We start from the raw sequence: 115,011 nt of genomic DNA, 5'->3' as shown, positions 1-115,011 counted from the left end.
TACATAATTAGTAGAAATCTAACTCTATTCTGACTTAAGTTGATAGGAGAAATTATTGGAAGGATACTGAGATAGCTGCTCTCAAATGTTTTCCTTGTTCAGTACTTCATCATGGAGTTTACATTCAGGCCTGGCATTTTCAAATCTATCCCCTACTCAGGAAAGAAAATAATCTCTGACACCTGCAGTTGACCTGTCTACATATTATTGATTTCAGTCAATTGAAACTTACCACCTTATAATGTCCACCTATGACATCTGCTTCTTCCCTCAAGAGATGCCTTGGTATAAAAAGCTACATCTGGATCAAACATAAAACTTCAGGCAAGAACCAAAAAAACCACTACCATTCCTCATGAAAATATTCTCCTAATCAAACATTACACAGATCAAAAAAAAATCTCCTTTAATGAGTTCTTAATCCTTAATAATCTTCATTAAAGTTTTTTTGAAATGTATTTATCAGCATTAGAAAAACACGGACACAGTATTTGTATATAAAAACATTTTAAATTCTACTTCTTCCCACTCATTTTACCGCCCACATCTGCTTTTTCTGTTTTGATTTTTTAAAATGAATAAGAAATAAGTAGAAGACCAATGCTTCAAATTGCATACCTTTGGAAAAAATCTAGGAGTGTATCCACATTAGGGGAGACTAGTCTCAATTATGCATCAGTCAGTAGCTCAGACATGACCTGATACTTCCTTCAAAAACAGGGTGGAGATTGATTGCAGGTCTTGTTTTTCACACATACTAAAAAAAAAAAAAAAGCCCCCAGGAAAAGACTGAATCATATTTGTTCTCAGACAAGAAAGCAGAAGGGGCCCTGTGACCACAGCATGATGAATTCCGTGCTGACATTTAAATGGTTCAATCTCCTGACAAGAATAGGAATCCCCACATGTGGCGGGGACTCAACAGGGTGAAGCGTGACATTACAACTCAAGATGGAAATAATTGTATCTGTCTTTTTTCATTCGAGGTCCTTTTTGTATTTGATTTCATTGAGGAAAGCCAACCTCTCTAATCAGGAAATTGTGTTCTGTTTTCCTAATCAATTCATAAAATGTGTTCTGGCCCATTGGCTGGGTCAGTCATACTTAATAGAATCACAGGGGATGGATGGAACATGCAAGTGTCTCTAGTCTAACCCTCTAATTTTACAGACAAAAATAGTCCAGAGAATTTTCCCCAAAACACACAACTAGCTCCTATAATGGCTCATTAATATTCTTCATCCTGTCCTTTTAAAAAGAAATAGGGGTGGGGGAGAGTATCTGGATTCAGATTTGGGACACAAAGGGTTTGTTTACACAGGTGGCTGAGGGTTGCTGTGGAAAATGTACACTGGAGAGGAAGGAGAAAGAAAGAATGTGTCTCCATGCTGGAAAAGTTGTCAAAGTGCCCAGGTGTGCAGATGTTCTCATTAAGCCCCAATGGCCTGCTGGATTCCACGCAAGCTGACTGATGTCCCCAGAGCCTACTGAGTTTCGGCAGCACAGGGCTTCATGCTGGTGACAGAGATGCTCTGCCCTCTGCATCTCAGGACGCCCGCCTCACACTCAGACATTGTCAGCTCCTTGCCGCTCACTTCCACACAGACACTAAACCCTTCTTCCTGGCACTCCGATGCTTCTCGGCAGACACATTTGCCACTACTGCCTGGAAAGATAAATGAGAGAGATTTAATGGCAGGCACACTGTGGAGGTGGGAGAATCAAAGCACGTTCCTCCAAAGTAATAGTGACTAGAGAGCTCCTGCCTTGAGGGGTACAATAAACTATCTCCTGGAAGAACAGTAGGATCAGGAAATTGAGGCATTTTGCTCCCCTCAGAATAAATGGGTTTTGAAGTTGATGCCAGGCTTTCTATTGGTTGGACCCACATGAGGCAGCTCTATCCAAGTCAAGAGCTCTCTAGCTCTCTCTTCACGCACTTCGCCATCCATGTGAGCCAGCAGACAAATACAATCCTTCGTTCACTGCCCCCCCCCCAACCAAATGGAAAGACCTCAGCAAAGAGCAGAGTCAGGGCTCAGGTAGGAGAGGAGAGAATTAAATGGCATGGCACACAAAAGGTTATATATCCTATAAAATACACATAGAGAGCAATGAATTAGGAGGAAAGGAGTCTATATGGGAAAGGGGTGTGAGGGAATGTCCCAGTCAGGCGTCTCCAGAAGGAAAGTAGAAAGGTCAGCCAGTGGATGGTGGTGACAGCCAAACCCAAAATGACCCAGTCATGGCTACAGTTACATAAGTCATCATCTATGCTGAAAAACTAGGAGGGAGTGAGGGGAGAGGTGTCCAATGTGTATGGTCTGGGACTAGGAGAGAACAAAGAGCTGATAGAAATCTTATGCAGTCCAGCTCCCAAATTTATAGAAACAGAAAGCTGGGGCAGAGACTTAGTTCCATTCACCCAGGCCTTCCTTTTTCACAATACTCCCCAAACCGAGGTGGGGGGGTGCCATGCCCTTGGTAGTATCCAAGATCATTGAAAGTGCTACATGGACATAACCTCAGCAAATATTGAATCACAATTCAAGAAAGTAATTTCTTTTTCTATTCTCTTAAAATCCTTCTGATTATTTCTAGAAGAAAGTGTTAACTTGGTGCCAGTATTTTTTTAACATCCTTCTAATACTTGCTAGACTCCCTTATCACAAAGAGAGAACATTATCAATACCAGAGCAGAATGTAGCCAAAATCTACAATTTTATTTTGGTCAACCATTTGTATTTTTATAGTTACCAAATATTTATGGTAAATGATACTTCCTCTTAAGGATGTAATTTATAAAATTTCTATTTTTAAAAATAAATTTTTATGTAAGCGCTTTTAAAAATAAGACACAATATGGATAATACAAGGATAGAGAAAAAGTCATGAGAGTGGAATGGGAATCACCAAGATTTGGAAGAATTTTAGATTATCAAGAATAGATTCTTGTCCTCTTAGCTACCTGATCCAGACCCTTCTTCAGGGAGGGAAGTCAGGTGGGAAGTTCAAGGTCAACCCAGTCTGAATCCTTGACATCCTCAGGTATCTACTTTGATCCACTTCTAAACTAGAAACCATGTTGTTTAAAAGCTCAGTATTATTACTTTACACACACACACTTTTTTTGTATTTGTAGATGGACAGCATGCTTTCATTTTGTTTGTTTATTTTTTTATGTAGTGCTAAGTATCAAACCCAATGCTTCACACATGGTAGGCAAGTGCTCTGCCATGGAGGTACATCCCTATCCTTACTTTAGCCTTCCTATGTTACAAATACAAAATGCTCCTTACCATCACATTTTTCCCACAATGGACATGCACCACAAGCTTTCTTGGCTGAGGCAGGCAGAGTACAGCGGTCCCTACCAGTAAGAGTATAATTTCTACCCTGACAGTGAAGAACATGCAACTTGCAAACTGTCAGAGGCAGTATCCGTTGGCTTCTCTCATCTCGAGCACATACATCCAAGGAAGATCTGAAAAGAATTTTTGACTACATTATTTACAAGATTTTTGTTTTTAAAAGCTGAGGAAAAGAAGTAAAAAAGTAGACCTTTGAGGTCATTACCCCACAGGTTATTCACCCACAGCAAAAGATGAAACATCAACTCAAATTCTTTTCATTGGGACCCAACCACCTCAGAGCTTCAAAATGAGCATATTTACTCTAAGCATTCACAATCCTTCCAAGCATAGATACTGTGGGTTGATTTATTTTCAGCTAGGACAGATCAGATATAGCAAATTAGATGAGAAGGTGAGTTATGCCAGCAACTGTCAATGAATCAATAATAAAGGAGACAGAAAATCAGCAAAGATCACTCAGAGAGATTATAGTCAAATGAAACCATTGACCACAGGAGACATTAACTCCTCCCAGCCCAGCAGCCCAGAGATTTCATGTTCATAATACAGCATGTCTAATAATTAATAACCCTGAATCATCAAGGGAAGATAAAACTGTATTTTACAATGCTATTTTCTAAAGTGTCTATGTTTACAAAGTGCTTTAGAAATATTTCAAAAAGTGTGCTACCTTTTTTCTTAAACATTGGAGCTAAAATGGTAAGAGACAGCTATTTAGAAATGTCACCAATGAAAACAACTACATTTCTAAATACTGACAGATAGATAAGAAAAGCATTATTTTGTGAAAACTCAGATAACAAAACATTTTTCATATACCATATGGGCTCAGAAAAACTTTACATTCACATATTTTATTTAGCTCTGATATTTTCTTCTTTTTTTTTTTTGACCTAAAGCTCAATTTATTTAAAGTTGCTTATATAACAAAAACTTTTTTTGTTTTGTATATAACTTTTTTCTCTGTTTATTTTAACTTTAAATAGAACTACTCAGAACAGCTAAAAGGGCAGAGACCTTATAATGCCACCTTATTATCAGTATCTGATACTGTGAAATGATACAAAAACTCATATCAAGTCTATAAATGGCTGGCTGCTGATTAACTAAAGGAACCAGTAGAGTTGGAAAGAGAAGGAAAGTGATTAACAGAGAGTAATTAATAACAACAGAGAGTAACAGCAAGAGTCAGAATGTATCTGGGCTGACCACCATTTCCACTTATACATTCAGTTATATTCTTCTGCACCAGAGGTTACTACACACAATCATTGTATGAATCACCCACAGTAGGTTCAGGAAGTTCTATATGGGTGCTGATGACCATAGTAATTGAAAACCAAGTAATTTGTTGGTAGGTTAGTGTTTCAATTTTTAACCTTAAAGATGCCCCATGAGCTGAGGGGCTAGATATTCCCTGATTCTTCCTAGACCCTCCACTCTTCCCCATCTGCCTGGGAGGCTGGCATGTAAAGGTTACACTTCTTTGTCCTCTAGCTTCAATTGGGTTTTATCAATGGAGAGCCCTGGTATAGGCAGGGAAGAAAGTGAATTCAGCTGGGGTATTTATTCCACTGGCTCACTCCTGTAAGACCTCCTAAGGTCTCTTAAAAGAGAGTCAGCTTCTCCTCTGCAGCCATCTCACCTAGTTCTCTCGGTCTCCAGGTTTCATAAGTGCTCCCCTCCTCTTGCCTTATCAGTCCTAGAGTGGACACGTGGCCAAGCCTTACCAGTCCAGGAGTACTGCCCTGTGGCTTCTAGTTTCCTTTACTCTGCCCACAATTTTGTAAATCAACCTGCTAATAAACCTCTTCTTATCCTAATCTAATTGTGCTGTCCGTATCTTACTAGGACCCTGACACAGGCATCTAACAACATCTAACTAACAACTGCAGATGCCCTGGGACAACAGCATGATTTCAAGCTGGCAGCATTCTTCTAATGCAAATCTAGAAAGCAAGCTTCAAGAATCAGAAAAGTAGCTGCTCTTTCTCCATCAGTATTGCTTTAAATTTTATATCCCTAGGGAATTTCAGCCTAATCATCTAAAGCTCTAAATCCTCAGGTGACAGTTTTGTCCTTTCGCTCAATTCTATGTATAGAGCAAGCCATGCTCAAATAGTCCTTCAGCCTTTCTCAGCTAGCTTAACACCATAGCTGTCAGTCTGGTGACCCTGGTGAGTACCAGGGAGGAAAAGACTGGATTAAAATGCAAACAAACACAAACATCCTTAACCCTTAGTAAACTGCACCTTCAATACACAGACACTAACACCTAAGAGATCACCTCATTTGTCTTGGATAAAATAAAACAGAAGGACAGAGCTTACCCACATTCATAGGGCATTTTACAAACACATCTTGAATTCTGCAGTTTCTCCCAGCGCTGACATTTAGGCACTGCCTGTGTTAAAGGGGTGTCTGAAAGAAAAAACAAAAGGGAGATGAAATTATCAGGGAAGAAGAGCATCTTCATAGTAAGCAAGACTTTTTATTATTGTTGTTGTTGAACTAGAGTCTGTACTATTCTCAGCTGCAAAGGGGTTCTATGGTAAGCATTAATAATAAAACTATAGAGCATTTTACAAGGGGAATGCTCTACAAATAATTACATTGGTGATAATCGCTACCATTTCTTGAGCATTTACACTTGGTCATGCACTTTTTAATACATTGTGATATTTAATCCTTCCTAACAACAGTGAGTAAATGTTTGGCGGTAATTACATTAAATAAGATTCTATCTTTTATCTTCTAGAAACTGATAGCAAACTATCATTCTGATTTTGACAGAACGATACCTTGGTCCAGTTTACAAGAGCCTACATTGACTGCCATCACCTTGGCTATAGCCAATTGCAATGTAAATCATCCAAAACAACCTGATTTTCCCACTTCCTATCAGCAATGGAAGTCAATGGAATGTACTTTTGCTCATAAAACTAGATATTCATTTTACAAATCTTAAAGATAGTTTATCAGAAAATCATGCCTTTTTGAATACAAAAACAATGGAATATTTCTTTTTGAAAATTTTAAAAGATTTAGACATGACAGTACAATCTTGTGAACAATTCATAAATTTGGAAAAACGGTAATAATATGAAGCATGCCCACCAGGATCAGAAATCTCAATTACAAGTACTCATTCTTTAAACACTTCAATTCTAAATGGTATTATCCTAAGTGCAATGTAGTGTCCTGAATTGGATCCTAGAACATAAAAAGACATTAGAGGAAAATTAGTTATATATGAATAATGTGTGTAATTTAATCAACAGTATTGTACTAATACTAATTTTTTACTTTTAATCAACTGTTATTTCAAGTGACGTAAAAAAAGAAAGATGAGAAAATGGTATGTAGAAACTGTATTTGCAACCTTTTTGAAATCTAAAATTATTCCCCCTCAAAAAATGTTTTTTAAAATGATGTTTTCTGGATCTGTGCCTTTCAACCAGGGAAGGTTTTGTTCCAGAGGCACATCTGACAATGTCTAGAGGCATTTTTTATTGTCACACTGAGGAGGAGATGCTATTGGCATCTGGTGGGTAGAGACCATGGATGCTGCTAAACAGCACAGAACACAGGACAGGCTTCCATAACAGAGAATCACCAGGCCCCAAAGCACAATGGCACTGAGGCTGAGAAATCTCACTAGAGATATACCAGAACTAAAGTTCATGACAAAGCCATGGGAATCAGCTCTGCATTTGACCAGAAATTTATTTTAGAATAAATTTTGAAATTTTAGATATCATGTGATTACCGAAAGTTTTTATAATTTCTTTGTTAAAAAAAAAAAAAATCTCTGATAGGATCACCTAGACCAAAGACTATTGCATTTAAGAAGAACATAACTTTATCATCATAGCTTGGCTAACCTATAAATACTCTTAGAGCACATCTAGAGTATGTGCCTTTGCTCACATCAAGATATCCTCAATGGGAATGGGGAAATGGGAGTTACTGTTCCATGGATACAGAGTTTCAGCTGAAGGAAGATGTAAAGATACTGGAGATGGAGAGTGGTGATGATTGTATTACAGTGGGAATGTATTTAATGCTACTGGTCTACACATTTTAAAAATGCTAAATGGTTAAGCCTTATGCATGTTTTGCCACAATAAACAAGACTACTGAAACAGCTGATTTTACTTATTTTTAGTTGATATTTTAAAATACCAACTTCAGAGGATGACAAACCTGGGATTTTTTGTTTTTTTGTTTGTTATAGGCTTATTTTAAGAATAGTTTCAGAAAAACATACAGGTCTGAAAAACATCCTTAATTAAAATCAAATTAAATAGAATTTTCTCTTGAGTGGGAGAAAATTCATACTAAATTGTGCTAAATTGTGCTATGAAATGACTGAAGCATACACTTCAGAATTGCAAATATATAACCTCCTTGAAACAAAACTGCAACATCATCAACTATATATTGTTCTCTTTCATTTTAGAATTATGGCTACAGGTGCATTGCTTTATATATCCCAAATGAACTCATATTTATGCCTCAGTGTGTGTAGAAAACAAAGCAATCATCCTCTAATGTGGGGCTCTGATAGCTAAAGAGCACATCAGATTGGCATGGAGGGCACTCCATTGGACCTGTTCTGCTCCCATCCTCCTGTCCATAGCCTGTCGATCATTACAGCCCATTCCCACCATTCAGAGCAGAGCACTCCCTGCGGCTTGTGCTCTCTTTTTGGTTACAAGCATCTAATTCATCCTACACTATCACTTATGGAATCTAGTACTTCTTCCTCACTAAAAAACAAAAATTGAAAAAATAATGGAAAAAGAAAGAAAAAGAGTGGGTATGAATCCATGCAAATAGAAGAGAGGTCAGTAGAGTAGAAAGGGAATTAAGGGAAGGAAGAAGGGTCAGGAAAAGAGAGGAACGGTAGAATGAATGTGACCAAGCTTTCCTATGTACACATATAAATATACCACGGTGAATTTCACTATTACGTGTATCCACAATGTACTAATTTTAAAACACTATAAATAAATAGAAGAAAGAGTAGTAGAGGAAAGTCAATGGGGAAGGGAGGAGGGAAAGTAACAGAAACTGAATTGGAGCAATATTCCATGCTTGTGGAATTATGCCAAAATGAACTCCAATATTATGTATAATGAAAATGAATTAATAGAAAATAAAACAATAAAATAAAATGGACCCCCCAAAAAAGAAAATTTCAGCATTAAATTAAAAGTCATACACTCAAGAATGATACATTATAAAACAGCATTCAAGTGAGTTGTCCCTCTTTCCTGTTTTGAATTGTTAAAAAATATATTTCTATTTATTACAATGCAAACAAAGAAGAGAGAGAAAATATTTTAAAATAAATCCATTTCATTCGGAATATCTCTTAAAAAATAGTTTGCTTCTAAATCCTTTTCTACCTTAGGTTCTCAAAAGAACGTTTTAATTTGCCCAGCATTCAAAATACTGATTTTTTAAATTTCCACTATTAAGGACAACTTCACAAACCACAATATTTTTACTTCAATCACGGTTGTGTTACCGAGTTAGATGTAAATATTTTTAAATTTTCAATTTCAATAATGCCAATAAACTCTCTGAGTGCCCAGAAATGAAATATACAGAATTTTATATAAATTAGTACTTAAAATCTGTACTTAATAAAAGTACAGGACAAAAATCAGAAGGAAACCAAATATTAGCTTTTCAAAAATCTTTCATTTTCTTGGCACCTTAATGGCTATAAAGTTAATCCTTCAGATGGAGGATGTAAGTTAAATGTTTTAGGATCTCCAGGGCTATCCTTGCTTGCCCTTGCATTTCCTAAGTCTGTGTGTGCCATCTGAATAACTATTACACAGTCTACAAACTGACTTCCCTCTCCTAGTGGGCAACAGGAAGGGAACAACTCACAGTGATGGAGGTACAGAACCAGGAAGGTCTCCACAAGGACCCCCACTCATCTTGAGTGCAGGGGTCCTTGAGTAGACACAGAAACTACACACCTTTTTGCACACACTGGACATTCTTCATCTCAGGACTCCACTTGAGGCTGGAGCCACAGAGAAATGCTGAAGGACCTTCTAAGGACATGCCACCTGAACAGGAGAGAGTCACCTTCTCGCCAACTGAGTAGAACGGTTTGTGGGGTTGACTCTGTATGCCATTCATCGGTTCCGGTAGGACACAGGCAATCTCTAAAGATAAAAGAGACCAGCATACTGGGGTGATTGCTTTCCTAAACCATCTTTTTAAAAACGGTCTTAAAAGGTGCTGATGCTCTGCTTTTTCACATAAGAGGACAAAGAGGAAGAAGTGAGCTCATTGTTACTGTGCTCTGAAAGTCTTGCCCCATGGTGCCTGCCATGTAACTGACCAGTGAATGACAGAAGACCAAAACATCTATCATCTTTTCACCCTGCCCTCACAGCAGTGGAACAACTTGAAACGAATTAGTCTACAAATAGTCTTCAAGCACAGTCTGCTGCAAAAACCAGACTTTTCACAGCTGACATTAACTCTCTAGTATGGTGATGTCCCTCCAGAATTTTCCTAAGAGTCATATACATCAGTTCTAATTAGACATATTACTACCTAAAAATTGTAAAGCATCACCTTAATCTGACAACCATAAAAGTATTCAGTGTTTTTTGGTTTCTCATTCCTGTTCTTCCTTACTCAATTATATCACTGGCTCAAATCTTCTACTTTAAATAAAAAGCAGAGAATAATGAGAAATATGCATAGTTACAGAAAGCAGGTCAGCAATCATGATTTTAAAAAATTTTAGCAATCTCCCTAAAGGATTTTAGACAATATTCTAAAAAATACTGCTCTGCTTCGGCACTATTTTCATCAGAAAACCCATTTATTTATTCAAAATGGCATTTATTGAGCACCTGCATTTTGCCAAATATGCTAAATATTTATGAAAAGGCAGCAAAATATAAGTCACATATCAGATTTTCAAGAAGCTAATAATCTGGCATTAGATTTATTTTTGGCATGATATATTTGCTGGCTTCACAATCCTTCTTCTAACAAGACAAATATGAAAGCTATATAAAATTAAAAATATAAACACTTCTGAGAGACTCGAACAGGTATCAAAGCAAAGCTAATGAAATATTTGAAACAACAAAAATCGACCAAAATACAACAAAAAGACAATAGAAACAAACCCATGGAGATATAGATAATAAAATTAGCAGATACAGTTCTTAAAATAATTAATATGTTGAAAAAAAACTAAATGGCAGGATGAAGAATTTCAGCAAAGAATTTAAAAGTTTAAAAACTAGAAAAATGTTACATCAGAATTGAAAAATGAAATTAATAATTAAACAGAGTTCATAAAAGTAAATTATACACAATTACACGGAGAATTAATAAACTGAAAGATAAATCAATGGAAAATATTTATGATGAAACAGAAAGAAAATGGAAAACAAAGAAAAGTACAGATATAATTCCTCAGACTCTGGTAGAAATGTATATCGGTACAAATGCTTGAAAGCCTAACAGCATCAACTAAATCTCATGTTTAATACATGTTTACCCAGTGTATTCTTATCCATTGATTCAGAAGTTCCACTAAAGGGTACATTTCCAAGTAGTAAATGTACATGTGTGCACTACGGCTTTCTTCACAGAGAATACCACAACCAATTCACAAAAAGGCGTCCCTACAACTCTGTCTATCCATCTGCTGAACAAACACCTCCTCTTTGGCTCTAGCTGAAATAAGAGCCCAAGAGTAGATATAGAAGGGTACAATATGCAGATGTTCTTATTCACATGCCTGTATCTGAACAGAATAGGGTCCAAAGCATGTAAAGAAGTAGATTGATAGTAACTGAACTCTAAAAAATGTACTGATGATCTTAGCCTGAAAGCTCCCATAATTCTAATTTATATCAGAAATTTCAAAATTGCAATAAAATTGACCCCACTGAACAGGATCATTTCCAGCTGGAGATGGCTAAGGCCTTAATCAAGTTACTTATGAAAATTGAACAGGATCATATAACCTTTCAAGAAAAGGATTTCAAGACATAGGGCATATGGTGAGTACTTATTTATCTTGATTCATTTTCTCCCACATTATTCTCTCATCTTGAGTTATATACTACAATCTGGGTCACTTACTCTGACAATACATTTCCCCGACAAGCCACTGTAAATCTTCTCCACATCTGGCAACAGGGTCTCCAACAAGAGAGTATCCTTCATTGCAAGTGTATAGTATCTTTTTCCCAACAGGAAACACAGTACCTTCCCCCTAAACAAAAATAAAAGATGGAGAGAGGTAGAGTTTGTCTATGTTGCATTAACAAAATGTTTCTGTTGTTTATTTGGTCTATAAATTATAGCCCCTTTTAATCATCAGAACCTACATTCAAATAACTGATTTAGAAAATTGTCTCTAAGGCATTTTCCCCAGAATCATCCTAATCAACTATACTAGTACCATCACTAATTGAAATAAAACCATAAACATCAATGTTCTATAAAGTATTGATTGCTCCCAAAATACCAAGTGCTGTTCTAAGCATTTCACTAAAATCACTTGAGAGGACACTGTTCAAGAAACTTCTTTCCCTAACATGTTTAGTAAAAGATAGTTTGTTACTGGATTTTGGAAGTGTCTTTGTCCATAAGCTCTTCAAATGGTAAGGTATTACAGGCTATTCCTTGACAATGCTACCTAATAAATGACAGCATAAGTCCACAGAATCCTTTCTTCCTGAAGGATTCTGTTTCTCAAATGTTCAAATCCTAGCAGAATCTTCATGAAGGTTTAACTTTCTCACTGATGACTTTTAAGCAAAGCATAATGGTGATCTTCTCCCACCCCAACCTCTTACTTCACACTATAAGCACAGAAATACTGCTGTGGTTGGATCAGATTCAAGGATGTTTTGCAAGCCTAAATGCCAGGAGGTGAAACAAAGAATTTAATATGTGAACCTTGAGAAGATAATTAGGATCATTTGGGGTCCTTCTTTGTTTCTTCCCTTACCCTCTCAGGTTCTGCCATCCAGGAGAATGATGGAGAAACTGAGGTATACAGGAGGGCTTGGACTGGTACCTAGACCAGCTCTGCCTTAGGGATCAGAACAAAATGTCCTGGTACCTCCTTCTTTTATAGGGTCTACCCTATAAAATCAGAAAAGGTGGCAGACAGGGGCAAGCAGCAATCCCTATCTTTAAGTTCTCTGGAAGATTCTTTGTGGCCAGTCTGTAGAGCAATGTTTAGAAACCATGGCTCCTTGGGTACTACATGCACTGGAATTTGGGATGCCAACATCTTCATGGTTCTAAGGCATATGAGTTTGCTTGGCCTCCTTTGAAAGTGTTTCACTCAAGAACTCCAAGGATTGTGGTGGCCACAGGGAGACAAAAGGGGCATTAGAGATGCTATGGATGGTGATGGAAATCATTATACAAAGTACATGTATGAAGACTCGAATTGGGTGTCAACATACTTTATATATAAATAGAGATACAAAAATTGTGGTACATATGTGTATTAAGAATTGTAATTCAGGGCTGGGGTTGTGGCTCGGTGGTAGAGCGCTTGCCTAGCATGTATGAGGCACTGGGTTTGATCTTCAGCACCACATAAAAATAAAATAAAGGTATTATGTCCACCTACAACTAAAAAATAAATGTTAAAAAAAAGTTTAAAAAAAAAGAAATATAATGCAAAAAAAAAGAACATGTATAAAGGCATTAAAAAAGAGAGATGCTAAGTAAATATTCTCACTCTCTCTAAATTGGGGGAAACTTCAGGAAACTCTCCAGCTCAAGGGCCTAAAATTTGAAAAAAATGGAATCCTTCATGAAGAAAGCAAAGCTGGTTGTATTGACAGCATCCTGATGAACAGTATCTCCTGCGTGAGTCATGAAGAGACTCCACTGGGATTCGGAGCCAAGGTCTCATCATAAGAAAGACTGAGAACAGCATCAATTAATATGGTTCTAAATCCAAGTAAAATCCCTAGGATGACAAATGCAAGATGACTAGTGTTCCTTTCTGAACAAGAAAACTGCTCAAATTAAAATGATACATATCTCACCAGACACTAGCTAAATGTCGTGCTCCTGGAATAAACCTAACACTTTGTGGGCTGGAAATGTAGCTCAGAAGCAGAATGCATGCCTAGCATGCACAAAGTTCTGGGTTCGATCCTCACCACCACAAAATAATAATAATAATAATTCATCCAGGCCTCACATTTTTAATGCCTTTACATGAATTTACTCATTTCCTGTTTTTTTCTGTATTTTTATTTATATGGGGTGCTAAGAATCAAACCTAGGGCCTCACATATGCTAGGCAAGCACTCTACCACTAAATCACAACCCCAGCCCCAAGCCCAATATTTTAAAAAATTTTCTCAGTGTAAAGAAAAATAAAAGTTCTGTAAGTTGGCGAACAGGCTTGTAGATTCTTAATATCAGAGTGGCAATATGGAGTAGCCCTCTGGCATAATTGTGTTTCAAATTCAGGGGGTGGCAGTGTTGATTTCCCACACCACACTAAGTGTGTATACTGCCTTCTGCAGTCTGAATCACCTTGGTTCAAAGAAGGAAAGCCACAAACTAAAACCTTCACCACTAAAACTAAAACGCATATATCAGATATTTTGAGCACTATTTCACCATGGAAGAAGGAAATAAATTATGGCCCTGTAGAAAAGTAGAACTTGGAATATTATAAAGGAAAAAAGTAGCTTTCATAACCAACTTGAACAAATCCATCTTTTAAGGCAGGAGGTGATGGACAGAATTCTTTAGGAACTAAAGATACAGGAAAGCAATGTGGTTCAAGCAATCTGAAAGAAAAAAAAGAAACAAAAAGTGATTAATGTGATTGATTTCCAGAGCTTAATGAATATTTTGCACTATATTGAATTTTTCCTTTATATCTGAAGGTTTGTAAGTAGAAAGTACAAGTATGTTCATGTGATGTTTTTGTCATTCTCGGAACCAAACATCTGATCACATCGTACGGTGTAAATTCAAACATTAACTCAGTTTAACAAAAGACAGTAATTTAAATAACCTCATGATTTGCTGTATGAAAAAAAGAAGCAGAAAGAAATAAAAGTCTTTGGACCACACACCTACTTTACAGGATTTCTAGAGGTCACCTGTGAAATGACCTTATTTTTCTCCTACCCTTGGGTTCTAAAATTCCTTTAACATAGAATTAATACTGTATTGGAAAATAGTAATTAGAGTTTAGTAAACCCAAGGGAAAGGTAACACAGAATTATAATAACTTCTCTTATTGAGCATTTACTATGTGGCAGACACAACAGCAGCTTCTTTATACACCTTCATTATCTCAATTCATTCAGCAACACCTGGAGTATAACAAAGGCACAGAACACTTGAATATCTTGTCCAAGGTTGCAAACTAATAAATGCCAAGGTTGAGTTCATTCATGTCCAGTCAGTGGGGTTCCCGCAATCATTCTCCTTCTTCCTCTTAAATGAAAATAAAGGACAATGGGGTCACAGTGTCCACGTTGTTTTATGAACCATGTAACTCAGAACATTCTTTGGCAAAAGCAAGTTTTGTGAAGATTTGAGGCCAGAACTCTGAGCCTAAAAGGAAGATGGAGGAACAAAGACACTACTATGTTCTCACCAATGCCAGTCCTGATAATTTACCATAACCAGGATTATCTCTAGGGGCAGGGTGTAATAAGGATAATGATGGCATTCATCATTAAACAGAGGATTTCAACAGAGCCTCTGAGGGCAACAGACCACAGCAGAGACATGAAATCTGTGCAATACAAATAGCCTGTGGGTGCTGCCTCCTTCTCAGCTCAACTCCTGTCCTTTTGTAGCACGCTGAGGAAACACAGAAATGAGAAGTATTGATCAAAGATTTCCTTCGAGGCCTGAGAAGGAGGATACTTCTCTGAACATGAAGATGAGTGAAGTTTCCTTCAGTGCCTCACTTACGATGTTCCCTTCCCTTCAGCTTTATCTCTAAAGCCAGGGGAAATAAATCCATCAGGCAGAGACATCCTCTCAGACCTTCATCCTCCCTGAGGGACCTACTCTGAAGCCAACATTCTCTTCCCACCATAATCATATGCTTCCCAGCTTTCCCAGTCAAGAGATACTGGCTATAGTTGGATTACGAGGCATGAAGACCTAGGAATGAGGTATCCTTCCACAAAAACCTTGCCTCTTTAATTCAAATGACCTTCAAATTATCTTACTAGAACCGTCTTCTCACTCCCTGATCAGAAGAATTTACTAAAGATGGCAAAAAACAGTGGAATATGGCATAAGGATCTCTGACCCAGTACACAATGGCTTAGTTGACTAAGCACTTTTGAGATGGCATTTGCAATGATCTCGCAAATGTAGACTAAGTGTCGGGTGACCACCAGGCTAATCAGTCAAAATATCCACCTCAGACATCTGGCTTTATGTTTAACCCAAAGAATAGCTAAATAAGAAAGAGTAGCATCTTTGAAAAGTGATACAATATTTATTGAATGTTTACTATGTTCCAGGCATACTGATAGCTTTACATGCTTCATCTCCTTCAATTCTAACAGCATCCTATTATAGATTTATCTACTACTATTATTCTCATTTTAGAGATGTGTAAGTAACTTGCCCAAGGTCACATAGCAAGTGTAGTGTGTAGATGGCAAATCTGCATGATGCCAAAGCTACCACTTATATCTGCTCAGCTGGGCTGCTCCCAGCTCTGGGTTAACCCTAATGTCAGGAAAATCTGAAGCACACAAGCACAAGTGGGCCATTTCTCTCTCTTTCACCAAGTCCAGTGCCAGGAAGCTAAGTAATCACGAATAAGAATCACCACCTAATATCTAAATCTTTTGCTAGCAGCCATCACATTGTCCACACTTACTGCAGAGGACACTGTTCTACACAATTGCCCAGAGATCTGATCTCCATTACCGTAAATGCTCCAGCTCCTCATCTTGACATTGCCTGCTCTCAGTAGTTTCTCCAACACAGGACTTCCCACCCCTGCTGGGAGGTGGGTTATTGCATTCCCGGTTCCTTGCTTTCTTCCCTTGAACACAGGGGCCCCAAGAGGACCAGCAACTCCAACCGCCATCAACCCCGCCTGTATGATAAGGGAAAAGCTCTTCAGTAAGTTCTTGGAGAGGAGGACTTCAGAGCTTAATGCTATGCTTCTTGACAGTATATTTGCTAAGGGGAGGGACAATTGTGGCAATTGACTACTTCTGTTCTGTTCAGTGAGGGCTTTCTGCAATGGCCAGAATGGCTCTACACCGACTTGGAATGTCCATATTAAAGCTGCATTAGTGGACTTCTTGTAATTATATCTTAAATCTATTGATTATATTACAAAACTGTTCTAAAGCACTTCCATGGACAATGTATCATTTATATACTTCTCACAAAAACAAGTGGAGGTGGGCAGGAGGTTGTTATTATTCCCACTATTGAGACATGAACTCTAAGGCAAAGTGGCTAAATGCCATGCTCAATGCTGTAATGGCTGTCAGGAGCCACATCCAGACTGTACTCTGGTCTTCTAGCTGAGTGCAGGATTCTTCCTCACCCCACAGTCTCTCCATAAGGCAAGTAATGTCCTACAGTTAAAGCACTGGCTTGGCATGAAGAGAACACAGCCTTTTGGGTCCTCCCAGTCTGCCAACCCTAGGCTGGCACTGTACAAGATGCGGAAATGAATCAAACAGAAGAAATGCTTTTTTTTTTTTTAAGAAATGCTTTTAAATCTCCATTTTGCCTCCCATCAGTATTCTTCTCCAATCTGTAGGTACTTCTTCAACCACCCTACCCACAACCATCCTGCCTTAGAGCCCATTTAAGATTCAGAGTTCTTCTAGTGCTTTCCCCTGTCGTATCCCTGGGGGTGGAGGGGATGATATCCTATCTCATATTCTAAGAGCCTTGATTTCCTACATAGACATGACCTCAGAAACCATTCCCTTGAACGGTTGGATCCTGACAACGACTGGTTCCTGACAATGTGTGAGTGTGCAAGCGCGTGTGCTCACACTGCTCTTTAGCTACTTCTTTTTGTGACCACTTTCCTCTTCTCCCAACCACATCTACTCCTCAGTATCACACACACCAAAACTAATCCAATTTGTATGATATTTTCCAATGGTTTTCCTTACGTTGTCCTAATTAGAATTTATTTAATAAAGCAGCCTCCGGAGTATGTCAATATAGAGTAACAATCGCTCGAAACGTTGTGATCGCTACTCCAGTTCTTACCAGCAGGGGGTGCTCCAATTTCAACAGACACTGGAAATCAAAGCCACTGAGGAAAGCATCACATGGTGGAATTTCAATTTACCAGGACAGGCCACTTACAGAGCCATTTGAGGACAAGCATATCTTCCTGATGTTTGTCTATACATAACCATTTGTTTAGTCATGTATTTATTCACTTATCAGACATTTATTTAATGACTCCTAGGAATCAGTCTTATATCAGGAATAAGGAAAGGAATCAAACTTCCCTAGGAATGAGTTTTCTAGAGGTGAGAGACATACAAATACACAAAAGAATAAAAATAATTATGTTTAAATTGTAGTCATACTTTGACTACTCATTAAGTCAACTTCACATAGCCCTGTACTACGCACTTGAAACACCATCCTACTGAGCACACAGCAGATTTTCAACAAAATTTGTGAGCAATTGACTGATGATACATAATACAAAACAGAAGTAAAGATGTTTCAAAGAGCTTGGTGTCAGAAAGGTTAGGCAATGCAAACTCAGTCTCCATAGGCCAATGTTACAACAAAACCTTTTTGAGATAATTATAAGAAAATGGCAGGTATTTTATCCATAATTTTATTCTAATAGAGAATGGAGAGTAGAGGGCACAGTGGTATTGTTAATTCAGGTGGGCAAAAAGAGAGATAGCAGAAGGTCTTAACTGCAGACCCTTTTTTTAAACCGGGAATGAAAAATGGAGGGAGATTAACTCAAATGTGATTTCAAATGTGGTCACAAAAAGAAGTAGCAAAGAAGCACATCAGGAGCCAAAGAGAAAAAGTAATACTGTTTTCAATGTGTCCATCCTAAAACTAGGGAAAATTCAGCACACTGACCTGCTTGGTTCCCTACGAGGACTCCTTGCTCACAAGCCACACCAAATGTATATGGTTTGCAATGGCACTGACACTGGGTCTCCCCAACAGTGGCCAAACCACCATTTTGGCAAGGCCGGCAATGGCAGGGGTGGAATTCATCCAAATACTCTTCAAGAGCCCGCTTCAGGTACAGTCTTTTCACAGATGCACAAGGTACTTCCTTTACCAGCTCATATATAGGTGTCAGCTATACAAATGAAGACGTTCTAGTCAGTGCTCAGAACTTTAGGTGAGAATGTTTTCCTTTTTACCCATGGGCACAATCTCCACTGAAACACAATCAAAAGCCACCCTTATGTCTATTTCTGTAGTTCCCCTTATCCACAGGGGCTATGTTTCAGGGCCCTCCTGTGGATGCCAGAAATCACATATAGTATCAACCCTGTATATATAAGTTTTTTCTTAAACATTCATACCTAATTATTTTAATTTAATTTATAAATTTATTTTATCTTGATTTACCTAATTTAATTTATAAATTAGGTGCCATAATAGAGAAACAACAATAATTTATAATAAAATAGAGCAATTATAATACTATGCTACAATAAAAGTTACTTAAAAATTATGAATTGTTTATTTCTGAAATTTTCCATTTAATATTTTCAAACCAACATTGATTTGAAGCTGAAACCAAGGAGAGTGAAACTGCAGACAAAGGGGACCACAGTACAATATTTTTTTGTTCAAATAAAAAAAAGAAAGCAATTCACTGTCTTTGCAACACAATCAAGATAAACCTAGGGAAAATTAGAATCAGATAGAGAAGAAATATTTTTATATCTTGTGTGTATGCATAAAATTAAAAAAACAGAACATTCATTTTCTAGCTAATGGAAGATGATTTTGAAAATAATATATCACCACCCCCTTAGAGGACAGAAGAAAAGGAAATGCACTTAAATTACAGCAAAGAAGCAAGTACAATTAAGCTTAGAATTAAATTTCTTTTGACTCTGAGAGATTTAACAAGTCTCTTTAGTGGAGACCATGAATGCACTCCTTGAGAAATTTAAAACAGGTATACATTATTACTCTGTGCAGGATATTTCCAAAGAAAAGCAACTTCAAAATTGCAGATGTGCTGGCTAAACTTTAACAGTCTGTTCTCTCAGGAGCAAAAAGGTTCTGCTTTGTAGCTCTTGCCAATTCTACAGAGTACTCTCACCATATCCAATTTCAGACTAACACCATGATGTCACTAACCATGGAACTGGAAAGAGTTGTGCACCAAAAGCTTGTGGGGGCAGGCTTTTGTGAGCAGGTCGGCCTTGCATGGTCATACATTATCTTTTTTCATTACTCCATTGGTACCCTGTTAATAAGTTAGCACAACTATGATAGTTTACGGTCTTTTGTGGAGAAGTACATAGTTAAGTCTATGTGAAGGAATGCTTGTTTTTCCTCTAATCAACAATTTAGAATTTCTGAAGAATGTTTGGGACATCAATAATGAATATTGGCCATTTCCGTTTTGATTATTAACAAATGGCAGTTTAAGAGTTCCCAGGAAAAACTCACTCTCCCGCCCTCAGCTTATTCAGAGGCAACTGGGTGTAATATGGTGTTAGGAGAGTACTTGAAGAGCTATTATAACTTTTTTGAGTATATAAAATGTGCCCAAGTCTCTTAATCTCTCAGAATGAGGCTTTGCCTGGGACATTGACTCCCATGGTGGGAAATTGATTATAAAATGAGTTCTGCTGTTATGGTTGTTTTGAAAATGTTGATTTGTTCCATTAATATTGATATATTAAGGAACAACGTGTGCATACTGCAATTTTTTATTTTCCTCTGTTGAATTTTATCCATAAGAAACACAGGGTGAACACAGAAAAGCGCATGCTGCCCAACCAACTCTGATAGGCACACTTGAAATGCATGTGCACACGTACGCCTCAAACAGTTCACTGCCTGTATTAGAAGCTACACCTCTCCATCCAGTGTTACAACTGTCAGATTTCTCATAGTTCTCTTTCTATCACTACTCAGCTACCAACCTTCCTGCACCCATCAAGCTTTAGATCTTTTTATAGGAAATATGTCACATTTATTGCAGAACAAATGCATTTCTTAATAACATAGCACCTATAAAAATGTGCTACTATTTTTGTAAGTACCTTTTTTTTTTAAAATGAGAGTCACAGATGATGTGTGTGATATTGTTGTGTCCCTCATCCCATTTTCCCATAAGCCCTTTGGTAAACTTTTTGGTGCTATAGGAATACATATGTTGTACTATAATAGAACTGACCATCTTAACAAAATATTCTAAATTTTTTCAGCCAATTTGGTGCTATCCTAATTTACAGGACTTCAATAGCCCATAAGCCATGGTCACAGGAAGAAAGGTGATCTGACAGATGTAATAGCTGACAAGTCTACATGCCTTCCTCTTTTAAGAATCTGTAATTTTTCTGAATTATAAATCAAAAAAGATATAATCTGATTCAGGTCAAAAGTTAAAAATGCAACTTTCATCATTAATTTCTCTTGGGATGTACAAGACATTTAACATTTACAACTGAAATATGAACATATCAGATAACATAACTTCTGTTTCTTGCATTCACTTCACTATATAAAACATAATTGGAATACAGAAAATGCTAATTGCCACCAGCTGTTTAATCACCTTGATTTAATCTCATTTTCCCAGTGCAAATAAACATGATGCTTCTAGGCCTTAAAGAGAGCTTCACATACCTTCTGTTTTATGACTTGGGGAAGACGAGTCACAGACTCCGCCCAGTCGGAGTACCGCCTTTTGTTACCAGCAGGATTGTCCAGCTGTAGGAAACTAAGGCCAGCTATGAAGCCAGGACCTCCCCCTCTGACAAATGGGACTCCTCGCAACACATTGTTCTGGTTTCCTACACAGGAGAAATCAAGCAAAATAAATCTGTGTGCACAAACAAAATGAGAATGAGAATGTAAAAGTGAAAAGTCTGCCAAATATTTTTAAAAATTGATCCCACTGTATATCACTCTGGGTAAAGCAAAATCATGAAGATAGTCAAAAGACATGTGGTAGCCAGGAGCAAAGGAGTGAAGATCAGAAAAAGTACAGGTTTTTAGGGCAATGAAACTATCCTACACAGTACTACAAGGATAGATACATGCATTGTGCCTTTGTCCAAACCCATAAAATGTACAACACCAAGAGCAAATCCTCGTGTTAATTAGTGTTGAGTGGTAATGATGTGTCAGTGTAAATCCACCAGTATTAACAAATGCTCCACTCTAGGGGGGATACAAATGGTGGAAGAGACTGCATGTGTTGGTGGGCAGGCAAATCTCTGAACTTTTCTCTCAGTTGTGCTATGAACCTAAAAGTGTTCTAAGAAATTAGATATTTTAAAGGAAAAAAAAAAGACAAAAATTCCATTGTCGAGTAAATAAAATGAGAAAATTGTTAACTTTTTCAATGTTCTTAGCATAATAGAAGTATAACATCTTTGGCAGGAGAAGGTCTTTCTTAGAAGATACACGTGCATATTAAAGGATTTAAGTATAATGGTGTCTGAAACTTACCTTCATATGGTTCATCAAATATTAGAAACATTTTAAATACATGACATTTACATACTGTAAATAATCAGTCAAGATCATACATATTATATGTTTCTATATATACTTAAGATACACATATACATAGGAAATGTCAAAATAATAATTGTTAAATATAGGAGATATATACCGGTATTAATTACTATGTTCTTCAAACTTTCCTATATGTATGAAAATTGATATAATAAAACATAAGAAACAAAATAGTCTTGTGTCTCATATGTTAGCAATGAAAAAAACAAAAAAAAATGTTATTTAACAGGAATACATTACCTAACACATGAAAACTGTTCTGAAAGTTTGAATGCTAATTTCCATGTATGTGCCTTATACTTTCAAAAATATTTTATCTATTTCTAATTGAATTTTACACAAGCTATCACTAAAATTCTTAATCTTATAAATCAGATTTTGAGTGGTTTCCATTTCCTTTCCTGTAGCTGTCCAAATTTTGCAATTTCATAAGTATATTGTACCTTTAAAATGAGAAATTATTAAAACCTGATATTTTAAATAAATTACTGGAGTGCTTCCTCAGTTTAATTGTTAATTATATTTTTCATATGTAAATAGTCACACTTTTTATGCAACATATCACAAAGTCCAGAGTTACTGAGTCAAAACCACTGGGTGACTACAAATTTCCAAGTCCCAACCAAGAACTATGAGAGAATGTTTGAGAGAATAAGCCCTAGAATCAGCATTTCAGCAGGCTCCACCTAGTGCTCCTCATGCATACTAAAATTGGAGAATCATTGTCTTAATAGACACACCTATTTAAGAACTACACCCTAAGAATATAATTGGGGGGGGGGCTTTTTATGTTATTTTTAAGCCTGTCCCCTTCTTCACATCCCAGGGAGCCCTGAGCTCTGGCTAAATCCTTTCCCCTAGAAAAGGCAGTAGAGTGCAATTGATTTTTATTAGCTCTGATCTTGAGCAACTTTTCTATGTCACAGTGTCCCTGGCTATAAAATGGAAATATTAGTACTACTTACCTCTTAGATAGGATAATTATGTTGGTTACTATGTGGAGATCATTTAAAATCATGCTGAGCTTATAGAAGTGCTATGTGTTAAATACAAAATAAGTGCTATTTTGTTAAATACAAAATAATAAAATAAAATCAACAAGCAGCTTCCAATTTGTCACCCAGCTAATAACTACCGTCAACATCTTCCCAAAGCTTCAACTTTCACGTTTTCTATGTCCAAGACATTATTTTTCCACTTCATTCAAAAATTTCCCTTCTTGTGTCACATCACCTCCCTGAAGAGGAGCACTTTCTCTGGCATGTTCACTACTGTATCCCCAGTAACTAGAACAATTTCTGGCACATCCTAGAGACTCCATAAATAGCTGGGGAATAAAGCAAATGAGTGTGTACATAAACCTGGTTTTACTACTGTCTCCCTCCTTCTTGCAGTCATCTAAATTCATCCTGATAACCTTGCTTCCTTGATGACAATAATGGCACCTGGGTCAGTCTTCACTTTCACCCCAATTTCTGCCATCACTCAAGAAGTATTTAAGACCTAATGCTGCTGGATCCATGGTCTCACACAATGCACTGCTGTCTCACTTCTATTTCTTCAACATTACAGAATCACTTCCTTTTAGAGCAACAAAGTCTTCACCTCCAAATCCAATGGTCAGGCTTCAGTTCTTACCTTACTTCTCTTAGAGAGAAGCATTCTCCACCCCTCCTTCACTTTCCATCTCACCTGTTCCTTTTCTTAACAGATCATTTTTTTCTCTATCCCCCTTCTTTTTTCAACGACTTTTCCTACGTAATCCTTCACTAACTTACTCCCTGTATTAAATATTTTCATGGTACCCAATAGCCATTAAGATGGAATCCTTATACCTACACAGTCTTCATCAATTTGCCTCCCAGTTCCTTCTGCAATCACTCAAAGATTGGCACACCACTTTCTTCACCCTCCCCATCATGACAAGCATGCACCAAAAACCTTAACTGGATTTATAACATATCTTTATCATAAAGTAGAATTAAATCTTACCCTGATACTGTAACTTTTCTAGACTTGTTTGCCAACCATTGTAGGAGAAGAAATGATGTACACTGGAAACACATTTACAATACAGAGTAGATACCCACCTTGCATGACATCTCACTTTCATGACATATGAAAAGGAGAGCAAAAGCAAAAATATCCAAATAGATGAAAAACAAAAAGTAGAACACCTGCTAACACTTCAAAAGCCCATGCAGACCAAGAATTAACAAGAGAAAAGAGAGAGAGAGCAGGCTTGTAATGCAGATTGCTCCCTTCTCATTTACCTGAACCCAATTTTAGAGCGTCTTCCAGTTCCTTGCATTCTTGCTCTGATGATTCAAAGAGAAAATGAAAATCTGAAGAAGTACATGTCGTATGTTCTAATGAAACAGAATCTGGGCAGGGGAATGCAAAAAGAATGTGTTTAGTTTTTGCCCTCACTGAAGGACTCCTTTGGTGGTCAAGGTGTTGGGCTGGGGATAAGAGGTTGTTTCCTGCTATGGTACCCATTTAATCAAGAGTGACATGATGTGTACATTTTCAACTACTCTAACAGGTTAAAGTTCAGAAAGAGGATATTTAGGTTTTGGCACTTGCTTTCTTTTAGCTTTGGCCGGAGAGAGGAAGAAGTGAGAGTAATCTCCGCAAGAAACAGTAGAGGCAGCAGAAATGGAACACCTCAAATGAATGATATTTTTTCCCCTGTCACATTCAGCTTCTCAGGCATAAAACACATGGATAAACATAGGAGTATGTTGGGTTCTAACCCATGGACTGGAAACTTCAAAGGCTGGATTATGGTTCTGTACTAGTTAATTCTTAGCACTCTGTTTCTACTAACTCAGCTTCTCCATCTTTATCATTTGTGGTTCTTAACTTCTTTCCATAACTCATAACCTTAGAAAGTGACAATTTCTATTAATTATCAAATAGATCAAATGTGGTTTTGTCAATTAGTTTTTTAAAGTAGGATAGTAAAGGATAAAATTTGGAAAAATGTTTTCCTCATATAATCTTGATATAATTTTAATAGCTATATTAGACGAGCCTCAATATTTCTTTTCTTCCCTTTTTTCCTTTTTTTTTTCTGCTTGCAAGACAAATGCTCCACTAAGCTACATCCCAGCCAAGCCTCAATTTTTTGTTTTATTTTTTATTTTATTATTTTTCTATTTATTTGTGGTATTAGAGATTAAACTCTAGGGCACTCTACCACTTAGTCACATCTGCAGCCCTTTTCATTTTATTTTAAGACAGGGTCTTACTAAGTTTCCCAGGCTGATTTCAAATTTGCCATGCTCCTGCCTCAGTCTCCTGAATAGTTTTCATTATAGGCATAAGCATTTGTTAAAGAACAGTTGGGAACATGGATAACATCCACAAGTTTTTAGTATATTTAATTTAGAACTTTAAGAAAATAAATGGAAACATTTTACTTAAAATTTTACTAATGTGGGAGCTTTTTATTTAAAAATCTCCATTTCTTTTAAGCACTATAAAACTGAAATAGGGAAACTGAATTTAGGTCAATCCTTTGATGGACTGATTATCCAAAAAAAATAATACCTCTGTCTTTGCTATAAAAACCCATGCTTGTGCATTCGTTTTAAACCTGTGAAATTAGAAAAGTACAAATTCTAGTTAAATTTTATCTGACAGAGAACTACAAAAAAAATCCAGTATAAACAGGAAAATATTATACTTTTCATATGAAAAATGCTACAAAACTTCTTCTGAGTCTCATGCAAGAAGTCTTACTCTTCTCCAAGGTTATAACAGAATCTTTTTTTTTTTCTTTTTTGTAGTTGTAGATGGACAGCATGAATATTTTATTTGTTTATTTTTATTTGGTGTTGAGGATCGAACCCAGTGCCTCACACATGCAAGGCAAGCACTCTGCCACTGAGCCACAGTCCCAGTCCTAATAACAGAATATTTATTAAGGGAAAGAACCTGAAAAGGTATTTTTGGAATCAAAAAGGAAGTATGGGCATCAACTAAAGGACAAAGTCAGGAAAGGAGGTTTGACTTGGAACATTAGTAAGCCAAGATCACAAGGTCTCCAGAGAGGAGCCACAGATGTGAAGACACCAATCCCACATCTGAGCAGATGGTAGGGATTGTCCTATCAATGTGAGTCCACAAAGCATGAATTCAGTGGCAGGTCTTGCTTCTCACAAAAACCAGGCCATGTAGTAGCAACATAGTTAGGAAGCAAGCTAAGCTGACTGGGAAGCCAGTTACTGGGTTTAAATACCCTTCTTATTCATACCCTTGAATGAGTCACATCATAGCATGGAGTCTCCATGGGACAGGCATCAGAGTGCCTATCTCACTGGGTAGTAGTAGTAGTATTGGTAACCCAAAACTCACTTTTCCTGAGAAGGCATCCAATGAATTAAGCTACTATTTCAAGTATTATATAGCAAGCAAACCTGTGGTAGTGAAGATTTTTCAAAGGACTTGTGATAAAGAACAGAAGTAAATAAAATTCTTCTTTAAAACATTTAGATTCCTAGAATATCAGTAAATTCCTCATTCATTTTTTCCTCAAGAAATATGGTTTAATCTGAGAAACAGGAAAGATTATATTCTAAACCAACACTCCCTGGAGATAATCCATAATGATAATGATTGACTCAGAGTATTATTTAAAAGATATAAGCAGAAATTTTTTAAACCATGTGAAATTTTGAATAGAAAGTAATGTATTCTTGTAATTAAATTTTAAAGCTCAAAAGTTTAAGTTAACTACATGTTATTTCTCCATTAAAATCCCTGAAATGCTTTTAGATAACATTTTTTTAATACTGTACCACTCTGTTTGACTTTTCCGAAGTCCACATAAAATAGAACTCTGTATTCTCCTCCTAAGGATCCAGACTGCAGGTAATGTGTCCCATACTGATCAATTAATCTTCGGTAGGCACTGTAGTCATACACAGAGGGAAGGTGGGAAAGTTCCTTCCAGAATGGCTCAGCAAGTTGTAAAAATTCTGGATTGTTGTTAATGAACTGAGCCACTTCAACAGTGTTCTGAATAACCAATAATTGATAACTCTATAAGGAGAGGAAAGAGTAAAAGCAGTTTTAAGTGGAGTGTTAAAAAATCATTCCCTATCCAATATCTCCATCACCTGCAACCTCCAATTAACTAAGATAAATTTTTCTATATGTACATGAGGAGGTCTCTTCTGGGCCCTCCCTCATGAAGCAATCTGAGCAATTTTGAAGTCCCAAATAAGAATAATACCTGGGTGACACCATGATAACTCATTTTACGCATGACTTCCAAAACCCCAAGATCAAGTTACTATGCCCTCCTCAACTAAGAAAAAAGAATCAAGTTCACCAACTGCTCAACAATCTTATAAATAAGCATATAAAATAATGTGTTCCTAGGGTCCACACCTTGACCATGACTTACAGGTATGATGACTGTATATTTATCTCTCAGACAGAGTATTGACAAATAAAGTTACTTTACAACAGATCTTTCAAACACTTCCTAAGCATTTCTTTTTTAACAATACCCAAGATGTTGGATACCTTATATCAAATTCCCACTGTGTGAAAAATGTAATAATATGGAGATGGTAAATATTTTTAACAGTTCACATTCTCATACCTCCTTAGTTAATAAAATAAATAAAATCAGCATTCCTGTTAACTTTCTTGTATGATTTATTAACCAAACTACTGGCTCTAAGGGTGAGATAAAATGTGTGGATTGTGAAAGTGATCAACCTGATAAATTCTTCTACTAATCTATCAATTAGTACAATTCATTTCAACTGCTCAATATGAAAGTTTTCGTATCTCAAAACAACAAAGATTTTAAAAGTAAGTCTTATAATCCTCAAATAATAAGAATTTTGGTATTTCAAAAGTAATAAAATATTTTAAGAATCTTCATATACCTTCTAAAAATTCTCTGTCAATAGCAAAAGCATTTATGGATTTTTTTACACTGTATATAACACTTAAAATAGTAACATCAGTAATCATGAATGAGATATTTAGGATAGTTTAAAATAGAAGATTTTGAGATAAGTTTTTCTAAGATTTTCAAATAAGAACAAATATTTTAATGAGAAAACAAGAATACAAATTCATATATTGTCAAAGAGAATTAATAAGACAGCATTATACCTTTAAAGAAATTTGTTGTACTGTCTCCTAAAGAAATGCTATTGCCTTAATTAAATAGGAAAACTGATCATTTCATAAATGCACTTTGCAAATGTCAGCAATACCTAAAACTGGAAAAATATGGAAAAGTTAGCTGATATTTCATACTAACCTTTTTCTTATAGATTTCATTGAAATTTGACTTATAACTGTGTGAAGCAGATGATGAGGAATGAAAAAAGAAAGAGCTCTTACTGGAAGATGTATGTTCTTCAGATGTTTGTTTTACATAAGACCAACTACTGTTGTAAAATTCATAATTAAAATCATTATTTACTTTCACCTACAAAGAAAATAAAGAAAAAAAATGCTATGACCAAATTAAGGTCTTGGATATACCCAAGAAACTTTTGTCATGGGTCCTTTAACATGGATGCTTTCTTCATACAATCTTCTGAAAAGAACAAGCTTTACATTGATCCAAAACAAATGTGGTTCTCACTAAGATCAGGCCAGTGTGAGTAAAAAGGCAAGAGATCATTCCATAATTACACTTTATGAAAAAAGAGACATGGCATCAATGATGGCAAACCCAAGCGATTCACAAAACACATTTGTGTACACACATCTTTCATTTTCCATGAATGTCAGCATTCCTAAAAGTGAGCAAATTTCCACAACTACACTAGCAGAGAATCACAGGCATTTGGCTCTTGGTTTTCCACCTAATAGGAACAGATACAAAAAGGTGATATGAACAATTAGATCATAGGGACTTTGTTTTGGAATGTTCTATGTGAAATGATAGTGGAGTTAACTTTCTATTTGACTTAAAAGAATGCTAAAATTCGATAGTATTTCCTGGGCTAAATGACATGAGATAAGGACATCCCTAAAGAATTTTAAAGCCAATCATAGGTTAGTTACACTTGGCTGATAAGTAACAGTGCCAGCTTTCATAGAGGTGACAATTATACATTTATCCTAAATTTCACATTACATTAAGTGTGAAAATGAAATGCCCACAAGGGCCAGCAAGTATTATAATTATTGGACACTTCTAGAGGGAGTCTTAGTAGTAAAAAAGTGAGCACATATCCTGTCTAAAAGGGACACCCATCAATTGAACCCATCAGATGATCACACCATCTGACAACTAGCTTGAGTACTGACAGAGTGGCTGACTTTGTTTCAAGAGAATACTTATCTAAAAATCTCTTATTTTTTGAAATTATAAGCAACAGATTTGCTAAAAATGCCAAACTTCATGAGAATAAAACAAAACATGCAAGGAGACACCCTCTCACGATGTCTATTCTTTACAAATATTTAGACTAGGAACTCTCCTTCCACTCCCATTTGCATTTTTATTATATGTCTGCACACATCTGTGTTTGAGACCAAACCACAAGTAAGCATAGAGAAAATAGAAAAGATGGATATGATACAGTTTTTAAAAAACTAAAAGGAAAGAAAATTACAGAATAGAATACAATCATCCTAAATAATGCATGTGCAGACAAAATACTCATACTGTTGCATTAAATGAGACAGGAGATGTAAACGTGAAAACCCTATTAACTCTAACAATGCAAGTATATCCCTAGCCAAAAAAAAAGACTAGAAGAAAATAAGCCAAAATGCAACAAAATATTATATGACTTTTGCCACATATTGAAAATCATGCATATTTATCAAAATGATGAAACATAAGATGGATCTAATCAGAATTTTTATAGCATCATTTTTATTATAGTATGAAACTGGGTTGTTAAAAAAATCACAAAAATTCAACTCAGGCCAAAATGGATACTATATACTGTTCATTTATTTTGATTGATAAAAAGAAGGCATTATTCAAAGTTTTATTAGAAATTTTTACAGTCACTAGATAGTATCTCAGTACAATTTGGTTCTGGAGAGACATAAAATTTAACTTTTTATAGCTTTTGAGAGAGACGTATCATCTATCTCACTTCTGAAGGGGAAAAAAAAGCCTCTTTTCCCCTATCTTTAGATCCAAAATTCAAATATTTGATTCCTTTGGACTGGGGTACAACTCAGTGGTGTGCACTTGCCTGGCTAAAGCAAAGCAAAAAAAAAAAAAAAAATTTGATTCCTGATACATTTAAATGAGCCTCTTGGCTGCTTTAGTGCATCATCTCCTGACTCCCATCTACCCTGTGCACAGCTGCAGGAACCATCTTTTCAAGGTAGTGTGGTCTTCCTAAGTTTTCTTTAACTAATACTCTTCTTCTTCCATCTTAGGTCCTAAATTCTCCTAGCCTAATCTGTTCTCTGAAATCACCAATTCAAGCATCCAACACTCTAATATTCCTTAATCTTTCACTCTCATTTTGTTATTGCCACATCTGCTATTTAATTCTTAGAGATGTGTTCTTTGACTCATTCTCCCTTCTATCAGCATTTTCTACTTTTTACTTTCTTCTTGTTTCAGCTTAATCTTCACGGTTCTTTCCCAATCGTGGTCTTCTCCTTCTAAACCTTCTAAACACATTGAATTGTATGTTTCTTTAGCCATTGGTTCATGTGGAAAACGCACTCATGTCCCTGATTGCTGGCTCTCCATCATCCTCCATCATTCACCAGGCTTCCACAAGCCACTACTGCTTCCCTTAAGGGTTAGCACTACCGTTCAGGGACCAGGTTTCTTTCTTCAGGTCTGCCACCCTCCAATCCATTCTACACTCTCCAAAAGAGTGGTATAAAATTCCCTTCTTAAACTCTGCAATGGCTATTTGGTAACCCAAACTGCTTACCTCACCTGAAAAAAAAAAATCTTTTTTTTTTTTTTTTTTACTTTCCTGATCACTCAAAACCTCGTTTCCTGCAACTCCTCACACTTCACTCTGGAATATAGTCAGTTTGAACTTCTTTCAATTACTCTGAAGTGCCCTTCCTTCTCTCTTGCTCTTTCTTCACCTCATTACTCTCCTTCTCCTTCTTTTGCTCTCTTTTTAAATATAGACAATGTATAGACATGTAGATATATTATAGGTGTTTATATTATAAGTATGTACATATAGATACAGAGAATCGATACATAGAGATACATAGCCTATAAATGTAGTATCGGAGCCAGACTTCTATAATTCAACCCTGATGTTTGTCATCTGCTCGTAGGACCATGGATAAGCTATTTAACATTTATTTGCCTCAATTTCCTCATCTATGAAATAAGAAACAGCTTTCTGGTTTTTAGTTTCAGATTTTCTTCCTTAACTGTATCTACTCTTGCAGAGAGATCTTCAAGTATGTGTTAGAGTTCCAACACTTGATAAATAAATCATGTTTTTTTTTTTTTTTCAAAAAAAGAAACAGCAATACCACCTTCTTGGGTTGTTACAGATTGAGTACCCTTTATCCAAACTGTTTGGAATGAGAAGTGTTTTGGATTTCAAATTTTTTTGAATTTTGGAATGTTTTCATATATATAGTGAGATACTTGGGTATGGGACAAGCCTGAGCACAAAGTTTTTCTGTGTTTCACATGTACCTTGTACATATGGCCTGAAGGTAAATTTAAACAATATTTGTAATAATTTCATGCATAAAACAAAATTTCATGTTGTGGAATTTTCCTTTTGTTGCTTCATGTCATTGCTCAAAAGGTTTCATATTTTAGAGCATTTCAAATTTTGGATTTTCAGATGAGGGATGATCAACCTGTACAAGAAGAAAAGATGTGAAGCTCTCAGAACACAGCTTATTAGTGTACATTTCTTAAATGTAAGCTATTTTTATCATCACCCAAATTATTTCCAGTCAAAAGGTAGATTTAGAAATCTCAGGTATGTAGTCCTCAGAGAAGCAGCAGAGGCTCCGATAATTTAGCATTAGTGAAAACTGCATTTATAATATGTTTTTGTTATTCATTTGATATACAAATGGGATCTCCAAAAAATATCACAAAGTGAGGCTAGGGGTGTGGCTCAGTGGTAGAGAGCTTGCATAGCATGTATGAAGCCCTGGGTTTGGTTCTCAGCACCACATATAAATAAATGAGTAAAATAAAGGTCCATCAACATCTGGAAACATTTTTTTAAAAAGTCACAAAGTACATTCATGATCAAATGCAGGAGAACCCATGACGTGAGTCCAGCTTGGTTTTTAATGCACTTGCATCTGCAATGAACATCACAGTCTTTCACCTATCTCCCAGACTAGCTGCACAGAGAGGCACCTTCCCAAGTAGCCATCAGGTTTACGTTTCAAAGTTCTTCATTGTTGCATGGAAAGTATGAATAAGCAGAGAATGTGCATGACATCAAACTCTGTGGCTTACTCAAAAAGAAACAAGGTATGCCATAAAGAGGCTACAATGCTAATCACCCAGAGATTGTAAGAGAGACCAACTCATTCTGCTTTATGTTTATTTAGAGACCTGTGTGTTGCAATAAGTCAAAGTCCCTTCTACCTTGCAGAGAGCTGAACATCCAGTGAGCCCAGGTCATTGCATTTGAGCTATGGAGGATATGTACCACTTCCATGTCCACATTGGGGTTTAGCCCTCGGATGACTGGCTCACAGCCTGTTGCTTCCACCCCACTTCCCTCAGGCTGGATCCTCAAAACATCGCTATTCCTCACTCAATAACAGGCTATAATTTCTGTCTACTTCTGACAAACACCTTCACATTCAGTGAGTAGAAAGGCATTTCAGATGTCAATCCAAAAACCAAGCCCTGCTGAGGAAAATGAATGTCAAGACCAGGCTGTTATTAAATTATTCATCTTCTTCAGAAGCTGCAGACTCCTGACATGTCTACCTCCCAACTAAATCAGAAATACACATGCTCCTTATTGCCTCTGCTTTGGAACTTTCTAAATTCGACCCTTGAGAAAATTCACATGCAATTTGTCCCCCTTTGTAATTATGAAAGAATTAGCAGCACATCCCCCTAAGAATAGAGGAAGAAAAATTATCAACACGTACGTATCTCGTGTTCTCTCTTCTGGTCAAAGTTTAAATTACAATACTTATTATTCCCCAAATAGAATTTAGAATAGAAAAAGAAATTAAGTGCAGTACATGAAGAGGGTGAAAGGTAATAGAAAAATAAAAAGTTGTAAAATATGACAGACTAGATCCAAGGCCTACTAACTGTTAATTTGGTGATGTGGAGGAAATTGGCTGAAGTCCTTTGAGCCTCAATTTCTACATATATAAAATAGTAAAACATACTTCTCTTCAAAGATATTGTAAAGATTAAATCTATACCAACTTCCTAAGATAGAGCAGATGCCACAGCAGATATTCAAAAATTGGTAGATACAGTTATACTTTGATCAATTTTATTTCATTTTCATGATTCAACAACTCTTAAGTGTAACTAACTCATTCTACATAAGTTGGAGGATGGGGAGTTTTCCATTTATAATTAAAGCTGCTTTCCAGAGAAGATTAATCTGGGTAAACACAGGGCACTTCTGTCTGAACAAACTAGTAGTTTTGTTTTTAAATTTGGGGGTAATAGATAAGGAGAGCTGAACTGGAAATTTTGTGAATACTCCTAAGAAGGGAAAAAAGAAATGAGAGAGGAAAGGTTGGAAGAGGACATCAAGAGGCAAAAATAGAATATGACCAGAAACTTCTGAGGCTGTAGAAGGAGGTTTTGAGATGGAAGATGCCAACTAAGGCAGCCTGAAGCATTTACACCACTGCATCGGGATATCTTTCCTCCAAATCTTCAGGAAAATTCCCTAAAGCTATAACTGTTTTGGATGAGTAGATTTTGTGTTGATATAAAAGAACACAAAGAGTCTAAATGCACATGACAGAAAAAGCATTCAAAAAGCAGAAGTGAGGAACCAAAGGAGACCCCTAGGTATTAAGCAGAGCTAAAAAAAAAAATCAGGCAACACCAACATCGTCAAGGACAATGAGCTGACACTCTTCCACACTGGGAAACGGATACAGCCATTTTAGAAACTTTAGCCAGTAAAACTTAGTATATACATATCTAGTTATAAAGCAGCTATTTGAGTTCCAAGCATATGCCCTAAAGAAACTTGAGTTCATTTGTGCAGGACTCATGCACAAGAGTGTTCAAGGCATTTTCACAAGAGAAAATTGAAGACAGAAAAAAAAATGCCATCTGCATCAGCACGATTAAATCTCAAAACCATCATTTTGAACACATTATGGTGGAGGATGGGTATGTATGGGTATTTGCAATTTGTTCGTCAAATTGCACATTCTGCATATATAAAATATTTCAAAATTTAAAAATGAAAGCTTTTTTAAATGAGTTGTCACTATGGCAGTAGAAGGAGATTATCAAACTATTTGTGCCAAGACCCTAGGTTTAACACTCACACAGGGATAGGCAATCAGGACCTTAGCCCACATAGGCTGAGAAGTTGAAATTATGCATATGGACATGTCAGCTTCTTTCCTAGAACATGCAAGGCTCTGGGTTTGATTTCCAGCATCATAAAATCAACAACAAAAATAATGTCAGCTTGAATGATACAAATTAGAAGTATTACTGCCCTGTAACCAAGAGTTAAACAATAGGGATTCTTTTTAAACCCACATAAAACATTTATAAAAATTGACTACAATATGAATATAACCATAAATCCTACCATTATGTGTAACTATAATTCACCAATATAAATATGAAAAGGAAAAAAACCTAAATTGTTTTACAAAGGAAAAACATTGTCCATATAACGGACCATAACTAAATCTTCAGCAAATACTAAAAAGTTAGTTTCACATAAAAAAAAAATGATCTCTGACAGTTCACAGATTAGAAATCAATAAAAGTGACATAATTAAGTACCTGAAATGTATAGGAGAGGATATTTCCACTCAGCCTATAGAAATCTCTTTCATCCCCACCGAACACTTTTCTGCATTGACCACCAAAGCTTTTGGTGTTAATGACTCCATTCCTCAACTGACCAGTGAGTGCATTGTAACTGTCAAAAGAAAAACAGTCGAAAAGAAAGAGAGGAAAGAGGTAGAGGAGTTAGAGAACAAGGAGGCAAGAAAAGGCACTTAAAAAAACAGGAATAGTACTTGATGAAAAAAACATCATTAGAGAACTCTAGAAATTTGTATAATACTTTATGATTAAGCACTTCTTTGAGAGAGTGCAAATAAAGAGAACAGCATCCTAATGCACACCATGCATTATCCAACTTCTCCTGCTTACTATAATGGCCAACGCTAATAGCTGAGAAAACCCAACTTTTTTAAATCTAAGAACATAGTTGGGAAATACACAAGCCTATCTATGGCAACAGCTAGTTTTGAATTGGATCTATAGATAAAACCAATACTATTAAGTTTAGTCTGGAGGAGAAAGAGCTTTCTACAGTGAATTTTCAAGTGATTGTCTCTTACTATGCTGAATAGTATATGTCTTAAACTAACTTTATCCTATTCCTCTGTTAATGAATTTTAAAATATTGCAGGAAATCATATCTATATGCTAAAATAGAGAAAAACCTGAAAACCTTAACTCAAGTAAGATAGCTTCCAAAAGTTGTACAGAATTCTTTTTTAAAGGGTAAACATAGGATTGTCCTAAGTTCTCTTGGAAAGCTAGGTTCCCAGTCTCTTTTCAGTCTGGGTATTTACTGTAACATACCTCTCTTCTCTCCCTACTCTCATTCTGATGTCTCTTCATTCTCTTGAGTACAAACCCCCATGACTGAATTTATTCTCTCCTTCTTCCGGCTCTAACTCCTATAGGGTGACCAAATGTCCAGATTTCCATAAGACTGAGGCGTTCCCCTAGTTGCAGAAGTTATAGTTCTAAAACCAGGACAGTCTCAAAACAACAGGTCACTCTGTATCTTGCTACTTGTATCTATAGATATACAGACATGAATTTTAAAATTGTTTCAGAATGTGGCAAAGAACTTTGAGCCAATGAAAAGATTTGGTTATTTGATGATTTGTGAGTAGACCCACCAGACCATGAAATTAAAAGCTGCAACCCTTGATATACTCAGAAGGCTTCTCAGCACCTTACCCATTACCAGTAAGTTCTATGTTGGGAGGAGGTTTATCAGTGTCACACGAAGTTCTGCTTTCTGAGTTCTCACATCTGTCTTCATCAGCGCCATCCTCTTCACAATCAGAATCCCCATTGCAAACCAATGATTTGCTGATACATTGTCCTGAACAAAAAAAGAAGCTCCCATGCATATTCAAAAGAGGGAAAAGAGGCAAAACTATCTGAATCACCCCCAATACTGTATTAATATGAATTTCAGATAAATGCTCAGATTGGCTAGCAAAGGGCTAGTGGTAGTTTTGGTCTCCATGTTGCAGAACACTGAATTACTTCCTGTATAATTACTTTTCATTTTGCCATACAAAAAATTAAAAATAGGACCTGAACTCAAAATTCTTAGTTCTCACACGTAATCAGCAAGCAGTTTTGTCTAAATCCTCCAAAATTCATACAAATCTAATTACTTAGAAGGTAGATTGACACCCTGCCCTTCAACTTTTGATCTCTTTTCTGAACCTATTAACCAAGATGCCAAATTTGTGTATTTCTTGGTGATTTCAAATTATAATCTTTAGCATCTACAGTGTGTAAAACCCTTTTCCTGGCATTGGAGTATAAAAGTGAATAAAAATGGTGTTTGTCAGACTGTTAAAAAGCTTTAAATTCTAATAAGGAAGGCTATACAGACATAAATCACTACAGTTCAACTGCATAATTGTAATGATAGCTATAAGCCCAGGATACTAAGAAAGCACTGGAGGTACCAAATGATGGAGCCCCTGCATCATTTCTACCCATTCTCTAATACTTCTCTGTGTCCTAGTCATACTGGGCCATTTGCATGAATAAAAAGCCATGTTTCCTCTCATCGCCAATAATCTTACACTTACCTTTTTCTCTGCCTGGGAGGATTTTCTTATCCTTCAAGAATCAAGTTAAATACATTTCCCTTCTTAACACTATTCCTATCCCACAAATTACGATGTGTGGTTTTCCTGTGTCCTCATTGGATGCTTTGTGAACAAGTGTCCTCATAGAGTAGCATATATTCCACTCTCCTTTCACTCAATTCAATGCAGCAGACATTCATTGAGAGCATGCTGTAAGGGGAGGGGGGATAGTAGAGGATAGGAAAGGCAACAGAATACAACAGACACTAGTATGGCAATATGTAAAAACGTGGATGTGTAGCCGATGTGATTCTGCAATCTGTATACGGGGTAAAAATGGGAGTTCATAACCCACTTGAATCAAATGTATGAAATATGATATGTCAAGAACTATGTAATGTTTTGAACAACTAATAATAAAAAAAGTTTGCAATTCAAAGAGAGAGAGAGAGAGAGCGAGCAAGCATGCTATATACTAGGCACCCCGGGTGCCAAAACAAAAGAAATACCATCTGTATCTTCAAGGAGTTCAGAGTCTACCAAAGAAATATCCAGGCCAACAAATAATCCATATTACAGATAGTATGAGATTCATAGGGAACACAGAAGTGATTTGTTAATTATGTCCACCAGTTGAAGGTTTAGGGAATACTTCCCAAAGCAGCTATCATTTGGTTTGGATTTTGAAACCAAAAGAGAATTTTCTAACACAGGGATTCTTTATATACTATCCTGACCCTGAAAATTTAATACTTTTGAGAAGAAGCTATGTGTTTCATTTCTATATCCATACCCCCATCACCATATTTGGATTATTAAAAGAGTAGTACATTTTTATTAAAAGTTATAGAATTAATCTAATTGCATGAATGCAACAGAGACAATAAGTCAAATAATATTCAATGCCAAAACTATGTTTCTAACACACCATGCATGGTGTGAGCCATATCATTCCTTGGTTGGCTACTTAGAGATACTTTTCTTGTAAACATAATTACATGTGCAGGAACATCACTTTTGCTCAATCTCATGTATATACCATACCCCCTCTGCCTCTTTAACAAAAATGCAATGTTAAGAACTGTTTGGGGACTGGGGTTGTAGCTCAGTGGTAGAGCACTTGCATAGCATGTGTGAGGCACTGGGTTCGATTCTCAGCACTGCATATAAATAAATAAAATAAAGATCCATCAACAATAAAAATATTTTTAAAAAGAACGGTTTAGGCCCATTAATAGGCATAATCCTCTTCAAATAATATTCCCACATTTATTATCAGATGCCTCCCTTGCCTTTGGAGGAATGAGAGCTGAAAGTGTGATTAATATATCACAAAAATCTTTCTGATATTTGGGGGAAATGAATTTATCAGCCAACATAAATTCAGTAAAAATCAACAAACAAATATTGAGCAAGTAAAACAAATAGCATTTCAATTCGTGGTCTGACCCTATGAAAAACAAATTACCTGAAAAACACCTGAAACGTTCTCCACAGCCCTCTTCTGTAGGACACCCCAGTGTAGGTTCACATGACCGTGTTTCAAAAGCACTTCCGGCACAAGGTTGGCCCCCATACTGCCCATAAACAGCGATTGAGCGTGTGCGAGTCTAAACACAAAATAGGGAGTGTCTTTATTTTTTTATCTGTAATTTCCTTTTTCTGAGTACTAAAATGTGAGAGGGGAGCTGAGCAAGTGGCTCAGCCAGCCTTACAGTGCTTGCCTTGCATTCATGAAGCCTTGGGTTCAATCCCCAGCACTACAAAAATATGCACATAGATTTTTATATATCTGAGAAGAATTAACACAATTTGTAAAACAATATCCAGGAAATTGTCCTGGTGTTCTACATAAGTAAAACCTAAAAAACTAATGGATGAATGCATAGATCTTCTTGTCCTTCAGTTCAGTGACACTTGGATTACTATTTATAGAGAGCTCCCAGCTTTATATTTATTTTCAGGTTTAAGTGGGGAAAAAACAAAAACCTGTTTTAAATGATTCTTTGAAAAAGTAAACTTGAAAGAGTGAAGCTTAACTGGGTACACACATAAGTAAATAGATTACAATGTAAAATGTTTTGACCAAGGCTATCTAACAAGAGTTAATTAAGTTAGAAATGGTGAAGTAAATTTTACTGGAGTGAAAGTAAGGGTGACTGGGAAGGGGAATTAAGGTGAAGAGGAGTTAGGCTCACTTTCAGAAAAATGGTGGCAGGTGATTTGAGCTGAACTGTAGACCTTTTTTAAAAAGGCAAGGAAACTAACCCAGAGAGAAATATACTAACGTGGAGGCCAAGTTTACAAGACAACCTAAGTGGCCCAAAGGATTACAATGAAATTTTACTAGACAATCAAAAGCATTAACCTGTAAAATGGGAAATATGTGAAAAATGCACCTCTGAAGGTAAACTGAGGGAATTATCAAGATAAATGAAAAACTTAAAACTAATTTGTCCTAAAATTCATGACTCCTCAATCAGTATAAAGACATATCTCTACTATTAAACAAAAATAAAGATCTAGGCCAGGCGCTGTGGCATACGCCTCTAATCCCAGTGGCTAGGGAGGCTGAAGCAGGAGAATCCCAAGTTCAAAGCCAGCCTCAGCAAAAGCAACGGGCTAAGCAACTCAGTGAGACCCTATCTCTAAATAAAATACAAAATAGGACTGGGATGTGGCTTACTTGTTGTTAGGATGGCCTTAGGCCTGAGGCTAAGCAACTCCATTTTAAAAATTCCAGTTTGAAACCTGCAGTCTCACCAGGCACATCCACAGATCCCTCCACTATGGCCTCAGACAAGTTACTTCCCCTCACCCTGATAAAGAGAGTGAAGCCTCTGGCAAGTTGTCCTCACCTGATAAGAGGTGAGAAGATCAGGGTGGAGACCACCAGACCTGATGTTCATGACCTCAGGGTAAATGATGTCACTGAGAAATCTGGTGGTAGCTGATAAGGATTGAAAGGCGGGGTCAAAACCCCCCAAAATTTAGAATAAATGATAGAGCAAATGAACAGGGATTCAGCCAGCCGAAACAAGGATGCGTTCCAGCTGGAGAGCCTGATGAGGACCTGACATCCCATCAATTGTCATGGTTCCTGAACCTCTGAGTGATCGGTGAGAGCCACAACTCCTCCCTATGACCTCCTCTTCAACTGGTCTTCCGCTCCACACCAGGAAAAGCCTGCCTTGGTTCAGGACCTGGTCACCACCGTCTGAGTAAGTGTGCATCTGCTGGACATGAAGCTTAAGGCTTAAGACTTTTGAACTTAGCATACAGAGGGGATGTCTGTCATTAGCCTGTCATGATTAAGTGTGTTTTGCAGGGCTTAGAATTAATCTAGAATTGTTTGCTGTGAATTAATTAATCTAGAATTGTTTGCTGTGAATTGATTATGTCTATTGCAGTGCCTAGTATTAAGGATTGTCGTTTTCGTGATTAAGAACCTGTAGAGTGAAACTGTATTGAGTAATTTGAGTGAATAAAGCATTGAAAGGGGCAGAAGTGTATATGGACATTCATTATTTCTCCCCTCAGCTACATACGTTGCAATTTTGCCCCCTCACAGCACTGGTGGAATGCCCCTGAGTTCAATCCTGAGTACCACTGTCCCCTCACCCCAAAAAAGATCTACAAAATCATTTCCCTACCCACCAGAAACAGAGATGTATCTTTTAGCATTTCTCCCTTCTTCACCCTTCCTCCATTAATAAAAAACTAGCCAAACATCACTTTCAGAATACTTACACCTTGAGCGAAGACCAACAGGGAAGACTGGGTATATAAACCAATTTTGAATTTATCCATCCTCCCTGACTTAGGCTACAAGTGGGGATTCCTTGGTACAAGCATCATGAACTTTGAGTTCTGAATAAATTTGCATCAGTTGGAGTTGACTCTGGCTTTTTTCAGTGATCTAAGCAGAGGAACCATGAAAGAGGAGTGGAACTTAACAAAGCAGCTTGATACATTTTTAGTTTCTGTTTTTAATTGATTCTTCAAAGGCTCCTTTCCTGAGGTTCCAAAGCATGGATCCTGTTGTTTGTATAAGGAGGATTTGCTCTCTCCATCCACGAGGGTGCCCCAAACGCCACCCACTCTGAACAGGCTCATTCTCACCTGTCAGGTTCTGGTCTTATGACCCCTTTTTCATTTTTCACTTGTCTCTTTCTGAATAAAAAAATGTTGCTTTATAATCATTGCATGATGACCTTCACTCAAAGAAAAAAAAAATACTCTGTCTACTTAGAGTTCTTTCTTGTTTTTAAATTATAAAAATGTTTCATGTTCTCGGTGTTTCTTTGACTTTTGCCTCATTATTCTTGTACCTTGTTGACAGTATGTTAGGTTAAAGTGGTATAATACAAAAATACTCTGATGAGATAATCCTATTTTTTTTAAATTACAAATACATGGAAATTAAGCTAAAGTAAATACTCAAATACTGATATATGTTTCTCCTAAATAGTGAAATTATGAATACTGTTTTCTTTCCTTACACATCTCTGTATTTTCTTCAATGAATGTCTTATAAAAGAAAACAAAACATATCTTTAGAGTGACTATATAATATCCAGGTCAATTCTAGTATTTTATTTGTACTCTTTGGGAATTAAACTTTAAAATATTGCAAAAAAAAAGTGATTTTTTTTATGGTTGGTCATTATTTGTGAAGTAAAACAAAGCAACCATTTTGTTATTTGCTAGTTTGTGTTTAAAATAAGAAGAAAAGTTGAAATGACGGAAATGAAACAGATTTTAGATTATATACTAATTTCATTTCATGCTATTTCTATTTCTCTAACTAAGTTAGTGAGTTGCTTTTAATTTTTAGCCCATAAGCTTTCTTGCCACAGACAAGATCTAGAAAGATTTTTCTTCATGAAAAACAAATGTAGAAATTACTTTTTTATAATATCATTAAACTTAAGTCATACTTTTTCCCTTCAAAACTACTAAAATAATTATCAAAAAACACTAGCACTAATTTTATGAAGATTAAAATTTAATGTCATTTTGGCCATACTTAAGCTGTTTCTGCATATAAGTAACCAAATACAAAGTTTAGTGTTGTCCTACCTGAGTCTTGGTACAGCCACTGCATTCTGACCAAGGGCCATAGGAATCCCACTGGCAGTTGACTGGAGAAGAGGCACTTGTGGTAGTTTCAAAATATCCATGATAAAACACAAGAAGATAAGCCAGGGAACACAAAGAATAGGTAAGAATAATCAAAAACACTTCAAAAAATATTTTTTCCTAAGGAATATTAAGAGTATTCTAAAGCATAAAAAATGGGCTTATTAGAAAATGACATTTATTAAACATCTACTGTATGTGAGGTACTATTAAGACACCAAAGTTGTAAAAATAATAAAAGAGGTAGCTCATTGTTGACAAAGGGAAGGATACAGATACAAATGTTCAATCATAGGACAACAGATCTAATCTAGTAGATATGATAGCAGAGATGTTATAATAATATCTCTGTGTTATGGAAATACAGAGAGAAAAGAGTGCTCAGAACTGGGAGGGTAGATGAGAATATACAGGAGAAAGTTAATAGGTTTTTGAGAGGGTTCTGCATAATGAGTTGAAGAGTTATCCAAAAACTTAACTGAGAAATAATTAGCTCTAATAAGACCCTATGAGAAACAGTCTCTTAAAAGCTAGCAAAGGCTAAAGTGACAGTGATTTATATTTAAACATTACCATGCTGATTTAGGCTACTCTTCAAGCACATGCCCAAGTGCAGCAATTTGAGCTTAAACAATTCCACTCAAATAAAGTACATGCAGGAAACGGAGAGTTGGCTCTCATACACTGCTCAACTCTATGAAGGAGGATATTGGATTAGTCCTAAAAAATTGACTTGCCAAAAGATAAAGGGACCAGGATTTTTGGCTTCTGAATTCCTAGCACATCTAGGAATTGTTGGAAAAAACATTTGAATCAAGGTGATGTTTGCATACCTTAAGACTGTTGATTACCCTGAAAATAATCAATCCCTTTCTCTAATATATGCACCTCAAGTTCTTTTATGGAACCAACCTTGGTAACCAGTTTTCATATGGCATCAATAACTGAGTATATTTGACCCTTAAACAATCTGAACTTACTGTTGTCTATTTTGTGTCCCAGTGAAAAGCAGAGGTGTTCCCCAAATTCAGAGATTTAGGACTGAAAGCTAGTTTGGACTTCCCTACATCATCCTGTGCAGGGCCCTTAGTACACTCACATTGCAAAGAACCATCTCAGGATCTGAGTCATCCAGTAGACACTAAGGGTCTTCTAACTTCTCAGCATCCCCAGGTCCTAGCACAGCCCTGACACATATTCTAATTGTTCCATAAAATGACCTGACCTGTCCCCATCACCCTGAAAGTAAAAACAAAACAAAACAAAAAAAAAGTCAGAGGTGGATGATGTTTGCTTTTCCAGGTCCTAAGAGATGATAAAACCATTTTCTAAGAAAACTCTCAACCTTTAAAATCCATAAAATGTTTTGCAAGGATTACACTTAAAGATCAAATAGTACTCTAGGGTGTGTGAATCTGCTGGGATTCTCTGAGTCACAGGTAAAATCGTGGTACCAGGACAAAACCTTTGAGGTGTTTTAGTCTTTAAGTTTCTTACTTACAGGGAAAAAAAATAAAGTAAAAGAATAATAAAACACTCTTTTGATACCATCAATTTTTCTAAAAATAAGACAGACAAAAAAAACATGTTGTAGGAATAAATACTCTCAAGCTGCAACTGAAGAATTAGACCACACTAAAAAAATTTCCTTAATATTTTTTAATGATTTTCACACACAATCCAAATAATTCTTACCTTGAAAAAACTTGGAACTCTCCTATAAATCCCACAAAAATGAATAAGCTTATTGTCTGGAGAAGAAAAAGAATAAAGTATCACTTTAGATTTCATTTCATTAATGAGTTGAAAACCAAGACATTCATATAAAGCCAGATCTCTGGGTTTGGAGTACAAAGAGTGAAAGAACCATGTAAAAAGCTAAATAACTGCTTTTCCTTTAAGGTTCCATTTTAAATAGAAATTTGTAGTTTCTTCAAAAAAATTTAAAAAGCAGAACTGCCATATGATCCAGTAATCCCATTGTTGGGTATAAATCCGAAGAAAATAAAATCAGTATGCCAAAGAGATACCTGTATACCATGTTCACTGCAGTATTATTCTTAATAGGAAAGACATGAAATCACCCTAAGGTCCATCATTGGATGAATAGATAAAGAAAATGTGATATGAGGGGTGGGAGTACAGGTCAATGATGGAGTGCTTTCCTAGTATTGTGAGGCCCTGAGTTCCATGGGCACTAAGAAAGAAAGAAAGAAAGAGAGAGAGAGAGAGAGAGAGAGAGAGAGAGAGAGGGAGGGAGGAAGAGAGAGAGAAAGGGAGGGAGGGAGGAAGGAAGGAGGGAGGGAGAAAAAAATATGGTGTGTGTGTGTGTGTGTGTGTGTGTGTGTATTGCTCTCAAACTATGTGCAATGGAATAAAATCTTAAAAAAAAAAAAAAAAAGGAAAACCTGCCATTTGCAACAACAGATGATCCTAGAGGTCATTGCATTAAATGAAATAAGCCAAGCACAAAAAGGTAAATGTCACACTTAACAATCTAAAAATATTGAATTCATAGAAGTAGAAAGAATCATCAGGGCTGAGAAGGTGGGGAGGGTTGTTGGGGGAGACTGTGGTAAAAGGATATGAAATTTCAATTAGATAAGAAAAATAAGTTCAAGAAATCTGGTGTACAACATGGTGACTATAGTTAATAGCAATGTATTGCGTTCTTGATAATTATCAAGAGAGTAGATTTTAAGTGTTCTCACCAAAATGTAAGTATGTGAGATGATACATAGATATTCATTAGCTCAACTGAGCCATTCCACAACGTGGACCTATTTTAAAAGATGATGAGACAGATATATACAATATTTACTTAATTTGTAAAATAAATAATTTTAGGGTAAAGATTGATGTAATTCTCTGGGCCACACCTCCCACTGTTCATTTCTGTAAAGACAACTAGGGTCTGGGCTCTACCACAGACAGACAAATGGAAAATAGTAGAGTTAAAGGGCCTCCAGCATTTCCTTAGGGCCCACCATCTTTTAATTCCTTTCTCCACTTCCTCATCTCTAACTTTAGCATCCTAGAGGACACCCGAGGGGAGAAAATTTGGAAGAAGCATCAGTGATGATGGCTGTGAAGTTAATAGGGAAATGAGCTCTGGGAATGAGTAAGCAAAAGTTGAGGGACAGCCTCAGGCAGGGGGCGGTTCTCAGCTTTAGTTCTGTGGGCAGCTCCCTCTGTGTTTAAAACACTCCTGAGGCCTGTTATCATCATCTTTATGGGATAGCACAATCTAAATATTGAGGACCTGACAAGTTACAAAAATGTATGTAAAATGGGATTACATTTCATTTGAAAAATCAAGCACATTAATGAAAAACTAAATCTAGAAAAAAATAGAATAATAAAAGTTTATTTCTGGTTGTAAAATTATAGATCATTTCCATTATCTTATTTTCAGTTATATGTATTTTCCTTTTACTGAAAACTTAAAGGTTGAGGTGGTGAGTATAATTCATTTTTTTACAAGTGATTCTCTAAGTATATCAAATACATTCACCTCATAACTCAGTGTAAAAGTCCTTAAAATTGCTTATCCCACATTTCCAGAGGTCAAGATCCTTTGTTTTCTTCCTAAGAACCTCTTTTTCCTCACTGTATCGATGGAGTGTTTTCCCAACAATTTTTCCAGAATCTTCCACTAGCCTTCCCAAATCATCCATCCTCTAATTAGGTATCTTCCTTTCAGTTGTAAAAATCCTACTTGCCTATTTCTAGCTTTTATAGCTCTACAAATCTTTCTATTATCCTAACTAGCACCTTCAGGAAGGTAGAAATGTATCAAGGAGCTGTATCTAGGAAATGTATCTAGGAAAGAGTAAAGAAGTTATAAATACTTTTCTGATTTTTCAACAAACATGTGAGGCATATAATCATTAAATTTTTTTTTTAATTATGACCTACATGGTTTTTGTTTTTGTTTTTGTTTTCCTTTTTCAAAAATGTGCCTTTTCTCTGTGCTGTCAACTTATTTTTTCCTGCCCCTGGGAAAACACATTCGTATTTTATTTACCACTCTTAAGCATTAACAAATAGTCACATTTTCAGAAATTAAAAATTCTAACTTCAATTTATCATTAGTTTAAAATTCCTCACTCCTTCCTATCTCCTAGGTACACATAATGGGGGAGTGGTAAGGTGCACGTCAAAATTCCTACCTCTTACTTTACTTCCCCACTTACCCTTCCTCTCTCTGTCTTCTTCAAGGACAGAGCATCAGGAGTGAGAGGGAAAAGGGTCAGAAAGGATCTTGCTTGACTGATCCCATTGGAGTCCAGGATGGTAAATCAGGGTTGCCAGATGTTTAGATGCCAATTCTTCCTCTTCACTGTGGACTCCCTACCAGGCATCCACAACCACCTCCCTGGCACAAATGACTCATCTCTTTGTTCCTCATTCCTGACTGTCATCACTGCCTGCCCCCTACAGTCCTTTCCACACTATGCCATTGTTGGGGTTGCTTCATCCTGCAGGTGGTCAACATCTCAAGCAGAATCCCTAACAACCCATACTTGACTCCCTTCTCAGATCCACTTCTGATCCAGGGGATACCTGCTCATCTTTGTCCTACCAAACTCTGAATACTCAAGCTGTAGCCTCTACAGCCAAGGTGATTGACTCTGCTCAACGCTGACTTTCAATTTCCCAAGTGTGTATAGAATACCATTCCTACATCTTCCACCCTTTAAGGAACAAAATCCTGTGTACTATTGAGAATGGAGATGGCATGAAGGTCACCAGACACATTTGGGGTTACTTTTTTACAGTAGTGCACAGAATGTAAAGCAACCTACACCTTAAAATGTGAGAGCCCTAAATGTTTATTGTTCTTGGCTTTTGACACTCAGCAGCCAAAACAGGTATAATCAAAAAAATTAATATTCCATTAGATGGATTCACACTCCTCTGGCATGTGTGAGGCATTGGGTTTGATCCTCAGCACCACATAAAAATAAATAAATAAATAAATATTGGGTCCATCTACAATTAAAAAAATACTAAAAAGGTCAAACATGGAAACCATTTCTAATGTCTTAACAGTTTAGGCTTTCCCAAGTTTCCCTTCAGGTTTACTATAAAAATATGACTATCTGCTTTCAAATCCAGGTAGAAATTTTGCATGCAACTTGAAGTGAAACCATTGCATTAATTGTTGATATTCTATCAACCAATTAAAGAATTAAAATATATTTATTATCACAACATTAAAATTCTGTAATAATCAATGACTGTGAACTACATTGTTGAGCATAAAACAATCATTAAGATGTCTCATCATAGGAAAAATTAGGGAATTGATTGACACTTAATACAAATATTAGGAAAAAACATATTAGAAGACTTTAGCAAAAGCGTAATATTCTTTTTGAGCTAACAAATGCTCTAAATTTTTAAATAAAAATGCAAGACAGAGTAATAGAGATTAAATTATCTCACAGTTCTAAACTTGTTAGATTACTTGGTGTCGTAGCATCATAAAATTAAACAAATTAACTTTGTGATTTATGTTTAACTTTTAATTATTTAATTGTACATGAGGCAAAGGTTATACAAGACCTGTATATTTCTCCTCCTCCAATCCTATTTAAGTGAGCTTGGATTCAGTACACAGAGGACCGTAGTTAACAAAGAAGCAAATCCAGAAGTTGCCAGGTCTGCAAAACTATTGTTCCAGTGCGATGAGGCAACAACTTGAAAGTTTAAATGCCAAAATTTGCGATAAAATTGAACTAGCAATTTCAACTTATTTTGAATCCCAGAAATTCAGTCTATAATAGAGTCTTATGTCTTTGGTCCTGCCTTTGGTTGAATAGTAATTTTTTAAAAACATTTGTCCATTCTGCACTGGTCCAACGTGTGTATTTGGCAAACTTTTAGTTTCATTCCATCTTCCATTCATATCTTCTACTCTCACAATCCTAACCCTTTCATCCAGGACTCCAAATTCTAAGGTTCCAAATCTGCAAATCAGGTCCCCATTGCATGGCTCCAAATTAAAACAGACAGATAAACTGGAGAAAAACTTTCCCTAAGAGGTAACAGTAGTACTATTGTATTACATTATGGCTTTCCCAGGACTTTCATAAACAGTGTCTCCAACTCCCTCTTCCCAGCCCTCTAAACCTATAATTAACTGTAAAAAAAGAAAATTAATTCACTTTAGCTGAACTATTCAAAATATATTTAAATAAGGATTTTTTTAAAGTCACTCTCAGATCTTTGTCTTCTATATTTTTCCATGTCTTTCTCTTTCTTTGGTTTCTTTAAGTTAAGAATTACCTTTCTTTTGAGATAGCTTCATTTGTAAAAGTAATAAACTTATTATCTTACCTTCATGTTTGGGAAAACTTTCAAGGCAGAAGAGAGGGAAAAGTTTTCCTCTCTAAGGGTACTTTTCAACGGCAGGAAGAGTCCAGCAGACTGTCCTCGCTCTGCTTCTCCCTGTTCTGGATTATCTTGGCACTTATTTATAAACCAAGTGGTTCTCAGACATAGCTCATACTCCAGCTAGATTCTTCAGAGACATGAAGAGCCTCCTTCTGTACTTAATCTATGACTTGAAGCCAGATGTATTTTATCAGTTTCACAGACCTTAACTACAGCCAGCTGGGACTGTTTGGAAGTTAGAGATAAGTTTCAGAGAAACATATCTGTAAATCAGGAAAGATAGCAAATGTTCTCAATTCAATATTTAAATGACTTTCAATCCAAGGAGATTCTATGTAAGGCAAGGGATAAGCCTCCTTCCTGTTTCAATGTACTGAACTGAGCAGATGTTTTCATGATTCTCTCAAAGGTGTTATAAACTAAACTTTGAGATTAAACACTTTGTAATAGAAATGATCTTGTCTTCCTCCATTTTCTGTTGCTATAACACAATACCTGAGACTGGGTCATTTATAAAAAATAGAAGTTTATGGCTTACAGTCCTGAAGGCTGAAAATATCAAAAGTATGGCCCCAGTATCTGGTGAGGGCCTTCTTGCAGCATCATAACTTGACAGAGGGAATCACACAGTAAAACAAAACAATCATGCTAGCTTTAGTCTCTCTTTCTCACCCTCAAGACCCCCATCTAATCCTAATTACCTTCCCAATGTCCAAATATCATTGACATATGCCTGTGGAAATTAATTATCCAACATATGACCTCCTGGGAACACACACAAACTACAGTAAATCTAAATGTACTTCTGTCACTTAAAAATGTAAATGAAATGCTCTGTAATGATTTTTTTTCCAAAACACAATATAGCTTAACATTGCACAATATCCATGCTTTCATGTTTAACTTTTGTAAAATAATTGCAAAGAATATAAGTTTTTGCAAATATATCTGAGGGCATCACTTTTCAAGAACTACCCTCAGTGTTTTGACATGTAGATCCCTCTGTGTGAAGGTTCTTTTCAAGGTCATCATCCTTCTCCATTTTCTCTTAATCAGTTGTTGCCTGGTCTTCTTGCAGATCTTCATTTGTTCATGATGATCTTGTTATCTCATTGTTGCTTTGGTTCTAGCAGTTCTCCAACAGTGCTTTTGTAAAATTTATGAAAGATTTTATACAAGATTTCTTATTTCAGGTTCTTATTAAACTGTAGCTTCATGTGTGTGGTTTGGCCAAATACATATAGCAAAATACGCAAACCACTTGGGCATGATAGGTAAGATAGACTGAAATGTTAAGTAGAAAAGAAAATCTGAGTTGAGCATATCATAAGTATTATACTATTATAATATTCACTAAAATTATATATCACAATAACATTTTATTAGTGAATGTTTTCCAGTTTTAATGAGTTTTTCATCCTCTATGCAATAATCTCAAAATAATGGGGAAGGGGAGCTCCAGAGAAAAACTTCTGTATCTTTTGCTCCAATATCTAATGATTGGTATAAAGAAAATTTTGTCACAGATAGTCCCTGGCTCCTGAAGAAATATATTTTATTCAAATGCAATTTTTATCCCATTATGCCAAATGTCATAGACTCCTCAGTGTCCAATTCCACATTCAGTAACTGTCTCAGTTTCGTAGATTCAGAGACAAGAAATCAATCACCAGTGGGTTTTTTTGTTTGTTTGTTTTTGTTTTAAGAGATAATCCTAGAAGCTCTGCTGGGGTTGGGGAAGTGAGATTGGGAAGGAAAGAAAGTCAATAAAGAGTACTTCCTCAAGTAAGTGACCACTGTGGTCAACTGGAGCTCAGTCCCAGTGAGGAGCTCTAGGAGATATTACAGAGCAAGTCACAGAGTTAGCCTAATTAAAGGATGAGGAAACTGGGATATTTGTCCACCGACACCCTCTCTATTATTGGTGAAGGCGGCTTCTCCACTTCTCAACTCACAGACTCTTTAGCACTTCCGGCTCCTAGCACACAACTCCAGCCAGAAAGGAGAAAAAAAGACCCTGAAGTAGAGATTGGCAAGTGATTGCAGTGTTTGTCTTCGTCATGTAGAAGTGAGTGTGGAGGGGTACTAGCAGAACACTAACAGCCTCTGCTACCATAGTTTTTCATTCATTCATGTGCTCATCCATTAATTCAACAGATATTTACTGAAGATATGTGATAGGCTATGAGCTGTAATCAATGGAAGCCTTGGGCTATATCCTTCTTTACTTTTATTCTTTATATGCTATAAAGGACCATATCCTCACATTTCTAGATAATGCTTAATCTGGAAAATGATTCCAATGCATCTATGATAATTTAGGACTTTAAATGTTCCCTGCTGGTTGATTAGAGATTATTTCATTCTAAATGTTTTATAAACACTTGCTTTCTCCGTGTACCTTGCACATTCCATTCTCCAAAGCTTTGACCTTACTTGAGCATTTCTCCTGACTGGAACCTCAACAGAGGAGCCATTAGAACAGAGGTTTAAATGTTCTGGAATGATTTTCAGCATAAGAGATACAGACTTTAGTCAACAGTCAATGGGAACTCACCCACTATACATTTTTAAGAAAGAATCAAAGCTTGTATTAGAAGGATTGCCACAGTGGTAATGGGAACAGAACACATGACTTGGAATTCATTTCTATAATTCAGAGAAGGGGCAATCAAAGTCTCATTTAAGAAGAGATAGACAAAAAGACCAGAAGGAGCCAGGTATGGTAGTGCACCTCTGTAATCGCAGCAGCTCAGAAAGTGAGGCAGGAGGATCACAAGTTCAAAGCCAGCCTCAGCAATTTAGAAAGGCCCTATGCAACTCTGTGGGACCCTGTCTCAAAAAAAGAGGGGGTGGGGCAGTGGGAATGTAGCTCAGTAGTTAAGTGCCCCCAGGTTCAACCCCTGACACCAAAAAAAAAAAAAAAAAAAAAAGGTGGGGGAGGGAGAATTCACAAATTCACAAGCTTAGTGATTAAACATGGTTTCAAGTCTGATTTTCAAGTCTCTGTAACTAATAAAATTGGAAGAATTTAAGAATGAGTCAAAGGATAAAGAGTTTTAGAGAAGAAACACTTTTTACTTGGAGATATCATCCAACATATAATTGAAAATGTAGATCTCTTTGGGAAGACATGGGTTCCACCTACATGGCTATCCACAGAATATAAGTGGAGTCACTGATACCGATTCACAAAACAGAAATCAAGCTGGGCACCACGACGCACGACTATAATTCCAGTGGCTCAAGAGGCTGAGATAGAAGGATCACGAGTTCAAAGCCAGTTGCACTAAGCAACTCAGTGACACTGTTTAAGTAAAATACAAAATAGGGGCTTGGGATGTGGCTTAGTAGTCGAGTGCCCCTGAGTTCAATCCCTGGTAGCCCCCCCAAAAAATATATATATATATATATATATATATATATATATATATATATATATATATATATATATATATATAACAGAAATTATGTATTAAATGAGTCTTCCAAAGATGGATCACAATAAAGTATGCAACTACAAGAAACACACCATTCAGCGAACAAGAAGAGAAGTCAAAAAAGAGAAAACAAGATTACAGGAGAAACCATGCAACATCAAACCAATTCAGGAGAATTTCAAAGAGATGACAGGCAACAATGACAAATGGAAGTCAAAGGAAATTAGTATTAAGAGACGGCCACACCACTCTGCAATTAGACCATTGTGAGTAATCTTAGGGCAGAGTTTTCCTGTCTATATTCCACAGGATTCTAGTGCTGCAAGACACCAAAAAAAAAAAAAAAAGTGTGGTTAATTAAGGGAGTGTGTGTAAAATAGAGTAGGGTTTGTCAACTTCTAAACTGTTGATCCTTTGAGCCTGATGATTCTTTTTTGAGTAGAGGGGCTATCCTATGCTTTGGAGGATGCTTAGAATCCTTGGTCTCACTGGGTGTGAGGGTGCATGCCTGTAATCTCAGGGACTTGGAGGCTAAAGCAGGAGGATGGAGAGTTCAAACCTAGCCTCAGCAATTTAGCAAGGCCCTAAGCAATTCAGAGAGGCCCTGTCTGTAATTAAACATAAAAAAGGGCTGGGGGATGTTGCTCAGTGGTTAAGCACCCCTAGGTTCAATCCCTAGTACAAAAAAAGAAGAAGAATCCTTGGTCTCTACCCACAAGATGCCAAAAGGCCCTTCTCCAGTCATGACAATCAAAACTGTCTCCAGACATTGCCAAATGGGGGCAAACCACCCGACTCTTGATGAACATACCCAGCCTTAAATTCTGCACAGTGAAAAGTAAATGTTCTGAATGTTCCACACCAATAGTACTTTTTTAACCTTTCCAACCCAGGATTTTCCAAGTTCATACAACATCAGAACTTGCATTTCTAACAAAATGGGTACACTGACATGCCTTGGCAAATGATGTCTGACCCAAAACTGAATCAGCAGAGGGGCAAAGCAGATCTCTGCCAGACTGGGGAAGGGTCAGCATGGACACAAACATCTCCTCATCTCTATAACCCATCAGCTTTTCCCCACTTGCACTGACTTCCCTCAGGAGCACCTCAAAAACTGCTAACATCCACAGCCCCAGTGAAACTTTTAGGCCACTATGATATCAGGATGCTGTTCTGGTCACCACAAGAAGATATTTGAAAACGTTTTTACAAGGCTATTTCATTTATTAGCCATTTCTTTTTGTTCTGAATTTTTCCAACAGATGCAACTGACTTTGGAGGCTTAAGAGAAACAAACTCACTTAGGAAGGGTAAAAGCCTCTTTTCTCTCTTGCATTGAGACCGATGTGGTCAGAATTGAACCTGCCAGGAATTGGAGCAAAGAAGCAACAGCATCCCCTAGTGGCAGGCTACTCCAGGCCCTCAAGAAAAAAGCATTAGGCTCTGGAGTTAAACCACTCAGGAGCCCTTGAGACACAGTGACTCTTCTTAGGCTCCCAGGCGAGTACTTTTAAGCTAATAAGTATTCCAGGTGGTATCTTTTTTCCATTAAAGTGTCACAGTCTGAATAGTCGGAGAATGAAAAATGGCTGCCAGGCAATGTTTTATCCAAAGGGAGATTTCAGTAAAATGATAGTTTTAAAATGCTTTATCATTACACCTAATAAGATGCTGCTCATCGCTGCTGGTGGCACTGCACTAAACACTATGATCTGTGCAGTAATTTAAATTGAAGTCACTAGATTAATACTCCCTGTTTTTTAATAAGAATATTGTTTAAGGTTTAAATGTTTTAAGAAATATTCACAGGACTTCACACTTACCTTTTAGATAGATGTCATTCCCCTTTACAACACTGGACAGACTCTTGCCCTGGTTGCCCTGATGGCTGAAGATGGAATGCATCAAGTTACAATCAGTAGGTGATAAGATGTTTTGTCCTTAGAGTTTTTCATAGTGGCAGGCACTTGCTAACTTTAGGAGAAAGTCCAGATTTGTTTGGGTTTCTGAATGTCATTTGGGTTTTTTGGTTATCTGCAGTGTACATTGTGGCAGTAGCCTGCAAGTCCAAGATACATTTCATTTGGTTTAAATTTGAATCATTAAGCAGCTCTGAGAAGGAAGATGTAAAATGCAAAGATTTCGGTAGCTCTGTCACTGTACTGTATGAAGTCCTGTAAAGGAAGGGTGAATATCAAAGGACAAGGTCACTTATTTGATCTACACTTCAAACTTGTGCTGCTTAAGAGAAACTTTTGCTTTTCTTTTTTTTTTTTTTTTTCTCCAACCAAGAGTTCAGCATGCAATGTCCCTAAAAAAAAATCATTCACTTTCAGAAAATGTCAGGCTGCCCCAAAATTTTAAGGTTTACAACTTTAAACTGTTTTCAAACAAGTATGTTTTAATATATGAGATTCATCATTACATATTCCACAGGCCAAGAAAGAATAAAGAATGAATAGTAGGGGGGCATGGTGGCACACGTCTGTGATCCCAGAGACTGGAGAGGCTGAGGCAGGATTCACGTTGAGACCAGCCTCAGCAATTTAGTGAGACCCTATCTTAAAATAAAAATTAAAATGGGCTGGGAATGTAGTTCAGTGGTAAAGAACCCAGTACAAAAAACAGATAAGAAAGAAAGAAAATAGTAGAGAGGAGTGAAATACTGAATTGTGCAACCTCTTTAAATGTTTGTGAAAAAAAAAAAAAAAAACCTTAGAAACCAGTGAAGAACAATAATAAACACATACCTAGAAATTCCTTCATAACAATAGGAATTTTATTAATTTTTATTTTTAAAAAAGTGGAGGTGGGAGCTAATTTGTTTTTCACTACTACAAATGTGTGCTCTGAAGACAAACACCAATGTATTCAAATCTTGGGCAAGTTGCTTAGCCTTTCTGGCCCTGTTTTCGTATCTGAAAAGTGGGAATACTATAATCTAACTCAAAGGGTTGTTATATTAAGTGAAATAATCCAAGTAAAGCAATAATCATCTTTCCTAGAATATAGTAAATTTTATGCAATAAACACAAACTAATTGTGCAAAAGATAGGAAACAAGTCAAATATTCATTGATAGTGAATTACTTAAATTGTACACACATTAAATGGAATATTATAAAGCTTAAAAAAAGCTCTTGGCACTGATATGAAAAGTTCTATAAAACACAATATTGAAGGAGAAAAAGAAAGATACATACAGTATGTTACTTGGGGGTTAAAAGGATGGAGAAATATATGTACACAGAGTATACATACACATATACATGTATATATATATATGTATATAGTATTTGCATGAAGAAATCCTAGAATGATACATAAGTAACAAGTTTAAAATTATTAACTGGGAAAACACATGGGACTGGAACTAAGTGAAAAAATGGGAACAGGATGGACAGAAAAAGAGATGATATTAAGACTTTTTACTTTGTACAATTTTATATTTTTAATATATTAATGTATGTATTACTTATCCAAAAAAGAAGTTTAAAATTCTTTATTTTGTTAATTGTAATTGTATTATTCATAGTATAATAGAACAGGCATCCTGGTAGATTTTTTTCCTTTGATCATTTGCTTTGTTTTTTTCCTCATTTGTTTGGAGATCTGTGGTGCCCTGTAAAGGTACACATAGTGCTAACAGAAACAGGAAACTTACTGAAAGGTTTTATGGGTTCCAGGGCCAAAATGGATTGGAAGGTTGACCTAGAGATTCATATAGATCTTTAGTGCACTTCCAATATATTCTCTCTCTTGATTTTATTTCCAAAGGTGTGCTCTTTCACAGTGAACATATGAGCAAACATCACTGAACCTGTGTATTTAAATGATAGTTCAGTACTTTACCCAGATTCATAAGTGATTAGTTTCATTCTTGATCTTTCTTCAGCTTCTACTGGCATGGGCTTATTGTTTGGAATAAAATGTAGCTCATCCAAAAGAAATCAGACAAGTCTTATTTCAAATTTAGTCTTTACTATTTCTATCTATATTATCCTCTTAGCATTAATTTTCTTATATAAAAAGGATAAACCCTGATGTATAGAAATGATGAGATTCAAGATATATAATATGAATATTGCAGTGTCCTTAGCACATACAGTCACTACATCCATCAAGAATACATGCGTTTTTTTAAAATATGCATAAGCAAATGTAAGCCAAAGAAAAACTTTCAAGAAAGCAATTTATCCAAAGATATTCCTTTATGATCAGTGAAACTCCACAATATGTACAACCACAAGAATGGGGTCCTAATTATAATAAGAAATACTCCATGTACGTATAATATGTCAAAATACACTCTATTGTCATATATATCTAAAAAGAACAAACAAAAAATAATAAATTGTTAAAAAATAAAAATTTAAACTAAAAAAAAAAAGATATTCCTTCAGTGATACACAGTTTGAGTTCCAGAATCCCTGAGAACAAATCAAATCAACTTGCAAACAGTCCAGAAATCTAGAGGGAATCTGTTGAATAATTAGCAAGATGATTACCAATTATATTATATTTGATTCTCATGAGTATATGAAGATAGCCACTGGGTACCTGGGGCTACTTTAAAATTTGTATGGTCTATAATGAGAATGCACCAGTTCATTAAAGTATGAAGATCCTAGGTGCGCTGGTTCATGCATGCAATCACAGCTACTATGGAAGCTAAGGTAGAAGGATCACCAGTTCAAAACTAGCCTGATGCCATCTAAAAGAAGAAAGAGAAGGAGAAGGAGGAAAAGAAACAAAGAAAGAAAAGAAAAACATCAAGATCCTTTCTTTATATTGAAATTCTATCAACTAGCATTGTGGTGCTGATCGTACAGCTCACACTGATCTGAACGTCCAATGACAATTGCATATGTTATAGTTTTGATTAAGCAACAGGTGAAACAGGTGAAGTAATTGTCAAATAAATCTGTGAAATAAGGCCAAATGCAAGGTGAAGAAAAGGATGCCACATTTGTTTAAAAAAAAAAAAGTCAGGAAGAACTCCACAAACATTTAGTCAGAGAATCAATATTAATTAATGACTTCCTGTCCTTTTATCAAATCTAAAATGGGCAAACATCAAAATGGGGAGTTGTTACCATTTGGATTTGTAACATCCCCCCCCCAGCATGGCTCCCAACATAATAGGGTTCAGAGGTGGGGTTTTTAGGCAATAATTACATCATGAAGGTTCTGACCTTGTCAGTGGATCGATCCATTGATAGTTGAATGGACTATTGGGAGGTGGAACTTCCTTAAAGGAAATAAGTCACTGGAGGCATGACCTTAAATAAGGGGTTTATCTTCCTTCTACTGTTCTCTGGCCATTTCTCTCTCCCCCTTGTTCCCCTTCATAGGAGAAAAGTTTCGGGACTTCAACATTAAGTATGATGTTATGCATATTTTTCATAGATTTGTGGATCTTCATCCCTCGATTTCTCTTTGATTATTTTTCCCCCCTTTACTGTCCTACCTCCCACTGTTGGTTTTCATTGTTATTTTCCATTTCCTCTTCCTGTAATGTTTTGCCAAGGATGTTTTGAAGAGATGGTTTTCTAGCTGCAAATTCTTTTAACTTTTGTTTATCGTGGAAGGTTTTAATTTCATCTTCCATCCTGAAGCTTAATTTTGCTGGAAACACAATTCTTGGTTGGAACCCATTTTCTTTCAGTGTTTGAAATATGTTATTCCAGGATCTTCTAGCTTTCAGAGTCTGTGTTGAAAGATCAGCTGTTATCCTGATTGGCTTACCCCTAAATGTGATCTGCTTCCTTTCTCTTGTAGCTTTTAAAATTCTCTCCTTATTCTGTATGTTGGGCATCTTCATTATAATGTGTCTAGGTGTGGGTCTCTTATGATTTTGCACATTCGGCGTCCTGTAGGCTTCTAGGATTTGGGATTCTGTCTCATTCTTCAAGTCTGGGAAGTTTTCTCGTATTATTTCATTGAATAGATTGCTCATTCCTTTGGTTTGAAACTCTGTCCCTTCCTGTATCCCAATGACTCTTAAATTTGGTCTCTTGATGTTATCCCATATTTCTTGGATGTTCTGCTCATGGTTTCTTAACAGTCTTGCTGAGCTGTCTATGTTCTTTTCAAGTTGAAATACTTTATCTTCATTGTCTGATGTTCTATCTTCTAAGTGTTCTACTCTGCTGGTAGTATTCTCAATTGAGTTTTTAAGTTGGTTTATTGCTTCCTGCATTTCTAGGATTTCTGTTTGTTTGTTTTTTATAACCTCTATCTCCCTGTATAGTTGGTCTTTTGCTTCTTGGATTTGTTTATGTAATTCATTGTTGAAGTGATCTTTCATTGCCTGATTTTGCTGTCTGATGTCTTCCTTGAGACTCCAGATCATCTGAAGCATGTATATCCTGAATTCTTTATCTGACATTCCATCTGCTGCAGCTATTACCTCTTCTAACGTTGAGTTGACCTGCATTGCTTGTGGTCCTTTCTTTCCTTGTCTCTTCATACTGTTCGCATTCCTTTCTACTTGGTGAACTGTTGTGCTATTGAATTTTCCCCCTATATATTTATATTGGTCTTGTATAGTTGCAAAGTCTCCCTCGCAGGCGCAGGCGGCGGCTCTGCCCCTCCTCCAATTGGGGCAATGTGCCTACCACGCCGGCAGGCCGCTGGGCCTGCTCTGCCGGTCAGTAGCAGGTCCGCCTACCTTGCAGGCGTGGGCGGCGGCTCTGTCCCTCTGCGGGCTGCTAGGCTTGTTCTGTCGGTGGTCGCAGTTCTGCCTACTTTACAGGCGCAGGCAGCGGCACTGCCCCTCTGCAGGCCTCTGGGGCTCTTCTGCCAGTGGGTTGCAGGTCCGCCTACCTTGCAGGCGCGGGGGTGGGGGGGCGGCTCTACCCTTCCTCAGGCCACTGGGCCTGTTCTGTCTGTCGGTTGCAGGTCTGGCCTGTTCTGATGGTGGTCACAGTTCTGTCCACCTTGCAGGCGCGGGGGGAGGGGGCGGCTCTGCCTCTCAGCAGGCCGCTGCTCCTCTTCTGCCGGTGGGTCGCAGGCCCGCCTACCTTGCAGGAGTGATTGGAAGCTCTGTCCCGCCGCGGGCCACTGGGCCTTTTCTGTCGGTGGTCACAGTTCCGCCTACCTGGCAGGCGCGGGGGGTGGGGGGCAGCTCTGCCCCTCAGCAGGCCGCTGGGCCTGCTCTGTGGATGGTCACAGTTCCCTCTACCTTGCTGGCGCAGGGGGAGGGGGCGGCTCTGCCTCTCAGCAAGCCGCTGCTCCTCTTCTGCTGGTGGGTCGCAGGCCCGCCTACCTTGCAGGAGTGATTGGAAGCTCTGTCCCGCCGCGGGCCACTGGGCCTTTTCTGTCGGTGGTCACAGTTCCCCTACCTGGCAGGCGCGGGGGGTGGGGGGCGGCTCTGCTCCTCAGCAGGCCGCTGGGCCTGCTCTGTGGGTGGTCACAGTTCTGTCTACCTTGCCGGCGCAGGGGGAGGGGGCGGCTCTGCCTCTCAGCAGGCCGCTGCTCCTCTTCTGCTGGTGGGTCGCAGGCCCGCCTACCTTGCAGGAGTGATTGGAAGCTCTCTCGATTTCTCTTTTGTTGAGTGTTCATGTCATGAAAGGCAGTTGGTTTTTATCAAAATTTTTCTTTATCTATGAAGATGATCACATTCTTTTTATCCTCTAGTCTTTTAACATTGTGCATTACATTAATTGATGTTCATGTTGAAAAAGCCTTGCATTCCTAGGATAAGTGCTTATTTGGCCATGGTGTGTAATCCTTTTCAGATGCTGTTAGATTCAATTTTATAAAATGATCTTCAGGAATTTTGTGTTTATTCTAATACAGGATATTAGTCTGTGTATTTCTTATGATGTCTGTCTCTAGTTTTGCTATCAGGGTAATATTGGCCTCACATGAGTTGGAATTGTCTCCTCCACTTTTTGAAGATTTTGAGGAATCAGAGGACTCCTTCTCTGTCTACCTCTTCCCAACCCTCATTCATAAAAATTTGTGTTACTTTGAACTACCATTCAAATATTTCTCTTCTGAATATGTAATAAAATGCAAATACATGTTCTTGTCTTTCCTCTTACATATAATTTATATATGCAAACTTTGTTGTGGGGGGGGGACATGAAGGGAGAGAGAGACAGAGAGATTGAAGGTATGAGAAGAGAAGTGCTAAACAGTATCCACAAGTATTTTTGTTAAGAATTATTGGATTCTTTCCATCTAAGCTGTGTCTAAGACATCTAGCATGCATGTTTAACCCAATCCACCTATGCTCTGCTTGTCTTATTTTAAACTCATGACCATGAACCTCAAGTGGGCCTTTAAGTGACAATCATACCACATTGACTAATCCATTCTATCATTCACTTTGACTATTTCACACTTCCTTTTCTAACGCTCTTCCCACAACTTCTCTCTCTCTCTCTCTCATAATAATTTTTACCCTGCATTCTCTAGGCAAACCAAACAGAGGTCTTCCACACACGCCCACTAAACTCTTGAACTTCATTTTCCCTTCTGTGACAGTGGATTACTTTATTATTCTCCTAACTCAGTAGCTAGAAATTCTACCTCACAATGTTCTTCTAGAGGCCCTGAAGAGAAGGAAGATAACTCTGGACTCAATGAGGCTTTTTTATTTCCAGAATCTCTGGGATACCTATCAAAGCAAATTGGTTCAGAACACATTCAGGCAGGCATTCCAGACAGGAAAGGAGCCTCTGCCCCTACACCCTCCTCTAGAAAAAGCCAGTGTCTTTGCAGTCACTGGGGTGGACATGAAGATGGGTGAGCTGATGCTTCCAAGATTTTAGGTAAAGAATAGAGCCCTCTTTCAGCCCCATGAGGCTTAGTAAAGTCAGTACTGGGCATCTGCCCACTCTGACACTTCTCTCACTTATCTTGTCATGAACCTTTCTCCACTGGTTTCTATTTAATATCAATAATTGTGATGCTAGGGATAGATGACAAAGTGTAACAGGGAAAGTCTGTGAGTATAACTTAGACTGAAAGAATCTAAGAATTCTTATGCTGAAAGATGTGTGGATAACTATTTCATACGTTGCTTTTCCATCCATACGTCTAATATCTACTGTCTCATGTTTCTTTACCAGTGACCTTATTTCATCAATAAAATGGGGCCCATTGCATTTGTGTACACTCCTATCACCCAACCATACATCCTTCAGCATTTGTGCCTAAGTACTTGGCCTTATCTTTTGTCACCATAGGTAAATGCTGCATGTGCCAACATGATGCAGATTCCTCTATTTGTCTACCGGAGCTCATCTTGTCTACACACAATTGAAGCCTGGGAAGCCAATCCTCATTCTCCTTTAAAAAGTCTGCTTAGGAAGAACCCTGCACTCAGTGAGATCACATCCCTACTCCTTTTGCAATTATACTTTGCAAAAGTATAATGGAGAGATTATGTGGCCCTTGCTCCAGCACAGATACTTAAGTATTTTTCTAAACAAGCTGCATTACCAAGACTTAATGGTGCTCTGCATTTGGGCCCATAGTAGGTGCTCAGAGCATTTTTGTAGAATGACTAATATTTGCAGACACAATCCCACATCTCAGAGCTAAAACTCCAGCTAGAGAGTTTCTACTCTTTCAGAAATATCTTCACCTAGTGTTCAATCCATTATTGATGAAAGCTCGCAGTAAAAATAAAAATATATATGTATATAAAATATATTGATGAGGTCCATTCCAAGAAAAATGCTTTTTTTTTAGAAAGTATAATTTCTAATCCAATAGGTTTCCATATTTTGTTCTGGAGGAGTTTTTCTCACTCTCATAACCAGTAAATATGCCAGTGAGTGATTGTCTATGTGCCCTTCTAATACAAAAAGATAAAATTGACCCTCTCTTCACCTCAAGTCCTTGTGGCAAGAATATAAAAAAATTATGCTTCCCATAACTAAAATTGAGGCTCTAAAGTATTTTATGTTCCATCTGAGAGTAGCTTTCAAAAATACATATGGAAAAAATGCCACAGATGAATTAAGCTGCCAGGTATTGAAAGGTGCTATTGAGCCTGATTCTTTCGGATACATTAAAGCCGTGGTCCTCGTGAGTTAATGGCAACACTGATTCACTGAAAAGAGTTTTTCATGTGCCCCCAGCCTCTATCTTATGCCTTTTCTTTTTTCAATACTCTTTCAAAACAAACAAAAAAAATTATCCCATAGCAATTTTCATGCATATTTTCTGGCATTTTTTCCAGATAGTCCTGACCCAGCTATTTCTCTCCTAAGGCCTGAAATTGTAGCCTTAAAAATCTATTCTTTGCTTCAAACAGTTCATCTCCAAGCTAGGAAACATAAAATTATTTCACTTGAAAAGACTATTTATTATGTGGAATAAAAGAGAAAAGAGAGGTAAGGGAAACGTAGGAGAAAGAAATTAAGCAGTATATTAGCCTTTCCATGTGAGCCATGGCAAGCCTAAGCTAAAGATGCCAACATTCCTGCTCAAAACTCCCATTCTGGCTTCCCCTCGCCTGCAGGCCACTCTGCTGCCATCACTGAACAGATCATCTAACTTTACAAAGGGGCTCTTGGCTACAACCTCACCACTGCTATCACCAAGATTGCAATGGCTCAGGCAAGTGTTAAGCTGCTGTGGCAGATACAACATATGAGCAAACAAATTGCTGCTGGCCCCTTGTCCAAAAGCATACAATCTGTCCTCCCAAGACACAAAGAATGTTCTCCTCCTGTACGAACACTGTGACATGTGTCAACAGAAATTTCCCCACTTAAGCCCTTCACTTTGCCTTCAAGGATAAGTATAAGCAACCATTCTTAAAATGACTAGGCAAGCATACACAGTCCCAGAATTATCTTGCTGGCAATCTATTCTTCTGTGCAGCTTCTGTAGCTACTTCTCTCTCCTCATTTACCAATCAGATTTTCCCAGAACCTACTAGGCATCTGATATTGACAAATCTGCCAAATAAACAGAACTTGAAGGTCTAGAAGACTGTTTGGAGAAAGATCACCAGAACTGGCAGTATTTGAGGCCCAGATATTGGTAAGTTACCTACTGTAAGAAATAGCAAATGACAAATTCTCAGATTAAAGCATACTGGATGAACTCGCACAGAATGATGACGATGGCTATGGTCATGGCTGGAGTGATCCCCCTAATACTGTGAGCCAGTGGTTGGTGTTGTAATATGGGCAAAAAGGAACTGACGTCACATACACTGGAATACTTAAATAATGGAGGAAGACTTTTAAAGCTTGTCTTAGTCCTTTTTCTGATGTTAACATAGAACACATGAGACTGGGTAATTTATGAGAGAGAGAGAGAGGGAGGGAGGGAGGGAGAGGAGAGATATATTCACAATTCTAGAAATCCAAAATCATTGTGCTAACTAACGTCTGTTCTACTTCCAGTGCGGACTGTATGCTGTTGCTCCATACATGATGGAAAAGCAGAAGGAAGCAGCAGGAAAAGGAAAAAGGGACTGAACTCCTATGATAAATAACCCAATCCCATTAAGAAAAGCATTAATGAGGATGGACACCCCACCCCTGCCATGACCTAATTATCTCTTAAAGACCACACCACCTCTCAACATCATTTCATTGAGGAATTTAACTTCAACATGAGGTGATCTTTTTTGTTTGTGTGTTTTTCTGCGGTACTGGGGATTGAACACAAGACCCTTGTATGTGGTAGGTAAGCCCTCTATCAAAAAGCTTCATCCCCATCCCTTTGTTTTAAGACAGGTCTGGCTAAGTTGCTCAAGCTGGTTTCAAACTTGCTATCCTCCTGTCTCAGCCCCCCAAGTATCTGGGATTACATATGCGTACCACACACCCAGCTCAACATGAGTTTTGATAGGAACAGACTATATTCATACCATAGCAAAGATGAAAATAGAAAAACCTTTTTCTGGGTGCATGATCCAAAATTGTCAGAGGTAAGTAGAGTCTTTGTGGGATTTTTTTTAATGAGATATTGAAGAAAATCATCCAGATATAGTCTATCTAGAAATGGGAACCAAAATAATCATATAGAATACTCACCATCCTTAATATAAGAACTAGTTAGCAGAGTTTGAGCAATTACTGGTGTCTTTTTATTCAAAGCAGGTTTTTGTTGTAGGATGCTAAGGGAGAACTCTAAAAAAAAGGAACCAATTGTAATCACACTTGACTATTGGCCTATATATTGATTATTTCACTTGTACTTAAATTCTGCATAACCTTTGCACCCTGAATATTTGCAGGTTATATTTATATAAGTTGGATGTTCCCATGTGAAACAATAAATACAGGTAACACTTTAGAAAAGACCAATTGAAATGGAAAGCAGGAGTTATGAAGGAAAATAGACTACCTTTACCTTCTGCTCTTTACTTGATCTTGTTTGAGAGAGCTCTTGTCTCCCTTGTCTCTTGCAAATGAGGAAATATATATGGACATGTCTAATCAGATGCCTGGCACATAGCCAGAAAATAAATGTAAGCTTCCTTTTCTTTCCCATTAAGTTTCACCTCCCTGTACCCCCATAGGGTGCTTTAGAACATATTAAGACTCATAAATGAATTCTAAAAATAGCAGTCTTTAGAATATTGAACTAGGAATTATAAGAATAATAAACCACACACAGATGACTTGAAATAATTGACAGTATTCTATCCAATTACTATTTAATAACTTTATCAAAGACTGTTTTATATGTCCTAATGTTCATTTTCCCCTGCTTATATAGTTAATAGAACTCCCCTAGTAAGCCAGGCACAAGAAGACTTGAAATAAAGGCAACATTTTATAACTTCCTTGGATTTAGGAGTGGCCATAATGCTAACTTCTGGTCCAAGGAACTTCAGCAAAAGTGGGGCATTAAGCTTTCTAGAAGGGATTTTCTCCCCAGTCGTGCTACAAATCAGTCTTTTTCTCTGCTCTCTCAAGCCATTTTTGGACCATCTAGGAAGCATGTTCAAGGGGTATTCTATCCTCAGAAAGCTTCATTAAGTACTTTCATACTCTTTGATGGGTATGTGACATCATCAGTTTTGCCCAAATCAAATTTTGGGTGAGGGTCCACACAAGCAGGTATAGAAATACACAATGAAATTTTCAAGGTATTTATTTTTCTTCTGGAATCTACATATTTAACAAGTATCTTGGAGGCTTATACCACTGAAACTTGAGAGGCACTAACATAAAGCAAACACGGTCAAAAAGAAGCAAGAAAATCTTGTGGTTTCTCAATCTAGCTGCTAAATGTTTACTGAGCACCTGTTATAGGCAAGGTTCTCAGCTAGGCCTCAGAAATACAGCAGTGAACCAAACAAAGCTTTGCCCTCATAGGGATTGAGCTTCATATTAGTGTGAAAACATAAAAATGCACTTCAGAGTTTTCAGTGGAAGAGTTGAGACAGAAAATATTTTTCAGTGTCAATCAGGGAAAAAAAAAGACCCAACCCTTATTCACTTTCAATAATAAGAAGAGTTACAGTCAGCAGTTAACTGAGTACTTCTTATAAACCAGAAAGGTGCCAAGCACTTTCCTATTCATTATCAGACATTCTAAGATAAGCATTTGCACCAATATTTTTCCCTTTGACTTATTTGGATATATCAGAATGAATATTGCATATGAATTTAGACTATTTGGGCTTAAGTCCTGATATGACCATTTGCTGGCTGTGCAATTCAGCTGATTTCTCTCAATTTCATTAACTAGAAATACCCTCTTAGCATGGCTTCCCAGAATCACAGTCAGAATCAACCAACTTACTACAAGTGAAACATGTAGGACAACATTTGGCACATGGAAAAGACTTGTGAAATAACAGTTGTCATTATTATAACTAATGATGTATTATTAAATATTAAATATAAGTTAAAAGAGTACACACATAAATTTATCCAAACGGTGTGGATTTCACAGAGCACTAATTATTTGTTTTTTGATAGTTGACGTTTTTCTTGAGTAGAAACTACACAGAACCACTTGTACTGAAATTATTTTTATATCATTCATTATATCATAGATTATAAAGCTAAGATTATGTTCTATTCCCTCATTTTTTAAAAATCTGAGTGTATCACTTTTTTAGTAGCAGAAAACTAAATGCCATTTTTGCTGCATAAATATCTGCCTCACAAAAAATATATGAATTGTGAGGCTGGGGTGTGGTTCAGGAATAGAATGCTTGGCCCTCTGTTTGATGCCCAGCAACACACACACATGATATGTATATATTTTTTATACTATACATGTACTTCAATAAGTAATTTCAGTACTTACTTTGCATGATACATTCAAGTTCTAGGTGAAAACATTTTAAACATATGACAAAGGTTTTAAAATGAAAGTTATTACTAGTATATTTATACTATTTTTAGCTAATTGTGTAGAATTATATTGTATAGGTGTGGTCATATCATTTACTTTAGTATTCTGAGTTTTGCTAATATTTTATAAACAATATAAGAATGTACATCCTTGGGACTGGGGCTGTCACTTAGTGGTAAAGCATATGTGTGAGGCACTGGGTTTGATCCTCAGAACCACATAAAAATAAAGATATTATGTATCCATCTATAACTAAAAAAAAATTTAAAAAAGAATGTACATCCTTTACCTATGTATACATTAACAAGAATATATGTAAGACGAATTCATAGAATAAATTTGATAGGCCAAAATTTACACGTTTTATTTTTAATCTTTTATAGATGCAACCAGTATCCTTACAAAACAGCTATAATAGTTTATACTTTTACTAACAGTAGACATGCATTTTTACCCAACACCTTTATTATCGTTAATCTTAAGATCTTGAATTGGAAGAAATTGAAATTAAGACTATTAAATAACTTATAAAGCTTAACCACTTGTGTTTTTCTCCATCCTCTACGAACAAAAATAATCGACTGCTGAATACATTTACTTTTAGCCTCCATGCCTAATATATTAAAAAGAACTTTCCCAATTAACCAATGAATATTTTTACTGTATTTTCTCTTTAAAAGAAAACATTAAGCACAAAGTTGAATATGTCTGCCCTAGGATAGAAGGATAGATCAGGTGCGCAGTATCTAGACGGATGTTAGAAGTGTAAGCATTCTAGAGATCCAGAAGATGGCAGTAGACGTTTTTCTAAATGCTAAAGCCTTGCTGCTCGCGGGCGTTGCTTAAACGAGAAACGGAAAATACGTAGATTGTTGCTATTTTTATCTTCCCCTTTTTTAAACTGATGAAAGATCACCTAAAGGCCAAGAAATAAGGAACCGGGAAAAGAAGACCTCCTCAAGGGGTAAAGGATCTGTAAAAAGGAGGAACACACACACACACACACACACACATGCACACGCACCCACATATACACACACAGACACACAACACAGGGAATCAGAGGACCAGAAGTCCCTTACTCTCTTAGTCTACATTTCTTCCTAAGTGAAATCATCTTACAGTACCCATTCGACAAGAGCACTGTGAAGAGCAAACGAGATGATAGGTAAAAAATAAATGTGTGCAGCAGTCTGGAGCACTTAGAATGAAACCTGTAGTCAGTCAATATTATGTGACACCGTTCTATACAGAACTACTCAGAGAAAATGAAATTCTCATTTAGGAAGGTCCAGCACAAGCTCCTGGAAGAGATTAGGAGAGATGGGGAAAGAGTTACCTCAACAGAAAGTTAACAGTGCAAGATAGTGAAGAGGAAAAGAGGTCTCTGCCAGGCATGGTGGTCTGAGAGGTTTTCACCTAAAATAAAAGATTCTGATATCTGAAGGAGAGGGGAAAGGGCATTTCAGACGGGCAGGTGGTAATGCTCCATGTGTGTTTGGAAGAGTGTCAATGAATTTGACTTACCTAAAAATTAGGTAAGTAAGATAAATTGCAGTTGCACATGAAAAAATTAAGTTGGGGCTTATAATTACCGAGTATATGCCATTGCTTCTCAAGCTTTAATGTGTATACAAGTAACCTGGAGGTGGTCAAACAGAGATTATTGTTTAGTTGACCATGGGCTGTAAACCTGAGATTCTGTACTCCCCAAAAGCTCTGAAAGGATGTCCAAGGTGGGGGCAGTGGTGCAAGCCTGTAATCGCAACAGCTCCGGAGGCAGGAGGATCAAAGTTCAAAGCCAGCCTCAGCAAAAGCGAGGCACTGAAAAATTCAGTGAGACCCTGTCTCTAAATAAATTACAAAACAGGACTGGGAAATGTGACTCAGTGGTTGAGTACCGTGGTACCAAAAAAAAAAAAAAAAAAAATTACACCCATACTGCTAGTTTGAGGACTACATTTTGAGTACCATAGCTATAACTGGAAAGACCCTAAAAGTTTTGAATGAGTTATAAAAGAATCTGAATTTGGAGGCTATTGATCTACAGGCAAAATCCATACTGGATTGAAATAAGCATTTTGGAGTCAAATTAGATATAAAGTTTTTATATTTTGTCCAACTTCAGGACCCTGGAAACTATATCCAAATCTGAGAAGAGGAAACTACAAGCATATAAATAAACAAGAAACATGTCAAGTGGTAGACAGTTTTGTGTGGATAATTAATAGTGATGTAATACAGAAGTAACGGATGGATACTCTAACAGAGTGGTAAGGGAACTATAAATGACAATAAATGTGAGTTTGAAATGTGCTCTCTGAATATGAATGACAAGGAAGTCAATCATGTTAAGACAGGAATGGGGAAGTATTTTAGATGGAAGCATATTTTAGGAAAATGGTAACAGCTACATGGCTGGTTTTATGGGCAGGGAACAAATATCCTGAGGTGTGGTTGAATATACAAACAGTCCAGGTCATGTAGTATTTATAAGTAAAATTGAAGAATTTGGATTTTATTCTAAGTACCATGAGTTGCCATTGAATAATTTTTACAAGGGAATTTATATGATTTAGTTTTTAGAAATCAGTCTGACTTCTAAAAAGTGAAGATGCTAATACATTGTAATGTGACTTAAACTTCCTGATGATATTCAACAGAAAGAACTTAGTATCACCTATGAAATATCCTTGCCAAAAGAATTTCATTTTGTTTCAATTTCATTGGTTTCCCCTCTAAATTTAATTATTTCCTGTCTTCTACTGTTTTTGGTGTTGATTTGTACTTCTTTTTCTAGTACTTTTTGTTTTTTATTTTATCCCTGATTTCTTCTGCTATCTATTCCTCATTCAATAGCATATTATTTAATTTCATTCAATTGTGATCTGATGGAATGCAGGGTATTTTTTTTTTTTTGCATTTGCTAAGAGTTGTTTTATGGCATAAGATATGATCTATTTTAGAGAAGGATCTGTGTGCTTCTGAGAATAAAATATATTCACTCATTAATGGATGAAATATTCTATGTATGTCTGTTAAGTCTAAATTATTGATTGTACAATTTATTCTATAGTTTCTTTGTTTAGTTTTTGTTTAGAGGATCTATTCTGTAGTGAGAGAGGTATTTTAAAGTCACCCAGTATTAGTGTGTTGTGGTCTATTTGATTCTTGAAATTGAGAAGAGTTTGTTTGATGTATATATGTTCCATTGTTGGGATATAAATATTTAGGATTGTTATGTCTTGTTAATGTATAAATCCCTTAAGCAGTATGAAATGTCCTTCTTTGTCCCTCTTGATTAACTTTGGCTTGAAATCCACTTTATCTGATATGAGGATATTCTCAGCAGTTGTAGGTGGGGTCTTCTGGAGTGTGATGCTCCACCCTCTGTATTGCTGGAATGAGAAAAGTAATCCCATAGGTGGAATTCCTAGGATTTGGGCTTAGGCGGGCTCTAGGCTCTTTGCTGAATGCCAATTGGTCTGGAGATTTTAAATTAGCACACCTTCAGTGCCCAGTACTTACTGATTCATGCTGGCAGACTGTGTCCCAGGGATTTCCCCTGGGTTTCACTCACATGGTGAAGGAGCCAATTCGTAGTCCCCTACCTCACCTGCAGACCTCACATTTTGTGGTCTTAGGTTCAGTTCTCCAATCTCTCCCACCCACACCCTTCAGAGTTCCCAGCCAGATGCATCTCTCCCAGCTGGTCCTGCAAGCAGTCATATTGGAGGGGGAGAGGAAAAGCCAGATGATGGGTTTCTGCCACCAGTTGTCCCCTGTATATGTAGTACCAGATTCACGGGACCCCAATAGACCTCCAGGAGCCGAATCTGATGCAATCACACAAGAGTCTTTATGGCAAGCTCAAGCCTGGACTCACAACCATTTCCAATGCAGTGGTCCCAGGGAGTGAGTCCCGATCCTTTATCCAGTGAGATTTTATAGGTTTTGGGGGATACTCTATGCATCACAACATTACACAGCAAATCATTCCATACTGTGGGAAAGTCAAACAACAACTCTTAACATTGATGAGCACATTCATTGTTGATGTGTAACAAGTTGGGTAGGGGTGATTGGTTAGTACAAGAGGGGGAACTGATTCCTTTGAACTGATTGGTTTAGACCACGAGGGGTGTACCTGCTAAACTACATGGTTTCCCAACATGTTATCAACCACCATAAACTACTGGGGGGTCATCTGACATCCATGGTATTTTCCCTGACTCATGATGATTGGTGGTTGCTAGGGGATTGCTATGGGTCCTCACCTAGCCTAACTGAGTCAGGGACACCTGGGGCTGCAGATCTCTCCTGTTATTTGTAGACAAACAACTCATCAGGGTGGGTATGTGCCTAGGAGTGTTCTGTGGGTTTTTCCAAGGACAAGGGTCACGCCCACTTCCTTGGACAGGCTTTGCTCTGAGGTAGAGACTGGTTTCTCAAAAATGAAGTCACATTAGTTTCTCATACAAACCTCTCTCCATGTTTGATTTTCTCTGGGTCACTTAAGCACACTCTATGTCATGTAGTGTGTGTTTCCTGGGCCTGTATTTTGGGCCAAACTCAAGTTTGTCAGCAATTGATCCCCTCAGCTGCTGGCACTGACACAGTGGTTGCAAATTTTTTTTCTGTGCCCTCCACACACCAACTAGAGAGATGATGGCTTCTTTCTCTGCACATGGATGTCATGCAGCGTGTCTTTCAGGTTTGTTTGGCAAAGTTCTTGGTTTCTAAATACTCTGTACCCAGACATGCCTCCAGCCTCCCCAGAATGCAATTTCCTTTAATTCCCTTATCCCTCTACTATTATCACAAAGGGACTGCTCTGGCTGATGCTTCAGGCCCAGCCTCGGCCACAGATGTGCCACTGAGGATTTTTTTTCTTATTTTATTATATTCAACTTCCTGTGTTTTGAATGCCTGGTTTTAAATTCCAGTAAAGTCCCCTTCAGCTTTTTTTTTTTTAAGGACACTTACAGAGTCCACACAAAGTCCAAAGAGCATGCCACACACCAGAATCTCATGCAAGAGATTTACTGTCAGTAGCACAAGGCAAACCAACAAGACTGTCCCCTCTGAGGAGAACAGCAACATGTCGGCACTCACAGAGCAGCTTCATAGCCCTCAAGAGGAATTCCTAAGCTGCTTAGGAGTTGCATCATAAACCCGGGTGGGGCTGATCGGTTAGCAGGCACAGGTCTAGGGGAAGTTAAGCAGCACTGCCTCAGAATCCAAACTTTGAAGCCTCTAGATAAAATGGCTCCTGACCTACAATGGCGAATGTGATGCCAATGTTGATCTGATGCTAATAGTTTTGTTCACCCACCTTTCAGAGAAGCTTTCTGGTTGCTTTCTTGGTTTCACACCACAGAGCAGCCAGTAACATGACCTCCTCTATTCTGCCATCTTCCTATCCATCTCTTATTTCTTACTTTTTATCCTTCCTTTCAGTCAATCCAGTTGTGAGAGGCAGAAAGATATCAAAGGCAGGCAGTAGTTAAATCTACACTGTGGTTTTATTCCTTACCCTGGTTCCCAAGTGTGGGGTGGGACTTTGTCAAGAATAGGTGAAAGGGAGCTGTGGTCCTCATGGAGGACACACACATCTCAGCATCTTCACTTATTCTTCACTATCTCTGCCTCTATCATTCTAGAGAAACTTATCTAGTCTGTGAGGCCTGGGGACCTGGCAATGTCAAATCAGGGTCCAAGCCAGAAATTACACTGCACTAATCCCTAACAAAGCAATTCTCTGAACAGTGAAAGAAAGATAGTATATACACCAATGACATTGGGCAAGAGGACATTAAAAAATCAAGTCTTAGTCACGGAGCAAAGAGAAAGAAGCACATTCTGAAAAATATAAGAAGATATTTCAAATTTCATCAGGTACAAAACTTGCAGACAAAATGGGAAGTGCTAGATATAGAAACCTATAGGTAGAAAAGCCCAAATCTTACATGGATAATAGGTTTTTTTAAATCTAATTATCATCTCCTTATAATAGCTTTTTAATGCCCAGTATTCTAGGAAGAGATGATTAACTAGTTCAATGAGAAAGATGAAAATCAACTATTTCAGACTGGATTCCTAGTCCACACGAAAACATCTGCTGTTTCTAAGCACCAGAAATCAGGTTTACAGTCCAGACTATACCTGGATTTTTTTGGTGTGGCCCAAGATTTACCTCAGTAGAAATTCCTGTTGAGCAGCAGGTTGATTAGACCTACTGAATCAGAATCTCTAGGATGAAAACCAAATACATGGAATTTTAATAACATCCTCAAGGGATTTTCATAGACCCTCTAATTTTAAAACCACTGCTTTAGAATTTAAGGAAACTTAGTGTGTGAGAATATCAACACTGGGATTATAGAAGACAGTCTAGTTTATAGACTAATATAAACTATCATCTTTACGTGTGCTTTATGTGTACTTTAGGGTTGGTTACAAGCAGATGATACCCAAACCATAATTTCAACTTTATTATTCAATAGTACTATTTTAGTCAGTTTTTTCACTACTGTGACTAAAAGACCCAACCAGAATAATTGTAAAGGGAAAAAAGTTTATTTGAGGGTTCATGGTTTCAGAGGTCATAGTCCATAGAAGGCCAGCTCCATTCCTCTGGGCTCAAGGTGAGGCAGAACATCACCAAAGAAGAGAGTGTGAAAGAGAAGCAGCTTACACCAAGATCAGGAAGCAAAGAAGAGAGTTTCTACTTGCCAGATACAAATATATACCACAAAGCTACGCCCCTAATTCCCACCTTTTCCAAGCACACCCTACCACTTCAGTTACCACTCAGTTAATCCCTATCAGGGGATTAATTCACTGGTTGGGTCGAGACTCTTACAACCCAATCATTTCTCCTCTGAATCTTCTTGCATTGTCTCATATGTGAGCTTTTGAGGGACATCTCACATCCAAACCATAACAAGTACATAATCTAATATTCTCTCTTCATTGCAACATCAAACAGTGCTCTTAAATTCAGTCAATTACTACCACTCCCCATCCCTGAAATAATTTATATCCTATAGTAAGTAACAAATTATGACCAAAGTGGTAGAAATGAACATTTGATGCTTGTCTGGAGTTTCTATCTGGTGAATTTATCTTCCTCTTTTGGCCTCTGATATTCCTGCTATTCTATGATACTGTGACAGAATGCTGTTCTCCTTTTTTTCCTCAATTCATGGTCACCTAGGCAGTGACTACATCTCCCAACCTCCCTTGCAGCTACATATATGGCCACATGACCAATTTTGAGCCAATTGGATGTGATTGGAAAGATGTATAATGTCCAAGCCATCTCTAATTTTAATTTGGGCTGGTTACTGCAGCCTTTGGCTTTTCTCACCTCTCTGTAAACTGAATCAAGGAAATAAGAAAGACCAGCTTAAAATAATGCAGAAAAGGACAATACCCAAGGAAATGGAAGAACAAGATAGAAGGACCTTAGCTCTTAATTAATCCTATTAAAAAGAGCAGCTCCAACAGCCTAGACAGACTGAACTGTTACATGAGAAATAGTATCCATAGTACTTAAGCCATTATATTTTTGCCTTCTCTTTTATAGCATCTTAGCCTTTACCCTAACAAATACCAGTGACCACCGTTAGCCAATTAATGCACAAAACCACCCTTTAAATTAGACTGAAGTATTGAAATGTCATGTTTATCTTCCCCAACAAATACTTTATTTATATAGACCCATTAGGCAAATATTGGACAGGTAATTATACCTTAATCACAAAAGGAGACTGTAAAAACAATTAAAACATAAGGAAATGCAGAAGGTCACAATACATGCAGGTAAAATCCTATATTTTTGAAACCAGTTTGATTCATCCAATTCATAACTTTGTCTCAGTGGTCAGTCTTTTTATCACATTGGCATACACTCCTTTCAAGCATCTCAATAAATTATATAATTTTTAATGTTAAAAAGAATATTTACTTTCTTGTACAAAATATAAATGGATTTAAGGTGTTTAAGATAGAATTTTCAGTCACTGAAAGTGATAACTCATTGGGTAGACTTTTGCATCTGCTAATAAAACAAAAAGTACTAACACAAATGTTCACAATATATTAATAACATATATATGCATATACATATACACACACACAAATGATTCTCAGTTTTTGCATTTTTTAATTATAACAATTAGACTTGTGTATTATACAATGAGACCCTTAAACTCATTTCATGTTCTGAATTGAAACTTTCCTATGATATCTGGAAAACCAGTACTTCATTCTGTCTGTACTGGCAGCTCCTAACACTTGTTGGACTTTGCCCCATCAACCCTAATATAACTCAAAAATGCAATTGGTGTTGCCTGTAAATATATATCAATAGAAAAAATACAAAAAAAATTTATTAGTGAGTAGTGTTATCAGCAACTACATTATTAGTTATGTACTTATGAGATTATAGATTGACACCTAAAGGTCAGTTTTCCGATGACGGGGAAGAACCATATGTTGAATTGGACAACCTACCAGGCACGGTCCTTAAGCCACATTGCTTGTTGTTCAATTAATCAGAAGGGGGGAGATGCTGGGAGCCATTAGCCAAGTAGGTATGACAATTTCCTTGCCAGCGTACCCCATGTTGCTTAGTGGAAGGACTTGTGGAAATAGGACATTTTGCAGTGACATTGCATGTAGGTGACCTTGCTCAAGGACCAGGGTGGATCCGGGTTTAGGGTGTTCCGGGTTTAGGATAATCGGGTTTAGGGCGTTCCCGGTTTAGGTTCCAGGTTTAAGGTTATTCCTGCTGGGAATAGGGCGTATCCTGCTGCCTGAGTTCCCCTTGAGCTCTCACGGATTCAGACAGTATTTTTTGGGAGACAGAAGCCCAGTGGAGGTGGATTTGGGCAGAGAACGTGGATTTCCCCAGAACGTGATTGTAGACGGCTGGTGTGAGTTCGGGAATAAAGAGTTGCTGTTTGAATCTACAAGCTGTGTGGTGGCTCGTGATTGTGTGCCCAGCCAGACTGCGGCAATAGATTATTTTTATGTTCTTTTATTCTTTGTCTATTTCTGGATATTTGAAATTATCTACAATGAGATTGTAGTTTTATAATAAGGAGAAAATTCAAAACTTTGCAACATCAAACAGTGCTCTTCAATTCAGTCGATTACTGAATTGAAATAAAGATTTTTCATTCTGTGTCCACATCTTTTTCAGTTCCTAGTCTAATGTGTTCCACGTAGTAGATGCCTCAGAAATACATGTGAGAGAAGGAAGAAAGAAAAGAAGAATGTGGTGAAAGGGAAGAATCTACTGGCTATCTTCAGATTGCTCCTTCAGATCTACTGTCTATCCTACTTGAGCTTCAAAAGACTACTGATATGAACTGCCTGGGTAAGTTCTCTTGGCCTTGGCTTCTGGTTGGGTTTGGCCAAGGAGATGCACTATCAGAAAATCAGTGGTGATTACTCCTGGTACACCCACTGTGCTGTGGGTCACTGCCGCCTGCTATATACCTCAATCCACCAAAACCAGGACCTTTCCACACAGGTCTTCTGATTGGAAAAAGCACTACCTCCTCCCTGCTTTGAGACCTTGGGAAGGCAAAGGTGCCTCTCCTTTGTGCACTTGCTTTCTCTCTTTTTAACATTTTATTCAATCCTTTGTAGTTCATTTATTAAGTCATTTCAAATTGTCCAATTTGAATATACTACATATGTATTGCTAAGATAGGCTGGTACCAAATGTATTTCTTATAAGAGCCCAGCAGGTTCTAATCTTGAAGAAGGATTCAGAAAAAGGGTTTTAAAAATCACAACTATTGCTGGTTTCAAAAGTCTAAACAAAAAAATTACTTTAAGTGGAGGAACTTCATATTTATTTAGAAGATTTTGTAATTATATACCAGAACTAGTTATCATGCTTTTTTTGCCTTCCAAAAGACAAAAATAAAAATTCAAAATTCAAATGAATTGTCTTCTCTTTCTTCATCCTTACAATAACCATCAGACAGACTAAACACCCTATAGATACTTAATATTGATTCTTCAATACATATGAAAACAAACAAAGGTTACCTATTATGAGAATATTCTTGTGGATTTTTCCTTTTCAAAGATTAGTTCTCGTCCATTTGTCAATATGACTTTTTTTTTTTTTTTTTTTGGTGTCCTTGAAGGTAATATCTTTCAACCTAAAAAGACTACATAGAGTTATTTTAGTATTTAAAATTAATATTAATTTTATTAAAGTTATAATTTAAAAACTGAAGCTTTTAAATTCAATGTAGAAATCTTACTATTATATTTATAAATCTGGATGAATTTTAATATTTACTTTTAAAGTGGTCTTTTATTAATATTTGGTGTCTTTTAAAACTTATTTAAGGTTCACATAAATATTTTAAATTTAATCTTTTTTCTTTCTTTGTTTTGGTACTGGCGATTGAACCTAGGTGCGCTTTACCACTGAGCCACATCCCTAGCCCTTTTTATCTTTTATTTTGACACAGAGTCTTACTAAATTGCTGAGGCTATCCTTGAACTTGTGATCCTCCTGCCTTAGCCTCTTGAGTCACTGGGGTTACAGGCATGGCCACCACACCTGGAAATTTTCATATATTCTTTTATTTAATACTGTTAAGTAATATAACTTACTGAAATGTTCAGAATAATATGAATCTAACAAAAAATAAAAATTATATGAATCTTAAGTTCTCTTAAGCATTTCAATACTTTTTATAATTTTTAAGCTTATCTTAATTTTTCCAATTTAACTTTAACTCTAAAATTAAAAACTCGGGGCTGGAGATGTGGCTCAAGAGGTAGCGCGCTTGCCTGGCATGCATGCGGCCCAGGTTCGATCCTCAGCACCACATACAAAGATGTTGTGTCCGCCAAGAACTAAAAAATAAATAAAAATAATAACTAAAAAAAAATTAAATTAAATTAAAAACTCAAAGGCACATTTTTAATTGGAGACTAGTAATATGTCAGATTCTCCAATAGGCCAAATATTCTTAACTGTTACAAATATTTAAAATATGAAATATTCATAACTCACTCATACAGTTAATAAGATAATCAATTTTATTGGTTGTTAGTTCATTATTTCTATCTATAAATGTCAAATAAAAAGTTTTATGAACCTAGCAAATTGAGGCCATTATCAGCAAGATGATTTAACTATCCAATTAAGAAGGGTTATCACCTCAGTGGCTGATATTGCATCAGAAACTTCTGACCAAGGCACTTCTGGAGCAGTTAACATCTAGGGCAATTTTTCTTGCCACATTGAGGCAACTGAACCCTACTTTGTGATCATAGCACAATTAGTCTCTAATCCCATTCTCCTTCTAGTGAGTCTGTCTCACAGACCCCATTGGATTCAAGTTATACATTACTTAATGCTCAAGGTTGTATTCAACTTATTTATTTACTGTTTGATACTATTCTTAACTATTTTCATATTTTTTCTCTTGCTTAGGGACACCACTCTTACAGATATTTTAATGACAACCAATTAGACTTTGCCTATCTTGATTATGTCACACTAATGACAATAGTCTTAAACTTTGACTGAATTTCTTCTTCCGGTTACTATATGATAGGAATGACCTAGATAAAGAACACATCCTGTAGGTCTCTGGAGTACACTATTTAACGCTTCCCTACCCGTTTGGGCCCTGCTCTTGGCTGATATGCTCTGGTCTGTGAAGCATGGGTCTGGGATGATTTAGGTTGAATGGGTCTAGGCTGAGAAGGCTTAGCTTGGTAGGGCTGGGGCTGAGGGGTTTTTGTCTGAGAAGATTTTGCTTGAGAAGACCCAGGTTGAGAGGATTTGGGCTGGAAATGCTTCACCTGGAATGGCTTAGGCTGATGGGATATGAACTGAGAGCTGGGTAAAAATTTGCTCTTAGATGTGGAATGAGATCCTTTTTGGAAAACTGAATCTGAAGGCCTACCCTGAGCCATTAGCTTGTTTCCTTGCTGAGAAGCAGGTCTTACTAGTTTTTGTGTGTTTCCTGTTGGCTGAAAGCACTGAGGTTGAAGATCTTTACTATGGGATGCTGTTCTAATAAACTTTCCAGTTACTTGAGTAATTTTTATTCCTGGGGCCAGGGCTCGCTTGGGCTGTGGTTTCCCTACTGGTCCTGCTACCTGTGAACCTAGAGAACGTAGGTCACCTACCAGGGAGACCACTGCCCCAAACTTTGCAAGAACTCCCATTCTTTGTGATCTCTCAGGACAGGCCCACACATGCTTAGAACTGGGTCTTGGGGGTCTTCCAAATGTTTGATTCAAGTGATAGTCCCAAGAGGTGCTTGAAAATTTTGTGAATTTTTCACCTGAATAAAATCTCTGGGCTTGGGAATATTGGATACCAAAATCTTTACCTTTTTTATGGGACCTTGAATTCCAAAAGGGCGAAGCACAGAACCATTTAGATCTCTGTTCTGACCCTAAGTGGGAGCCCATAACCCAGGGAGACTCCAAGGAAACCTGGTCAAAGTTACCTCCAATTCTGTTTGGTGAAGGCCAGGCATTTTCTAGATGAGACTTGGATACTGGAGAGTGGTGAAAATTCTGAAAATTTTGGCTGACTTCACCTGCAATGCCAGGATCTCTAGTAGGTCTCAAAGCTTGGCTTTCAGATGAATTTGTTAGTTGACTGTATCTTTGTTGTCCCTCACCTTCAGCTGTTCCAGCCCTGTTTACATTAGGGAAATTCTGAATCCCTTGAGCATTCTCAAAGTCTTGGTCTACCTGAATCCCCAACTCCCTGGCCAGGGAGGCCATATCCTTCACAGACACACATCTGAGTGAAGAGGACATCACTTCCTGGAGGGCAGTGGAAAGGCCTTCCATGTTCTTCCCTCTGTCCCCAGCTTCTTTCTCTTCCCAAAACAGTAGCTGTGATGGTTTCAGTTTCAAGGTCCTCTGGAAAATCTGAGCCTCTTCACTCACCCTGGCTTGGGGACTGAGTACAAAGTAGCATCTTTGAATGGTACCTTCTCCTAAAAACAACAGCAAGTCCCATTCCTTCTCACCTAAGCAGTCAGCGAAAAAAAAAATAGCTGAGGAAACTTCCACCAAGAGCCCAAACTGTGTCCAAAAGCTTTCTAGGTCTCCACGAAGGTTGGCCACAGCAACAGGCTTTTGGAAAATACCCGGGCTTTTATCACTGTCAGGAAAACACCATGTTATCTCAACTAGGCCATCAGATATTTGCCTAGGAAGCATCGGAACAGACAAATCGTGATAAAGAAAGATTTTGTGTGATTTCAGTCGGTCAGGGCTGAGCAGTGCATTGAGGATTCTGGACTTGGAAAAACTACAGTGCCCTAGACGTACAAAAGAGATGACAGGCATCTTCATGAGACTCAGAAACTCTTCTGAATCCCCCGTGGGCCCTCCTGAGGACTGTGTTGACCGCTTCTTCACAATGTCCTCCATGGCCCTCAGCATTAAGATGCTTTTGTTGTTTTCTGAGTCTGGCAGCAGCAGGGGAAGAGCAAACTGGCATCGATACATGTTTGACATGACTTCTCGTTGCAAAGAGCTGTCTGAACACAGCATGGAGGCACAAAGCACATCAAGGGGATGAATGGTTTGTATGTCTCGAATTTCCAACTTTTCCAGAGCAGTCATCAATTCCTCTTTGCTATCTTCATCCAGAACCCTGCGCCTGAGGATTGAGTCTCTGGCTGTCACATCCAATGCTTGAACTTTCATCAGGAAATTCCAGGCTAAGTCTGCTGGAGTCTCAGGTGTCCACCTACATCCGTGATCCAAGGAGAACTGTTTAACCAAATCTGGCAGAAGTTTTCTGCTTCTATCCATATTCAAAGAGGAAAGTACATCTTTAAACACTTTCTTTCTTTCTGTAAAGGAGAAGATACTTAGTGAATGTTATGTTCAGAATCTATGTTTCCTTCACTGACTTTTCAAATTAAATAAGTAACTGACATTTTCACTACAAGAAGATGAAATGATACAAATGAAGGGAAAGTCCCATTTCACTACTCTGCCTATTCTATGTCTCTTCTAAGAGATATGTCAATATGCCCTGTATGCTTGTTTCCCATTCTTTCTCTATGCAAATACACAAGTATGCCTGCATATATAGAAATTATAGCTTTATTTAATGAATGCTACTTTATTTTTATATAAGTAATATCATATTAAACAAATGACTCTTCAACCTCTTTCTGCTTAACGATTTTCCTTGCAAATTCTTCCAAGTCAGCATATGGAGAGATCTCCCTAATTCATTTTAGCCTTTCATGGTACTCCAAGTTTAGATGAGCCATTTCTTAATCAATCATTGCCTAAATGAAACAATGATCCTTTAGTAATTCTTCCTTTTTAATTTTTTTTTTGGCTAATGTTTGTATTCAACAATAAAAACCCTTGTTAATTCTTCATTAAACACATGTCTGAAGGATCTCTAGGTTGATACTGATTTCTTTCTTTCATTTATCGCTTGCTGAATTTTAGAGAATCTGAAAATTTTTATTTCTATTAAAGTTTCCTTGGAATTGAGATGCTGTTCTTAATGTCTCCTGATCTCCCATTTCTAAGTATATTTTCTAGCTATTTCTTGATAACAGAGATAGTGCTTAGTAGAGAAAGAAGATTGGAGTGTACTTTACTCCTGACAGATGAGATGGTAAACTAGCATAGTTTATTAAATGTCTTTGAAAAGGAACCTAGAAAAATAATAGAAGTGAGAGAAAAAAAATGGATTTTATGAATGAACAAAAATAACTAAAAAATATCTTTGGTTAGTCTCAAGGTTGTTTAAGTAGGTATATGTATTGGGGTAAGAAAGTTGAGAGGAATTGATGATAATATAAAGGGCAGGCAGTGAGAAGATAGTTTTCAGGAAAGTTCAGGTTCTGTTCTTGCCTATCCCATACTTTGCCTTAGGTTAACAACCCTCCACATTTTTAGCACAGAAATTGACATTCACATAATCCTGGCCTGATATCTAGAGTTGGCAAAGTTACGATGGTGCTAAATGGAGTAGATAGAAGGAACAAAATATTTGTACACACAAAAAAAGAATACATCTAATTAAGCACATAAATGGATAAAAGAAGTAAGCGACAATAATTTTAAAAGTAAGCAATAATATCAAGAACCCAGTATCATTTTCATAAATTAAAAATTCATAAAAATAGCCCAACTAAGGCAAAGAGAAACGAACAGATTTCTGTTGCTTCTCATTAGATATTGAATTTTTAATTTGAGGCCAGTCAGGTTAATGGGGAACTGAGACCAAAAAATGAAAATAAAAATCCAGACTCCTAGGATTTTAACTATCCAAAGTCTCTACAACATATTATACACAATGAACAGGTCACCATTCAAAGTTAATAGACATAGGAAGAAATAGGAAAGATGGCCCATGCTTAATCAATGGAGATTGACCCCAAGAAGACCCAGATATTGGATTCAGCATATAAGAATTTTAAGACAGGGGCTGGAGTTGTGGCTCAATGGTAGAGTGCTTGCCTGGCATGCATGAGGCCCTGTGTTCAATCCTCATGCCACATATAAATAAATAAATAAATTAAATAATCCATTGACAACTAAAAAATATTTTTGGAAAACACAATGAAGTCTCAAAAATATTGTGCTAAAAATAAAATTATTAAAAAAAAAAAAGAATTTAGCTGGGATTGTGGCTCAGCAGTAGAATGCTCACCTAGCACAGGCGGGACCCGGGTTCGATCCTCAGCACCACATAAAAATAAAGGTATTGTGTAAAAAAAAAGAATTTGGGGGGCTGGGATTGTGGCTCATATAAAAGTAAATACACGGAATAAAGGTATTGTGTCCAACTACAACTAAAAAAATAAAAATTAAAAAAATAAAGAATTTTGAGCTGGGATTGTGGCTTAGTAGCAGAGCACTTGCCTCACATGTATGAGGCACTGGGTTTGATTCTCAGCACCATATAAAAATAAATAAATATAATAAAGGTATTGTATTCAACTACAACTAAAGGAAATTTTTAAAAAATAATTTTAAGGCAGCTATCTTAACTATTCTCAATAATATAAAATATAATAAGCCCATAAATGAATGATTAAATAGAAAAATCACAGAAAAAAAGTAGAATGTATTAGAAGAAGGAAACTAGAATTAAAAATCACACTATCTGGGTTTTTAAAAAATCACAACAGGGGCTGGAGTTGTGGCTCAGTGGTAGAGTGCTTGCCTAGCACATGTGAGGTACTGGATTCGATCCCCGGACCCACATAAAAAAAAAAAAAACTAAATAAACAAAATAAAGTATTGTGTCCATCTACAACTAAAACTATTTTTTTTTAAAATCACTACAAGGATTAACAACCAATTAGAAATGATGGAAGAAAGTCAGTATCTAATCTGAATAATAAAAAGAAAAAAATTTGAAGAAAATAACAGAGTCTTAGGAACTCGCAAAACAATACTAACAACTTTAATATACGTGTACTTGAAATCTCAGAAAGAAGAAAGAGGAAGTAAACAGAAAAAAATTTTGAATCAATAATGGCTCAAAAATTTCCAGATTGGTTTAAAAGGTTTTTTTTTTGTTTGTTTGTTTACAGATTCAGGAAAATCTATAAATAATGAGGAGATAAAAGCAAATATTACGGGGCTGAGGCTGAGACTCAGCAGTAGCATGCTTGCCTGGCATGTGTGAGGCACTGGGTTTAGTTCTCAGCACTGCACATTTATAAATAAATAAAAAAAAGGTCTATCAACAACTAAAAAAAAAAAATTACACCAAGAACCATCAGAATAAACTGCTAAAAAAAAAAAGGAAAAAACTCTTGAAAACAACTAGAAATAAAAAGGATACTACACTTTCAAGAGATTGATAAAATGACTGACAACAGCATCAGAAATAACAGAAGCTAAAAGACAGAGACATGACACCCATAAAGTGCTGATGGCAAAAAATCGCCAATCTGAAATTGTATAATCAAGAAAAGTACCCTTGTGAATAGCAAATAAAGACATTTTTTCAAAAACAAAAACCAAAAGACTTGCTGAGCACAGTGGCGCAAGCCTGTAATCCTGGCTACTCAGGAGGCTGAGACAAGAGGATCACAAGTTTGAGACCAGTCTCAGCAACTTAGCAAGGCCCTAAGCAACTTAGCAAGACACTATCTTAAAATAAAAAATAAAAAGGGCTAGGAATATAGTTCAGTGGTAGAGCCTCTCTGGGTTCAATCCCCAGTACAAAGAGACTTTACCACCAGCATAACTATATTAAAAACAATAATAATAAACAAAAATTTCAGGCTAAAGGAAAGTAACATAAATTTGATTCTTCCATTAATTGACCCAAACTACAAGCTGAAGTAGAAAAAAGTTGATACAGCCTATAAACTTGACCTTCCACAGAACATACAAAGCAATGTTTTCAGCTTTCCTGGGACTTGGATTTGACACTGTGATTTTTTTTTTCCCATGAAATGCAACATGATAAAAACGACCCTTCAGCTGGGCGTGATGGGCACATGCCTATAATCCCAGCAGTTTAGGAGGCTGAAGCAGGAGGATCTTGAGTTCACAGCCAGTCTCAGCAGCTTAGCAAGGCACTAAGCAACTCAGTGAGACTCTGTCACTAAACAAAATACAATAGAGCTGGGGATGTGGCTCAGTGGTTAAGTGTCCCTGAGTTCAATCCCTGGTACCAAATAATAATAATAATAACAATGACCCTTCATGAAGTTGGAGATGCTTGAATTTTTTTTCCAGTTCTGAGCTGCATACACAAATCTTACTTAAGTAAGATAAAGGGTAACGAAATATCTCCAGTCAAATAGAGTAGATGGGCAACCACTAGAATTACACTGCAGTCATGCTCATATTATCATTAGGATAATGAAATGGTAGATTGATTGCAATAGTAGCCATAATTAATGACTTTCTGATATCCATAATCTTTGTAATATTACTTTGCAAGAGTTTGCAAGAGGTGGAATCTGTTTTTTTTACCACATCTGTGTTATGTATGTGACATGTTTAGCCAACAAAATGTGGCATAAATAAGGGTATTTGGGTTGAATTGCGTACCAAAAAAAAAAAAAAAAAGAAAGAAAAGTGAAAGATACAACAAAGGCAGAGCAGCCAAGAAAGACTAAAGATTTCTAGGAAAACACTCAAAGGTAGGAACAGATTCATCTTCCTAGCCTCCTCCTCCAGAAGGAACCAAGCCTGCCAGCACCTTGATTGTCTAACAAAATATATTTTGTTATTTGTTTCTTAAGCCACTCACTCTGTGATTCTTTGTAGAATCCCCAGCAAACTACTACAAGCCGTGATGAGGAAGAAATTATTCTTTTTCTACCCAAAAGTAAATCATGAGTCCCCAAGACTTGAGTTGATTGTGAGATGGTAGATACCTTTCCATTCTTTACTCAGAATTTGGTAGCCTTTAATTTTGCAGCCAATATCTTTCCAGATGAAACATTTTTCATATTTTCAATGTTCATTAAGAAACACTTGGAAAAGTCAGGCACAGTGGTGCACACCTATAAGTCCAGAGGACTGCAAGTTCAAAGCCAGTCTCAGCAAATTAGTGAGGCCCTAAGAAACTTAGTGAGACCCTGTCTCAAAATTAAAAAAAAAAAAATAATAATTTAAAAAATGTGAAAAGGACTGGGGAAGTAGCTCAGTGGTAATGTGCCCCTGGGTTAAGTCCCCAGTAGCAAAATAAATAATTAAAAGGAATATTTGGATTCAAGACACTGTGCTGATGTAATTCTCCTCACCAAGATAGCATTATATGATTTAGATTAAGACAAGTAACAATATCTTGACCTTAAATCTTCACCATAATCTCCTCTACTGACTATTTCCACTTTGGTGATTTAAACTATAATCCTAATATCTTCCTGGTCATAAAGACACTAAAATAACTAAAGTGGTTTGATCTGAGGAATAGAGGGTTACACCTAAAAGCCATGATTAGCAACTCCTTATATGTATGATAGAAGGTGACTGTGGACATTTTATAAGCTGACAATCAATATTTACTTTTGCTTATTAGCCCTCTGCATCCAGGGATTCTGCATGTGCAGATTCAACTGACTGTAGATGGAAAATATTTAGAAAAAAGTTATATATGTACTAAACTTGCATGGACTTTTTTCTTATCATTATTCCCTAAACGATTCAGTATAACAGCTATTTATGTGAAATTTACAGTATATTCATATTACAAACAATCTAGAGATGATTTAAAGCTAATTGGAGCTTAGGGGAGGAAGGGAGAGAGAGAGAAAGGATGGTTAATGGAGTGCAGCTGAATAAGAAAAATAGTTTCTAATGTTCTACAGCACAGTAGGGTAATTATGGTTGACATCAATAAACTGAATATTTCAAAATAGCTAGTAGAGAGGATTTTGATGTTTCCAACATAAAGAAATGCTATATGTGTGAGGCAATAGATATGCAATTACCCCAATTAAATCATTATACACCATTTACATGTATTGAAATCTCATGTTGTACCCCATAGATATGTACATTTACTGTGCACCAATTAAAAATAAAAGTATATTTTAAAAAGTATATATAATAAAAAGTATATATTTAAAAAGTATATATATAATAAAAGTGAAGTATACCAGAGGATGTATAGGTTGTATGCGATTACTATCACTACCATATTACATAAGGGGTTTGAGCATTCACAGATTTTGTATCTATGAATGGTTCTGCAACTTATTGGCTTGGATACTGAAGGACAGCTATACTGTCCACCATTTCCCAGGTCCTTGATGATCCATTATGTCAACACTCAGCTTTGAAGACATGCCAGAATAAAAAGGTACACGGAATTTCTAGTGACATCTGTGCCATGTCATCTCCTTTCCCCATTAGATCTTAGCTACCTTATTAATTATTGACAGGTTGTTGCCTGATTAACTATACACATATAGTCTCCATACCTTCCAGATTTTTATCCCCCTCCTCCAATGAAATGCTGGTTTCTGACTCCTCAGGAATGCGTTCATCAGAGAATCCGATGGATTCTGAACACTTGGAGTCTTCTTTACCATGATGCACAATGTGCTCTAGAACATCATAACCTCCCTCTTTCATAGTAGTTTCTGCATCTTCAGTGTACCCAGCAGAACCTGGATATTCCTCTTTTCCTAAGTACAAAGAATCATCTGGCTCCTCATATCTCTGTCCATCCTGTAAATATGTAATGGTTGCTGGAACTTCATATTCAACTCTTTTGACTGAATATGGCGATGTGATTTTTGAAGTGTCATAGTCCTTCTCTTCCTCCCTGAAGGACAAAGCAATTTCCTGGTCACTAGTTTTATTGTCCCTAAAGAACGCAGAGGTTTTCAGATCCAAGTGTTCTTTCTCTTTGGAAAACACTCTGGTCTCAGGATTCTTGTTTTGTTCTTCTCTAGGGGAAAAAGTATTTTCTGAATTCTTACTTCTGGATTGAGGAGATGTGATATCCTTGTGTTTTAAAAGTTCTGAAAAAAAAAAACAAAGAGATTTGATTATTTATTTTGTTTTTTCAATTTAATAAAAAGAAATTGTAAAATAAATTGAGTTAAAAAAAAAAAAAGCTTGATAAATTAAACAAACCAGACTCAGATATCTAAGGTCAAAGGTTTTCTCTGATAGTAAGGCTCAATGACATTCGCCTATAATCCCAGTGTCTTGGGAGGTTGAGGCAGGAGGATCGTGAGTTCAATGTCAGCCTCAGCAACTTATTGAGGCTCTAAATAACCTAGTGAGATCCTCAGCAACTTAGTGAGATTCTGTCCCAAAATTTAAAATTTTTTAAAGGGCTGGGGCCAGGCATTGTGGCACACGCCTGTAATTCCAGCAGCTTAGGAGGCTGAGTCAGGAAGATCACAAGTTCAAAGCCACCCTCAGCAATTCAGCAAGGCAATAAGCGATTCACTGAGACCCTGTCTCTAAATTAAATACAAAAGGGGGCTGGGAATGTGGTTCAGTAGTTAAGGATCCCTGGGTTCAATCTCTGGTACAAAAAAATTTTCTCTAATATGAGGAAAGTTAGTATAAAATAAGGAGAAAAAAGACAAAGAAAAAAGATGTTGAGATTCATGGAAGTAGAAGAGATCAGTGGAGTAGAGGAAAGGGATTGAGAGAGAGGGCAAAGGAATGGAAAAAGGGCAGAAGGGTGGAATGAATCTGACCTAACTTTCCTATGTGCATACATGAATATATCACAGTGAATCTCACTTTTATTTTATCCACTTGGCACTAATATATTTGTAAAAACCTAGACCTATATAGAAAAAAGAAAAAATATAAGTTGGTAAAACAAAGGGAAGACCGGGAGAGAGAAGGGAAGAGAATGGGGAAGTACTTAAGAGTGAATTAGAGCTAATTGTATCCCATGCTTGTATAATTATTTCAAAATGAACCCTAATATTATATATAACTAAAACAAACTAATAAAAAATAAAATAAATAGATAAACTTCAGAAAAAAAATAGACTGAGTTCTCAAAGCATAATCTCTCTCTCTCTCAATTTCTTTCTTGATTTTCTTTTTCTTTCTTTCTTTCTTTCTTTTTTTTTCTTTTTTATTTTTTTGAAATAAGGGGGAGTCTTATTATGTTGCCCAGGCCTTGAACTCCTGAGTTCAAGTGATCCTCCAGTCTCACCTTCCCCAGTATCTGGAGCTACAGACATGCAATTACTCTTGGGAAGGACCTAATGCCTCCTACCTAATTTGTATGGCACAAGTCAATCATCAGAACTTCTTTTTCCCATGGGGAAAAAAAATATCACATTACTTCCTTGCTCAAAAGTTTGAATCTTTCATAGCTACATCACAGGGTAAATGTGTAAAACAGAAAATTTAAATCATCTTCAAAAAACTAAGAATGAAACCACCATTTGACCCAACTATCCCACTCCTTGATATTTATCCTAAAGATTAGAAAAAATCAGTATACTAAAGAAACAAAGCCACTTCAATCTTTATACCAACACAATTCACAACAGCCAAATTATGGATTAACCCAGATGCTTCTCAATAGATGAGAAGCACGTATTAAGAAAATGTGTTATATTGCAGAATGGAATTTTAGTCATAAATAAGAATGAAATAATGGCATTTTCCAGTAAATAGATAGAAATGGAGAAAATCATACCAAGTGAAATAAGCAGGACTCAGAAAGTCAAGGGTTGAATATTTTCTCTCATATGTGGAAGTAGAGCAAAATAAGGGAAAGAAGGCAGTTGGGAGAGGATCTGAAGTCATAAAGATACAGGGAAGAGCAGTGGAGTAGTAGAAGGAGAAGGAGAGGGAAGGAGGAAGGACGGAAAATAGGAAGAAAAATGAATTTTTTAAAAATCATGCTATATTCATATATAAAGGCACCAAAGGGAATTTACCTTATGTTTATGGACAGTATCAATTGAAAAAAAGTAAATAGCTGGATTATAGTGGCGCACAACTGTAATCCCAGTGGCTTGAGAGGCTGAGATAGGAGGATCATGAGTTCAAAGCCAGCCTCAGCAACTTAGCAAGACACTTAGAAACTCAGTGAGACCCTGTCTCTAAATAAAATACGGAAAAGAGCTGGGGATCTGTCTCAGTGGTTGAATGTCCCTGAGTTCAATCCTCGGTACCAAAATAAATAAATGAATAAATAAATAACTGAAAAGAAGATTAGTGAAGTATAGGAGGGAAAACAGGGGAGAGTAGAGGGGAAGAAAATGAGGGAAAGGGGTGGAATCAAATGGCTTGCATGTATGATTTTGCCAAAATAAACCCCAATGCTATGTATAATTATATTTTTCTAATGGAAAAGAAAAGAAAAATTGAATCATGAGCAATATTCACTTGTGGAACTAATGTGACTCACAACTCATATTTCCTCAAGTTATTACAAAATAAATCTAATCTCTATAATTCTTAATCTGTAAGCAAACAGATGTAATTTCAAATAGTGTGTCCTGGAAACAATAAGATCTATCTTTCTAAGCATATGCGTCTTGTCTTACCTGAGGGTTATTAATATTCACTTTTTTTTTTAGTCCCTACCTCTCTATATGCTTCATTTTTGTTTGTCTTTCTCCCAGAGGTAATCTTCTCTGAAATATGAGATAGGGAAAAAGTATGCAGAATTTAAAAAGCAGAGAATAATGTATCTGATTGATTTAGAGGTTGGATATTTTGTTGTTCTTTGAATTTTGTTCAAATTCAAACTTTGCTGTTCAAAAATTCCAGTTGTTTTATAAAGTGCTCATTGTTAATAGTAATAATCCTGAATATTTTTGATTCCTTAAAAAAGGACCTACACCTGCCTCTACTGGTAATTTCCAGAATCGCTAAATAATACCTTCTAGAGTAAATGTTCCCTCATCTGAGACTAGTTATTTTTGAACCACTTAAGACTTAGCATTTGAGTTTATTTTAAAATAGCTAGGAGAGAAGATTTGAAACGATGTGTGTTTGCAGTAATGAATATTCCAATAATCCTGATTTGATCATTATACATTGAATATATAAATTAAAATATCACATTGAATCATATAAATACATACAGCTAGTATATGTCAGTTAAAATGATATATTTATTAGATAAATAATTATTTTTAAAAGAACTAGCATTTAAGTTGCTCCAGAAAACTAGGGTTCTGCTTCATTCTTATCACAGAGTAAATTAATTATGGATCTGCCATCTAGGTATGCTAAAAATTATGCTTCCTATATTTTCAGAATGGCTATCCTAAGTGAAAAATGTTGTTTGAGGTCTTAGAACTGTTAACATCTATGAATTCATTTATTTGAGAAAGAAACCCCAGATTGTGCTATGATTAACAGTATTCTCTTTCCAACCGAGGAACTTCAGGATGTAATGCCAGAACAATGAGTACTTTATAAAACAACTGAAATTTTTGAACAACAAAGTTTGAACCTGAACAAAATTCAAAGAACAACAAATTACCCATCCTCTAAATCAATCAGATACATTGTTCTCTGCTTTTTAAATTCTGCACACTTTTTCCCTATCTCATATTTCAGAGAAGATTACCTCTGGGAGAAAGACAAACAAAAATAAAGGGTGCTAGTTTTTGTTTTTTCAGAAAATCTGCCCCATTACATTTACCCCTTACTCCCAACCCCCATCAAAGTATAAAAATTCAACTCACCAAGCTGTAAGTCCCAAGTAGTAGCTGACTCTGGAAAAGTACTAAGTAAACACTTGAGAAAATACTGACAGCACATCTCTCCCTTTTTCTGTACCAAAATTAACAGCTTTCGACTTTTCTTCAAGGGATCTGTAACTTTATCTAAAGTTTCATACTCTTCTTCAGAAATCAGCTGTCGAGAGGTTAACGTATCCAGGATAGAATCTGGATCTTCTTGGAGAATATTAAGCAATTTTTTTCGTTGTCTTTCTATGATCTCTGAGGGAACGCTCTCAGCAGCCATAGTTTCTGGTTCCTAGAGCAGGAAATGGACAATGATGTCATTTTGAGGATAAACAGATAAGAGGAAAAGACAGAGCAATTCTATTATAAAATATGCAAAGGACACCTAGTGTTGCAGGAAGCATATATAAACAAGCACTAAGGAGGAGTGCAACCCTGAGAATTCTCTGAACTTGGCTCCCTGTGGATTATTTGTTCCCTCCCCCACCCCCCATTTTATGGTACTGGGAATAGAAACTAGGGACTCCTAAACTGGGCTTGGTGGCCCCTATCTGTAATCCCAACTACTATGGAGGCTGAGACAGGACGATCTAAAAGTTTGAGGCCAGTCTAGGCATTATAGTGAGACCCTGTTTCAAAATTAAAACTTTAGGAAAAATTAAGAACGATTGGTGATATAATGCAGTGGTAGAGCATCCTGAATTCAATTCCCAGTACTGCAAAGCAAACAAACCAGAAACTTCTAGCGCTCTACCACTAAGTCGCATTCCCAGCCCTATCTGTTGTTTTAGTGGCTTGAAAGTCTCATGAAGACTCAGTCTGGAGTTTAGCTATTCCAAGAAACCTCTCCTGAACTTCAGGATGAACTAGGTGTTCCCTACTCTAAACCCTATACTGTGATGATAAGAATGCCAATTAATTAATTAGTTTTTGGAGAGCAATCTGGCAATAGCAGCACTAGGTAAATGATGAAAATAAAAATGTATATCCTTTAGTCTAGCAATTCCACTTTAGGAAATTCTCTTAAGAAAATGATCAGACCAATGCTTAAGGATTATGTACAAGAATTTGCATTACAACATTGTTTATCGTAACACAAAATTGAAAATAACCTAAATTTCTTATTGGAGATGTGGGGAATGAATGTTTTTTTGATATGTCAGAAGTAAAACATCCTAGAAACTATTTAAAAGGATGAAGATTTATATATATTGAAAGTAATGATATCCATAATATATTTGTTGTGAGCTAGCTATGTCATTAACATGGATCACACATTTATGTCTTTTCACATTGCCAGAATTTATTGAATAACACAAATTGACAAACAATATCACTTTCATTGGATGCAATTCACTGAGTACTTGTGTGTCACCTAGTAGTCATAAGCTGGGCAATAACAGCTTTATTCTTTTATTCCAATCTGAATTACTACTATCTGTAATACTCAAGTCCCATGTCACATTTTACAACATGATATTTAAAGGTTACAGAAAGATCGAGAAAGGGTAAAGGTGGGTAGAGGAGGATGTGACATATAAACATTTTGACATATCAATATTCATTCCCCATATCTCCAATAAGAAATTTAGGTTATTTTCAATTTTGTGTTATGATAAACAATATTGTAATGCAGATTCTTGTACATACATCCTTAAGCATAAGGGTCACTGCAGGTAGTTGGAGAAGATTACAAACCAGTCAAAGAACTTGTTCAGGGCATCCAAGGCACAGAGCTGTCAGAGCAAGGAACTTATTCTAGGCTAGAGTCTAGAGGGAAAGCACTTTTGAAGTTGACCACATCAAGCAGGGAGATCAAGCTAAACCCAGGGACAGAGAGTTGGAAATTTGTCTCCTGTCCACCTCATGATGCTTTTACCACATGGTCTGTTGATGGGTTGGTGCTCCTCCTTTTGTGGGTCCCAAGTGAAGGGGTTTCTCCATTAGGTGGTCTGGTGTGTTTGATAAACTCATGTGCCTGGTTTTTCTGATGTGGGCTCAATATATCTATGAATCAGTATGCTACCGATTTAATTCAGTAAGTTCTCAGGTGTTCATTATTTATTAGGAAGATTATTTATTTATCAGGTTGTGCTAGGAAGCTGGTGATTATTTACTTAAACAAACAAAATGTAGAATCATTCTACCTCAGCACTTATACTTAAAATGAAATAACACATAGCAAACTCCAGCTTTATAAAAGTGGAGTTAACTCGGGCTGGGGTTGTGGCTTAGAGGTAGAGTGCTGGCCTAGCATGTGTGAGGCACTGGGTTCGATCTTCAGCACCACATAAAAATAAAATAAAGATATTATGTCCACCTATAACTAAAATATTTTTTTAATGGAGTTAACTCAGAGTAAGACACAGCCTGAAAACTATTGTTCTATTCATCATAGAGTAACTCAGAGCAGGACTCAAGTCTACTCTCCACAGTATTGTTATTGAAAACAGCACATTGTAGATCCCATTTTGGGGTTTTGTTATATTTGTTGTTTTCTTTGCAGTGGTGGGGATTGAACCCAGAGACTTAATGCATACTAGGCAAGTATTCTACCACTAAGCTATATCTCCAGTCCCCCTTTTTGTTTTAAAAATACCCATGCATATATAGGTCATATTGATAAATGTCTATGAAAAGTGACAAGAAACTACTCTCAAGCAACTGGAGACAATGAAGCTCAAATAACCCTATGAGGAGAGTATACCCTAAGGGACATCAATTACCCAAAAACTAAGCAAGGCTATCACCTCAAGTGGAAGCAGACATCTCATAATGGAAACCAAATCACAGATCACCCCCTCAAGTGATGACCTCTTTCCCAGAACTTCAAAGAACAGTCCTGAGACAATGATCAGCCAAACCATGGCCTGACCACAGGCATGCAAGCCCCCAATCCTTGCTGTTGAACAATATCTTCCCATTCCTTCCCCTTCCCTGTTTCCAGACTCTGGGCACTACCATTCTATTCTTATTAAGAGTTTTAAAACATGTGTCTCAAAAGTATGATTTCAAGAGATTCATTCCACTTCATGACCCCAAACTAGATTCATAATGTCATCAAGTTCACCAATTCTTCTTGTTCAATTTGATCAGTAACAGGCCTCCCAAACTCCATCTCTTCTTAACTGCTCCACTCTCCTCCTCTTTCCAGGAGAGATTGTCAGCTCCAGGAGATTTCAAATCTGCTGGGAATTTAATTACTTTCAAACAGGATATTTACATAGCATGGGCTTGGAATGCAAATGAAATGAGCTGGGGGAAGGGTGAGTGTGACTCTGATGTTCTCTATTATATAAAATATAGTCCAGAGCTTCAGAGTTGAAAGTATAGCCTTCAAATAAAAATAAATGGCACAAGGGGATGGCGAGATAGCTCAGTTGTTAGAGTGTCTGCCTGGCATGCATAAGGCCCTGGATTTAATTACTCGCAACACACACACACACACACACACACACACACATGAAGTTAAAAAATGATATAGACATGAAATTTTTAAATTTATAGCAGTAATTCTGCTTATTATACAAAATCAATAGGTCTAAAATGCAACAAGTTCTAATGATTAAAAGACTTGAGTATATGGGAACCATGGATACAAGATTTAAGATTTACATATTCTCTTATCACTGTGCAAAGGCACATTTTAGAGGATAAATGCCTAAACTAACACCTTACACAACCCATTTCAGAAATTGAGCTAAGCCAGGCTTGGTGGTATGCATCTGCAATCCCAGCTACTTGGAAGGCCACGATAAAGGTAATAGTTGAGACTGGGAGTTCAAGACCAGCCTTAGCAATATAAAAGACCCTGTCTTTAAAAATAATAATAATAGAAAGAAAAAGATAACTTATTCCTAATCTTAACCTGATAATTGAATAAGAACCTGGAAGTTCTAAAGGAACTTCATAGGTCTCTCAGCAGCTAGGACAAAACTGATGTGGCTTCAAGAACACCAAAACCACCACCTCTCATTAGAAAAAAAAGGAAATATATTTCATTTTCTCCAGTGTTTTCAGTTCTTGGAATGTCTGAGGTACAGAGACTCACATAGTGCCTGTCATACTACTTGGCTCTTTAGCAGCTGACACCTGTCCTACCTTTTCTACACTGATGTTTTTTCTGAGCTTTCCTAATCCCTACAACCTCTAAACATTAGGTTACAGGACCAATGACAATTAGGGTTGAAGATACAATTAAGGTTGCTCATTAGCTGACCTTACGATGAAGAAATTATGTGGGTGGGATCAACATAATTACAAGGGGCTTTAAAAGTAGAAGAGGAAGGAAGAGGGTAATGCATCTTGAAAAAGATTATTATTGGCCTTGAAGATGGAAGGGAGCAATAATAAACCAAGGAGTTTGGGCAGCCTGGGGAATCTGATAAAGGCAAAACAACAGATTCGCTCCTACTGCCTCCAGAAAGGCAGACAGTCCTGCCAACATTCTAATTTTGCCATTTGTTGTTTTTGTTTCAGTGCTAGAGATTGAGCCCGGACCCTCGCACTTACTAGGCAGGCTACACTCCCAGCCCTACATGTTAATTTTAGCCCAGTGAAACCCGATGCTTTCAACCAGTAAAACTTTATAAATGTGTGTTTTTAAAAATTGTGATAACATGATATATACTCTCAACAGATTTTAAGTGTCTAATACAGTATTAACTTTACATACAATATTTTAATTCAGACCTCTAGAATTTATTCATTCCCCATAACTGAAACTTTATACCTGTTGAGTAACTCTGGGTTGCTTTAAGCCATTACGTTTGTGTTAACTTGTGGCAACAGCAAATACAAAACAAAACCTAATACAGCACCTAATTTAGAAATTCAGCATCTAATTCTCTGGATTTTGTTTGCTTTCTTTTTCACCTGGCTGCACCACTTCCTTTCTCCCCCACTTTCACTCTACCACTTCCCGTTTTATCCCGTGCTGGAGAAGACTCTGGTATTTATTAGGCACTAATCAATTGTTTACCTGTGAAAATGGAACCTCTGATTCCTAATGTCTTATTCTGCTAGCAGTCCATGTGCTAAAATTTTGCACGTGACAGGCCAGGAATTCTTGAGGTTGCTTTAGAAAGTAAACTTATTATTTGGAACCTGTTATCCCCACTAACTTTTTCCCCTTATTTCTTATTGGTGCATCACAGCTGTACACAATGGTGGGATTTGTTGTTACATATTCATACATGCATACAATATAATTTTGCCCATAACATTCCTGAGTATTTCCCCTTTCCCTTCTCTCCTCCATCCCCCTTCTATTAATTCTTACATATCTGGTAATCTTCTTGTATTGTTTTTGCTTCTTTGTATTTGTTTTTAGACAAGAGGTTACAAATGCAATAGCATTATTGGAATTGGTCATGGGACTATCAATTTCAAAACTAAATAGAATTTTATTTTTTTAAGTACAGGCTCTAGGGGCTGGGGCTCAGCAGTAGAGCGCTCGCCTAGCATGCGCGAGGCACTGGTTCGATCCTCAGCACCATATAAAAATAAATATATAAAATAAAGGTATTTAAAAAAGACTGATTTTTTTTTTTTTTAAAGTATAGGCTCTACCCAAACGTGCTGCAACAGGACAGGTTGACAGTAGGGTGCTGAAACAGTATTTAACAAGTTCCACGTTAAGACTCTTCGGCATAATGAAATTTAGGATCAAATCATTTGCCTCTAAATAGCTACTGTTCAACAACCACTTTCCTTTTGGATGCTAAGCTCCAGTCCCTTCAAGGCCAGTTCCTGCTGGTGCGCTCTCAGCGACCTCTCACAGCAAGAGCCAGCATCACCCAAGAGCCTCCAGCCAGGAAAGCGGAGGAATCGGTGAAACTGGTCTCTCCCGGATCAAGATCTCAGTCCCAACCCGTCACTACACGCGCGCCGGCAGCGCTGAGTCGGTGCAGGTGCCCCGGGCCGGCCGGCCCACTCGGCAGATTCTCCGATCTACAACCGGAACCCACATGTGGCACCGGATCTGATAAAGACACGAAGCCGACAGCAGCTAAAAATCCAAGGCTTTCACTACAAACAGTCCCCAGCTCGGAGGCGGGTCCAACGGAGACACGCCCATCCCATGCGAGTTAGCAGAGAGCCTCGCCCGTCTTACGGGCGCGGAAACCTGATTGGCTCTGCCTGCTTCTGTGCATCCTCTTGACCCCACCCACAGTGCGCCAACTGCGGCGACGGAAGCTTGGAAGCAGTGCACTGCGTCCCGCAGGAAGTAGTTGCTTGGACGGAAGCTTCTGAGGGCGATCTAGCGGAAGTGCCTTCTCTTCCGGTCTCTTTGGATTCGGTGGCCGACGCGAGATGGTGAGTTTGTAATGCTCTCCGAATCGTTTTCCATCCTCGTCCTCTGTCCTGCACTAACTTTGTATTTGTGGGGGATCGGTAAGGCTCTGAGTAAGGGGAGCTGGTGAGCATGAAAGAGGCATGCGATGGCTGACAAGAACCAGAAGAAGGGCTTTTGACAGAGGGACTGACACCGCAGTTGTGGAGCTGGCGCTGCTCTATGTCTTTCCCTTCTCTTAGGCCTTTGGGGGAATTCACATAACTTTGCTGTTGGGTAGGAGCTAACGGAAGAAGTTTGGGAGCAGAGGAATTTGTGGTGGTGGTACCTAGCAGGAGTTCTCAGGCTTTGGTCTGTTAAGTTGTTTTTTTTTTTTTTTTTTAATAAGAACTAAGAACTAAGGTTGATTTCCTCTTTGCAGAGGAAGTCTTTATATATAGTGAATTGCCGGCATGGTCTCTGGCTTGGGAACTTGATGAAGAATTTTCAAACTTATCAATAGTTGGTTTCCGGGCTGGGGTTGTGGATCAGTGGTAGAGCGCTTGCCTGCCAGGTGTGAGGCACTGAGTTCGATTCTCAGCACCACATATAAATAAATGAATAAAATAAATGTCTATCAACAACTAAAAATATATTTTTTTTAAAAAAAAAGTTAAGTTTCCACGCCGTAATGCATATAGAAATTGTCAGATTTCGGATTTGTTTATCCTTATAATCTCCAGACAAAGGGAACGTCATCCTTCGGGAAGCGTCGTAATAAGACGCACACATTGTGCCGCCGCTGTGGCTCTAAGGCCTACCACCTTCAGAAGTCGACCTGTGGCAAATGTGGCTATCCTGCCAAGCGCAAGAGAAAGTGTGAGTAAATGTTATTCAAGCTGTTTTGTTTTGCACTGCATCCAAGTAAGAGTGTAGCTTTAAGCTTTTATTTGGTGCACAATACAGAACTGTTGAATTCTGTATGTTGTTGAAATGGCATGAAACTCAAAAGTACTCTTAAAATGGTCGACAGTCAGGGAAAAAACAATTTGCCGTTTTCTGTTTTAGATAACTGGAGTGCCAAGGCTAAAAGACGAAATACCACCGGGACTGGTAGAATGAGGCACCTAAAAATTGTATACCGCAGATTCAGGTACAGTTTTACCATTTCAATATAACTGGTACTGAGAGCTTGAATAAGAACCAACACGGTTGCTTGTGTAAGATTATTCTACCTTGGTGTAAGTAAGAATAAGATATTGGGAGCTTTTTTCCCATTCACTTGACATCAGTTGATCTAAATAGTGTTAATCCTGCAGTAAAAAATGTGGAGCGTTTTTCTAAGCTAGACTGCCTGAAACGATGCTATTTATAAGGCATACCTAGGTTTTGTATAATTGGAATCAAAGTTTGTCCTGACAATACTGAAGGTGTGGGGTCAGGCTTACTTGATTCAAACTTCATGTTTGTGGTGTTGGCCAGTTTGCTATATAGAAAGATGCCTTGAGTCTTGTAATCAAAGTCTGGGCCTTAGAATTTCTTTAAAATGCAGATTACAGGCCCACCTGAGACTTAGCTGAGAAACTGGATTTTATAACAATAACTTGTAAGACCAATTAAAGGATTTAACTGATATCCAAAGTGTTGTAGGCTTCACATGAATACCTCCTCTTACTATGCCCTGTTTCAGCAAATCTATTGATGTTAGGGATGGAAAAGTCTTTGTAATGGGAGTTACTCTGTATAAAATGTATTTTGTAGAATACCCGGCCTCTATTCACTTAATACTTGGGGTCTCAAAAGGTCACAAGGTGATTTTAATTTTTAGGTTTCATAAGCATCTTTAGTTATATTCATGAAACCTTTTTGAATTTTTTTGCACTTGAAGTCATACAATTATGTGGACTTGATACTGAGCAGTTTGCTAGTATAAGAGCTAGGACCATGAATTGAAGACAGATTTTTAAGCTTGCTTGCTAAAGGGGCATTTGTAGTTATCTTTGCTTGGTTAGGTATGAATGTGTATCAAGTTGGAATAGAAAACTGTTTTACGAAACTTCTGTTCAACCTGCTCATTATTTTTCTTTGACTAAGGGAAAGTTAAGATCTATTCCTAGACATACGGAACCATTTTTTACAAATAACTTTGGATCCCTTAGTAGAAAAGTACTGACCAAGTGACCAGAATAGCCAAAAAAAAAAAAAAAAGTTATTGAGCCTTTATTAAAATTAAAGTCAACTATAATCTAAAGTTGATACCTTAAGCAGAATGAAATAAATAAAACAAGCTTATCGGTGATGTTGTACAAATAAATGTCTGAACATATGAATGCAATAATGATTTCAGCATTTAACTGAGATAAGCTCGTTAAAATTTGTTTAGCAAAAATTAGAAGGTATTTATTGAATTGTTGAAGTAACTGTTCTTGTCTTTCACATGGTGCAGGCATGGATTCCGTGAAGGAACAACTCCTAAACCCAAGAGGGCAGCTGTTGCAGCCTCCAGTTCATCTTGAGAGTTCCAACAATTAGCCACCCAATAAATGTACTGGTTTTTAAAAATGTGTCTGGTGTGCTAAAAATGTATCTGGTTTCTAAGAACTGGGTTTGTAGGATTGAAGAATTACCTAGGCTTGGGGAATGGGGTGAAATTATCAGATTTACATGTTAAGAAGAAAGTTTTGGCACTCTAAATTGTGTTTATTAGCATATAATTTGGTAGACTAGGGGTGTGGTTGACAGTCATAGAAGCCTTGGAGTGCCAGTGAGAAGGGTAAGGTTGATGAATTCTGTTTGGGGGAAGGTAATTATACTCATCTAGCAACTATAAAGATTGCTTGGCGCCTAGGATGTAGCCCATGTAGGAACTGAGTGAAAAGTTAATGCAATTTGCTGGGTGTGAGATAACTTGGAAAGAATGTTATAGGATTAATAGCATCTGTAAGGCTTTTATGCAAATGGATTAAGAGGTAATCCCTGGGATTTGAGGCCTTGTGCTGTGATGTGTGACTACCTGGTAGATGTTGGTCCCACACCCCCTTGTGTAGTTCTTGAGATGATGTGCATAGGTTGTATAAAAACATGCTACTTTATATATGGGACTTCGGTGCCCATTGGGACTTCTAGTACCAAACCCTCACAGATGAGGGACAACTGTACTAAGTCCTGCCTTTGTTTGCTTCCTAATTTATCCCTTGGAACTCAGATTTTTGGGTGCGGGGGAGTGCTAGGGATTGAGCCCAGGGCCTTGTGCATGTGAGGCAAGCACTGTACCAACTGAGCTATGTCCCCAGCCCTGGAACTCTGCTTTTTAACACTGACTTCTACTGAGCCTTTGCTCAACTAAAATCACTGTTGGGCTTTCTCCCAGTGTATGATACACTACTATAGAGTGGTTTTATTAACTTCTGTGCCTTTGTTCACTTGCACAGAGCCTGTGCTCATCTAAATCACTGTTGGCCAAAAATTTAGGTTTAAAGTAATGAAATTGATTTTACCTATCAAAACAGCAATTTTTACTACATTTTGGTTTGATAGAACTAAATTCAATCTTAGGATCTTTATAATCAGTCTTTCAGTATTGCTAATCATTGGTTTCTGAGTGATGAATAGGCCCATTAAAATAGTTTTAAAAGTTCAATGTGGAATTTGACGGTGAAGCAAATGGGCACTGTACTAGAAGTATGAAGTTGAATGCAGAGAACAAAAAAGCATAAAAAATATGGTGAGATGGCAGTGACATGATGCATTAACAAATACTATGTATTATCAAGTATAAGAAAGGCGAGTTTACCTCTTGTTTGTGGTGAGTGGGTATTTGCACAGTAGGTAGATTTCCATCAGAAATTACTCTGGTAATTCCTAAATGTCCCAGGAAGCTCAAAAAGTGAAACTTGTAATTACAGACCAAAGAAGAAGCAATGGGAAAGAGATTGAATTCTTGTTTATGGAATTTTCATGTCCTGAGTATCATAGCTAAGGTTTGCATTGGATACATCCACCAAAAAGTGTCAGGCAATCTGCATATGTTATATTTGAACCAGGAGCCAGTATACCTAACCAATGTTATTAGCTCCCAAGTTTTAATATTGAGCAGCAATGAATTTACATTTCTTGGGCAGAGGGCTCCTGGAACCCAGATGGGTGTCAAGTGGTGATTGAAATGCGACCTCAGGAACAGTGTCTCCTTAAGTGCTTGGCCCTTTCCATCCTTGTTACTGTGTACATAATGTGTGAATTTCATGCATTTCATTTGTTTGATAAGAATTGGATATTACTGAATAACATCATTTTAGGCCTTGGAATATTTATTTAATAGAACATTTGGGAAATGCCTCTATTACATCAATCTTTCAAATAAATACAAATGCCAAGGAGATAGAATGAGTGATAGCCTACATAGATTGCAAGTTGGCAATTAAAGCCAATGAAGTTTGGCACGTAAGGGTTTCAGAAAAAGCCAAGTGTAAGAACCCTGACTCGCAGGTATAGTAAGTACAGTCCAGCTTGCCTCTTTATATTCTTTCTGTGCACTTAAAATTTGAATAACCCTGTGTACTTGTGATATTCAATTTTCAAGTGAAAATCTTTATTGTAGATGTAGATCCAGATTATAGTCTCTTGTCCTTATTTCTGTTATTTCTAGTATAGTACTAGACTCTTGCACTTAATAATAAGGTGTGTTATTTCCAGAAAGGAAAAAGGAAGCAGGGAGGGAGGAGTTGAATGACTTTGCATATTGGAACTCTTGGAGAAGTAGCCAGTCAGCAGACTATGTGGTTGTTCAGGTCAGGATATTCTGCATTGGGAAGAAGAAAATCTAGAAGGGAAAATAGTTCACAGAGTTTAAAAGCAAAAAAAAATTTTTGAATAGTACCTGTGATCATCATGACTAAGGCAATAGCAGTGAAGCTGGTTGTTGGGTCAAGAGTATGTCTACATCTGAAGTGAATCAAAGGGAATAGCCTAATTTTCAAGCCCTTATTTAAAGGACACAGGAGTGTTTAGGTTTCTAATGAGGGCAAGAAATTGGTCAGCACATTCACTGAGATAATATGAAATGGAGATAAAGGAAAATATTAAAATTGGGTTTTGCTAAGATGCTGGAAGGAAGGGCCTGAGAAGCAGTGGAGTAAATCGGTGGCAATTCAGACAGCCAGGGCTAGAGATCTGCTTGGAAGTTACACATTTGTGTGTGAAGGGAAACTGATTTGGAGAAAGAGGTGATAAGATCTGGCAGGCACTTAGAATAATGAGAAAGGGAACCAGTTGATTGAACTTCAGTAATCATCCTTGATTCAGTAATGATTGAAACCATTTAAGAATATAGAAGCTACAAGAAAATTTAGAGAAGCTTTAAGATTTGGGGAGATATCCATCAGACACAGTGGTGCCTACCTGTAATCCCAGTGGTGCAGGAGGATTGCAGGTTCAAAGCCAGCCTCAGCAATGGTGAGGTGCTAAGCAATTCAGTGAGACATTGTCTCTAAAATAAAATGCAGAAAAGGACTGGGGAAGTGGCTCAGTGGTCAAGTGCCCTTGAGTTCAATCCCCAGTATCCTCCCCGCCTCCTCCCAAAATAATAATTAGGTTATTCATTTGTTTAACAAATGTGTGATGCCCGTATGTGCCAAACCACTTTTGAGATAGGTTGGGAGTGAAAACAGACATAGCCTCTGCCCTCCCGAAATTGAGAGTCTTCTAGTGGTTGCAGAATTAATTGATGGAGGAACTAGGAGAAAGGCAAGTTCCACATGTCAAGAAAGGAGATTTAGGGACTGGGTATATAGTGCTTGCCTCCTCTGTACTAGGCCCTGGGTTCAATCCCCAGCACCACCAAAAAAAAGGAAAAGTCATATGTGATTGAGAACCAGAGGGGGGTGGCAGATGGGCATGATGACAACTTGGATTTGGCAATATTTTATGTTTGTTTTTACTAACCACATACCTAATATTCCAAAAGCTTATTAAGAAGGCAGGAGCCAGGTTGTGAGGGGTATAGGGGAGTCTGGACACTGAGGAATGAATTTAAAAAACAAAAGTAGGCCAGCTTGGCCAACTTAACAAGACCCAGACTCAAAAAAAAAAAAAAAACAGTAGTAGAGCATTCCTGGATTTAACCACCAGTATCAAAGTAAAAATTTAAAAACCCTTTTAGGGCTATCTAGATATTCTACATTTCATTGACTATATAGTACACCTTCATGAGGCAAATGTCTTTAGCCACCTATGTGTCAGAACCTGTTCCTAAGCCAGGAGATAGACAACAGATCTTGGTCTGATAGAGATTTCAGTCATGTGTGCATGTGGTATGTGTTTGTAGAGGGGTGGTTACAAATAAGACAGTGACAAGTGTGTAAAGACAAAAAGTGGTAGCCTCCTAGTTTTTAAGGTTGGATTCAACACTTATGTGATAGATGATGAGGGTGGGGGACCATTTTTAGAAAGGTGGGTAAGCTGAATAATAAGCAACCACTCAAATAAGATGCAAGACTAGCCACTCAGTGTCCTGGGTTATTTGCAAGTCACCCTTTTAAGTTTTGACTAATACAGGGCTGGAAATAAAACATTTCAACCGACCATGATAGAGTTTATTATTATTATTATTATTTTATTACTATCTGGAAATGATTGGAAATAAAAACATTCAACTAATCATAATAAAGATTTTTTTTTTTTTTAATCTGGGAGTGAAAAAAAGATAATTGGATCAGGTCCTATCTTAATTTTTACTTAATCTTAGCTCACTTCTGTATTTGGGCTTGCTTAAAAGCTAGAAGCTGACAGTGAAAGTGGTGTGAGTCCTCTGATTGGCTCTTTCCCTGTACGACTTCTTTGGGCTCTTGAGCTATAATTTCGTTTCTCAATGAGATAAAAGGGCAGATGGGGGAAAGAGTTGAGGGGTGAGGAGATGGAGTAGTTCGTTCTTTATTGGGTGATGACTTCATAAACCCTGGACCCAGCAGACAAGTTGACCTTGGAGGGTCCCTGTTGAGTTACCTTTCCTGTAATTCCCTTGAGCTTGGGGGATCCATCTCAATTCAATAGTTTTTTTGTAATGCCTTCCTAGCCCCTTTTTTCTATCCTCTTTATTCTGAGTTTTTCTTTCTTTTTTTTTTTTAATTACCTCTGGGGGTCCTTTTGGCAGGACCAAAATTATTTCATGCTGGCTCTTCCTCCTAAATGGTCCATGTTGTTGCTGAAGAAATTTGGGAGATCTCATGGCAGCAGCCCTCTTCTGACTCCCCATCAAAGTAACTGCAGAAAGCAAAATTTCAAAATCTCTAAATGGCTCCCTTGAAGTTCCTTTTACTAGATTGAGAGGTAGAAAGCAATACCACCACTACCATCCCAGCCTTGTTTCTAAGAAGGTTGGATTAAACACAATTCTTTTTTTTTTTTAATCTTTATTTTGTTTATTTATTTTCATGTGGTGCTGAAGATCGAACGCAGCGCCTCACATGTGCAAGGCAAGCGCTTTACCTCTGAGCCACAACCCCAGCCCCAAATTCTCTCAAAGAAATGTCACTGGTTTCTTCCTTGGACCTCTTCTATACCTTGATTTGCTGAGGATTTTAACAGTTGTGACCAGTTCCTGTGTGTCTCTGTGTGTACATGTGTGAGCACACATACACAAGTGAATATTTTGGTAGTTTCCTGAAGCAGGAACGTTCTCTAGTGACGTTATTTATGTAGTTCTGCAAATAAACATCTAGCCAATGTAAAAAGTGTTTTGCTTTAAAAATCTTTAATAAAATGATTTGAATTCCTGAGTGGTGTTACAGATAATATTAATCCTTTAGGGAAATTTTCTTAGACAACTAGGAAATATGGAAAGTGGAAAAAAATATAAAACAATCAGAAAAGCAGTTATACTAGCAGAAAAGTCCAGGTTTCTCAAGTTAAGTCAGGTGTTAGAGGTGACTGAGGAGGAATGTCCTGGTGGCAAATGGTATTTCAGAAACTACCATCTTGAGAGAATGGATAGAAGGCAAAATAGTATATGTTCAAGCCAGTGGACAGGCATAGAATAGAAACTATTTATGGTCCCTGTGTCACAGGGAAGCAGTCTTCAGAAAAGCAGCTTCCCAAGGGAAGAGAGAGGAAATAGGAAGCCTCAGAGACAAATATTGTTCTAGTAGGATTGAAGGGAGAGAGAAATATCTGGGAACATACCCCTGTGAATAGCACAGCATGGCACAGTGTTTTTAGAAATGCAAGAAACTTGAGATGGCATAATAATAATATGACTTTTATTTTGGAGAGGAGAAAACTCTGGCAAAGAGATATTTGTTACAAATATATATATATCTTTGTCTATTAATAAAGATTCTGGCAATAGTAAGTTGTTGGAATTCTCCCCTTTTAATTAATAAAGATTATTTTGTGTATGAAATATTACTTTTGCACCAAATCAGCCTTCATTAAATATAATCTGTACTCATCCATGGCCTGAACGTGAAATTACAATACTAATCATAAGAGACCATTCACATATATAAATTTAGCACACATAATTTTATATACTTACATGATTTTATATAATGTAATTTATTATCTATAAGAAAATAGCGAATCATTTTCCAGTAATTCTGGTCAGCAAATCTGCCCTTTCTCGATCCCTTCCCACAAAAAAAGTTCTAAGAGACTAGAGTATGCAGTAAAATGCTCAAAAGTTTTAAAATTTTTCAATGGTTTTAAAGTTTTAACTTATGAGTAAATTTCATATTCATCAAAGAGACATCACTTTTTTTAGAGAGAGAGAATTTTTTAATATTTATTTTTCAGTTTTCGGTGGACACAACATCTTTATTTTATTTTTATGTGGTGCTGAGGATGGAACCCAGCGCCCCGTGCATGCCAGGCGAGCGCGCTACCGCTTGAGCCACATCCCCAGCCCAAGACATCACTTTGATCTTGGATTTCAATGATGAGAAATAGATTTCTGTTGTTTATAAGTTTTCCAGTCTCAGGTGTTTTGTTATAGCAACCAATGGACTAAAAGTTCTGTCAGATTGAACCTAAGTAAAACGTGTTCACTAAAATAAATGTCTTCCTTGGACGACTGGTAGATAATCATTGTCTAATAGAAATAAAATAATGAGGCACAAATGCAAGCCATATGATCTCAAATTTTCTAAAATTTGAAAACTAATTCTAATAGTAAAACTGAATCTAATATATTTTATTTAATTCCATATATCTAATATTTTGCCATATAATCAGTATAAAATTATTGAGTATCTTACATTCTTTCATATTAAGTCTTCAAAGTATAGTGTGTATTTTAATACTTTCAACACATTTCGGTTTGGACTAGCCACATTTGAAGTGCTTAATAGCTACATGTGACTGGTTGCTACCCTATGGGGTAATGCAAATCTTGATAATAACAAGATGAGTGTTTTGAGGCTGTTTGATCATTCAATAAAGTTTTCTTCAACAAAAAATAATGCTGTATTCACCATGTTCATAAATAAAACTAAAACACAAGTTACTTAGATCATTTAATTAACTAAGCCCAGTTTCTTACCTATAGAACGGAGATGTGTACCTACCTCATGAAACACATTTATAGCAAAATGTTACTATGAAAATTAAGTGAGATGGTGTATATAAGATGCTCAGTACAGTGTCTGACCCATGGTAAGAGTTGGATCATTGTCATTTCTATATAGGTATCTCTGGATGATAAATATCATTTTGATAATGACAGCATGACAGAACCCTATAAGACTATGTAACTTGATGAATTCTATATCATCAGTAGTCTAGGCTCTGTGCTGTAGACACTAATCTTGTTAGGCTCAAAAATTTGATTTGATCAGAACCATGAGAGTGGTTCATCTTTCAGGTGAAGCTCATGTTAACCAAATCCCCAAAACATATTCAACAAACTTATTTTTTTAACAACATTCTGTCTATAATTGTATAGAATGCTGTTTATGTGCCAGACACTGATTTAGGATTGGAGGTATGTCAGTGAATCAAAAGGGGAAGGAAGAGAGGGAAGTGGTCATGAATAAGTCTAAATCATGTTTAAAACAAAAGTACAGTCAATTCTTGTTATTCAACTAGAGTTTTGTTAGCTAGCTGAGGAGTATCTCTGGCTGAGGTTCAGTGGCTACTTAGTGGGGATTGTGTTGAAAGGTGAATTTTTGAGATGGTTACTACATAATTTCAGGTCAAATTTCAGGGTCATCCTTTTTTCATTTACTTAACTTTTACTACCACACTATGTGCTTCACCTGTCTCTATGGCTGATCAGCAAACTGGTGAATCCATTACCAGGTCATCAAGAATTGTTTGAAAATTAATTTCTCAATTGATCAAAAATATAACTCAAATAGGAAGAATGTACCTTCTGGTGGCCTGATAACCTTTTTCTCTTTAACTCAGAAAGTGCATCTTAATTTTATTTTCTTGAGGAAACACCTTTCTGTAGCTCCTATAAACTTATCAAAGAGGAACTGTTTGCTTTAACACTGCTAGAAAGCTCAAGAACACCACTTAAGATAGACCTGGTGCCTTAGAACACAGTCAAGCATAAACTAGTTAATTCTGTAATAAGGTTGATATAGTAGTTCTAGACCTGAAACTGGAAAAAAAAAATTGGAAAGCATTAAACTAGCATCCTCAATTATATTTATCTTCTTGTATTAGTGTTCTCTAGAAGAACAGAATCAACAGGAAGTATGATGATGAGAAAAAGGGGATTTATTAAATTGGCTTATACAACCAGAAGCTGGGTGGATAGTCCATAATGGCTTTCTTTCTGCAAGCTGCAGAGAACCAGTAGTTGTGCAGAACATGTTGACACCTCAGAACAAGAGGGATCAACATGCTACCCCAGTCTGAGACTGAAGTCTTCTGGAAACTATCTGGAGAATCACTGGCAGAGTCTGCTTTGGAAGAGTGATAGAATGAGAATTTGATAGCCTCAGTGATTGCAGCAGCAATCTAGAACACATTCAAGAAGAATTGAGCTTCTAAATATAGAATCATGTCATGGCAAATAGTGATAGTTTGAATTCTTTTCCTGTCCCTTGCATCTGCTGCTGCTTCCTTGTTTTTCCAACTTTTATTCCATCCAAGCCTCCAACCTATTGGATGGTGCTGCCCACACTTAGGGAGGGTCTCCACTTCAGTTCACTTTTCCACATGCTCATCATTCCTAGACAACCCTCTGACACACCTAGAAGCCTCTTGATCTTCAGCCTCCCTTAATTCAATCAAGTTGACAATTCAAATAAACCATTACAATCCCTACATAAGCATTATAACATGGGCACCAAGTTATATGCCCCTGGCAATTTGTTATTGCCTTGTTTGTAACAGGAAAGTTAAAAATAACTAAATCCCCTTAGAAGTTGAGTTAAATAAATTATCCTTACAATGGCACATCCTTACAATGGAATAGTAATGCAACTGTTAAAACAGAAAACAACAACAAGAAAAAGAAATAAGGCTTTATTGTAAAGCTACAGTAGCCACGGTAGTATAGTATTGGTGAAATAGACATAAATAAGTCAGTGGAATACAGGAGAGGCAAGAAATAGGCTTGCACATATATGGTTGATGGATTTTTAACAAAGATGCTGAGGGAATTCACAGTTACATTGTGGGATTTTTAGAAGGTAATTACGTTATGAGGGTGAAACTCTTAAGAATGGACTTAATGCCCTTATAAGAGGCCTCAGAGAGCTGCCTTACCCCTTCCACCATGTGAAGACACACATCAAGAAGGCATCAATTATGAATCAGAAAACAAGTCCTTACCAGATGCTGAAGCACCTTGATATCACATCTCCCAGCCTTCAGAACTATAAGCAGTAAATTTCTGTTGTTTATAATCCACCTAGTTTTATAGTGTTTTGTTGCTGCAACCCCAGCTCACAGCAGCTAATAGACTAAGCATGGTTCCCCATATAAACTATTCACAGTTATGGGTAGATTTACTGGCTAGTACACACATGCATATTTCATTGCTCTTTCAGCAGAGAGGGTCTGGAAACAATGATATTCCAGAAGCAATGACACACATAGCTTCTAATACCAATCTAATAAAAGTAACCAGGACTCCTTGAAGAAATGGTTAATTCTGAGACTAAGGCAGGAAATCACAAGATGAGCCTGGGATGTCATCTTACAGATGTAAAAAAGGTGAAAGTAGGGCTGGGGCAGTAGCTCAGTGGTAAAGTGTTTGCCTCACATATGTGAGGCACTGAGTTTGATCCCCAGCACCATGTTAAAAATAAATGAAGATACTGTGTGTTCATCTACAACTAAAAAAAAAAAAAATTAAAAAGAAAAAACCAAAGAGTTAAAAAGAAAAAGTGAAAGTAAAAAACTCTGTTAAACAGTTGGGCATGTTGGCACTTGCCCAGTCAATTCATTCAAACTAGAATGGACTTATTAAGTTACAGATCTCATAATCTTAAAACTTAAAAGTATAAGTCTTAAAATCCCAGCTACTCAAGAGGCTAGGGCAGGGGGTCTCTTTGCAGCTACAGTATGGCCAGACAAGCATTTAGAAAGTCTCTTCCACTTTTTGACTGAGTATTGGTCGAAAGGAGTGCAGCTGAAACTATAACCAAGGGAGGCATTATGCTTCCAGAAATATATCAGGAAAAAGTATTGCAAGCAACAGTAGTAGCTGTGGGATCTGGCTCTAAAGGAGATAGCCAGTTATTGTGAAAGTTGGAGATAACTTTCTTCTCCCAGAGTATGGAGGCACCAAAGTAGTTCTAGATGTCAAGGATTATTTAGAGATGGTGACATTCTTGGAAAGTATGTAGATTGAAACAAATCACTGTTGAAATGGCATCCTGTGAAACTATTATTCCACTGAAGTTCTGAAATCTTTCATCATGTAAATAATTTCCATATCTCTTTTATAATAAACTGATGATAATCTAATAATATCCACTGTCTCAAAAATTTAGTTTACCTGTTCTTATGTAAACATTTCCAAATAAAATATGTAAATGAAAAAAAAAAAAAGAGGCTCAGGCAGGAGGATGGAAAGTTTGCAACTAGCCTGGGCAATTAACTTATTGAGACAATGTCTCAAGTAAAAAGGGATGGGGGTGTGGCTCAGAGTGCTTGCCTAGCATATGTAAGGTCCTGAGTTAGAGCCCCAGTACCTCCTCCCACATATACACATGTACACAAAGTGTTGAACAATAAAAGCTATGTTTTTTTTTTTTTTTAAATAGGGGCTAGCGATATAGTTCAGTTGGTAGAGTGCTTGCATTGCATGCACAAGGTCCTGGGCTCAATCCCTAGCACTGCAATAAATAAATAAATAAATAAATAATATTTTGTTGTTGATGGACCTTTATTTTATTTATTTTTATTTGGTGCTGAGGATTGAACCCAGGGCCTCACATATGCTAGGCAAGTACTCTACCACTGTTGGTAGAGAATACCAAAGAGATACAGGAGTCAACTGAAAGAGCACCTCTATTAGTCAGCTTTGTATCACTGTGACCAGAATTCCTGACAAGGACAACTTAGAGAAGGGAAAGTTTATTTTGGCTCATGATTCTAGAGGTTTAGTCCATGATCTACTGAGTCCTTTTTGTGGGCCCAAGGTGAGGCAGAACATCATGGCGGAAGAGTGTGGTGAAGCACAGCTCTGCTCATGGCACAGAGGAAGCAGAGAGAGAGAGAAGGAGGAAAAGGGAAAAGGCTGCAGGGAAGAAATCCCTTCCAGGTCATGCCACCAGTGACTCACCCTCTCCAGCCACCCACTACCTGCCTACAGTTACCACCCAGTCAGTTCATTCAAACTAGGATGGACTTATTAAGTTTAAGATCTTATAATCTTAATCATTTTATCTCTGAATATTTCTGCTTTTAACAAAGGAGCTTTGTGGGGGACATTGCATATTCAAATCATAAGAGCACCCAATAACCAAAACTGGAACAATTTGAGCAATAAATAAGGTAGTATTGAATTATAACCCAATGCATAAATGTACATGAATCCAGATTGCTATAAATAAATGATTGATTGAATAAATAAATAGATGGGAGAAAAGAGAGATTCCCCATGAAGAATTTCAAATAATTTATGTAGATATTTCATCTAAAAGAGAGGGAGTATAAGTCTTTAATCCCTAAGTATTGAGCATCACCAGTAACTTCCTTCCAAAGACTAAAAAATGAAAAATAGAGTAACTTTTCATATAAAATCCTGACGATGACAGAAAATGTACCTTTAATATGATGTGATGAAAGTGAACCATTATCTCTCTCTTCCTTCCTCAAAACTGTAACACCAGTCTAACATGAGAAAAATATCAAATGTTTTCCAATAGAGAGACAGCCTAAGAGACACCTGAACAATGTACCACAATGCCATCAAGGGCCATCAAAAACAAGAAATATGAGCAGTAGTGCACACCTGTAATCCCAGTAGCTGAGGGGGCTGAGATAGGAGGATTGCGAGTTCAAAGCCAGCCTCAGCAACAGCAAGGCACTAAGCAACTCAGTGAGATCCTGTCTCTAAATAAAACACAAAATAGGGCTAGGAATGTGGCTCAGTGGTCAAGTGCCCCTGAGTTCAATCCCTGGTACCCCCCCACCCCAGTTCTATTTATTGAATGTTTTTACTTCAGAAATGTTTTACCTTTCTGGCTTTCTTACCTCTATTAAAATAGATGAATTCTAAATCTGTCTCTTTACTTCAAATTAGAAATACCAAAATCAATCCATCATTTCCACTGATAACCACATCCCTCTCTTGGCATTCTTATTTCTGTTTATAAAGTACTTACTCTTAACATAAAGTATTTATGTTTATAATGTACTTTACAGTTTTTCAGAGAGCTATTATATCCATTATTTCATTTGCTCTCTTCCATAACCCACAGAGGTGGACAGGTAGAAACATCTCCATTTTATGGAAAGGGAAACAGTAAGTGGTTTGCCCACTAGTGAGTGGTAGAACTGCCTTGAAGTTCAGGCTTCTCAACTCTAGTTGAGAAGATAAACAAGAAATGTCCGAGAAACTGTTAGCTCTAGGAAGTGACTTAGTTTGGGCTGCTGTGATATTGTGACTTAAAATGTATTTAATGAACATATTTTGTTCCAGCCTCTGGTTTCTGGCACACAGTTCCTAAAACCCTTGTTGAAAGGGGCACTAAGAGAATCTTTTTGTCTAATATTTTGTGTTTGACCCCTTTTCTTGACATAGTGTTCTTAAGATTTTTGCAATTTTCTGAATGATAGGAGCATCTTTTGTTCTAATGATGGACTCATGGTTCTCCTCAAGTTAGAGGCTGATTACCAACGGAATCAATCAGGTAATTAGAGGATTGTCACAGTTCACCCTACTCCAACCACTGGGGAGGGGAAAGGAACTAAAAGTTGACTGCCAATGACAAACGATGTAATCCCTAGTGCCTATGTAATGAAGCCTACATTAAAAACTCAAAAGAACAGGATTTGGATTGCTGAACACTGTGAGGTTCCTAGTTGGTGGTGTTCCTGGAGAGGGTTTGGAGCTCTGTACCTCTTCCTCCATACTTGCCATGTGCTTCTCTTCCATCTCGTTTTTCCTCTGTATCTTTTGTAATAGCCTTTATAATTAACTGGTAAATGTAAATAAACTGTTTTCCTTGGTTCTTTGAGCTGCTCTAGCTGCTCTCTGTTCAAATGAACCAGAAGAAGGGGTCATGGTTCCCATAATCCCAATTTATAGCTGATTGAAGCACAAACCTCAGGTTTGTGACTGTTATCTGAAGGAGCTGGCCAGTCCTGTGAAACTGAACTCTTAACTTACAGAATCTGACTCTATTTCCAGGGAAGGTGTCAGAATTGAAAATTATAAGACACCTAGTTGGTGTCTACTGGAGAATGTGGTGTCAAAAGAATTGTGATTGGTTGTGAGGACAAGTGTATGGAGTACTGCATACATGGCATAAGGGCGTCTGAGTGGCAGGCCACTTCCCTCGTGCTAGGTGTGTGAGCAGAAGGCTGCTTACCTGGTAGGCACAGCCCTGGGTGTGAGGCCATGTGTTGCAGTCCCGGTGCTTATTCCATGGCCCACTCCTCGATTGGTTGCTGCAAGGGCAGTTAGCAGAATTGCATTGGTGGCTGCCTGTAATCTGCCTAGCTACTGCCTAAGTATATATACACTGTAACTGCACAATAAAATCAGACCTGCTTCCTGCTTGGTCTCTGGAGGTCTTGATTAGGGACTCTGTAGCCACACTCCCTCTACCCTGTTCTATGGACCTCCTTGCTGGACGAGACAGAGCCCATGCAATTGTTGGTATGTGAAAGAACAACAACAACAACAACAAAAAAGTTTGTTTTTCCTATCTAATTCAGCTGCTATAACAGAATACCATAGGTTGGGAGACTTATAAACAACAGAAATCAACAGAAACTTATTTATAGTTCTGGAGGATGGGATTCTGATACCAGGATGCCAACACTGTTTGGTTCTGGTGAGGAGGGACCCTTTTAGGTTGCAGACCACAATCCAAATTTAACAAACTCAGCTGTCTATGGACTAAGATCTCTGAAACCATGAGACCCAAATAAACTTTTCCTTGTCTCAAAGTGTTCTTGTCAGTTCTATTGGTTACATTGCTGAAACAGCTGACTAAGGCAACCCAAAGGCATTCTCCCAGTGACCAAACTCCTCCAACCACATCCTTCCTGCCTACAACTAACACCCATTAATCCATTCAAATTATCAGTCCATTAATGGATCAATCCACCGATCAGGTATGGCTCTCATAATCTAATTATTTCACCTCTGAATAGTTCTGCATTTTCTCACACATGAGCTTTCAGGGGACACTTCATATCTAAACCATAACAAACCCTCATTCCCTAAAAATCCCATTAAAAACCTGGAAGGTTTTCACAACAATCTTTGTGCTTTGCTAATTTCATCTTCTAAATAAGTCTTTTTGAGTTTTTCTTTTTCACACATGGTGCCTGCCTCATAATTTTTTTTCTAGGTGACTACAAATCTCTTTTTTGTCACTGCTTTGGTCTTAGTGTTCCCATCTATCTTCCATAATAAAAACTCAAGAGTTTTGATTTTTTTTCTTAAAAGTTATTTTTTTTGGGGGGGTGATGGTGGTGCTGGGATTGAACCCAGGGCCTTGTGTATGCAAGGCAAGCCCTCTACTAACTGAGCTATATTCCCAGCTCTAAAAGTTATTTTTTTTGACTGTAATATATGCATAAAGTTACAGAGGGATATATAGAGAAAAGTCTGCCCCTTACACTGGACTCCCTCCCTCCCTTCCTCTCTCCCTCCCTCCCTTCCTCTCTCCCTCCCTCCCTCCCTCCCTCTCTCCCTCCCTCCCTTCCTCTCTCTCTCCCTCCCTCCCTCCCATGCTTGCCCATGCTAGGCAAGCACTTTATCTCTGAACTACTCAACTATGTCCCCATCATGTGCCTGACTCTTAGTCACCTAGTTCTTCCCCAACACACCACAGCTGTCAGTTTCTTAGGAAAAAAATATATTTCTAAAATGCATCTAATTCTCATTTTCCCATGACTCATCACCCTCTACAAGAAATGTCCAACTAAGAAGCACGTATGAGGCCTTGTAGGATTCAGTCCAGTTTACCTCTAATTTCTTTAGTCTTTCTGTATCCAGATTCTATCCTCTTAACCACTAACTCTTCTTAGACTGCCTAAGGTTTATTTCTCTCAATAACTTTGCATATGTTCTTTCCCCTCCTCAAGAGGCCTTCCCCCATGCCACCCCCCTTTTTTAAAAATATTTATTTTTTAGTTATAGGTGGACACAATGCCTTTATTTTATAATTATGTGGTGCTGAGGATCGAACCCAGTGCCTCATGCATGCTAGGCTAGCGCTCAGCCCTCCATGCCACCCTTTTGAGTATAAAACATTGTCTCTTTCGGGCTGGGGATGTGGCTCAAGCGGTAGCGTGCTTGCCTGGCATGCGTGTGGCCTGGGTTTTATCCTCAGCACCACATACAAAGAAAGATGTTGTGTCCACCAATAACTAAAAAATAAACATTAAAAAAAAATCTGTCTCCTCTCTCTCTTAAAAAAAAAAAAATTGTCTCTCATTTTGTTCATTTTTTTTTGTACCAGGGATTGAGTCCAGGGGCACTCAACCACTGAGCAACATTTCCAG

General features: G+C 37.3%; 3 protein-coding genes, 1 long non-coding RNA gene, 1 other non-coding gene and 1 pseudogene across 5 annotated transcripts; 4 read left to right on the top strand and 2 right to left on the bottom strand.

Moving 5' to 3' along the window:
- Nucleotides 1–389: 389 nt before the first annotated feature.
- On the bottom strand, nucleotides 390–48,727 carry C7 (complement C7). The gene is made up of 18 exons (XM_027936220.2): nucleotides 48,636–48,727; nucleotides 43,986–44,041; nucleotides 42,231–42,306; nucleotides 38,617–38,758; nucleotides 36,274–36,421; nucleotides 35,074–35,212; nucleotides 28,435–28,605; nucleotides 26,948–27,191; nucleotides 24,416–24,526; nucleotides 21,246–21,412; nucleotides 18,498–18,726; nucleotides 16,332–16,503; nucleotides 14,122–14,209; nucleotides 11,517–11,649; nucleotides 9,374–9,565; nucleotides 5,705–5,795; nucleotides 3,300–3,484; nucleotides 390–1,666 (listed from the first exon to the last, which is right to left on the bottom strand). Exons 1-18 carry the CDS (start codon nucleotides 48,639–48,641, stop codon nucleotides 1,485–1,487), a joined length of 2,532 nt encoding a protein of 843 aa, XP_027792021.2. The 5' UTR covers nucleotides 48,642–48,727; the 3' UTR covers nucleotides 390–1,484.
- Nucleotides 40,197–63,676, top strand: LOC139705718 (uncharacterized). The gene is made up of 5 exons (XR_011707526.1): nucleotides 40,197–40,369; nucleotides 61,335–61,473; nucleotides 62,618–62,715; nucleotides 63,021–63,144; nucleotides 63,513–63,676. It is a non-coding gene; the product is annotated as an uncharacterized lncRNA (long non-coding RNA).
- A 10,309-nt stretch (nucleotides 63,677–73,985) lies between these two features.
- On the bottom strand, nucleotides 73,986–96,618 carry Card6 (caspase recruitment domain family member 6). Its single transcript, XM_071612698.1, has 4 exons — nucleotides 95,578–96,618; nucleotides 90,594–90,888; nucleotides 86,382–86,927; nucleotides 73,986–80,306 (listed from the first exon to the last, which is right to left on the bottom strand). The coding sequence occupies exons 2-4, from the start codon at nucleotides 90,874–90,876 to the stop codon at nucleotides 78,082–78,084; spliced, it is 3,054 nt and encodes a 1,017-aa protein (XP_071468799.1). The 5' UTR covers nucleotides 90,877–90,888; nucleotides 95,578–96,618; the 3' UTR covers nucleotides 73,986–78,081.
- A 198-nt stretch (nucleotides 96,619–96,816) lies between these two features.
- Rpl37 (ribosomal protein L37) lies at nucleotides 96,817–99,434 on the top strand. The gene is made up of 4 exons (XM_027936300.2): nucleotides 96,817–96,914; nucleotides 97,614–97,749; nucleotides 97,939–98,023; nucleotides 99,317–99,434. Exons 1-4 carry the CDS (start codon nucleotides 96,912–96,914, stop codon nucleotides 99,384–99,386), a joined length of 294 nt encoding a protein of 97 aa, XP_027792101.1. The 5' UTR covers nucleotides 96,817–96,911; the 3' UTR covers nucleotides 99,387–99,434.
- On the top strand, nucleotides 99,157–99,236 carry LOC114093517 (small nucleolar RNA SNORD72). Its single transcript, XR_003582911.2, has one exon. It is a non-coding gene; the product is annotated as a small nucleolar RNA SNORD72 (small nucleolar RNA).
- Nucleotides 99,435–109,383: 9,949 nt separating the features above from the next.
- LOC114093494 (10 kDa heat shock protein, mitochondrial pseudogene) lies at nucleotides 109,384–109,672 on the top strand (annotated as a pseudogene).
- Nucleotides 109,673–115,011: the final 5,339 nt, after the last annotated feature.

The sequence above is a fragment of the Marmota flaviventris genome, chromosome 5 (assembly GCF_047511675.1).
Source record: "Marmota flaviventris isolate mMarFla1 chromosome 5, mMarFla1.hap1, whole genome shotgun sequence".
Classification (NCBI taxonomy): domain Eukaryota; kingdom Metazoa; phylum Chordata; class Mammalia; order Rodentia; family Sciuridae; genus Marmota; species Marmota flaviventris.
This window is presented reverse-complemented; position numbering and strand designations above follow the sequence as displayed.

Bases quoted from the DNA above. Each gene is read 5' to 3' on its own strand.
- C7 (XM_027936220.2), bottom strand. The intron at 35,213-36,273 runs GTAAGGTGCTGA...TTCTTTTGACAG, and splicing joins ATAGAACTTACTGGTAATGG to TTACAATGCACTCACTGGTC. The intron at 28,606-35,073 runs GTACTTAATTAT...TTTTCTTTGTAG, and splicing joins TCCTCTCCTATACATTTCAG to GTGAAAGTAAATAATGATTT.
- Card6 (XM_071612698.1), bottom strand. From the start codon at position 90,876: ATGGCTGCTGAGAGCGTTCCCTCAGAGATCATAGAAAGACAACGAAAA. The intron at 86,928-90,593 runs GTGAGTTGAATT...TTTTTTTTTCAG, and splicing joins TACTTGGGACTTACAGCTTG to AACTTTTAAAACACAAGGAT. The intron at 80,307-86,381 runs GTATGGAGACTA...TCTCCTTTACAG, and splicing joins GGGGGATAAAAATCTGGAAG to AAAGAAAGAAAGTGTTTAAA.
- Rpl37 (XM_027936300.2), top strand. The intron at 97,750-97,938 runs GTGAGTAAATGT...TTTCTGTTTTAG, and splicing joins TGCCAAGCGCAAGAGAAAGT to ATAACTGGAGTGCCAAGGCT. The intron at 98,024-99,316 runs GTACAGTTTTAC...CACATGGTGCAG, and splicing joins ATTGTATACCGCAGATTCAG to GCATGGATTCCGTGAAGGAA.